Source organism: Myodes glareolus, chromosome 14 (genome assembly GCF_982192425.1).
Source record: "Myodes glareolus chromosome 14, mMyoGla1.1, whole genome shotgun sequence".
In the NCBI taxonomy this organism is placed as follows: Eukaryota; Metazoa; Chordata; class Mammalia; order Rodentia; family Cricetidae; genus Myodes; species Myodes glareolus.
The window spans coordinates 78,063,318-78,185,213 of record NC_142039.1 but is presented as its reverse complement, the minus strand read 5'-3'; the positions used below and the strand labels follow the sequence as shown (position 1 = coordinate 78,185,213).

At 43.9% G+C, this 121,896-nt stretch overlaps 4 protein-coding genes across 8 annotated transcripts; all 4 read left to right on the top strand.

Annotated features, from left to right (window-relative positions):
- Nucleotides 1–2,621: 2,621 nt before the first annotated feature.
- On the top strand, nt 2,622–17,599 carry Znf367 (zinc finger protein 367). The gene is made up of 5 exons (XM_085699653.2): nt 2,622–3,035; nt 9,728–9,878; nt 11,600–11,719; nt 12,840–12,978; nt 15,109–17,599. The coding sequence occupies exons 1-5, from the start codon at nt 2,622–2,624 to the stop codon at nt 15,329–15,331; spliced, it is 1,047 nt and encodes a 348-aa protein (XP_085555779.1). The 3' UTR covers nt 15,332–17,599.
- A 3,470-nt stretch (nt 17,600–21,069) lies between these two features.
- On the top strand, nt 21,070–56,418 carry Slc35d2 (solute carrier family 35 member D2). 4 transcript variants are annotated; one of them, XR_015734918.1, is made up of 12 exons: nt 21,070–21,348; nt 29,419–29,452; nt 31,519–31,605; nt 33,871–33,938; nt 38,856–38,927; nt 40,312–40,380; nt 44,978–45,080; nt 46,463–46,555; nt 48,482–48,549; nt 50,965–51,101; nt 54,322–54,400; nt 55,283–55,316. XR_015734918.1 is itself a non-coding variant. In XM_048447607.3 (12 exons), exons 1-12 carry the CDS (start codon nt 21,227–21,229, stop codon nt 56,036–56,038), a joined length of 981 nt encoding a protein of 326 aa, XP_048303564.1. In that variant the 5' UTR covers nt 21,084–21,226; the 3' UTR covers nt 56,039–56,418. The 4 variants fall into 4 exon arrangements, 3 of the variants coding, with proteins under 3 accessions (XP_087752785.1, XP_048303564.1, XP_085555778.1); XM_048447607.3 differs by lacking the exon at nt 50,965–51,101 and adding an exon at nt 55,936–56,418 and having other exon boundaries at nt 21,084–21,348; nt 55,283–55,365; XM_087896659.1 differs by lacking the exons at nt 48,482–48,549; nt 50,965–51,101 and adding an exon at nt 55,936–56,418 and having other exon boundaries at nt 21,076–21,348; nt 55,283–55,365.
- Nucleotides 56,419–67,411: 10,993 nt separating this feature from the next.
- Nucleotides 67,412–105,204, top strand: Hsd17b3 (hydroxysteroid 17-beta dehydrogenase 3). Of its 2 annotated transcripts, XM_048447608.3 has the most exons (11): nt 67,414–70,995; nt 72,781–72,827; nt 90,470–90,545; nt 92,069–92,176; nt 93,594–93,661; nt 95,591–95,626; nt 99,758–99,792; nt 100,954–101,035; nt 101,177–101,242; nt 104,047–104,196; nt 104,822–105,204. In XM_048447608.3, the coding sequence occupies exons 1-11, from the start codon at nt 70,854–70,856 to the stop codon at nt 104,930–104,932; spliced, it is 921 nt and encodes a 306-aa protein (XP_048303565.1). In that variant the 5' UTR covers nt 67,414–70,853; the 3' UTR covers nt 104,933–105,204. The 2 variants fall into 2 exon arrangements, with proteins under 2 accessions (XP_048303566.1, XP_048303565.1); XM_048447609.3 differs by lacking the exon at nt 95,591–95,626 and having other exon boundaries at nt 67,412–70,995.
- On the top strand, nt 73,862–75,276 carry LOC148119936 (ribulose-phosphate 3-epimerase-like). Its single transcript, XM_087896658.1, is given in 2 exon segments — nt 73,862–74,443; nt 74,446–75,276. Coding segments are annotated over 2 exon segments (591 nt in total). The 5' UTR covers nt 73,862–73,950; the 3' UTR covers nt 74,544–75,276.
- Nucleotides 105,205–121,896: the final 16,692 nt, after the last annotated feature.

Sequence of the window (121,896 nt, the reverse complement as noted above, 5' to 3'; positions counted from 1 at the left end):
GACTACAGTTTGAACAATTAGTTAAATGAGGTAATGTAATCTGTATTCTGAGATTTTTGTTTGTTTTTGTTTTTCAAGACGGTTTGTGTAGCCCGGGTTGTCCTGGAACTCAGGCTGGCGTTGAACTTAGAGATCCATCTGCTGCTGCCTCCTAGGTCTGGAATAAAGGCACGTGCTACTACCACCCGGCCTAAGATGGGTTTTAGTCTGTCTTCAGAGTTATTATACATCATTAGACTGTTTGTTAATTATATCCAGGACAGAACACAGATTTCCAGAATATAACCACACTTCATATAGCCCCCTGGTAGCATGAAAGTGGAACCAGAACTCGCAGAGTGACCTCAATTCTCCCAGAATCCCACTCAGGTGAATCCCCACATTCCTGATGTTTTTCATTCTCTTGAGGCTGGCAGCCAGTGGAATTTCCCGGTTACCCTTGCTCAAGGGTAATTTTTAGAAGCATTAAGTCAGTGTACTGCTTGCTATGTGATTCATCTTGCATATGGGCATGTTGTGAATGCTACAGAGGAACTATTGGCCAGTGTTTAAACGTCGACTCCTGCCAGCCCCTAATTCGAGTGTTCCAGTGGCCATCACTCTTTTTCCTTTCTCTATCAATTGTCAGATAGATGACTTATAGTTCCCTTTCAAAATTTGGGATTACAAAAATTGTAGTAAGGTTTTTTGTTTTTAAATTATAAAACTTTGTTTCACAATTTTATTACATTAAGGGAAACAAAAGCTTTCAGTTTCTAAATTGACTATTAAAATATCTGGATTTGCCCTACACATACAGTAGTAGTCAGCCTCCAGGAAAGAAAGAATACATATTATTTACAATTTTAAATATGTATGGGTGTTATGCTTCCTTCTGCGTATATCATATGCATGCACTGTTCTAGGAAACCAGAAGAGGGTATCACATGCTGTTACCATGGGTGCTAGAACTCAGGTTCCTGAAGAGCAGCGAGTGCTCTTAACCACAGAACCATCTGTCTGCCCAGTTCCTTGTTTTTTGGAAGGATATTTTCACTTGTACCACTTCAAAGATACAAATTATTCAGTGTATCCTCTTGAAATATTTTCACTTCTGTTCCCAAGTTACTTTTTCTCCATGAAATCAGATTTGATTGTGTATCTTGCCATATTTTGTTTACGCCAAAATAAAATGTGATTTCCCCACTTAAAAAAATAAAACATAAGACGCAAACTATTGACTGCTTTGATTTGTTAACTTGGGAAGTTCCCTTTAAAGAAAAACAAAGCATTATGGCTAAATTAACTTACGCATAACTTTGTATTAACAGGTTTAGTTAATGTGTTATTTTGCACACATGATGGAGTTAACAGTTCTATCTCTTGACTACTGGATATTCATTCAATATATATATAAAAAAATCTTTACCGAACCGCTACTAGGATCAGGCTGTCTGGAAAATACAGCGAATGAGTCACAGTTACCAGTTCTATCCTTTAACCACTTAATAATTTATTCGTCGATTCAAGTCTTTGAACCGCTACTACCGTCGGACTGCCTGGAAAACACGGCAAGCAAGTGAGCCAGAGCCACGCTTGCACCTTCCAGTGAGGAGGTGGGCCTTCGATTGGCCACTGTTCGGGCTCAGGGTGCTGAGACAGGCAGGGAGAAGATGGCGGGAGCCGCCTTATGAGTGCACGGTCGTTCCTGCACCCCACCGCGGTCCCGAGCTGGGGAGCAAGCTCCCGGAGGCAGGGGACGTTCGCTGCAGGATTCCTTCTTAGCGAGGCTGGTCCCAGGACTCCATTAGGCGGGCGTGCTGGCGCTCGCCTTAGTTCTAGCAATCCAGAGGCAGGGAAATGTGAGTTCGAGGCCAACCAGAGCAAGGTCGAGAGACTCGTGTGACTCGTCTCAAAACCAAAACCTGTGTCCTGCTGTCGCTGAGCTTGGGGTAGGGCCGAGGGCCCGGCATGGCCGTGGCCCTTTAAACAGACTCCGCGCGGGAACCACCGCCCAACAAGCACAGGCGGGCCCCAGGCGGGCGGGGTTCGGTAGGGTGGGGAGGTGGGGGAGCCCTTCCTGCCCAGCAGCGACCTCTGCTGGTGTGGGCGGGGCCGAGGGTGCTCTGCCCCGCCCCTTCGCCGCAGCGCTCCAATCATCGGCCTCCTCCCCGCCTCTCTTTTGCGGGGTTCACTAGGCGGGGGCGGAGCCTCCGACGGGTGTGTCCGGAGGAGACGCGCGCTCCGACCGACTTTTCGAACGCTGTTGGCCCTCAATACAAAAAAAAAAAAAATTATGAGAGCGGCGGCCAATGACGTGGTAGCAAGGACCCGCGCTCGAACTTGGTTCCGCCCCCTCTGGACGAAACACAGCTTGGGCGCTGCTATTGGCCCGCGAGACCTGTCACTCATCGCGGCGGCCAGCCGCAGGGTCCTCGCGGTGATTGGTTCCGCCCAGGCGCGAAATGTAACGCGGGAAAAGCCGGAGCGGGGGACCGCGGCGGCAGGTTGTTATTCTCGGGGACTCTTGTCAGCGCCGCCTGCCATGAGCCGGCGGCTGTGAGGCGCCGAGGCGGAGCAGCGCGGGCGAGCAATCCGAAGCGCGAGCTGAGAGCGCGAGGGCTGCAGACGGGCCGGCCAGCATGATCCGTGGTGCCCCGGCACCCATGGCGGAGCCGCCGCCGGTCATCTTCTGCCACGACTCCCCGAAGCGCGTGCTGGTGTCAGTCATCAGGACCACGCCGGCAACGCCTCCGTGCAGCAGCGGCAGCAGTAGCAGCGGCGGAGTGGGGGAGCCCGAGCAGCCGCCGCCACTCGTCCCCACCAGCCCCGGTTTCAGCGACTTCATGGTGTACCCGTGGCGCTGGGGGGAGAACGCGCATAACGTGACGCTCAGCCCGGGGGCGGCGGCGGGCGGCGTCGTGTCGGCTGGGCTGCCCGCGGCCGCTGAGCTCCCGACACTGCGGGGTGCGCCGCCATCCACCGCCTCGGTGACCGCCGCATCAGGCGGAGAGGACGAAGAGGAGGCGAGCAGCCCAGACAGCGGCCACCTCAAGGTGAGCGGCGCAGGCGGGAGGGCGGCCGGGGCGCGGGGCAGCCTGGGCCCGTTAACGGTGAAGCTCGGCCGCGGGGCGGGGCCGGGGAAGAGAAACGGGGCGGCGGGGGCGGTGGCTGACAGGACGCTGACGTCACTGCCGCGCGCCAAAACCGGACCTCTGGGGGCGGGGCGGTCACGTGACGGGCGCGGAGCTAAGGCCGGGCTGAGGGCAGCAGGTGCAGCGGGGTGATGAGGGAGGCTGACCGTGTCCGTGGTCCAGACACCCCGCACTGCTGTTCCTGATCTCGCAATCACAAACTTCCTAGATCTGGGAAGAAAGGGTGTGAGCTCCTGGCTCCAGCCTCCATGGGGTAGGGGTCGAGGTATCAGCGTAGCCCTGGCTGGCCAGCGACTCCCTAAGTAGACAGGGCTGGCCCAGATCTCTCAGAGTTCCACCCTTCTTTACCTTCCGAGTGTTGAGGTTTTAGTCTAGCGCCACCATGCCCAATATATACTTTTCTATCCGGAGCAGCTGAGGCTTCACAGTTTGTTAAACCGTCTTCATTAAGATCGCGTAGCTGGCTAGTGGGAGTGCTGGTCAAGATTTTGTGGCTGTGAGCCTTGCTTGAGTGTTGGTACAGGGTGACTGCTTGGATGGACCCGATACTATGTCTGTGGAGCTAGACTTTAATACTTTACAGTCGTAGCGCTCTATAAAGGTGCCGGTAAATTCGTGTGTGGAATAAGTATTGATAATACGAGATAGATGTCCAAGTTCTGTTGGTTGGGTCTCTGAATAACAAAGGTTTGCTACAGATGTAGCGAGCAAATCACCTAGTGGATAAAGGGATACTTTGTTTATAAGTTGAAACAAGTTTGGTCCCATTATGGTCTTTAACTAGAATGTTGAAACTGTTTTGGTGGAGTCTTTACCTGTGGCATTACTATTGGAGAGTAATTAAATTGTAAGACTGCTTTGGCACACTTCAAGTATTGAAACTGCACGTCAGTGCATATATGAAAGAGCAGCAGAGGTGTTGGTACACTGTTGGTGCAGGGAACAGCTGCTGTTGCGGCTTTAGGTAGTCTCTCCTAGGATATCATCTTAGGTGCATTAGGTAGCTATAATTTTTGTGTTAATATTTTAAGTCTTTCTTAGAACATGCCTCGTAAGGTTAAGCAGTGTAAAGGCTTACATGCACAAATACTTGTGGAAGGCTTTGTATTTGTGACTTTAATTTTTAATTTTATTACTTTATGTGTACAGATGTTTTTGTTGCATGTATGCACATGTGCATGCCCGAACTGGAGTCATAGACAGTTATGAGCCACCATGTGCCTGCTGGAAATCTAGCTTGAGTCTTCTAGAAAAGTGCTTTTAACCACTGAGCATCTCTCTTACCCATTCCTCTCATGGCTTAATCTTAGTTTTAACTCAATATGTTTTTGGATTATCAAAGAAAAATGATGTTGTAAATCAATGGTTCTCAACCCTCCTAATGCTGTGACCCATTAATACAGTTGCTCATGTTGTGGTGACCCCAACTATAAAATTATTTCATTGCTACTTCATATTTGTAATTTCTACTATGAGAAATTGTAATGTGACTATCTGTGTTTTCTGATGGTCTTAGGCAACTCCTGTGAAAGTGATTTTTTTTTTACCCCCCCCCCCCCCCCGGGGCCACTACCCATGAATTGAGAACCTTTGTTGTAAATAAGTAAAATCATAGCTGTGTTCTTTTTGACTTGAGTCAGACTTATCTTTACACAGATCTGTGTAAATGTTCTTACAGTGCATAAACTTGAGTTTTATTTCTGCATCTTTACCTCTTTTAGAGGAAAATATACCAGAAGTAATGTGGATGTGAAAAGGCTGTTATATATGTATTTTTTTCTTCTCACAGAATATTTGTAATTTTCAGAAATAGTTTGATGACAGATTCTGCTTTTTTTTATTTTCATTAGTGAAAGCATCCCAGTGCAGCTCCAGAAATTCATATAGGATTCTAAACTTGAGAGAAAGTGCTGGAATATGCTTTTATTTGACATAGGGACCTTGTCTGGTTTCTGGTCAAGCTGTTGGTTTAAAGAAGGAGTTCAGTGCCCCTTATGTTGTTACAGTGATGATCTCCGTCCCAGGCTCTGAGTGAATCATGATGTTTGGCTGAGTCTGCTCACTTTCCAGGAAGTTGGAGTCTGTGCGGTAGCCAGTGTCAGCAGCGCTTCACACTGAACAGCTGTGAGCAGTATTTACTTTCTGTTTGTTGCTATGACTCCTAGGGGAGGTGTTAACATCTGAATTGTGCACACTCTGTATCAGCTTTCTGTTGCTCTTTTGTGTGTCCCTACCCACGCTGTCTTCCTGAATGGATAAAGAATATGTCACCTGCCAGCTTGTTTTGGTTCCTCCTTACAAGATCACTTAACGCTATTGTAAAACTATCTGTTACCATTATCACCTGGTAGTTACATTTTAGGAGAGGAAAGAACAAGTAGGGCATTCTTGTTTTCCAGGATAGTAAATCCCCCAGCCCCTATGCTCATGATGGATGCTTTGGGACCCAAGGGATCTGCTTCTCTGATACCATTCACTCCTGCCCCTGCCTGTCCTGTATTCATTTTTAGTATCCAAACATCTAGAGTGTGTGTAGTCTTATACATAGCTGATTTGTATGTAGTAATTTTTGATCATCAGCATGTAAAAACCTATTCTTTTAGCATAGTAGCTACCATTTGTTACATGACATGAAGTGGACACTTTGTAGTGTTAGGAGTAAACAACCAGGCTGGCATTGCTTTTTCTTTGAATCACCAATAATCTTGACAAGATTTGTCCTTCAGGCTACAGATACAATTGGTTGCTGATAAACTTGCCTAGAAACATGGTTTTCTTATTGTTAAGACAAAAATGAAAATAACCTATTCAAATAATACTGGTTATTTTAATATATGGTTGGGGCTGAGGAGGCTGCTCAGGGTACAAAATGCTTGCTGCATAAGCATGATGGCCTGTGTTCAGATCCCTAGCACCCACATAAAAGCTAGGTGAAGCACATCTCTCTATATCCACAGTGATGGATGTAGAAAGACAGGCAGACCCCGGGGCCTCTGGTCAGGTAGCCTAATAGAATTGGTGAGCTTCAGGTTCAGCTAGAGACCCTGTCTCCAACAATAAGGTGGAGAGGGATAGAGGACACTTGACACTGGCCTCTGGCTCCCAGATGTACACACACAGGCATGCGCACATGTATGCAACACGTGCACACAAATATGTGTGGCTTGTAGGTACTGCTCATTTATTTGGGACATTAGATGATTGTTTCCTTTATTAAGAGAATACATTTATTGAGCTACTACCTGTACATGCCAAATATGTTGTATTTGTGCGCCCCTTACAACTGAACATGTTTTATTTTTCTCTACTAGTAAAGAAAATAGTAGTGGGTTATTTAATTAATTATTCTTTTTCTTTTTGGTTATTTGAGACAAGTTCTGGCTGTCTGGAACTAGCTCTGTAGACCAGGCTGGACTTGAACTCACAGATCTAGAGTACTGGAATTAAAGGTGTGTGCCACCATGCCTGTTGTGAGTTTCTCTTTCAAAGTGAAAATTGACTGAAGGAAATTTGGTTAGAGCCAAATTTTCATTCTAGGTTTGAGGCTAAGATTTATGCTTTGGAAACCTGTAGGTTTTTACAAGAAAAGCAGTGACAACATCTTCACAGTGTTTGTAGCTGTGCGTGATACTTGTAGCACTGTTCGGTTTTCATGTAACCTATGGATGTGACAACTTACCTGGAAAATAAAATGAATTTGTAAAGAAACACATGTCGTTTTAGATTAGAGAAGCTAGTACAGGCTTCCCATAAACAGTTTTCAGTTCTGTCTTGTTCTTATGTTGTTACGTACTGTGACAGGCTGGAATACTATCAGCTATTTAAATTGTCTTTTGTTTGTTGGTTGGTTTTGAGATAGAGTTTCATTTGTAGCCCAGGCAGGCCTCAGACTCACTTGTAATCATCCTGCCTCCACTCCTGAGTGCAGGGATTACAAGTTTGTGCCATTATAGTGTCTTGATTTTTTTTTTTCTTTTTGAGGCTTATGTAGTCTTGGTTGGCCTTGAACTCATAGAAATCCATCTGCCTCTGCCAAGTGCTGGGATTAAAGACTTGAACCTTTTTTTTTTAATTAAGGTAAAACTGTATGACATTAAATTATTAACATTATAAAGTGTACAATTCTGACATTTAGGATATTGACTGTTGTACAACTTTCAAAACTTCATCACTGTTTTAAATCCCTGCATCCATTGAACAGTGATCCTAAAGCCCCGTTTCCCAGCACCCATAGAATGATCCTTTCCAATTTGGGAGCTTGTCTTGGGTTGTACTGATGTCTTCTTTAGACCTTCAGATTCCTGACTCATGAGTTGTAGTCTGTTTTCAGTTATATCAAAATGTTTTCTCTTTTGTCTTGTGCAGCTTTTGAGTATTTAATTCTCTAAGGTTTTTTTTTTTTCCGTTTTTCCATGTGTTGTTCACTTACAGCTTCATTCTTTGTGTCCAGGAAAGGGGCCTAGGGTACATTATTAAGATGTGCTTCACCCTGCCAAGGCAGGGTCTGTCCTCTTTCTTTGTGGTCCTTCTTATTTGCCTTACACACTATTGAAGTCTCCAGATCATTTTGAACTATTTCTTCCATTAATTATGTCATTTTTAATTGTGCATATTAGGGAGTCTATTTAGTGTGAAGTATTTATAATTATCTTTTTATGTCCTTTTACTAATATAGTCATGCTTTATCTAAATTAAATCTTGTGGAAAGCATGTAGTTGTCATTGAAAATCTGTCAGTTTTAGCATTTTAATGGGAGACTTTGCCCTCCTCATTTTCAAAGTAGTTACTGACGAGGAAGGACTTCTGGTATGTTTTTTTTTTTTTAATGTTCATTTAATTTGGTCTGTTTCTCAATTTCTATATTGATGCCTTGTATGTTGAGCTGACTTTCCCCCATACACCATTTTAATTTCTTTTTTAAACTTCCTGGTGATTGTCCTGAAATTATTAACTCACCTTTTAAATGTATAATAATTTATTTTGAATCCACATTACCTTAGTTTCAGCAGCCTATTAAAACTACACCTGTGCCGTTTTCGTTTATGATGTCTCTTTCTAGTGCAGAGGACTGAGATTAAGCTCAAGGCCTCCTGCATACAGGTGCCTGGACCCTGAGCCACATTCTCAGCTGTGGATACATTTTGCTTACCAACCTGTTTACAGCTGTTACAGCTTTCACATTCTTGTGTGTTGAGCTTGATCAGCCCCAGATAGAGCTTCTGACTGGGTTCAGGGTTTTCTGGGAGTATGCTCAGTTTTCTGTGTTTTTCGGTGTCCTAACTTTACAAAAAACCTTTTTCCCTGTTTTTTTTTTTTTCTCCCAGGCTTTTCCTGTGTCTGCTTGCTTTAGCTGAAACCAGTATTTTGGTCCAGAGAACATCAGGTTGTTTTACAAGGTGTATGAGCAATGCCCTCCCAATAGTTAGTCTTAAATCCTGACAGATACCCATATTAGGTGAGACAAAGACAAGTGCCTGGTGTCAGTTCATCAAATACCTAGACCAGGTCACAGCAGATATTTCATGCAGAATAGGGTCTGGTCTGCAGTCTCTGCAAGTGGGGTCACACACTAAGAATGTAGACTTTTTGAAGGTTTCTACTGGGTAAAGAAAGAATGAGTAAGTGAAAATGCTGTAAGGATGTTTGTTGATTCAATATTTGAAGAGATGGTTGTTGCTGGTGGTCTACACTAGGTCTGTGACCACTAATTCTGGTTCTCTGTTATCTGTGGAGAGGTAGGCTATTGGAGCCTATTCTTGCGGATACTACTCAGTTTGTATCCTTTTTTTTTTTTAATTTCATTTTATATTCCAACCTCATTTCTCCTTCCCACCCCTCCCCACCCTCCCTCACCTCCCCCCAGCCCACTCCCCATTCATTTCTCCCAAAGAGTAAGTCCTCTTTTGGTGAATCAACAAAGCTTGGCCCATTAAGTTGAGGTGGCAGGACCAGGCCCTCCCACCCTGCATTATGGTTGAGCAGGGCATCCCATGATAGGTACTGGGCTCCAGCAAGCTAGCTCATGCACCAGAGACAGATCCTGGTCCTACTGCCAGGGGCCCCTCAGGTAGAACAAGCTTCACCACTGTCTTCCACATATGGAGGGGCCTAGTTCAGTCTCATGGAGGTTCCATAGCTATTGGTCTAGAGTTCATGAGTTCCTACAAACTTGATTCAGCTGTCTCTGTAGATTTTTCCTTCATGATCTTGACCTCCCTTGTTCACATATTCCCTCTTCCCTCTCTTTGACTGGATTCCCTGAGCTTGGCCTGGTGCTTGGTTGTGAATCTCTGCATCTGGTTCCTTCAATGACTGGATGAAGATTCTATGATAGCATTAAGGGTATTCGCGAATCTGATTACAGGGAAGGCCAATTCAGGCACCCTCTTCTCTATTGCTAGGAGTCTTAGCTGGGGTCATCTGGTAGATTCCTGGGAATTTCCCTAGCATCAGGTTTCTCCTTAACTCCATAATGGCTCTATCAAGATCTCTCTTTCATTGTTCTCCCATTCCATCCTTCCCCCAACTCGACCAACCCATATACTGCTTTGACTATACGAAATTATATTAAAGTCTATAAAAAATGTTAACAGGATGGAATCCGACGTGGTAGACCCAGAGCAGACACTGTCCGGGACTTAATAAATGAAGGAGAACATTCGTCCAGCAGGATCCGCTGTAACATCTGTAATAGGGTGTTTCCGAGGGAGAAATCACTCCAGGCTCACAAAAGGACTCATACAGGTAAGATGACAACATTGTAAAAATGGCTAGAAGTAATACTTGGTTAGTTGGGGGCTAGAGAGATGGCTCAACAGTTAAGAACTCTTGCTGTCTGTCCTAGAGAATCCAGGTTCGATTCCCAGCACCCACATGGCAGCTCAAAACTGTCTGTAACTCACCAGGCGGTGGTGGTGCACGCCTTTAATCCCAGCACTCAGGAGGCAGAGACAGGCAGATCTCTGTGAGTTTGAGGCCAGCCTGGTCTACAAGAGCTAGTTCCAGGACAGGCTCCAAAAGCTAAAGAGAAACCCTGTCTCGAAAAAAACCAAAAAAAAAAAAAAAAAACCTGTCTGTAACTCTAGTTCCAGGGGATCCACCACCCTCACACAGATGTGCATGCAGGTAAAACACCAATGCACCTAAAATATTTTTAAAAACTTGATTAGTTATTTAGGTTAATTAATATTACTTAATTAGGTTAACATTCATATAAATTGCCTTTGTTTTCTTTTATTGCTACTATTGTTTTTGAAGTTTTAAAAATCAGTCACTGTTTACTCTTGCTTTTTTGGTGGGAAATGATGGTTTTAGGATTTTTTTCTTTCTTTCTTTTTTTTTTTTTTGAGATGGTTTCTCTGGAGCCTGTCGTGGTGTTAAGGGATATGTCACTGTTTTGAGTCATATTGAAAGACTTGAAATTGTTTAAAGTTTGTCATTTGCAATAAATAATACATTAATTACGGTTGATATTTTTGAGCATCTTATCTAGGTTGGCATTATTTTGTATGTAGAAATTTAAATGAAATAGAAATTAAGAGAATTTCTGCAGGAGACTCCTGTGGTAATAAACACCACAGGACACTTTGTGAGGGGTACAAAGTGGTGCTGAGAGCCTATGTGGCTGAGAGCCTAGGTGAGGATTTGAAAGGGCAGGGAAGATGGTAAGGGTTTTTTTGTTTATATTTGTTTTTTTGAGACAGAGTTTCTTTGTATAGCCTTGGCTTCCTGGAACTAACTCTGTAGATCAGGCTGGCCTCTGCTTCCCGAGTGCTGGGATTTAAAGGTGTGCTCCACCATCACCAGTGTTTTTAAGGGTAAGAAACAGATTAAAAAAAAAAAAAAGCATTGCCTCCTGGCTGGAATGTCTCTTCTGGAAGAAAATAAAGGCCCTTCTCCAAGTAGCCAATGATTTGGTGACATTGCATGCAGAGAAGATATTAGAAACCGCTTAAAAATCAGCAGGCAACTTTTAGCTGTCCAAGGAGCTCAGCAGGGCTTGGGATGGTCTGAGGAATTACTGATACTACAAACACAAAATCAGTGTTCTGTGCTGGTGCGTCCAGCTTGAGGCACAGTGTATGGAGGCTGGAGATCAGCTAGCAGGCTATTAGAACATCTCTGGTGAGCTAGACCCAGGAAATAGCCACAGACAGCAGAAATGGAAATAATGTATCAATCAGGAAAGAGCTCATAGCTGGAGTGCTGAGGAGAAAAGTATACAGAAGCTGAAGATGCTGCTATCAAGGACTATAACCTGGGAATCTAAATCCTCAAGGCCTAGAGGAAGAAGTGTGCTCTGTGGAGGAGGGCTGCTCTGGTGCCACTCTGTTCCCTGCCTTTATGCATTGTCATGTGTGGGGCATTGCTCACTGGAGTTCTGACCCCGTAAAGAGAATTGTCCTCCTGTCCCTTCCTCCTCTTGCCTTTCTGCCTCAGGTCTAATATGATGTCTGTCTTCTTAGGTGAGAGACCATATCTGTGTGACTATCCTGATTGTGGAAAAGCCTTTGTTCAGAGTGGACAGCTGAAAACACATCAACGTCTTCACACCGGAGAGAAGCCTTTTGTCTGTTCAGAAAATGGTATGGTGTTAGAAGTGATATTCTAGGAGTAGTTAGAGTAAGGTTTACTTAGATTTTTAGCAACCAACTGGTAGTTTTACTTAAATTTTTTGAGAAGAGAGAATTGTTGAAAAGCTTTTATAAAGCATCATAAACCTACCCCTATGCTATGAATTAAACTCAGGTCTTTGCACATGCTAGATAGGTATATCTTCTTTTTCTTTTTAAATTTTTATTTAAGTATGTGTATTTTATGAGTATGAGTGCTCTATCTGCATGCATACCACAAGAGGGCATCGGACCCCATCATAGATGGTTGAGAGCTGCCATGTGGTTGCTGGGAATTGAACTCAGGACCTCTGGAAGAGTAGCCAGTGCTCTTAACTGCTGAGCCACCTCTCCAGCCCCATTGTATATCTTTTCGAAAGTGATCTATTTTTACATCCATTTGTGTGTGTGGTAGGGAGACTACTTGGAATCTAATTAGGCTTGGCTGCAAGTGCCTTTACCCATTGAGCCATCTTTTTTTTTTTTTTCCTCAAAGTTTATTAAAATACAACCCATTGAGCCATCTTGCTGGCCCTTGAAGTATTATTTTTTAAATCACAGTGTCCAAAAAAAAAATTAAAAAGTGCATTTTTCAGTTATATTTCAGTATAGCTTTGTCCTTGTTTGGGTAGTTTTCTTGATAATTTGTCTAAATATTAATCTTATAAATGTTTACAGGGTATTTATTTTTAGTTTCCATATATGAAAGGAAACTTTTTTTCTTTCTGAGACAGGGTCTCACATGTAACATTGCAGGGCCTAGAACCCACTATGTAGACCAAGCTGGCTTCAAACTCAAAGAAATCCATCTGCCTTTGTCTCCTGACGGCTGGAATCAAAGGTGTGCAAAACCATAGCTGACATGATAGAAAGCTTAATTTTTTAAATTTATTTTATTTTATGAGTGTATGTTTATCTGCATGCGTATATGTGTGCTGTATGTGTTCTTGATGCCTACAGAGATCAGAGGAGGGCATTGGATCCCATGGATGTGACTGTAGAAGTTTGTTTGGTTATAGAATGTATTGAAGCTGAGATGTTTAGTATGTCTGAATGTCCAGTTTCTAGTGAGCATTTCTTCTATGTTTTAAAGGCTGCCTAAGCAGATTCACCCATGCAAACCGCCACTGTCCAAAGCACCCCTATGCCAGGCTGAAGAGAGAAGAGCCGACAGATACACTCAGCAAGCATCAGTCTGCAGACAACAAAGCTGCTGCTGAGTGGCTGGCAAAGTAAGGCTGCGTGTGTTGTCTCCTAGAAAGGTGCCTTTGGGGCTTGGGTTCATGTTAAAGTTTGAGAATTCTCTCATTTTAAATAAATTACTTTTATATGTACTTTATAAAATATTTCAGATAACCCTTAATTTCCTATAGAGTTGTTAATGGTTCTTGGGATCTATGTGTGATAGAAATGAAATATAACAGTTTGTGTTCCTCAAGAATAGAGTGTCTCATTTTCTTTGTTTCACTGTTGAAAAATATGGAACACTCATGAATTTGCAAGTCATGCCAACAAGGAGGTCAGTATAAAAATCTTTCTCTTAGAGTATTTGACTTAAAGACTTGTCTGTTGCAAACATCCCTACAGATTCTCAGCAGTGCTGCTATGGTTCGGCCTTCCCCAGCCACACCACAGTGGGCCGATGTTTGTTAGCAACCGTTCGACTGTTGTTTGGGGCCTCTGCTCTTGACTGGAGCACTCCCATCTTCCTTTAGCCGTTCTGCGCCGTTCTGCTCATCCTGGAACTCACTTTGTAGACTAGGCTGCCTTGAACTGACAGAGCTGTGCCTGCCTCTGCTTTACATGTGCTGGGATTAAAGACGTGTGCCACCATGCCCAGCTGTTGGTCAGATCTCATTGGTTTAATGTTTATTCCTGCCAAAAGTTAACCATTGTCTCGCCCCCCACCTCCTCAAAAAAGCTGAGCCGTGGTGGCACATGTCTTTAATCCCAGCACTTGTGAGGCAGAGGCAGAGGCAGTTAGATCTCCGGAGTTAGAAAATAAGATAGGTGGTGTCTAAGGCTCATTCATATATAATCATAGAGGTAGGGGGGATTGTTTTTTCCTGGTGTTGGGGATTGAACTCAGGGTCTTGATACATGTTATGCAAATGCAAATGTTCTACCTCTGAGCTGAGCTACAGACCCGGGGCACCACATGGTGTAATGGTGAACACATGATTAGAGCATGGAGTATGAGGGCTGAAACAGCAAGGATTGACTATAGATGCCTGAGGGAGGAGTCTTCTCCTGAATTTCATGTCCCTTTGGAAATGGGTCTCCCATGTACTACCTCTGAATAGTCACAGAAAAACAATTACTAAAGAACCGCTTTAACACCATTCCATTTTTATTAATATATCTTCATTGGATATTGTAATAGACTTCATTAAATACATAAAAGTCTATCAGGTAATTTGATCACAGTAATCCCTCTATATCCTTCTAGTCACCTTCATTACCTTGGACATTCTTGTTTCTACTTTACAGATAGATAATTTAATGAAACTATATAAAATCTGAGATCCACAAATGAGCGAAAACATGATATTTGTCTTTCTATGTCTACATAATTTTGTTCTTTATGGCTGAATAAAGTCCATTATATATGATTTGCTGTTCTAAAGGTGGTGGTACCTTGGAGAGTAGAGCTGACCAATGAGGCCGACTACAGTCTCATGCAATAGCCAACTTATTTAGAGCATCAGACAGTTTACACCCTGAGGGCTACGAGGAGCCACACGAGAGGCAGCATTGACAAAGTTTTCTCGCAAGTGCTCAGAACCTCCTCACGGTGCTCCATTCTTAAACCGTGTTCTGACAGTGTACATACAACATTTTCTTCATTTGTTCATCTGCTCAAACCTAGGCTGATTCATATCATGGCTACTGTGAGTTGTGCCGTAGTAAGCCTACATGTACACATATCTTATGGGATAGCTGAAGTGGCTGAGCTATTTCTATTCCAGTCAGTATGTAATAGGTCTGATTGAGGCAAGATAGGATCTCAGTGTAATTTTAATTTTCCTGATAGTTAAGGATGTTGAATTTTTAACATGTTTATTTATTGTTTTTGCTTCATCTTTTGAGAACTACTTTTTAAAAAGTATTTATTGTGTGTGTGTGTATGCCTGCGTGTGTGTTTGTGCAGGAGTTCATGGGGGCCTGAAAAGGGCACTAGATTCCTTGGAACTGGAGGTCCAGATGGTTGTGAGCTGTCACATGGGTGCTAGGGACCCAACCCGGTCTTCTGGGAGAGGGGCTAGTGCTCTTAACTACTGAGCCATCTTTCCAGCCCCACTAAGAAAATATTTGACAACCTGATATCTACCATATAAACAATCTGCCTGCCTTTCACACAGGTACTGGGAGATGAGAGAGCAGCGCACGCCTACCCTGAAAGGCAAGCTGGTTCCAAAGGCTGATCAGGAGCAGCAGGACCCGCTGGAGTACCTCCAGTCTGACGGCGAGGACGATGAGAAGAGCGGCGCCCAGCGCCGACTGCAGGAGCAGCGAGAGCGGCTGCATGGGGCCCTGGCGCTCATTGAGCTGGCCAACCTGACAGGGGCGCCGCTCCGCCAGTAGCCCCAACACTGACTCTTCACTGTACAAAAGTACTGCCCAGCATACTTACAAAGTAGATCCTTGGGCATAAGCTAAGCACCTTATTTGCTTATCATAGGCTGCTATTCTGTAGAAACTTATGAAGAATGTTGTTGCCTCAGACATGGGGTGAGAGAGAATTGCACTTTTTTTTTTATACAGAAATGGATTTGATGTAAAGTTTAAAATATTTTGTAAATATGGACTGCAGTTACAGGGTAGAAGCTATGTGTTGTGGGAAGCTAGGTTTTGCAAGTTTAATGCATTCATTGAAAGCAGTTCTCACAGGAAGCACTTTGTGAATAAGACATTTGTATGAAAAAACAAATTGGTACAAATAGCCAAAGAAGGTTGAAATAGATTATTTATAAGATCATTTTAAACAGTTTTAGTCTGTGTGACAGTACTGTAAACACTGAAGCAGGGCAGTGTGAGACATATGTATAAGATACATATTTTTTAAATTGTAAAATCACATGCCCATTAAGGCTAGAGAAATGGGAGGCCAACTATTTGTAAAGATGCTATAAGTTATAGACTTGGAAGAAAATAGGTATTTGAGGATCTTGGTAAGGGGTAGTAGTTGAGAGTTTTTTAAATTGGTGAAAAATGAGTCTTATCCCATCTTTCTGGGCTTTTTAACTCACTGTAATGCTGATGCCTGGAAAGCGCTCCTTACCCAGCTTGTTGCCTGGGGACTTTTGCACATTGCTCAGCTGCTGGGCCTGAGTGATTAATCTTGCAAAGTCTAGGTAACCCAGCAACTGGTGCGCGCGTGTGTGTGTACGTATGTGTGTGTGTACACCAGTGAGATCTTTATGGGCCCTGTAATGAGATTGGCACTTGTGTTTGTATTAATAAAAGAGACATCTGCAGGGTTGTTTTGTAGTGAAATGTTTTAGGTCTTTTGATAGTAAACACTAAATTTTAATTGTACTGCTTGTTTAGCATTATTAGCAAATGGGAGCCTCCATATTTATATTTTCAGTGCATATTCCCACCTTTCTGCTTCACTTCAGAATAACATGCCAAGCTATTTTGTGTTCACTAAATTGAGCTATCAGTTAAACACCTGATTAAATATTAGCTACTCAAGTGTGCAGGCTTCTGAGATAGTTTTAACTGTAAGTGTGTTGTCTGGTGGTTCAAAACCATTTTCTCCAAATAGATGAAGTTATTGAACACACGTTGTGTATTTAGGAATGAACAGAATCCAGGGCCGGGCAGCCACCTCTTTTATGGAGTCAGGAATCTCTGTCACTTGAGCTTTTGTTCAAAGGGGAATGAAATTAGATACAGAACACGGTGATTTATAGACCCCTTAACTGAAGACTTCAAAGTAATGGGGAAGATGGGCTCCTCAGTGCCTTTTCTCTGAGTTGAGAGAGCACCTGACAAGTTTAGATTACACACTATTGAGGATGAGGCTTTTTTTTTTTTAAAAACCAGAAATCCCGGTGGTTGTAGTTCATCGGTAGTTAGATTGTGCTGCCTGGAGAGGGAAGGAGAGGAGGTAGCACTGGCGTGAAACTGAAGTGGTAGTTACAATAATGTGTGTGACGAGGACATACTTTAAAAATGGAGTCCTCTGTACAGTCAATTGCAGATCTTTAGGGGCTTTTTGTAATGACAGAATTTATATTTGTAATGGTCTGAGAATTTTATTTGTAGTCTGGTATGTAGAATTTTAACTTGGAGCACTTACAAGTTTGGTAAGAGACCATAGCATCTGAATTTTCTTGGTTTGGGGTTCAACATTGTAGAATCTTTCCTCAGATGAATGGGAGTATGTGGATCAAAGTGCAGCACTCATCAGTATTGGGAAGTTTAGAATCTGCTCAGCTTACCTTAAGGACAGCAATACAGTTTGAAAAAATGCAGTTAGCCAGTTCACTAAACTGCAGATGATAAAAGGGCTCTGTTTCTCCAGCTGACTTTGTCACCCATGTAGTTATGTTCCCAAGTATTTTTATTTGTATGATTGGACAGTTTAAGAAATTATTCCAACTGCTTACCATTGGCCATGTTTTAAAGGGTATATATACTATGTACTTGGACAAAATACATTGACATCTAAAATTTGAGGTGTGTTATGACTGCTTTTTGTTTTAAAAATGTGGTTACATTCAGATTTTTGAAGTGTTTTATGCTTCATACGGCTAAGTTGTAGTTTGGCAGAGTTAACAGCATATTAATAAATATGCTGTAATTTTAAAAGATGCTTTGAATAAAATTTTATTTTAATTTAAAGCTTAAAGGACATGGGTCATTCTTGCAACTTTTATAATTTATTTCTCTATCAAAAATAAAATAACTGATATAAAAACAAACCCTAAAAAAATATAAACTACCCATAACCTGACATCAGTTACCTTACCTCTCTCAGATAGCTTTTCTAAAGTTCAGGGCCTCAAAAAAAACTAGGCAAGCATCCTACCACTGAACTACATCATATATCCAGCCTTCAGCTTCTATATCTATATCTGTCTATCTATCTATCTATCTATCTATCTATCTATCTATCTATCTATCTATCTATCTATCTATCTATCTATCTATCTTTCTATAGCTTTGGAGCTTGTCCTGGAACTAGCTCTTGTAGACCAGGATGACCTCGAATTCTCAAAGATCCACCTGTCTCTCTCTGCCTTCTGAGTGCTGGGATTAAAGGCGTGCGCCACCACCACCGGGTCGAATTATTGTTTCTTTAAAACTGGTTTGAGACAGGGTCTCCCTTTGTAGCCTTGGCTGACGTGGATTTCACTCTAGATCTGTGTGCCTGTGCCTCTTGAATGCTGGGATTAAAAGCTTATTATCCTATCGATATTGGCTTGGTTTGTGGACGTTAATTTCCTTACCTCATTCATTAATCACAGTGCTAAAATTATGCTGAGGCTGGGGAAATGGGCCAAGTGCATGCTACACAAACCTGAGGACTGGAGTTTGATCCCCAGCACCCACATAAAAGCTGGGCAGGGTGGTGAGGCCTCCAACTCCAGTAGATCACAGGGGCTCTCTTGCCTATCAGCCAACCTACCTGAAATGGCAGGCTCCAGTTCCCACTAAAATAGGGCAAGGGGAGATTGAGGAAAGATCTTAGCGTTCCGCCCAGAAGTGGCACACCTTTAATCCCAGCATTTGGGGGGCAGAGGCAGGTGGATCTCTGAGTTCAAGACCAGCTTGGTCTACAGATGGATTTCCAGGGCAGCAAAGACTACACAGAGAAACCCTGTCTCTAAAAAGAACCACCATCACACACACACACACACACACACACACACACACACACAAATTCCAGTGTCAACCTCTAGCCTCCACATGTGCTGGAATGAGTGGGTACATCTCTATACATGTATGTGAGTGTATACACATATACTGATGTTAGGTCTCAAACCTGGGACAAATGGCTGACCAAGGTGATTTTAACATATCAAGGTGGACTCTGGTCACCAGGTTCTTCCAGCATCCCTCAGTCCCCACCTGTTACAAGGTCCTGGCAGGCACACCCCACCGCCTACCCTCAACTCTCCCTACCCAAAGGACTGGGCCCTTCCCTGTAGCACAAATTCTAACTGTTCTTAATGAATAAAAACCTGGAGCAAAAGATCAGAGAAGCAGTGCAGCCAGCCACTAGAGACGTTTGCCTCTACCAGTGCTCAGACCACAGGGGCAATCCTGTCCTCAGACTGCACTGAGCTCCTATCTCCTCCCACTTTATATTCCCCTCTGCCCAGCCATATCAATCGAATCTCCACCTTCCTAGTGCTGGGATTAAAAGTATGGGATCCCAACTGCTGAGATAACCTTTGTTAGGCCAGGGTAGCTTTGAGCTAACAGCTCTGTCTCTGTCTCCCTCCTGGGACTTAAGTTGTGCGCCACCACTCCCTGGCCTCCAGTGACTCTGATCTTCAGGCAAGCTTAATTTGTTAAAACACAAAGTATCACTACAGTTCCGCCAGCTGCTTTTCCCTATATAATAAGCCATTCTGGCCATGCTGGGCCTTTTGGCCTTTGGTCTCTTGGTCTCCTGTCTCTCCCCTCTTCCTTCTCCATTCCTCACACAGCCAAACTCAGGGTTTTGTTCACTCTGGACTCCTCCAGATGCCTCTGTCTCTGGCCATATTTTCCCTTTTATCTACAATAAGCCTCTTCCACCATACCTAGGGACAGTCATCTCTTTTTTATTTCTCATTCAACTATATTGGTGTAGTTAATTTTTAAAAAAACAAAACATGGGTGGTGGTGGGTGGGTGGGGGAGGTGCATTGCCCTGCTTTTGTGTGCATGCCAGGGGATACCTTGGAATTGGCTCTCTTTCTAACATGTCGGTTCTGGGGACCAGACTTGGATTATCAGGCATGCGTTTTTACCTTCTTTGCTATCTCAAAGGCTCTAGTGTAGTTAAGTATTAATTATTGCCAGCCCTATCCTAAGGCATTAAATTAGAGTAATAGGGAAGGTAGTGAGCCTGCCCTTTTGTGTGTGGGTGTGGGGGATAGGATGGGATTAGTAACCATACTGGGACTTTAAAATACTGTTTTGCCAAGTTTATGTGGAGAGTGACCAAAACCAACAGATCTTTTGGAGGAAACCAGCCCAAGTGACTATATTCAGAGTTTTCTTTTGTGATTTGTTTTATTGTTAATTCTGGCTATGGTTGTGTTTGTATTTCTACCCAGGCCAGAGGCTCAGATCTGCATGGATCTGGGGTTATAAGCAGTTTTGAGCTGCCTGGTCTATGTACTAGAAGAGCCTGGGTTCTCAACAGGAACAACTAGAGGTCCTAACCCCTGCTCCTCTCTCCATAATTCAGATTTTAAAATCTTGACTGCCCCCCTCCCTGCCTTGGCATAATCTAGCCAAAATTTTCAGAGGTAGGCCACTTCTCAAAAGTTCCACTCAGTTTCTAATCCAGCTGTTGGCAGACAGTTTGAGCCTTTATACAGTTGGATTTCGGCTTTATTTAAAAGGGAATATTAAGCATTTCTAAAAGGCTAAACTTTCAGATTTTTAAAATAAATTGGAATTAAAAATATGGGACACTTCATTGGAAATAACACTACAGCCCTTCTGCAGTTCCGAGCCTTGATTCACAAGAACCAGTGATCCTACACTGCTGTCCTAGGGAGAAGTGGGCCCCGGGTGAGGGAGGCCTGAAGCATCCAGAAGAGCAGCCTAATACTTTCCTCCCCCTGCCCTGCCTGCCGCTCCAGTCCTAGGCATTTATGAACGGGAAACAGAAGCGCTCCACACAAGCGCTTGCCCTTCAGTGTGCCTAGAAGTGTTTTTAGTAATTGTGCATTGGGAACGACCTTCATTCCATCATTGGCAAATGGACCTATGTGTAAATCGGCAGTAGTTGTGGGTGCTTTCTAACGCAGTGCCACAGCAGAGAGAATTCCAGAGCTCCGTCCGGGAGGGCCTAGGGGAACTCTCACCCTTTATGGGGGTTTGTTGAACTTGGATTTTCGTGTATTCTTGGACGTATTCATTTGTCAAACACGCATCTCAAATTAGGAACTCAGGCGGAACTCAAATTAGGAACTCACGCATCTCAAATTAGGAACTCATCCTACATCCTGTAGGATGTAAATTATACTTTTTTTTTAAAAAAACAAACCAAAAAAAAAAAAAAAAGCGGAAGCAAATCTCAGCCTTGCTGGAGGTGTGGCCTGAGGGCGGTCCACTGGACCGCGGGCTAAGGCCGGCTTTTCAGCAGTACCTGGCGCTGGGCGCCTACGAGGCGAGAGCGCACTAGGGGCGCGGGCCGTGATCGGGGTTCGCGCCCCGGCTCCTCCTGTTCCTGCCGCACCCTCTTCCCGGGCGGCTAGGGGCGGGGATCGCGGGCTGAGTGGCGGCGGGGCGGCGGCCGGCGGAGATGGAGGAGCCTGACACGGCGCGCCAGCCCTCTCGCCTGGCAAGGCTGCTGTCGGCGCTCTTCTACGGGACGTGCTCCTTCCTCATCGTGCTGGTCAACAAGGCTCTGCTGACCACCTACGGGTGAGGCTGGTTATGAGGGACGCAGGGTGGCCGGGGCCTGGAACCATCTCTGGTTTGCCTTCACCAAGTCACCACACAACAAAGTCCACTTGCAGTCAGTCAGGGGCACAGCACAACACAAGCTGAACTTGGAAAGCCGCCGTCGCAGGCTTTAAATAAATACACCAACTGAGAGAACTTAATTTTGAGACAGGCATTCATCAGGTAGCTCATGCTGGCCTTGAGCTCAAATCCTCATGACTGAGCCTCCTTAGTGGTGGCATTACAGGTGTGCAGCATCATAAACACGTGTATTTTGAGCAAATTATTACTTTTTAATCTTTGTGGTGTTTTTGAGACAGGGTTTCGTGCATCCCGGCTAACTTCGGGACTCCCTAGTTGTTTTCCTGTCCCCACCTCTGCCGCATAACACCACACCTATTTTAGACAGTGTAGGGAAGCAGCCCAAGACTTCTCTCTCTAACATCTCTAGTCAGCCCCAAGCAAAACAAAACAAAAGTGTCCCACAGATTACAATCTGGACTTGTGATCATCCGTTTATATGGGTTGATCATCCATTCTCAAATAACCATTACATTTCTGGAGAACCAGAACAAACAGAAGTTTACAAGCTGAGTTTTTTGGATTAGTGTTGAGTGCACCAGCAACTCAAAGCTTCTTTGAATTTATTGTAAAGACTACAGTGTCCTATTTAATTCTACTGTGTGGTAACAACCCTGAGAGAACTGTGGGCTTAAATCTGGCCCCAGGGGAGAGTGCTCTGCCCCCTGGCACTAGTCCATACTTAGCATTTTCCTTAGATGCAAAACCTAGCTGGCTGCAAACCTGGTACTGACCTCGCAGGGCCTTGCCTAAGATGCCACAAGTTGGGGCTCTTTGTAAACTATAGGACTGCCTTTTTGTTTTATATCTGGGAAAACTCACACCGCCATCAGGAACACAGGCTGTAAGTACCACAGATACTTAGTAGCACCTGTTACACACTGGGCCCACGGTGAACACTGAGAAAATGGTGTGGAATGTGTGAGACATCTTCAAGGGTAGAAAGTAAACAAACAGGTTCAAGAACAGATAAGACATCACATGTGGTCAGAAAGAAGTGAGAGATCAGAGCCAGAACATCAGGCCAAAGAGAGCGGCAATATCGTGACCTCTGGGAGGAGCAGAATGTCAGCATGGCTGGATGACCGAAGGGAGTGAGCAAGTGCCACATGATAGGAGAACTCAGTAGAGCTTTATAGGAGCAGGGGTCAGAGCCTTCATTCATTCACTCAGTGACACTGTGTGCCCAGGGTGTGCCAGCCTTGGTCTCAAGCACATAGGTGAAGTTACCGACGTGAAGAGAAGAGGTAAAAACCCTTAATCTCACATCCTAGTTTGCCAGTAATACACTAGCAACATTTAAAGTATGTGTGTGTGTGTGTGTGTGTGTGTGTGTCTGTGTGTGTAGGTCAGAAGACAACTGTCAGGAGTCAGTTTTCTTCCTCCACTGTGTGGGTCCTAGGGATGGAACTCGGAACTCAGCTTGTTAGGTCTGGCAGCAGCTCCTTTACCCACCAAACCACGTTGCCAGCCTATCACTCACATGGTGTGGCTGGCAACTACCTGTAACTTCAACTCCAGGGTGTCTGACAACTCCAGGGAGTCTGGCCTCTTCAGTGAATGATATACATTCACAAACACATAAATAAAAATAAATTAAAAAAAACCCCGTGCCAGGCAGTTGTGGCACACACCTTTAATCCCAGAACTCCAGGGGCGGAGGCAGGCAGATCTCTATGAGTTTGAGGCCAGCCTGATCTACAGAGTGAGTTCAAGGACAGGCTCCAAAGCTAAACAGAGAAACCCTGTCTTGAAAAGCCAGTAGTAATAGTACTACTAATAATATAATAAATAAATAAAAATCCCGCAAACCCCATATTGAAAAGTGGAAATGAACATACTCTTAAGCCAGTTAATACATATAGTGCATGGCAATAAAGGGAAGGAACTGTCAGAAAGGGGATGAGGCTGTGGCCATGCTGGGTTCAGTCCCTGGCACGCATATTGGTGGACACCTGTAAAAAAAAATCCCATTTCTTGGGAGGTGGAGGCAGCAGAATCAGAAGTTCAAGGTCATTTGACACATTGAGTTCAAGACCAGCTTGAGCTATAAGAGACCTTGTCTCGAAGTAAAATAAAGAAAATGTAAAGTGCTTGGTGAAATGGCTCAGCAGTGAAGAACACTGGCTACTCTTGCAGAGGGCCCAGTTTGGTTCCCAGCACCTACGAGTTGACTCACAACCATTCATAACTCCAGTTCAAGGGGATGCAGTACCTTCTTCTGGCCTTATTGGGTGCATACATTTATGCAGGCGAAACACCTAAACACATAAAAGAAAATAAATATTTAAATCTTTGTGTTTTTTGTTTGTTTGTTTGTTTGTTTGTTTTTTGAGACAAGGTTTCTCTGTAGTTTTGGAGCCTGTCCTGGAACTCGCTCTTGTATACTAGGCTGACCTCGAACTCACAGAGATCCGCCTGCCTCTGCCTCCTGAGTACTGGGATTAAAGGCGTGTGCCACTACCACCCGAAAATAAATATTTTTAAAAATAAGACATCGACAGACGGCAGTGGTGCACACTTTTGATCCCAGCACTGGGGAGGCAGAGGCAGGTGGAACTCTGTGAGTTTTGAGACCAGTTTGGTCTATTAGAGTGAGTTCTAGAACAGCCAGAGCGGTTACACGGAGAAACCAACAAATAAATAAAACATCAAAATCTACAGTTAAAAACATGAGGACGTCATGGGCATATTTAGGAGTAACATGGTTCTGTCAGCCAAAGGCTGAGGATAAATCTGTTTTGCGTTGGAGTTTTGTGGGCTTCTGACTGGCTGTGATATTAATGCCTCTAAGAAACACATTTTTCTTGTTTTCAGCAGGAGCCAATGAACACTGGCCACTGCTCTGAAGACAATGGCTGTCTAATCATTGAGAGATCTCAGACACTGGCCCTTTTGTTTTTAAAATTTTGAGTTCCAGACTAGGGGTGTGTGTGTAGCCTAAGTGATCGACTACCACTTAAGTCTGGAGTTTCATAAGTTTCATAAGTATGGCTGAGTGGTGGGTAAGATTTCTATGATCAAAGTTCTTACCTTGAGAAAGCTGAAGCACTAATACTCCTTCTGCATACGCCCCACCCCGTTTCTGTAGTGTGATATTATACATCCGGGCTCTGTTGAAATAACATCCATTCTCTCATTTCAAGATTCCTGAAGCACACATTGTTGAGAAGGGGATTGGGGTGATTTAGTTACAATGAACCATAGCAGCCTGATCCCAGCAATAGCTGTTTGAGCAGAGTATATTCTGGAGGCCAGAAGGAAGAGGTTTTTTTGTTTGTTTTGTTTTTTGACAGTTCTCTGACAAGTCTGTGGGTATGGAGGGAGCTCAGGGGACTTCTGTTTCATTTTGAACAAATTCTTTCTGGTTGGGGTACAACTTGTGTGTGGTCTTGGTTTCTTGTTTATTTAAGTTTATGTTTTTCCTGGCTAGTTTATTGACACGTTAGAAGTGCTATCATAAACCATAATTGAGAAAATGCCTCCATAAGATTGGCCTCTAAGGTATTGAGATACTGTTTTTAATATGAAAAACGCTGGCTCGGGGCTGGAGAGATGGCTCAGTGGTTAAGAGCATTGCCTGCTTTTCCAAAGGTCCTGAGTTCAATTTCCGGCAACCACATGGTGGTTCACAACCATCTGTAATGAGGTCTGGTACCCTCTTCTGGCTTGCAGGCATACATGCAGACAGAATATTGTATACATAATAAATAAATAAATAAATAAATAAACGCTGGCTCTAGGGATTAATATAGACATATTTTGCTAATTTTATGGTAATAGATTTTTAAAATTAAAATATAATATGGTTATTTTTAAACTGTTGAATTTGTGTTTATAACTAATGAGAAAATGACCAAGATAAGCAGACCCCAGCTGCTCTCATTAAGTGACCTTGTCAGGAGATTGTGGCATAAGATGATGAACTGTGTATCAGTGTCTTCCTCACATTTTTCTGATGAGAATACAAACTGGAAATAACATTCCTTAGTAAGCGATTAAATTTACAACCCCAGTCTAGGCCCACCCATTGTGGTGGTGCCTCTTCTGGGCAGGTGGTCCTGGGGTGTGTAAGAAACTAGGCTGAGCAAGCCATGGGAGCAAGTCACTAAGCAGTGTCCTTCCGTGGCTTCTGCTTTACTTCTTGCCCTGACTTCAGTGTAAGAGGAAATAAACCCTTCCCTCCCCCTTCCCCAAGCTGCTTTTGCTCATGGTGGTTTGTTTTGTTGTTATTTTTGTTTTTTTTTTTCAAGACAGGGTTTTTCTGTAGCTTTGGAGCCTGTCCTGGAACTAGCTCTTGTAGACCAGGCTGGTCTCGAACTCACAGAGATCCGCCTGCCTCTGCCTCCCGAATATTGGGATTAAAGGCTTGCGCCACCACCGCCCGACTCGCTCACACGGCCATAGAAACCTTGACTAAGACAGAAATTTGTATCAGGTCATAGGGTATTGCTGTGACAGACCTGACTGTGTTTTGAAGAGGGTTGTGGTGGTATTTGAACTTTGTGCTGGAAATTTGTTTGAGTGCTCAGAGCTCAGTAGGCTGTTCTGTGGAAGCTTGGAGGATAAGATGTTGGGAACAATGCAGGCCATGGGTGTCTAGCTTGTGAAGTTTCAGAGAGAAGCAAAGACTCTGTCAGGGCCATTTATGTGATATTTTTAGTTAAGAATCTGTGTTTTTCTGGTCAGCTCTAGCTGACCAGAGAATCAGCTGTGGTTAACAACAGACCACAACCGCTAGCTTGAAACCCTTGCTCTGCTGGGACAGTTAATACTGGCCATCTGGGGCTGAAGAATCAGCTATGATTAAGAAGAGACCAGCATCACTGAAGAAAAATCTGGGAAGTATTTCCTTAAGGCCAGCACACAGAAGCTGTGGTCCAGAGGGGCCCAAGATTGTACCTTGTGTTAGCTGATGAACTTTGCAATGTGTGAGAGTTTCGCAGGTGGTAGACAAGAAGAGTTTATGGTGAGCAACTGTCGCTTGGCACCTAGAGAAGCCAGGACAATTCTAATGCTAGATTTACTTGGCATTAAAGGGATTCTGTGAGCATGTGAACTCAGTGGCTTTCAAGTGCTAGAACAAAAGGAGGCCCATCTAGGAGTTTGTGTTTTAATAGTTTTTGGTCAACTGGCCACAGTTGTGATCGTAAGGGTTGTACAAGCAAACTGCTTTTGTGTTTCCCATGAATACTCTTCTCTGTGACATGAACATTTACTAATGACAGCTTATTAAAACATATGATTCACTAAAGCTGGGCACATCTGTGATATCAGTACTCAGGAGGTGAGACAGAAAAGTCACTAAGTTTGAGGACCATCTGAACTATATAGGGTGACCTTGTCTTAAAAAAAAAATCAAATTTGTTTTACCAGTTCAACAAATATTTGTTCAGAACTTGCTGTGTGTATTTGCTTTATGATTCACCAGAGAGTATCTTCAATCAATCTCCACCTTCTCAGACAGAATCTCATTGGAGCTGGCTGATTGGCTATTGTTGCTGACCAACAAGCTTCAGGGATCCTGTCTCTGCCTCAGTGCTGAGATTGCAGGCATGGGTGCAGTCCCTGACTTCTTACATGGATGCTGGCAGTCCAGACTCAGATCTTCATGTTTGCCCAGTAGGAGCCTAATCTGTTGAGTCATCTCACCAGCTCAGTCAGACTCTTGGGTTCTTGCACATCCTTACCTTTGACCTCACAGAATTCAAATTGATAAACTGCATCTGGTGGTTCCTATCTTTCTCAAGTCTGAGAATTCAAGGGTAGCCTGGAGAACACAGAGAAGCTGTTTGAACAGCAAACAAGCACTCCCCTGAAACAGAAACCTTCAGAAATGAACAAAGAATGACCCATAGACTGGAACTGGGAGCATTGTTCTTTTTGTTTGTTTTTTGGTTTTTCGGATTTCTCTGTAGCTTTGGGGCTTATCTTGGCACTAGCTCTTGTAGACCAGGCTGGCCCCAAACTCACAAAGATCCACCGGCCTCTGCCTCCCAAGCGCTGAGATTTAAGGCGTGAGCCACCAAAGTCCGGCATGGGAACGTTGTTCTTAAATGTTTATTTTGTCAGTTTGACTTTTTAGAAAGGCATTCTGTTGTGATCATTTAAAAGGATTCAAACGAAAGAAAACGATTAGACTGAAACCACTTTAAAAATTACCATAATTATCAGAATACTTTCAGATTTGAATGGATGGATGAATAAACAGACATGAATATATAGATGGAGACTTAGATATATGTTAAATTATAGTTTGCAAAAATGTATCTTATTAGCACTACTACTTTGCTTTTTAATTTCTAAGTGGTCTTTAATGGAGAAAGAAATGGGGCATCTTATTTAACTTTCTGAGGGTTACCTGTTTATCTGCCTGCCTACTTTGTCTAAAGGTTTTTTTTTTGAGGGGTGTCTGGTTCTAAGTATGTGTCTTTGTATGTGTCTGTGTACATGTGCTGTGGCTCTGGAAATGGAGTCATAGGAGCCTGTGAGCTGCCCACATGGGTGCTGGGTCCCTGAGAAGGGCAGAAAGGGCTTTTAACCACTCAGCCATGTCTTTAGTTCCTTGTTTTTCTTTCTTCAGAGAAGGGCCTCACTTATTTGTTCAGGCTGGCCTTGAACTTGAGATACTTCTACCTAACCTTACAGTTAGCCAGGTTAACAGACCTGCCTGCATCAACAGACTTGATTCTTCTTTGACTTTTAACTTTGATTTAGTTTTCTATGTAGAGGTGTCTTGGTCAGTGTTCCATTCCTGTAAAATGGCAACTCTTATAAAGGAAAGAATTTAATTGGAGCTTGCTTACAGTTTCAGAAGTTTAGTCCATTGTCATCATGGTGGGGAACATGGCAGCACACAGGTAAACATGGTGCTGGAGAAGTAACTGAGAGTTTTACATCCTTAACCATAAGCAGACAGAGACAGAGTCTGGGCCTGGCATGGGCTTTTGAAACTTCAAAGCCCACCCTGTGACACACTTCCTCCAACAAGGCCACACTTCCTAATCCTTCTAATTCTTTCAAATAGTGCCACTCCTTGGTGACCAAGCATTCAAATATATGAGCCTGTGGGGGCCATTCTCATTCAAACTACCACAAGAGGTCTTCTTGTATATGACATTTTAAATTTTATTTTATTAATTTTATTTATTGTGTTACTCTACTTTTTCCCAGTATATACAATAATGGCTAGTTTTACCTTCACAGAACAAAGGAAAGCTGGCAAGTTTAGCAACCATCATTTTTTTGTTGTTTCTGTTTTTTGAGACAGGGTTTCTCTGTGTAGTCTTGGAACTTGCTCTGTAGCCCAGGCTAGCCGTGAACACACAGAGATCTACCTGCTTCTGCCTCCTGAGTGCTGGTATTAAAGGTGTGCACCACCACCATGCAGTAGCAACCATCAGGTTTTTTTTTTTTTAAAAAAATGAAAAAGAAATGGACACAATTTTTTGAAGTTTCCATCATCTAATGCCTGTAATGCGGGAGAATTATCTGTATTCTGTCAATCATATTTTAATAAAATGCTGATTGGCCAGGCAGGCAGATTAGGCGGGAAAGCCAGACAGGAAGTAGAGGTGGAGCAAAGAGACTGGGAGTATTCTGGGAAGCAGGAAGCTTCCTCGGCAGTTCTGCCCAGACCACTGGAGAGGAAAGATATAAGCTGCCCAGCTGAGAAAGGTACTGAGCCGTGTGGCTAACGTATATAAGGATAATGGGGTAACATAAGTCATAAGAACTAATAAGTAGCCTGACCTAATGGGCCAATCAGCTTTATAACTTATAGAGATCGCTGTGTGATTGATTTTCCTTGGGAGTTGCCGGTTGTGGGGTACCAGGCGGGACAGAAACCCCAACAAGCTGGCCCTCATGCTACACTGTAACAGCTCTTTATGCCATTATGGTCAACATATTCTCTTCAACCTTTTTTTTATGTTGCTAAATTGATTTGTTGTTCTATATTTATTGCAGTTTTCCCTCACCAATTGTTCTTGGAATTGGGCAGGTAAGTCGAAAAAAAATCAAAGTCTTAGCTTGCCATCTGTATTCAGGTTATTTTAAGTGCTTTTGTTTAAGACTATGGTTAGCACAAGTTGTCTTTTATGTACACATGCGGTGGCACCCAGTACCCCTCCACAAATAAATAAAAGTCAAGGTTTATGAAAACTATGTTGAAGTGGTTCTTAAACTTTTGTGTTTTCATTTGAAGAAAACTGAATAAGTTCTACTGTTTGCACAGGAAGTGAAGATTTTATTTCTAAAACAACATGATGAACTATTTCTAATATACCTATTGTTCTAAATTTATAAGATTGTAAAGGCTTATTTTTACTATTTTTGAAGTGTGTGTGTGTGTGTTTGTGTGTGGGTGTGTGTGTGTGTCTGTGTGTATATATCTCTGTGAGTATGTTCACATGAGTGCAGTTGCCCATGGAGTCCAGAAGAGGGCATTGGATTTCTTACAACTGGCTAGTGTTGTTAGCCACAAGACATGAGTGATGGGAACCAAATTTAGGTTCTCTGCATGAGCAGTAAGTGCTCTTAACTGTTAAGCCAGCTCTCAGGCTCTCACAGCGTTTAAATGAGACAATTTAGTTGTGCTGTCTAAACTGAAAAAAAATCTTTTAAAGATTTAATTTTTATTTATTTATTTACTTACTTACTTTTCTTTCTTCGAGACAGGGTTTCTCTGTTGCTTTGGAGCATGTCCTGGAACTTGCTCTGTAGACCAGACTAGCCTTGAACTCACAGAGATCCACCTGCCTCTGCCTCTCAACTGCTGTGTGCCACACCCGCAAAGCTATTTACTTATTTTTGTGACAAGATCTTGCAGTGTATCCGTAGCTGGTCTTGAACTCTCAGTATCAGCCTGCCTGTGACTCCAGGGTGCTGGGATTAAGTCTCTGCTGGGCTGAGATTTATTTTAACTATGTATGTTTGTGTGTGTCCATGTGTGGGTATATAAGTGTGAACATAAGAACCCAAAGGCCAGACGTCATAGCATCAGCTAGAGTTAGGATTCCAGGAAGTTTTGAGCTGCCTGAAGTGGGGATGTGGGTGCTGAGCACAGGTCCTCCAGAGCAGCAGGTGCTGAACCATCTTTCCAGGCCCTGAGAAGAAAAATCTTAATGCGGGACTTCTAAAAAAAAAAAAACACTTTGATTTTTCTTAGGACATTTTTATTAACTTGTATTTATTGTACAGAATAATGAGTCTCATGATATTTTCAGTGTGTATGATGCCTTTTAATCTTTTTTTTTAAAGATTTATTTATTTCTTTATTATGTATACAACATTCTGCCTCCATGTATGGCCGCACGCCAGAAGAGGGCACCAGATCTCATTATAGATGGTTGTGAGCCACCATGTGGTTGCTGGGAATTGAACTCAGGACCTCTGGAAGAGCAGCCAGTGCTCTTAACCACTGAGCCATCTCTCCAGCCCCGATGCCTTTTAATCTTATTCACCTCCAATACACCCTCTCTCAACTTCTTTCAAAAAGTTCCGGTCTATTTTCATATCTTTCAATGGGTGCAAGGAGTCGGTACCTTCTCACACTCTTTTGAAACAGGGTCTCTCTATGTAGCCGTTGTTGTCCTGGACTTCCAGTCTAGCCTCAAATGCATAGAAATCTGCCTGTCTCTCCTTGGATGAAGTGTGAGTGTCACCATGCCTGCTTAGGAGCTTTTCCTTTTAAAAAATTGTTTCCTCTTGCTGGCCTTTAAGGAAAGTTAACAGACCATACACTCTGTTTGTGGAAGTGTGGTCCAGGGTCATCTAGTCAGTCTGTTTACTTTCAGAGGCATTCTTTGTTTACTCCATGGCCGTTTCTAGAGCCCCTGAGACAATGTATTCAGGTGAGTCCACTCGATGATACATTTTACCAGTTCTGATTTGAACAACATCTCACCCATGGGTGAGAATCTTAGCTTCCACGAGATCCCTCCCTTCAGCCTGAAAAGTAAATCTTTGGGTTTTGTTTCCGATAAATATGCTCTGATTATACCATTGCATCAGTATACCTCGCACTGTCTTTCCAGATGATATTTTGCTGTTTCTTTCTCGTTCTAGATGGCCACCACCATAATGATACTGTATGTGTCCAAGCTAAAAAAAATAATCCACTTCCCTGATTTTGACAAGAAAATTCCTGGAAAGGTATGTTTGAAAGATAAAAAACAAACGAACTAAAAAAATGAAAAGCAAGCAAGCAAACACACAAAAAATCCAAGTGGATTAAAGTAGCAATCCATTTCATACACTGTGGATCTTCCTCCCGCTTACACTCAGTAGAAAGTTGGTTTTCTTTACTTTTTTTTAAATATCTGTTTATTTATTTATTATGTATACAATATTCTATCTACATGTATGTCTGCAGGCCAGAAGAGGGCACCAGACCTCATTACAGATGGTTGTGAGCCTCCATGTGGTTGCCGGGAATTGAACTCAGGACCTTTGGAAGAGCAGGCAATGCTCTTAACCACTGAGCCATCTCTCCAGCCCCGGTTTTCTTTACTTTTCTTCTTTGAGATTGGCTCTTATGTATCATCCCAGGTCAGGTTTGAACTCGAAATCCTCTTCTTCAGCCTCCTCAGTGCTGGAAGAAAAATTTGTTATTTTTTGTTTTTTGGTTTTTGAGCCTGGTTTCTCTGTGTAGCCCTGCTGTCCTGGAACTTGCTCTGTAGACCAGGCTGGCCTTGAACTCACAGATCTGTCTGTCTCTGCCTCCCGAGTGCTGGATTAAATGTGTGTTCCACTACCATCTGGATGAGAAAGTTCTTAATAAATATTCTATACATAAATATCTATTTGTGTAACACAATGAAGATACAGATATGGCTGAGCTGGGCTTGTGAGATCTATAAATGTGTAAAGTGCTTGCTGAGGAAGTGTGAGCCCTGAGCTTGGATCCCTTGCATCTGTGTGAAGCCTTACCTCAGCACGGCAGCATCGAGGTAGGAGGCAGAGAAAAATGTGAACGCAGGTATTTAACAACAGAGATACTCTTAGTTTTTACAGACGGTGTTTTGCGAACTCTCTGGCTAAGGGCTGGGCTCACTCTTTATTGTACCATGAAAGAAGCCCTGTGTGATGCATAAATGAGTCAGTGCAGTTATGTTATGATAAAGCTTATATAAATAAGCATGGGCCAGATTTGCCCTGGGTCCTAGCTTACTGACTTATATTTTCAGATTTCATTTTTAGTTTTTTTGTTTTGTTTTGGTTTTTTTGACACAGTTTACTGTGTAACAGAGCTCTGGCTTGATTTGTAGACTGGCCTTGAACTCACAGAGATCCACCTGTCTCTGCCACCCAAGTGTTGGGACTAACGGTATTTGACAACACTCCCAGCTTTCATTTTCACTTTAATCTAATATAAGCTATGAGTTAAGAATACAATTTGATACAGTGAATAAATGTAGAAGTACATATGGAAGCCGCATTGAAAGATTTGTCTTCCTACTGGGAATATGGAGTGGAAGTAATTTTTAACAGCTGGCTGCAGGGGGCCAGGTTTGAGACAGACATTAAATTCTTAGAGTAACCCTTTGATGGATGATATGAAGTAGCTAGCGGTAGTGTTTGGATTAAGAGGTTTAACTGGTGTTTCTTAAGGGTGAGGCCCTTGAATAGCTTCTTCATATATATTTACTATTGATAATGATAGGATATTAGGTCAGATACAGGGCTGGGAGGTAGATGACTTTCAAAGGGACTAAATATAGCCCAAGATAATTTGTCTCTTGCATTTTAATTCTCCATAATTTTGAAGTTTCTCTATTTGTCCTTCTAGAATCTTCCACACAAGTGAAGCTTCATCTGTCTTCCTCTCCCTTCTCCCTCCATCTCCATCTTCCTACCTTCCCCAACCCTTTTGGAAACTTCAGTTCACAGTGTGTACAATAAGGGGCATTAATGATGCTTTATTAGCCATTTTTTGTATGTAGGTTCAAGTTATACAATCAAAATTACTCCCCGAGAAGCTAATTTTCATGTCTTTTACCTTCTTTGCTGTGTAGCTCATGTTGATAGAAATGGCGTCTTTGGTCTCAAAGTAAGGGCTTAAGTATTTTGTCATGAAGCAGGGTTCTTTGGTCTTTTGGGGGAGTGCCATTTACTCTTTGCTGTATAATGTAATGGTTCAAAACAGTAATCTTTTTATTGTCTCTCATACTGATTGAGGAGTCTTCGCAAGGCTTGGCCAAGCAATTTTGACTGAAGGCCCTCCTTTCCTTGTGGACACAAGGAGAACTGTGTTAGTTATGAGGGTGGTCAGTGCAGGCAGAAGATGGCCACCCATCAGTCTTTTGCTGTCTAAGAACTCTCACACACCTAACATACATACATACGTAATACATACATACATACATACAGAAAGCATGCAAACGAAGTTCTAACTGCATCTTTTTCCTTTTATTGAAGCTCTTTCCTCTGCCTCTTCTCTACGTTGGAAACCATATAAGTGGCTTGTCAAGCACCAGTAAATTAAGGTACAGTTCAAGATGACAGTGGGGCGGGGTATCCATCACCTCTAGTGGTGCAAACTCTGAGTTTGGTTTTCTAGATTTTGCTTGGGTGATGTCCTAGTCTTCTCTCTGTTTCTGTGATAAACAATGTGACCCAAACCAGAGTGGGTGGGCAGGAAAGGGTTTATTTTAGCTTCCAGGTTACCTTCTATTGAGGGAAGGCAATGCAGGAACTGGAGCGGAGACCACAGGGTAATGCTGCTTATTCGCACGCTTTCCCGCTTCCTCCAGCTTGCTTTTTTCCTGGGCATAGCACTGTCCAGGCTGGACTGGGTCCTACATCAATTAACAATCACAAAAATGCCACACGGCCGTCCCCACAAGGCCATTCTGATGGAGACAGTTCCTCACTCAGAGTCCCTCTTCCCAGGTAGGTCGGTTTGAATTGCAGGTATCACATGGGATACATTAGTATTTAACAATTTGAGAAAGTATAGCTTTGAGTTTAATTTGAAACATCTTTAGGAAAGTTTAAAAAGCTTATGCTTTTTTTGATGGTCATGTCTCAACATAAATATGAGGCTTGTGTTTGTCAGGTAGAGAAAATGTGATTGTCTGGGGTGGGTTTTTTTATATGCATGTGACCATGGTAACTTTTCATTGTAGTTGTATAGAAACAGGAATATCCTGTCAGACTTGGCACAGATCACGTTTGGGGTAAGGAAAAAAATGAATGACAGACAATAGGTTTAGGTATGGACTGTACTCGACAAGTTTGCATCTGTGTTTATTTTACCATGCTTTGATTAATCTTATTAAAAGCTACTGTGGAAAATGAACATCATTTATAGAAAGGTCACACTATCAAACTACTAACCAGAAACTGTGATCTGAAATCTAAAGAAACAAGACTCGTGTGCAAGCTGATCAATGGTGTGTGTGCACATGTGTGCAGGGGTGGATGGGAGTTGTGAGGAGTGTTGATCGTCAACCTGACTAATGCGAGCTACAAGCCTGGGGTGCTGTCTAGGTTAAGACAGTCTGAGAGTGGCTGGGGAATAGTGTTGGTTAGGTTGCCCTTTCTTGGCCTGGGGTCCTAGCTGCTGTGCCCGGGGAAGCCGAGGTGAGTCCCAGCGTTCCTTGTTCTGCTGCCTGATTATCATGCGGTCTGCCACTTCTTCCCACCTTGATGGACTGTGCTCTTGAACTGTGAGCCAGAAGCAACCCCTCCTTCCTTAAGTTGCTTTTGTAAAGGTCTTTTCCACAGCAGCAGGGAAAGAACTCTACACGGGAGAGATGTGTTTTCCTCTATCACTCTTTGTTTTATTTTTGGAGATAGGGTCTTTTCCTGAGTCTAGAGGTCACTGATTGGCCAGACCAGCTGGCAAGCAAGTCCCAGGGATCCTCCTGTCCCTATCCCTAGTGCTGTGTTTATAGATGCCCATACCTGGGCATGCTAGAGAACCAGATGGGGGACCTCATGTTTTATGGCAGACACTCTAACTACTGAACCATCTTCTTGTTTCAGGGAGGGGGCCGCTTGTTCGTCCCAGTCACCCAGAACTGAAATAACCACACAGAAACTGTATTAATTAAAACACTGCTTGACCCATTAGCTCTAGCTTCTTATTAGCTCTTATATTAATTTAACCCGTTTCTATTAATCTGTATATCACCACATGGCAGTGGCCTATGAGCAAAGATTTGGCATGTCTGACTCTGGTGGCAGCTCCATAGAGTCAGTCTCTCTCTCTCTCTCTCTCCCTCTCTCTCTCTGCCTTCCTTCTCCCAGCATTCCGTTTAGTTTTCCCCGCCTAGCTCTGTTCCCCTACAGCTCTGCTATAGGCCCAAAGCAGTTCCTTTTTTAACCAATGAAAGCAACACATAGACAGAGGACCTCCATCTTCTAGCTCCTCCTTTTTATTTTCTAAACAATGTACTTTGAAATGTACTTTGTACTTTTGAAACAAAATTTTAAAGTCTTTCTAATTTAAATAAAGTATATATAAAATACAAAGTTTATCGCTGTATCTGTTTTAAGTGTGCAATTAAAGTGCATTAATTATATTTACATGCGTGTGTAATCCCAGCATTTGGGAGGCTGAAGCACGATTGCTGAGCCTTCAAGGCCAGACTTGCTACATAATGAGTTTGAGGCTAGACTCTATCTCTAAAAAAGTATATGCACAGTGTAGCCATCACCATTATTTATTTCAGAATCTTTTTCATCATCCCAAACAAAAACTCTGAATCCACTAAACAATAATCCTCTTAGCCTTTAGTTATTGCTAGTCTCAATTTCTTAGTCTCTTGATGTGGGATTCCCCTCTGTATGCTGTGAATATGTTTTACTACCATTGATTAATATAAGAAGCTACTTTGGCCTATAGCAAGGCAGAATATAGCCAGGCTGGAAGAATATATATATATATTAGGTGGAGTTAGAGAGATGCCATGTAGCTGCCAGAGGAGAACCTTACTGGTAAACCACGAGCCTTATGGTAAAATACAAAACAATAGAAATGGGTTAATTTAAGATGTAAGAGCTAGCTAGAAATACACTTAAGCTATTGGCCAAATAGTGCTCTAATTAATACAGTTTCTGTGCGATTATTTTGGGTCTGGGAAGCTGGGAACGAACAAGCAGCCTCTGTGCACAGTCTCTCAATCTCTCCCTTTCTCTTTCCCTCTCCGTTCCTCCTCCCCTCCCTCTCCCTCTCTTATATGTTGCATGCATGTGAGTTTGCATGTGATATGTGTGCCCACAAGAAGGCCAGAGGGGGATGTAGGGTTTCCTCTGTTACCCTCCATCTTATTCCCTGGAGACAGGGTCTCTCACTGAATTGGAAGCTCACCTTATTGGTAGTTGACTAGCAAACTTCTGGCATCTACTGGTCTCTCCCTCCCAATGCTGAGGTTACAGGCACATACGAACATGCTTAACTTCATATGTAGATGCCGGGGATTTGAACTCAGGTCCTCATGATAGTGCAGCAAGGGCTCTCTTGCTCACTGAGCAATCAATCTCCTTAGCCCCCAGCTACTGGTAATCTCTGATTTATGTTCTGCACCTGTAGCTTTGACTTCTCTAGGTAGATACAAACAATTGTCCATTTTTTGGGGGCTGAGGATATGAATTATTTACATAGCAAGGTGTTTTCAGAGTTCATTGTAGAGTGCATCTGACTTCCATTTCTTTTAAAAGTTGAATTATGGTCCATTTGTATGTGCATCCTGCTGATAAACATAAAACATCAAAGTTTTAAATTTTAATTATTTCTATTTTAGATATTGTTTTTATATTGTTTTTATTTTTGTAGTTCTGGGGATTGAACTCCTGGCCTTGTATATGCTACAGAGGTGTTCTACCACTGAGCTACATTCCTAGTGCATCTTTTCTTTTGCTGACTATGTTGTTAGTATTGTATCTGAGAAGTCTTGCTTGATCCAGGATCATGAGCATTCTTTCTTATACAGCTTTAGTGCCTACACTTAAGTCCTTATTATATTTTATGTCAGATAATAAATATATAAGGTTGTCCTGTGGTGTGTGTGTGTGTGTGTGTGTGTGTGTGTGTGTGTGTAGGAATTCAGTTTCATTCTGTTCATGGGAGTTATAGATGTCCTAGCACCATTCTTTGGAAAGGTATTTCTTTCTTCCATTGTGTTATCTTACAACCCTTGGTAAAATCAATCTATTGACCTGGGAGAGGTGTTGCATGCCTATCATTGTACTATTTAGGAGGCAGAGGCAGGAGACCACAAGTCCTATGCCAGCCTGGACTGCATTTGTCTGCTTCACATGCCTCGAGTAGGCAAGTTTACAAAGGTGGAGCACAGGATAGATAACCAGTAGCTTGGAGCTAAGGGATAAGGAATTACTGTTGAACAGGTTCTAAGTTCCTGCTTGGGGGAATGGAGCTTCTGAAATCAATTATAGGGATGAGTATGCACTGAAGACAATAAAAAGAAACAAGATAAAAGATAAGCAATTGACCATAATTGCAAGTCTTTATTTTCTGCCCTTCAATGCTATTCCATTAATTACATATATATTATTAAATCAGTAATAGGTAGTCTTGGTTTCTGTAGCTTTGTAGTAAATCTTGAAGATGGGAAATGTGAGTGCACCTACTTTGCTAATTTTATTTTTAAAATATTCAAAAAATCCTCTCTCTCTCTCTCTCTCTCTCTGCACATGGAGGTCAGAAGACAACTTTTAGGAACTGGTCCTCCTCTTTGGCTAATTTGTGTCATGAGATTAAAGTCAGGTTATTAGGCTTAGCAGAGGGTGTCTTTACCAGCCAAGCTGTCTCACCAGCCCCCAACTTGGTTATCTTTTAAAATATATATTTTTAAATAATTGATTTTATTTTTAATTATGTGTACATGTGTGTGTGTGTGTGTGTGTGTGTGTGTGTGTGTGTGTGCGTGTGTGTGAGTTTGTGCGTGTGAGTGCAGGTGCCCATGAAGAACAAGAGAGTGTCAGATCCCCAGGAACTGGAGTTACAGATGGTTGTGAGCCTCCGTGTGGGTGGTGGGAACTGAAATTGTGTCCTCTGCAAGAGCAGCAAGTGCTCTTAACCACTGAGCCATCTCTCTAGACCCTTGACTTTGTTATCCTTCAACATGGTTTGGCTCTCTGGGGCCCTTGAATTTCTATGTTTATTTTGGAATTAAGTTGCCAGTTTCTGCAGGAAAAAGAAAGCCAGATAAGATTTGACAGATTTTGTGTTGAATCAATTTGCTAAAGTGGCAGGAAATTATTCAATCCCTGTTTTATGACTTAATATGATTTGTTAATGGTAAATATTACAATGAATGTTAACTCATTATATTTAATTTGGAAAATGACCTTAATTAAAAACGTTTACCCTGTTTAAAACAAAAACAGCAGCTGACACTATGTGCCTGACGTTAAGGTTGGATCTTTTCTGACAGCTTGCCAATGTTCACTGTGCTCAGGAAATTCACAATTCCACTGACTTTACTGCTGGAAGCTGTCATTCTCGGGTGAGTCTGCTTTTCCTTCATTATATTTCCGACATACTGTGTTTATTTGTGTGAGTGGGTAGTATATTCACATATATGTCGTGTGGGTGTGCGAGGCTATGTGTGTGCATGTGGAAGACATGGGTTGATATCCTGTATTTTTCTTTTTCTTTTTAAAGATTTATTTATTTACTGTGTATACAGTATTGTGTCCTTCTGCAGGCCAGAAGAAGGCACCAGATCTCATTACCGATGGTTGTGAGCCACCATGGGGTTGCTGGGAACTGAACTCAGGACCTTTGGAAGAGCAGTCAGTGCTCTTAACCACTGAGCCATCTCTCCAACCCCGACCTGTATTTTTCTCTATTGCTCTCTGCTCTTGTTTGAGACAGGGTCTCTGATTGGCCCTGGAGTTCACCTACTGACTAGCTCCTGGATCTGCCTGTCTCTGCCACTTAGGCTTGTGCTATTCTGCCTAGATTTTCACGAGTCCCAGACTTTTGAACTCAGATCATCAGGCTTGATGTTTGCTTGACAAGACTTTACCCACTGAGCCGTCTCCCCAGTCCCTCTGTGTTATTTTTACCCAACAGATTTTCACCTTGAGGTCTTCTTTCTGAGTAACTGATTAGAATCACTGCTTGCAGCAGCTTAAGGAACTGTTATTTGTTCATTTAAAAGGAGTCAACTGTTTCCACAATTCCCTAAAATATTAATGAGGGCTTTTTAAATGTTTATTTTTGCAGCAGACTAATAGCATGCTTGTAGTAGAAAATTATAACAGAATTAGCAACCACGCTTAAACAGATATGAAGCTGTGTGCTGAACTGGAAGGGGCGAATGGTGACAAAGACACAGACAGGGAAGACAGGCAGGGGAAGAAGAGGACAGGGTTCTGATGCTCCATGACATGAGGTCAGAATAAATTAAACTTCACAAATGTTGATTTAGATCTTTCTCATGAGGCTACCCAGGCTGACCCGTGAAAACACAAACTTTGATTTTGCAGTAAAGATTGTATGGCAGTGAAATTTAGTTTAAGTTGCAATGTTGTGAGCCTTGCTGTGGACTTAATCTTTGAATGTGCCGTAGATGCTCCTGCAAACTAGATGCACAGCAGCCCCTCTTCTTTGTTTCACCCCAGCATCCTCCAGGGAGAATAGAAAAACCGCTGCATGGTTAGGTTAAGGGAACAGCTTAAGAAATAAGTAAATCTGACCTGACTTACACTTCCAGCAGCTTCTCTGTATGAAGATTTAGAAGTTAGGTTTTAGTCATGAAGTTACTAAGTTTGTTTTCAGGTTGGTTTTTGTTCGTTTGTTTGTTTTCAGTTTTTTTTTTTTAAAGATAAAATCCGTATTTTAACTTTTTTCTCCCCACCCCCTTTCTTCTTTCTTGACCACAGGAAACAGTATTCCTTGAACATCGTCCTCAGCGTTTTGGCTATTGTGCTTGGGGCTTTCATAGCAGCTGGGTGAGACTTGGCATTCCCTGCCACTCAGTGGTTTCTCTGTGTCTTTGACCATAGGCAGCCCTGTCCGAGAGAATTTCCTTTTCCATCTGACTGCAGCTGGTTGGGCAGCTAAGAGACAAATCTGTTGAGTTAGTGGCATCCCCATGTGTCCCTGTGAGCATCAGAAAGTGGGTCCCACATTGTCTGGAAATGCTTCTGAGAACACGTGCAGGCATGTCTGACTGTGGGTATGGCCCAGTACAGCTTAAACTATTATGAGACTTTTTTGGTGACTTTTTTCCTTTGTAACTCATTTGTGTGGGTCTTGAGTGTAAATTCTATCAATGACAATGTCCTGTTATAATTAAGTATCGCTGGGTATTAACACAGCTACACTTGACAAAGGGTAACTTACTTCTGTCATTGAATGCCCTTGAAAGTTTTATTTGAAGTGTTCTTAAACATTTGGTTTAAAATAATAGATTTGGGCTTGAGGTGTAACTCAGTGGTAGAATGTGTACTTAGTGTGCACTAGGGCCCATGTTCATTCCACAGTGCCCAACACACACACACACACACACACACACACACACACACACACCTCAAACAAGCCAACAGGTTTATAAACACAGTTATTGATTTTTTTATTGTTCTATGATGACTGATAGACTGTGGTCATTACGTGCTGATATGTTCCAGAACAGATCAATGCTAACTAGTTCAGATTTTCTACCTGACCTAATTCATCATTTGTCATTAATATGTAGAGACAGAGCAGGAGGAGGAAAGGGCTCTGTTTGTCCTTCTAGGTGTGTAATCCCACACCATGTTAAAAAAAAAAAGAAGAAGAAGAATCCAGGAGTGGTAGCACACGCCTGTATCCCAGTACTGACCTGTACAGTCAGGCAGTCTCTGAGACTCACTTGGCCAGCTAGTGTATCCAAAATGGCGAGTATAAGGTTCAATGAAGGGACCCTGTTTCAAAAACTGAGTTGGAAAGTGACCAAGGAAGACACGTGAGGGACATCAGTCTCTGGCCTCCACACATACCAGTGTTCATACGTGCATGTATGCCAGCACACACTTGTGTGCACATGCATTGCTAAGTCTTCGGTGAGGAGTGACCAGTGTAGAACCTGAATGAGTCCAGCTTATTTTGAACACATTGATAATTGTTTCTAAAATCATCTTACTTTTACCCAAGAACCAGCTTGGAGTAACAATCCTGACTTTCCTTCCTCAAGCACTCACCAGATAGATGCCTTCCTGAGGAGTGACATTCAGGGCGCTGAGCCTCAGGACACCTGCGACACCAACTTCTACCCTCCTAGTGAAGTTTCCTCTGCCCCCCACACCAGCTTTGCCTGTTTTTGTGCTCCAGAAAGAGAATTACATAGGATGCAGTGGCAGATCAAGTACTTAACAGTTCAATTAGAGCAAATGAGAAGTCAGGCTATACTCCTCCTAGCAGACCGATGGCTTCTCCCTGTACTTCCCTTGTGTCTACCCCAGGGTGAGCCATTCCAAGAAGGGGCATGCTTTTCTCAGAAGCCCAATTTATCCGGAATTCAGTCTGTTACAAGTAGATGTATAAGATGCAAAAGTAGAGAAAGAGCCCTGTGGCCAAGCAGATCCAGGTTCAGTTCCCAGCACCTACATGGTGGCGCACAACTATCCATAACTCCAGTTCCAGGGAATCCGATGCCCTCACTTCTTTGGGTACCAGCTATACACATGGTACACATACATACATGCAAGCAAAATACTCATATAAAAATTTTAGTACAGAAAGTTGCAAGAGTATGCGTGGAGTTTTTCACCCTCAAAGGTGAAAATTTACTGGGGGAGAGGGTACCAGCACTCTGCATGCTTCTTGGTGAGGAAGTTCCTGAAATAGCTTCTACTTGACCAAGCCAGCTTGCCTGCTATCACCCGTTGTCATTATATCCTGCTTGGGGGACCGTAGCTGTCCTGTCTGGGGTTGACCATTACCAGGATCGTCATGTCGTAACCATCAGCCAACCACCACAACTATCTTACATCCTGTTTCAGGTCACCGAGCCGACCCAACTATTGTTCCATGTGTTCTGTTTTTGGTGCCTGTTGGTCAATCCTTTCCAGACACAACTTCCTGTCTACTGAAGTTAGTCAACCCCTGTGCCAATAGTCCCTCAGATGTAGTTGGGATAAGCTAGGTTCACCTGCTGTAATAAGCAGGCCCAACAGTTCACTGTTCCTAAACTCTACACTTCCTTGACAGAAAGCCCACAGCAGTCAGTGCTTATGAGTGGGTTCTGTTTACCGAACCCAGGGACCCAGCCATGAGGTCCCTACCTCAGGCTTCCTCGGTGATCTAGGAAGGAAAGGGGGTTATGGGGATTTCTGCAATGGCTCATAAAACTTTTGCCAAAAAGTGACGTCTATTCCCTTTCTTGTATCTCATTCACCCAGGGAAGCCACATGGCTGGAAATGTTGAAAAACAATATCTAGAAATGGACCAAATGACAGCCGCACGGGCTGACCCTGAATATGCTTTATTTTGTAGACGTTTGCATTCCTCATACACTTTGTTCTCATTACTGGTTCAGTAAGGATGGGTAAGAGTGGGGCAGGCTATGCTTCAGGGAGTACACATGCCACTACTGGGCATTCTTGGCCTCTAGAGGAGACAGGACTCTGCAATTCAAAGCTCTCCCAGCAAGTGCCTTTTCCTCATACCTCTAGAAGCCTGGCTTTTCTTGTTCATTCAAAATTAGAATTTAGTTGTTTCATTAAAGTTTTTTATATGTCTGTGATGTATTCACATGTATATAGGTGTGTGTATGTTCACTTGTGTGTGTGTGCAGCCCAGAGGTCAACATTGTTTCTCAGGAGTTGTCCATTTCATTTCTTGAGACAGATTTCCTCACTGACTTGGAATTTGCTGATTCATTTAGTTTGGCTGGCCGGCAAGTCCTAGGGATCCACTTGTCTCCCCTTCTCAGCAATAAGAGTACAATCAACAGGGTTTTTAATGTGGATTCTGAGGTTGAATTAGGGTCTTTGTGTTTGTTTGACAGATGCTTTGCCAATAGAACTACTTGTCCAACCCCCAAAGAAAAGCCTATAGACAAGATGGATTTAATAGTTCTGTTGCTCAAAGGAATCTTTTGCGAATTTAGCCCACAGAACCAGCATAGACTCAGCTCCCTCCAGCAATTCCTACAGGAAGCATTTATGAACAGGAAGCTGCCAAAGTGACATAGATTGATTTGCCAAAACATGCTGCTTTAGCATCAGGGTTGTTCTGAAGTTAGAGGTAATTGAGAACCAAGAGATGCAAGGAGGTTTTGCTGTCCTTTGTCCCTGACAGCTGGGTAGAGCCTCTCTCTGTGGAAATGACCAGCAAGAGCAGCCACTTCTACTGATGGACACAGACAGTTGACACTGAGATTAAGTCTGCACAATTCAACTCTAAAATAACCTCTCCCTGCCTCTGCTTCCTTGTGTGTTTCCTGCTAAATCACAGTTTGGCTCTGGACATTGAAACCCTTTTGTCCTTTGTTAAAATGTTACATAAATCTCAGTATCCAACTGCTTTGAGTTTCATTTTTTCTGTGAATTCCTGTGCATGAAAAATAGTAACACGATTTGTGTTCTTTTTTTACTTGTCCATTCAATTAGCAGTTCACAACCATGAGAAGCAATGTTACTTGCCTGTGGTATTATCTACCACAAAGGGGTATTGTCTGAGATGCAGACCCTCCTGGGCAAATGTAGTGAAATCTTGTTAACCAGCAAGCGAGTTAACTAAATTCATAAGCTCCAAGTACTCATCCTAAGAGGGTATGTGAAAGGCTTGACTTCTGAAAGTTTAGAGCATGAATTATGACCTGGGTCTGGGGCAGGAAGGAAGTGCAGGTGGGTGAATCACATCACACACACACACACACACACACACACACACACACACATACACACACACCACACACACCACACACACACACACGTTATAGTTATAGTTATAGTTGTCTGCCTCATCCGTAGGTCATATCCCCTCATGTTTTTATGTTGATGCTATTTATTTAGGTGGGAATTGCTGAGGTGCTTCAAAGCCCTGGAAGAAAGGAGCCTTGGAAGGCTTGTGCAGTCACATAGGCCCTTGCGTCACCTTTTGACAGACAAGGCACTGTCTGGGCTCCAGATGGAGGTGTCATTCCCCAGCTGTCTGACATGGGCTGTATCCTGGGGATGGCCATGCTTATAATAAGCAGGGATACTGGTGGGTGGGCAGAGCGTGCCCTCAGGACAGTCACGGCTCACTAGTTATTGTACCAACCTGTCAGTTAGCAAATAAAGGATTTTGCAGTTAAGACAGTTCAGGTCCCTGATCCTGAGCGAAGTGTAATTACATGGAGGTCACCTGATGAGTTGTCTCATTCTTTCTCACCTGGGAGGAGTCAGAGGCATTAATAATGCACTAATAGTGTGCGTATGTGTGTGGGGGTGGTAGTTTCCCCAGAAAAGATGGTACCAGCCCCGCACACAGATCTATCCAGACAAAGGGCAAGCAGGCAGGCTCTGAGGCCATGGTGAGAGTGTCTTATAACGGCCTCCCCTTCCTGTTCTCCCTGCCAGCTCTGATCTTGCATTCAACTTGGAAGGCTACATTTTTGTGTTCTTGAATGATATCTTCACAGCAGCAAATGGAGTTTATACCAAACAGAAAATGGACCCGAAGGTACCAGACTTCCCTCCTGCAGCTTTTTGCCTGTGCCATCTGGCTCCTGAAATGACATGAAAAATGAAAATGAACATGTTCAGTTGGCATGCAACTTGATGCACACCCTGTGATCTAGAAACTACTAATTTCTCCTTATTTATCTTGTGTGTTATTATTAACCTCGTTAGTCTTGGTACTGTAAAAGTTTGGCTGAAAATTAAATAAGGAGAAAAAGATGTTACTAGTTTACATATACAACCAGAATATATACACACATACATACATGTAAATATGCACATACACGCGTACACAATACACACATGCATGCACATACGTGTTCACGCACAATCATACACGTACACACATACACACATGTACACACATGTTAACATGCACACACAATACACACATATACATGCACACATATGTACATGCATATTTACAGACACACACGTACGTACACATATACATACATACATATACATACACACACACACACACACACACACACACACACACACACACATATATATATATTTGGAAAATAAAATTCATTTTTTAAAACAGCATCACTAATGACCATGACAAATTCAGAAGAGGGGTCTGGTGCCATGATATCAGGCCATTCCACTTTTAAACCTTCATTTCTCCAAACCTGTTTCCTCATCAAGAAGTGAGATGGCTGGATGGTCATTTGTCATGTCCTCCAATGTCAGTCACCTCTTCTGATTGCAAGCTGTAGGGGCTGCCTGTTGTGCCGCCCCCAGCTCTCACCAAGCCCCAGCTGTGACCGGAAGCGGTCTGGGGTGGGTCGGGCATATGGGTCTTTGTTCTGAGCTCTTTGTGCTTTGTGAGGGAGTTCTCTCTGACTGATGGGTGCTTTTCTCTGAGCTATTTTTAAAATCTGTATGCCCATTTGTTCCCTTGAATGGTGACAGTTTTACAACGATGGGTTCTTTGCCTTCCTGAAAATGCAATATGTCACTCTGTTTTTGGCAGAGAAGTGGGTGGCCACTTTAGTGGAAGCAAACACGGAAGACTGCCATTCTTTAATGGATGGAGCAGATGTTGGAAAGGAGTTGGTTAGCATTTTAAATTTCCATTATCTCATTTCAGATTTCCTATTTTGAATAACGGACTTAAGAGCGGAGTGTTAGAGATGAGTAGAACATCAGAGGCGTTCTGTTTCCACCCGTTACATATGTAGTTGGTGTGGAAAGAATGTTTATTCTGAAGTTACAACACAGTAAAATGTTACATTTTACAAGACATTGGCCAAACGTCTCACAGCACAGAGCCAGTCCAATACACATTCTAACTGTGCATAAATAGACAAATTGGCCCCGGGGATATGATACTTTGTATCCCTAAAGTTGAATGCAGTTTTCTTATCCTTATAGGAGCTGGGTAAATACGGAGTGCTTTTCTACAATGCCTGTTTCATGATCATCCCGACCGTCATTATTAGCGTCTCTACTGGAGACTTTCAGCAGGTGAGTATGTATGGCCCATGTGAAGAACATGGTTAAGGTAGGCAAGGCTGGGCTATGACGTCTGCTAGGGTGAGTGTACTCAAGGCATCTTTGACGTTATTGTGTTTTCACTCTATCTGTAGTTTATTAAGTCTTTATAGTCTAGGAGACGATCGTCTGCTGGTGTGGTGCTAGAATACCCATTTTTTTTCCCCCATCTGGCCTCTTCCATTTCAGATTCTGGAGACTTAGACAGAACTCTTTGAACTGAGCAATTGCCAGACATTGAAATTGCAGGTGTACCAAAGAACTTTGTAGAATTCTTATTAAGATGAAAATCATAATCAGAAAATATATTTAAAGTCATAAGAACAATATCTAGAGCTGGAGATACAACTCAATGGTAGTCACTGGCTAGCATGCACAAGGCTGTGGGTTTGTTCTTCAGTGCTACAGAGGGAAGGGGGAATTGAGAGATTCTCTCTAAAATGGTAAAATGCTAAAGCCATAATGTCTAAAACACAACTCTTTTGGGTTGGTGAGATAGCTTAGCAGGTGACGGCAGTTGTTGCCAAGCCTGATGCCCTGAGTCATCCCAGGACCCACATTATCAACAGAGAGAGCTGACCCTGGTAAATTATCCTCTGTCTGCCACCCATGTGCTGTGTGTCTGCCCTACACCCATAGCACACACACAAACACATGTAATAGGAGTCTTAAAATTAAATATGAGTACACCTTAAGTATTGTATGACAAGAGGTGATCAGAGATGCAGGATATATACTGTAATTAGTAACGAACATCTAAAAGACGAGATGACCTGTTTTTACTCCGTAACGGTTGTAATGTTCACTGCACTGTACTAAGATTGTTCAGCCGGTCGCTTGGGGCCATGGATGAATCAGTTTTAGAATTTGAACCAAATATGATAAAGAGGGAATTCATGCACATCGGTCTAAAGTTTGAGTTAAATGCATGGAAAGCTGATGGACAGTGTGGAGTGAAGTCTTTAGTCCCCTTTATTGGAGGGAGAAGGAGAGGGAGGACTGTGAGAGACGGAAAGGCCAAAGTTTTTGGTGACTCACTGTTCTGGGAAGTGAGTCCTGGACTTTGGACTTATATAGTTAGTAGATTATTAACTGTGCTTTGATTCTGCTTCTGGGAAATAAAGTCAGAGACAAAAGCCCTTGTGTTAATAAACCAGGTCCTTGGAAGAGACTCCTTTGGCCTTCTGTACAGTAGGGCCAAAATACACATAATGTGTTGTAACTGATGGAGAGGGATTTAAAAATGGACTTTCTTCTGGTTAAAAACCCCAAAAAGTGCAAAACGAAAAAGATTTCATAATCTAGAGTGCTTTGTAAGTGCTGTTTCTTTAAATGCCACCAGTATAGATTCAGTCTTAAAGAAATAATATAAAACTAACATATATTAAAGTGTAGGTTGGTAGAGAATCTATATATTATGGAATATTACTAAATAACCGCCCCTGGGTTTGTGATGTCAGGAGTAAATAATTTTTATTTATTTACTTTAAATGCTTTAAAAAAGCATTTACACATAAATGCTTCTAGATCCTAGTTTTTAATTTGTTACATTTATTATTATTATTATTATTATTATTATTTGTGTGTGTGTGTGTGTGTGTGTGTGTGAGAGAGAGAGAGAGAGAGAGAGAGAGAGAGAGAGAGCACTCGTGCCTGGTACATATAGGAAATCAGAGAACCACTTTGTAAATAAAAATAAAATCTTTTTATAATGGAAACTTCCAACATATACAAAAATTTGGAAAGTAGTATAATAAACCCTTGTTTAAATGGTTATCAGCATTTACTGCATGCCTCTTTCCTAAGAGAAGTGTGACATCAACTGCATCGGTGGTAAAACTGTGCCAGCTGGGTTTGAGCCGAGCTGTCGCTGATCTCACCATGGATCTTTCATTCCAGGCTACTGAATTCAGCCACTGGAAGAACGTCTTATTTATCATTCAGTTTCTTCTTTCCTGTCTTTTGGGGTAAGAATCTGTACATGAGCAGAAGAGTTGGTTAATAGTATCTCTTGACAAGCCAGATCTAAATATGTCCCCTGTCTGTCTGATGGCTCTGCCAGAATCCTGTTTCTTGTGTTTCTCTTGACTTTCTCTGGACAGTGCACCCAACCTCACTGCACACACATGGGTAGAAGATGTTTTTAAAAAATGTGTCTGGGCTGGAAGTACAGACTTTATATTCTTGTTGGTCCAAATATTTCAATGTCACAGCTATCAATGGAGGTCGGACAGAGTGCTAGGTACCCTGGGACTGGAGTTACAGGTGTTGTGAGTCCCCACATGGGTAGTAAGACCTGAACCCAGGTCCTCTACAAGAGCAGCCAGTGCTCTTAACCAGTGAGCCATCTCTCCAGCTTCCGTTAACTCTTTCTTTAACTTTATTTGATTTAGTAGTTATCCTGTTGGAGTTCTTTTTTTTTTTTAAAGGAAGAATAGTTTATTTTTATTTATTTATTTATTATGTATACAATATTCTGTCTGTGTGTATGTCTGCAGGCCAGAAGAGGGCACCAGATCTCATTACAGATGGTTGTGAGCCACCATGTGGTTGCTGGGAATTGAACTCAGTACCTTTGGAAGAGCAGGCAATTTTCTTAACCACTGAGCCATCTCTCCAGCCCCCTGTTGGAGTTCTTAATTTATCATTATTATTACTGTGTGTGTGTGTGTGTGGGTGTGTGTGTGTGTGTGTGTCCATATACCCACTATGGAGGTTCAGTTCTGGATTTGTCATTTACTAGCTCTGGATAAGCTGCTTAACCTTGTCTTTTCATGAGGCTAGGGTATGCATACTGAAAGATTTAATTATGAAGCAGACTTGGGACTTACTAAACACACAGAAAGGACTCAGTATGAAATGCTAAGCTGTGCCCTGTGGGTGTGCCTATAGTGCCATCACCTGAGAGGCGGAGGCCGGAGATTCTCAGAGTTTATGGCCAGACTGACCTAGAAGGAGGGAGAAGAAAACAAAAAAGAAAAGAAACATTCTCGTGGTTGCTAATATCCCTTTCTTGGTTTTGTTTTGGCCTTTTTTTGGGAGAGGGTCTCATGTTATCCCAGGCTTGTGTTCTGACTCTTCTGACTCTGCCTCCTGAGTCTGGGATCACAGGATCACACCACCATGCCCAGCTAGCATTAGCTCTCCTGTTGAAATCGCTGAGTTTGGCTGTCTGCTTTCCCCCCAGATTGTCATGGTTTTTCTATTCTTTCATGTACTTTGCCCTCTTTTGAAGTTTTAATTCCAAAACTGTGCTAGAAGAAAGCTCCAGCTTTGGCATATTAGATTTTTGAATTTCTGCTTCCTTGAGGATGCTTAGTTAAAAGTTGTCACGATCAGCTGTTTTGCTTCTCCAGAACCTCAAAAGTCACTGTTCAGGACCACTGGCCACTGGGCTGTCCACTCAGTAGGCACCTCAGGTTTAGTGTCAGGTGCATCCCAGGGCAGCACCCAGAGAGCCAGCTCCAGCGTCTTGGTTAATTTCACCACTTTCAAGTCTGTATTCCAAACTTCCTTTTCTCAACCACCAGACCTTTATTGAACTTATAATTAAAAAATATTACATTAAAATTTTACTTTACAATTTAGCATTTATTTGTTCAGTGTGTGTGTGTGTGTGTGCGCGCGCATACCCACATGCTGCCATAGTGTGAACGTGGAGTTCATTCTCTTCTTTCAACATATCCATCCCATGGATTGAACATAGGTTGTCAGGCTTGGAGGCAAGGGCCTTTACCTGCTGATCTGTCTCACTGGACTTTACGACATTTTGAATAAGCGTGTTACAAAGCCAATAGAATGTTGAAAAGGTAGGTGTTTAATTTCCCTTTGAGTTATGGTGAGGTTGCACTAATCCTCTGGAAACTTCAGTGTGTGTTAAGGGTTTTCTCATAGGCTGTGGAGTGCTTCAAGAAGGTGAGATGGACTATGGGAGCTCAAATAATCAGTGCATGCAAGGCGAAATGCAGGCTGAGCCACAGGCTGGCAGCCTCAACCTGAAAAAGGCCACTCTGCCAAGAGATTACAGGTTCCAGTTCATTCCTTTAGCGGCTGGTACCGGTTTCCTGTTGTTCAAATGGATTATCCTAATCTATTTCTAAACTGTCGCAGGACCTTTGATCTCCCCGAGGAAGCAATATGCTCTATGATAGAAAGACAAAGGAATCAGACTTCCCTACTCAGAGTGCCCAGAGTTGTTTTGGCTCCCCTGCCCCCTCCCCTCACATATACTTCTGTTTTTTGAATTTTCAACCTGTACTTCTAAAGAGGCAGCTCAGAAGGGTGGGTTCTGAGGATAGCTTTCACACAGGATGCAAGTATCTGCATGGTCTCTTGATAAGGCAGTTTATTTTCTTTTCTTTTGATTTTGTTTTTCGAGACAGAGTTTCTCTGTGTAAACCTGGCTGTCCTGGAACTCGCTCTGTAGATCAGGCTGGCCTCAAACTCACAGAGACCCACCTACCTCTGCTTACTGAGTGCTGGGATTAAAGGCATGAGGCACCACCACGTGGCTGATGAGGTAGATCTTTTTTTATTCATCTATTCATCTATCTATCTATCTATCATCTATTTATCTATCTATCTATCTATCTATCTATCTATCTATCTATCTATCATCTGTCTGTCTGTCTCTCTGTCTATCTACTATTGTTTCTATTGAGCTACACATTTTTTCTCCGCTCCTCTCCTTCCCTCCCCTCTTCCCTCCTACCTCTCCCGTGACCCGATGTGGCAGACTTTAACAGAACATCAAATCTTCAGAAAGATCCACTGTGATCAGCCTGTGTCCGTGTGCATCTTTAGCACATTTTAGGGTCTTCCCAGAGCAGGAGGAGCCGGGATTATTTGAAATTCTTTGAACTGCAGAGAATAATGCCCATAGGTTCCCAGTAGAAAAACCAAATTCAAACCTAGCTTTCCCTACTATACACTCACCACACAGGTCACTTCTGCAACCTAGGAAGCCCTAGAGATTTCTCCTCACAAGCGTGGAAATTGTTCTGCAGAGGATACCCAGCTGGTGTCCTCTGGTTCAGTTCAGTTCTGACGGATCTACCTAGAGGTAGTGCCAGATCCTGGCCCACTCAGAACCAACTGGAGTCCAGCACATTTCTCTCTTTCTCTCTCCCCCCCTCTTTTTCTCCCTCCTCCCCTCCCCACCTTTCTCTCTTTCTGTCTTCCCCCACCTGCTCTGCACTGTGTGTGTGCCACCCCCCTTCGTGTGTGTGCCACCCCACCCCCCACCACATGTGTGTGCCCAAATACAAAGGTCAAAAAAGTTCCAGGATGTACATTCTCCAAAGCTGTCTACCTTGTCTTTTAGAGACAGGGTCTCTTACTGGCCTGGAAGTCACGGACTCAGCTAGACTGGCTGGCATCAAGCCCTAGGGATCCACCCAGTTCCCAGTGCTGGGGTTATAAGTACACTACCAAGCCCAGCTTCCCCCCACACCCCTACACAGTTTTAGAGACAGGACCCAGGTCCTTGAGCACTGTACCAACTGTGTTGTCTCCCAGACCATAAGTCCAGGACTTCCAGAGCATTGGCTAAAACTGGGGTTCTTTTAACACCTCCTCGGGTCCAAGCCATTTGCTAGAACAGCTCTCAAAACTCATAAAAAATCCACCAGATACCCTGAGGCTTGTTATCAAGGATAGTTTAAAGGATACAAATGAGCGGATAGAGGCAAAAGTGCAGAGACTTGGGAGGGCCAACCATGGAGGTGGGGTACAGCACTCACCTGATGAGTGCAAGGTTCATCCTTGTCTTCCTCGGCTGCCATGGCATGGGAAGGATTGAAATGTGTTCTGTGGTGTGGAAGTGCAGTTGGCAGACAAGCCAAGCCTGGAAAGCCTTTCTGTGCAAGTGTTCCCCACACTCTGTCTGGAGCTTCCTTTCTTCTAGGCGTGGGACACCACCCTGCAGAAATGGGGTTCTTATGATCCCAGATAAGTCAGAGAGTTTCTTTAGGGTCAGCTCCAAGACAGGAGAAGAAAGATGGAAGTATAAGCCTGCTCTAAGGAGAGGAGGAGGAGAGATTCTGGTTTCTATGACCTACTTGTGACCATGGGTATTGAGCCTGGAATCAAAGATGTAGAGACACTCTTCTCCCTACTGTGACTCGCTGTGGGGAGTGCCGTCCCTCTTGGCAGAGAAGGGAGGTGGCAGGAGAGCGAGGCGGCTGTCACATGGTGTCTGTAGTAAAGCAGAGACATGGATACTGACGACAGCCCTGCTCCTTTATATTCAGTCCGGGACTGAAGCGTAAGGGATCGTGCCGCTCACATCCAGGGTGGGTCTTCCCTTCAATTAAAGTTAAACCTTTCCGGAAATTCCCTCACAGAAATGTCCGGTAGCACTGTTCTGTTCTGACAAGATTGATCCACACAACATCATTACATCCACCTGCAGGTGTGTAAATTGGCTTTTGGGGCTGGAGAGATGGCTCAGAGGTTAAGAGCACTGGATAGTCTTCCAGAGGTCGTGAGTTCAATTCCCAGCAACCATATGGTGGCTCACAACCATCTGTAATGAGATCTGGCACCCTCTTCTGACCTACAGGCAGGCATGCAGACAGAACACTGTATACATAATAAATAAATAAAGATTTAAAAAAATAAATTGGCTTTTATGGTCTAAACATGCGCACTACACTCGTGTATGTGCCGGCTTGTGTTGTATTGAACGCAGAAATAAGTAGATGAATAAATACAAGCAGAAAGTAAGTGAAGTGATTTGCTATGTGTGCTGGATAGTTTTTAAAACTGGATAGTTTTACCCAACTCGACACAATCCTAGTACTCAGGAGGCAGAAGTAAGTGCTACCTCTGTGAGTTCAAGGCCAAGGCCAGCCTGGTGAGCAACACAGAGAAACCCTGTCTTGAAAAACAGAAAAGAAACAGAATTCTCCTTCTCTGAGGACATCTAGTGGGCATATTGAGAAGTGCAGCCTCTCTATCTGTCTCGGTTAGGAAGGACTGGGGTTCCTTACCAGCAACTGCAGTTTGTTAGCCAGAGATCCCGGCCTCTAGCTCAGTGAAGTGGTGAGTAAATGTCCTGGCTGCCCGGACTCCTGGCAGATGGGTAATGGCATCTCGGGTCTCCATCTACTGAGTCAGCAGGCAGGCCAAGGTGTTTTCTAGAGCGGCCTGACAAAACTAATAACACTTCTATCAAAATGACGTTTTGACAGGCATGGTGTTGCATGCCCTTAATCCAAGAACTTGGAAAACAGAGGCAGGATCTCTCTGAATTTAAGGCCAGCCTTGTCTACCCAGTGAGTTCCACGCCAGCCAGGGCTACATAGCGAGACCTGCTCTGTCTCAAACACCACCACCACCACCACCACCACCACCACCAACAACAACAACAACAAAAAATTCAGTGGATCAGCAAAAACAAAGACAAAAGACTTCCCCCAACAAAAGCAAAAGCCTCTCGACAATAGGAAGGGAAATAACTGAGTGGGAGCGGAATATGACCAAAATACTGTATGCTGTAGGAAGATGTCAGAATGAAACGTGGAATCGATACAGGTTGATAAGAAACCCTTTTCTTCCCCTCACTTGTGAGCACATGGAAAGGGAAATGTAGGACACCTAATCAGGTTTGGCTTATGCACACCTGAGCCTATTGTGAGAAAAAAACACCCTAATGATGGAAGTCTAGATGGTGGTTCTAGAACCGTCACGACAGCCGGAAAAGGCCGGCGCTCACGCTGTTTTTCTCCTGCCCTCAGGTTTCTGCTGATGTATTCCACAGTTCTTTGCAGCTACTACAACTCGGCTCTGACCACAGCAGTGGTTGGAGCTATCAAGGTAAGAGATGGTGCCTTGCACTGGACGCCTAGGTGGGGACCACATGGAAGCTGTGTGTGGAAAACAACTTGTGCTGTGGACAGAGAGGTAGTGAGTGTGGAGGCTTGTGACTCCCTCAGGGGGTCTATGTGATCCCTCTGCTGATCTAGTCTGTGAGTCAGGTTGCAAACTCAGAAAGGTAAGAGACTATCGCTTTAAAATCAGAATCAGATGAGGGCATACTTTGGGAAAAACAAGTAACAACTGGAAAGAAACATAATCCAAATATCTGTGATCACTTTGTTGTCTGGAATTTGGTTGCTGGGAGAACCTGCCCTCTGAGAAGACAAGCTCTCCCGAAGGAAGTTTCCAGTGACGCCTTTGCTCTGGGATAAAGCAATGAACTTGGATTGGGAGATTGGCGCAAAGGTGTCTGTGTATGCTTGTGTGCGTTTGAAAGCACACGCTCTTGAATAGGGAGTGGTCTGAATTCCAGTCCCCTCTTTCCTATTCACGTGGGCTCCAAGAGTGAGTGAGCAAATCTTACCTACTCCATCCAGTGGCTGTACTTGCACTGAGTGTTGCTTAGCATTTTACCTGACTGCCCTGTTCAGGCTGGGGGTGATGGGGATAAGATGTCTGGTGCAGTGATGGTATAAACATGGGAGCTGGCATGCAGACTACAACTCTACTCTCCCAGCTTTTGCCTGGAATGCAGAAGGGATGAAGAGTGTAGTTTTCGGTCACTACATTCTAGTTGACTTCATCTCTTTATAAAGCTGTATGTCATGAGGGCTTCCATGCAAGCCTCTGTGCAAAGTAACCCAAATGTCTGGGTCCGGGTTTCACATGTCTGCATTTCCCCTGAAGTTCCTTTCAGTGATGAGCCCCCTTTCTTTGCAGAATGTATCGGTTGCCTACATTGGGATGTTGGTTGGTGGAGACTACATTTTCTCGCTCTTAAACTTTATAGGGTTAAATATTTGGTAAGTGAACTCACAGTAAAGTAATGGACTTAACATGATTACCAGGTATATAAATAAGTGAAAAAGCAAAGAGAAAGGTTCCGTTTGTCACGTTGGGATTGGAACCAGGGCCACGTGTGTGCCTCGCAAATAAGTGTTCTGCCACCAGGCCACACCCCTGCTCCAGGCTCTTTGTGTTTGTCGACATCGTTTTCATGTGGTCTCTGGGGGACACTTGTCACAAAGAACCTCAGTTCACGCAGCTTCCTCCTGCCATGTGAGTCTCAGTATCTGGTGGTCTTTTGAAGTGTCTATCCTGCCGTCGGGACTGTGATGCTTTTTAACACCTTTTTGGGTTCTGGACATGGGTATCATTTGCAGAATCATTGCATATATACTTTATTTAATAAAAATTGAGCACTTACTTTCTTCTTCTGTTCCAAACATTTTTAGAGAAGAAATTCTCAATCTATAGCCCTGTGAGGAAAAAACCGAGAGATCTTAATAGTTGTGTGCGAATTAAGGTGACTGCAATTATAAAAACATTGACAGCATCTGTGGGATTTTCACCTTCTCCCCCTCTCTCTTCAGCATGGCAGGTGGTTTAAGATACTCCTTTTTAACACTGAACAGCCAGTTAAAACCTAAACAACCCACGGATGAAGAAAGCGTCCCTCTGGATCTGAAGAGCTAGACTGGAAGGCAGAGTTGCAGGCCTAGGCAGGAGAGGTGGACAACCTGGAGATCCCACACTGGGGACAGTCACCTGCTTGGTCAGAGCACAAACAGGATTGTCTGTGAAACACAAAGGAAGCTACCTCATGTGTCACTGCACAAGGAGCCAAAGGATCCCAAGTCACACAGCACAGAACCTTTCCCAACTCAGTGAAGCAAATCCAGCCGTGGGGCCCTACACTGTGTGCTGAGGGGGACGTTTCAAAGGTGACTTTGCTTATCAGCACCTTGGCCTTAATTTCAAAGGTCCCAGCCAAAGCAAGTGCCAGGGAGAAACTTTTTTTGTTGTTGTTGAAACATCTCTTTATTTTCATAAAAATAAATCAGTTTTGATTTAAACGATGCTGGTATGTTGTCTTCCAAGTCATCAAAAAAAAAAAAAAAAGAAATAAAAAGCCATTTCTATTTATGCCTCACAGTGTGATTGCATTATGGTAGAAAATACAGTCGGTTGTTCAATGTCTCAGAATACTCCTGCGGCGTAGGTGATGCCTCAGTGATAGGGAGTGCTCACGGTACAGACGTGAGACTCTGAGCTTGATCTCTCGCACCCATATAGAAAGCCAGGCATGGCACATGGCCCATGTCTGCCTCAGCTTTGGGTAGACAGGGATATGCATATCCTGGGACTCTGGCCAGCCAGTTGAAAGAGAGAGAGAGAGAGAGAGAGAGAGAGAGAGAGAGAGAGAAAGAGAGAGAGAGACTCAAAACATAAGGGGGAGAACAAGTGAGGAAGACACCCATCGTCATCCTCTTGTCTCCATACACACATGTACATATATGCACAACATGTCCACACACATGTATACCTCCCTATGTATGTATTACTCCACCTTGAAAGAACAAGGAAATACCCCTTTTAGGGCAAATGTTGGGAAAACTTGGCAAAAACTGAAAGAGTTTTCAGTGCATCCCCTTATTCTTGGACATTTGAATGTATGGTCCCCAGTTGGGTGGCCTTGCTGGAGGAAGTGTGTCACTAGGGTGGGCTTTGAGGTTTCAAAGGCTCCAGACATTTCAGGTTTGCTCTGAGCTTCCTGTTTGCAGTTTGATGAGCTCTCAGCCGTCCCTGCCATCACGTCTGCTGCCTGCTGCCATGGCTCCCTGCCGTGATGACCCCTCTGGAACTGTAGGCCCAAATAAACGTCTTCTTCTATTAGTTGCCTTGGTCATGTTTCTGATGTTCAGGTTTTTTTATTTTGTTTTTTTTCGAGACAGGGTTTCTCTGTAGTTTGGAGCCTGTCCTGGAACTAGCTCTTGTAGACCAGGCTGACCTTAAACTCACAAAGATCTGCCTGCCTCTGCTTCCCAAGTGCTGGGATTAAAGGCGTGCGCCACCACCGCCCGGTTGATGTTGAGTTTTTTTTTTTTATTTTTTATTTTATTTATTTATTTATTTTTTATCATAGCAACAGAGAAGTTGCTGCAAGTGACTAATCTGTCTCGTTCTGCCCAGCATCCCCCAGGTGTATTCAATATAGCACAAATAATAAAAACCCAGAGACAGACATTGGGGTTCAACCTGAAGATCAGGAAAGCAAAAAGCAAAGCATCCAGGCACGAGAGGGACCTTTTATCTCTACCAAATCTTCAAACCAAAAGGGCAAGATCCTATCTCCACAATACTCAGACTCCACACTCTACTGAGTTCCTATCTCATCCCCATTATCTCCTCTCTCTGCCCGGCCATATCACTTCTGTCTTCACCTCCCTAGTGCTGGGTTAAAGATGTGTGATACCAAGTGCTGGGATCACCTTTGTGTGAGCTCTGTTTCTCTTTTAGACAGATTTAATCTTGTGTAGCCCAGGGTAGCTTTGAACTCACAGAGATCCCCCTGCCTCTGTCTCTGGAGTCCCGGGATTAAAGATGTGTACCACCAATCCCTAGCCTGTATGGCTGACTAGTGTGGCTGCTTTGCCCTCTGATCTTCAGGCAAGCTTTATGTATTAAAACACAAATAATATACTACTATAGTTCAAGGGAATTTGAAAGTTACAATGTGTGTGACTTTACTGAGTTAACTCCCCAGCTCCACTGGCAACAGCTAAGTTTGTAGAAAGGGAGCCAGAGGTAGAAGTAACTAAAGGAATATGCTTCCAACTACTTAATGCAACTGTTGTGGTATGTGTGTATACACACGTGCCGTGACTGTGGCCGTCAGAAGACAACTCTGTGGAGCTAGCTTTAAAAGCCTTTCACTTTCCTTTGGGTTCTAAGGATTGAACTGGGATCAAGTGCCTCCTCCTACTGCCCTCTTGTCAGCCCAAGGACAGGCTCTCACTGTGTAGTCTGACTCCACTGGAGTGAAAAAACACCCTGGCAGAAGCAATTTCATGGAGAAAGGGTTTGTTTGGCTTATAGGTGTAGGGTGCACTCCACTATGATGGGCAAATCTTGATGACAAGAGTTGCGTTGGTCATGCACCCATAGTCAAGGGGCAGAAAGCCACAGATGGAGGTACACAGCTGGCTTTCTCCTTTTTACAAAGTCTGGCACCCCCGCCCATAGAATTGTCACCCACATTCAGAGTGGGTCCCCCCAGACTAATTAGCCTAATCTACATGACCCCACAGGCATGCTCAGAAGCTTGTCCCAGATGGTTCTAGATCTTGTCTTGTTGACAGTGTTGACTGTCACAATACCCCATTTTGCCTACTCTCTCAGCCATTGATCCCCTTGGGGTGTTTCTATCTTTAGGCTTTTGGTGATTGGTGACACTTTAAATACAGAAGTACAAATATGTCCTCAAAACCCTGATCTCAGATGCACATCCATAATCACAACATCACAGCATAAGGTCAGCCTGGGTGCACAGCAACACCCTGCCTCAAAAAGTAGAAGGCCAAGCTTTCAATTATGTTTGGATTTATACACAGTAGTGGAATTCTAGTTAAAATTTATTTTCAAGACAAGGTTTCTCTGTGCCGCTCTGGATGTCCTGGAATTCATACTGTAGTTCAGGCTAGCCTCAAACTCAGAGATCTGCCTGCCTCAACCTCCTAGTCCTGGGATTAAAGGCGTGTGTCACCAGGCCCAGCTCTAGTTTTAATTTTTTAGGATCTGATACATTGTTCTTTTTTCACAGTTACTGTCTCCTCATCTTTCACAACACACATTTGGCTTTGTTTTTTGATGGATTTTTGACTTGGACCTTCAATGCCCTAATTCATGGAGAACATTTGTCTTTATGTGCATCTTTGTACATATGTGTGTGTGCATGTTCACGTGTGTGAAGTAGGCAAGCACACGTGAGTATGTGGATGACAAAGGCTGATGTCTGGTGTCTTCTTTAATTGTTCCCCATCATCTGCTTTGAGACCGGCTCTCTCACTGAGCCCGAAGCTCCCCATTTTGGCTAGACTGACTGGTTAGTGGACCATTAGGATCCTCCCATTTCTGCCCCTCTCAGTACTGACATTAGAGAAGCTAGGTTCCTCATGCTTGTATGGTAAACACTTTGCCGTGGCTATCTCCCCCGGCTCATTGTATATCTACTTTAGAGAGACACCTAGTCAAGACATTTCTCCATTTCTTCTTTATCATCATTTTCTTTTTTTCCTTTTCCTCATTTTCTTCCGGTGTGTGTGTGTGTGTGCGCGTGTGCGCGTGCATGCGCGCGTGTGTGTGTGTGTGTGTAGTTATACGCACACGAGTGCAGGTGCCTGGAAAGGTCAGAGGTATCAGGTTTTTACAGGCAGGTGTGAACCATCTGACTTGGGTCCTGAGAACCACACTTGGGTCCCCTACGAGAGCAATATGAACTCTTGGCCACCAGGCCAGCTCCAGTTTCTCTTTCTTTCTCTTTCTTCCCTGCTCTTGCTTTGCTTTTCTTTCATTTTTCTCATTTATTGAAAACAGATTTTTAAAAACTAAACTTGTTCATTTATTTTCATCCTGACTGCAGTTTCCCCTTCCTCCTCTCTGCCCCGCCCCTCTCAATCTACTCTTCTTCTGTTTCTGTTCAGGAAGGGGCAGGCCTCCTGTGGGTGTCAACAAAGCAGGACATAACAAGTTGCAGTAAGACTAATCGCCTCCCCTTGTATTAAGGCTGGGCAAGGCAACCCAGTGTAAGAAATAGGTTCCCAAAAGCCAGTCAAAGCATAAGGATAGCCCCTGCTCCCGCAGATAGGAGTTCTACAAGCAAACCAAGCTACACAATTGTCACATATATGTAGAGGGCCTAGGTCAGTCCTGCAGGCTCCCTGGTTGTCAGTTCAGACTCTGTGAGCACCTATAAGCCCAGGTTAGTTGTTTCTCTGGGTTTTCTCATGATGTCTTTGACCCCTCTGGCTTGTAGAGTGTTGCCCGCACTTTTCTGTGAATCCCCAGACCTCGGAACAGGTGCGCGCTTTCCCGAACCAAGCCCACGAGCATGGATGAATATCCTAAGGGTTGAAGCACAAAAACACAAAGAGACCTTGCTCATTCACCAAAGAGTAAATGGCCACTTTATTAAACTCAAGTCGGGTATATATACTAGGGAGCAAGGGGGCAAAAGGGCAAAGCCCCCTCCCATCAGGAGCAGTGGAAGAGGGTGACATGTGCCCGGCGCCCAAGGCCAGGAGCAGCTGCGCCTGAGGCCCGGGGCTGGAACCTTGTTTACAGGTGGAATTACCATAACAAAAGAGGGCCAAGTTCTTTCTAAGCTAAACCCTCAGGCCGGTGCAAGAGCAGAAGAGCCAGGGAGCCAGAGGTAAAACGGCCCTGTAAATCGCCAGGAATTAAAGGGGAAGAAACCTGGGTACCTACAGTAGAGTTCTTCCTTCCTCTCTTCAGTGGGCTTCCCCTAGCTCAGCCTAACGTTTGGTTGTGGGTCTCTGCATCTGTTTCCATCAGTTACTGGATGAAGGCTCTCTGATGACAGTTGGGGTAGTCACCAATCTATGGGTAGAGCAGAATATTGTTAGGCGTCGTTATGTGGCATTTTTCCCCAATCGTGTTTGGTTCTATCCTAGGTCTCTGGGCCGTTTGGCTTTTGTTCCAGGCACAGTCATTTCTTTAAGTGTTTCTTGGTCATTTGTTAAGTCACTAGTGTGGGATTTCTCTAAATTCTGTATTCAGGTACTTAGTGCTATGAACTTTCCTCTTACCACTTCTTCCGTTGTATCCCAGAAGTCTTGGTATGTTGTGCCTCCATTTTCATTGAATTCTAGGGCATCTTCAATTTCTTTATTTCTTCTTTGACCCAGTGATAATTCAGTTGAGAGTTGTTCAATTTCCACTAGTGTGTAGGCTTTCTGTAGCTTGTGTTGCTATTGAACTCCAACTTTAACACATCGTGATTTGATAAGATACAGGGGTTATTCCAAATATTTTGTATCTGTTGAGACTTGATTTGTGACTGAGAATATGATCAATTTTGGAGAAGGTTCCATGAGGTGCTGAGAAGAAGGTATATTATTTTGTGTTCGGGTGAGATGTAGATACCTGATAGGTCCATTTGAATCATAATGTCTGTGAGTTCCATCCTTTCTCTTTTTAGTTTCTTTCTGAACCTGTCCACTGGTGACAGTGGGACATTGAAGTCTTTCACTATTAATGTGTGGGGTTTGATGTGTGATTTAAACTCTAGTAATATTTCTTTTACAAATGTGGATGCTCTTGTATTTGGGGCACAGATGTTCGGAAGTGAGACATCATCTTGGTAGATTTTTCCTTTGATGAGTTTGAAGTGTCCTTCTCTACCTCTTTTGATATATTTTGGGTTGAAGTTTATTTTGTTAGATACTAGGATAGCTATACCAGGTTACTTCTTAGGTTTGTTTTATTGGAACATATTTTTCCAACCCTTTACTCTGGGGTGGTGTCTATGTTTGATGTTGAGGTGTGTTTCTTGTATCTATTCTGTTAGCCCATCTTTTTTATTGGTGGATAGAGCTCATTGAAAATGAGATATATTACTGACCAGTGATTGTTAATTCCTGTTATTTCATTGTTGTTTTTGTTGGAGACATGAAGAGAGAAAAAGAGAGAAGAGGGGTTCTCTTCTTTAGTATTTGCTGTTGTGAGATTATCTATTATTTGTGTTTTCATGGATATAGCCAACCTTCTTGAATTGGAGTTGTCCTTCTATTACCTTCTGTAGGGTTATATTTGTGGATAGATAGTGTTTAAATCTGACTTTGTCATGAAATATTTTGTTTTCTACATCTATGGTGATTGAAAGTTTTGCTGGGTATAGTAGTCTGGCCTGGCATCTGTGTCTTTTAGAGTTTGTAAAACTACTGTCCAGGACCTTCTGGCCTTTAGAATCTCCACTGAGAAGTCAGGTGTAATAGGTCTGTCTTTATACATTACTAGGCCTTTTTACTTTGCAGCTTTTGATATTCTTTACTTTGTATGTTAAATATTTTAATTATTATGTAGCAAGGGGACTTTTTTTGGAGGGGGTCCAGTCTTTTTGGTGTTCTGTAAGCTTCTTGTAGCTTTATGGGCATGCCCTTCTTTAGGTGGAGAAAGTTTTTTTCTATAATTTTGTTGAATACATTTCTGTGCCTTTGAGTTGGGATTCTTCTCCTTCTATCTGTTATTTTTTTCAGATTTATTTATTTATTGTATATACCGTACTCTGCCTACATGTATGCCTGCAGGCCAGAAGAGGGCACTAGATCTCATTACAGATGGTTGTGAGCCGCCATGTGGTTGCTGGGAATTGAACTCAGGACCTTTAGACAAGCAGGCGGTGCTCTTAACCACTGAGCCATCTCTCCAGCCCCTATCTCTGTTATTCTTATATTTTGTCTTTTCATGGTGTCTCAGATTTCCTGGAACTTTTTGGATTTGGCAGTTTCTTTGAGTAATGAATTTATTCCTCGATCATATCTTCAGTGCCTGAGATCCTGTCTTCCATTTCTTGTATTTCACTGGTAATGCTTGTATCTGTAATTCTTGTTCACGTACCCAGATTTTCCGTTTCCAGAATTCAGTCTGTGGTTTCTTTATTGCTTCTGTTTAAATTTTCAAGTTTTTTTGGGGGGGGAGGGGGAAGGCGGGGGTTTTTTGAGACAGGGTTTCTCTGTGTAACAGTCTTAGCAGTCCTGGAACAAGCTCTTGTACACCAGGCTAGCCTCAAACTCACAGAGATCTGCCTGCCTCTGCCTCCTGAGTGCTGGGATTAAAGGTGTGCACCACCACCCCCAGCTCAATTTTTCGAGTCTTGAACCATTTCCTTTGCCTGTTTGATTGTGTGTGTGTGTGTGTTTACTTTATTTAAGGGACATTTTTTTTGTTTGTCTTTTCCTCAGTTTCTTTATGTGGACCCGGACAGTCTCAAAGTCAGAGATCTGGCTGCCTTTGACTCCCTTGTTCTGAGATTAAAGGAGTGCACTGCTAGGCCTAGCTTTCCATTTCTTAATAATGTTGTTTCTTTTCTTTTCTTTTCTTTTCTTTTCTTTTCTTCTCTTCTCTTCTTCTTCTTTCTTTCTTTCTTTCTTTCTTTCTTTCTTTCTTTCTTTCTTTCTTTCTTTCTGCTTTGAGACAAAGTCTCCTATAATCAAGGATGGTTGAACTTATGATCCTCCTGCTTCCAACACTCAAATGCTGGGGCTACGGTTATGGACACTGAGCCTGGCTTCTGTGGTGCTGAGGTTACGGTTATGGACACCGAGCCTGGCTTCTGTGGTGCTGGGGCTACGGTTATGGACACCGAGCCTGGCTTCTGTGGTGCTGAGGTTACGGTTATGGACACCGAGCCTGGCTTCTGTGGTGCTGGGGCTACGGTTATGGACACCGAGCCTGGCTTCTGTGGTGCTGGGGCTACGGTTATGGACACCGAGCCTGGCTTCTGTGGTGCTGGGGTTACGGTTATGGACACCGAGCCTGGCTTCTGTGGTGCTGGGGTTACGGTTATGGACACCGAGCCTGGCTTCTGTGGTGCTGGGGCTACGGTTATGGACACCGAGCCTGGCTTCTGTGGTGCTGGGGTTACGGTTATGGACACCGAGCCTGGCTTCTGTGGTGCTGGGGCTACGGTTATGGACACCGAGCCTGGCTTCTGTGGTGCTGAGGTGCTGAGGTTACGGTTATGGACATGAAAGGCTCCCTAGTGGGCGTCTTCCCTCGGGAAGGACCCCGTGCCCAGAGATCAGTCGAAAACACGCAGCCGGATGCAAACAGCAGAAGGTTTATTGGTGGATACGCAGGTACCTGGGCGACAAGTCTCTCGAAGAGCTTGCGCGCCTGCAGGTTGGGGGTGAGGGGTTTTTATAGGGGAGCAAAAAGCAAGGTTTACAGAAGCGAGATGCAGGGTGGTAAATTTTTAACCTTAGATAACATTGAGGGGACTTCTCAGCGGTTTATTGTTCCTCTCATCCTGCCTTCCCCTTTCCTGGCTGGCGACCAGATGTCTGATAGCATAGCCCCTGATTCGTGACGAGCCCCGCTTTCTACGTGACTCAGGCCTCGCAATCTTCTCTTTCTTTGTTCCTATGACCTATCCATAAATCTCATGTCTCGCAGCCAGATGAGGCTGTCTTTGCTCAGGTGTCTTTGCTTAGCAATCTGGAGGCCCTGAGCCTGTTATTTGCTCAGCATTCCAGGAGGTCCTGAGCTAGTTATCTATGAACCTTTGCAAAACGGTATAACTGTGGTTAAATCGAGTTGGGGTCCTTCAGACACTGAGCCTGGCTTCTGTGATGCTATCAAAACCAGACTTCAAGTGTTAGCCAGGCACTCTTCCAACTGAACTGCACTCATCCCTGCTTCTGCTTACTTTTTAAGGCTTTGAGACTATGACACAGGGGCTTCCAGACTGTTGTTAGAGAAACCTCTGGCATCCCTTCTGAAGCCAGAGACCAGAAATCACTCACTCAGCAAATAAGTGAAAACAGCTTTTCTGTCTTTCAATGCTGCTTTCCTTATCTTGAAGTTTTATTTTTTGGATTTTGTTCAGAAATGACTTTAAGACTTTGCCTCCTCTTCCACATATGGCCAGCAGAGGACACCCTAAGAACAGCATTTGTATCTGGAAGGCCGTAGCCCTTTTCACTCTGTGAAGGCCTGTAGTAGATGAGATCTCCAGTCAGGATTCTGAATAAAGGTTAGGTGGGGTGTTGGGTGCATGAGGTGGTACCAACTAGACACCTGTGCAGATGGACCTCAGTGGCCTCTATCGAAGTGATCTGTGGCCACTTCTGCGAGGCATTTTCTGATCCCCAGAACCACAGGGAAAGGAGCAAACTGACTCCTAAAAGTGGTCTTCTGTCCTCTGTGTGGGCATAGATGTCACACTGTCCTCAGAGACGCTTGGGCCCTTTCTTTTGGACATCAGGCTATTAAAACAATGGTCTCTGAGGAATTGGAAGTCCCCCAGAATCACATGTTGGGGAAGGAAAAGGCCGGAGCTTGTTTTCCAGGGAGATTTCAAACGTATGTAAGATGCAGACTTCCTTGCCCGGGAAAGCTCTCTGAGACATTACTCTGAGTGCTGGGCAGAGTGGTGCCTCTGACAGTTAGACCACCTTGCAGGGAAGACTAGAGCCCAGACAATGGTGGATGGAGGGTGAGCAGGGTCCTGCTTGACCAGGATGCCTAACTGACGTGTAACTCTTGCTCACTAAGCCTGCTGGGGACTGAGGTCAGTCACGGACCGTCAATCAAATCAAAGGTACTGACTCCACACTGAGGAGACAATGGGTGATTTCATTTGATGTTTCTCTAGAGTTTGTTTTATGCCTTTCTCCCTTTGACTGATTTTAATTTCTCTCTCTCTCTCTCTCTCTCTTTTTTTTAACCTGTGATGAAATGTAACCACAAGTATGACAGCTTCCTGTCCTCCTATCAAATAATAAAATTGTTTGGGGACATTCCTTAAATTTACGGCTCATAGGAATGGGAACAGCCTTGTGGTGCTTTGAATGGGAAAAGGATCCTCGAGGCTCCTGCGCTGACCACATGATTCCCAGTGGTGACACTGTGCTAGAGCAGGCACATCACTGCGAGTGGGAGGGCTTTGGAGTTTCCTAGCCCGGCCCCACTTGCTGTTCTCTCTCACCAATCCTCATCCTGTGTGTGGATAAATCTCATCTCTGCTGCCTGACTGCCAGGTGGGCCTCACACTCTGCTGTGTTGCCTTTTCTTACCATGGTGGTCTGCATTCCCTCCGGAACTGTGAGCCAGAACAAACCCTCTCTTCTCAGGGTTTCCTTTCGTCATGGGATCTTATCACAGCATCAGAGAGTAACTAATATAGGCCTCACGTGGGCTGTGTGCTTCAAACATTTCAGATGTCCAAAGGGAGCATGATGAGTCCTGTCTGAGTTAGGGTTTCTGCGGCTGCCATGAAACACCATGAGCAAAGACACTCGGAGAAGAAATGGTTTAGTTGGCTTGTACTTTCTTATCCCTGATCATCAATTGAAGGAAGTCAGGACAAGAACGCAAACAGGGCGGGAACCTGGAGGTAGGATCTGACCCAGAGGCCCTGGAGGGGTGCTGCTTACTGCATGCTCCCCAAGGCTTGCTCAAGCGCTTTCTTATAGAAACCAAGGCCACCAGCTCAGGGCTGGCCTCACCTACAACTGGGTTTCTCCCCCATCAATCGCAGATTAAGAAAATGCCTTCCAGGCTCGCCTACAGCCTGGTCCTACGGAGTCATTTTCTCAGTTGGGGTTCCCTCCTCTCAGAAGACTTTAGCTTGTGTCAAGCTGACATAAAACTAGCCAGAACAAGTCCCAAAGAGATTGTCAAAGGAACGGACACTGCTTGAAACAATTTGAGAGAAACTCACACTTAGGTGCATTCTTGAAAGCAATTCTTCTTTTTCTTTAGAACAAATTAAGCCTTAGGCCTTTAGCTTTGCAGGGACAACCAGAGAAAATACAGCTAAGAAGAGGCCTCTTAGCTCCTGCATAAAGTGGTCTCAGTGATTGCCTCTGTCAGAAATTAAATGATCCAAACTGATAAGCATAGTATAAATAAAAAATAGGACAGTCAGATCTGAGTGACCTGTGCTTTCACCCAGGGCCACGGAGTCATCTGGGTCAGGGCTCCTGCCGAGGGCCACGTCTGAGTTGATGTCCTGTTTTCAGCCACCTCAGACCATGTTGGTGTCTGAGGACCATGCCACTGTTGGGGCCATGCTGATCTGGGTGTCTGGAGCTGCCACCTGGAGCCTTGGAATCATCTAGGCATGGGCTGATGCCAAGGGTCATGTTTGTGTCCATAGTCCTGCTGCAACTGGGGTCTGTGATGATGTCCATGGCCCATGTTAGCACAAGGAGTCATTGGAAACATGCTGTGCTGAGCTAGCCCTGACCTTCACTCCTTCACTGGCTTTGAGATAGTTGGCCCTGCCCCTCACTGGATACTGCAACAACAGAGTTGTCCTCACCCCTCAGTATAGGCATGGACCTCACCTAGGCAGCACATTAGAGCTGACCTTGTAGTTGGGATGCAGGTGGCTGACCCTACAGGGCTGAGAGCAGGAGAGCTGGCCCTGCCCACCCTCATATGCCTCCTACAGCAATTGGGAGGGAGGGCCCTGCCTCTCTCCTGTGCAAATCAGTAGACCTGGGCCTGATGATGTGAGTATGGGGGACCCGGATCTACGGACCCGAGAGCAGGAGAACTAGCCTTGCTTATTGCTGCAGGCTGCACTGGGTGATCTAGCCAAGGCTGGAGAGCTCACCCAGGTAGTGATGACAAGGAAAAGCTGTTGGGCTGCCCAACTCAGCTACCACCGAGGCCCAGAACCAGGGCTATGAGTTGGTCCACCCCAACATCCTCTAAATCTATGAATCGTGAAGCACGTGGACCTATGGAGCATGTGAGGGGAAAAAAGCTACAGATACAAAACAGCAGGATCTCCCTGACCCAGGACCACAGCAGGATGTCCAAGAGAAGCTCCAGCGAGAGCCCCGCATCGGTGGTGCAGCAGAAATGAGAGCCCTCCAGCCAGATCCACGACCCGAGGCAATGAACACTTGCAAGTAGAGGTGAACGGACTACAGGGTAAACTGTGTGATTCGATGGGTCACACTACACTTCCCATGACAGGATTCATTTCTTGTTTGTTTGGTTTGGTTTTTGATTTTTCTTCTAAGTCTGGTTCTGATCGAGAGGTTGTAAGGGCAGAGGGTGGGGAGATAAAGTAGAATCGAAATGCATGATATGAAATCCACAAAGAATCAAAAAAGTTTAAAAAAAGATAAATAAAGAAGAAATAGGAAAGTCACCTGGAAACTAGAGATGGAGGGATCATTTAATACCGTAAGACACAGCGAAAAGCAGGAGCCATGTTGGTGTGTGTGCCTGTAATTCCAGCTGTTCCAGAGGTTAAAAGAACAATACAGAATATCAGAGAAACAATTCTTTGAAAAGATAAAATTGGAAAACTCTTAGGCAAGTTAAACAAAAGAGAGAAGTCCTCAACTTTTTAAATTAGACATAAAAGAAGAATATTAATAGATACCACTGAAATCCAGAGGATTATTGAAAATGTATATCCTGATAAATTATAAAACCTAGGAAAAAAATGAATAAATTTTTGACACCTGTGAACCAAGAGAATATAAGCAACCTAAAAATGATGGTGAGCCTTGAAACTGGAGGAGCAACAGTCTCCCAACAAAGACAAAGTACCTGGCAGATTAATTGCTGAATTGTACCAGATCTCCGACGAAGAGCTAAGACCTTCTCATGCTATCCCACAAAACTGGAAGGGAAGGAAGGGAGCTACAGCCACTCTGATGTCAGAACTGGGTGATGATATCACACGCAGAGAGAGCTACAGACAATTTCTTTGATAAACACAGGTGCAAAAGTCCTCAGTAAAATACCACAACTCAAGTTAAATAACAGAAGAGAAAGCTAAAGCCCCAGGAGTAAGGTGGTTTCGCTCCAGGGATGCTGGAATACAAATGGGTTAATGTAGTACAGCCTAAAAAGCAGAATAAAGACAAGTTACACAGTCATCTCAAGGGATATAAAAAAGGTTTTGACAAAATTCAGCATCCTTCATGATTGAAAACCCTGAAGTAATTAGCAGCAGTAGGATCAAATCTCCCCATGATAACACCTGTCTGTGAAAAGCCAGCAGTGACTTTTATACCAAATGGGTAACGTGGACTGGTTTCTCCTGAACCTGCGACAAGAAAGGATGTCTGCTCTGCTCTGCTCACTAATTTGGTGATCTCAGTAAGATCCTGAGCTATGTTCTTGTAGCTTCCTTCCTTTCTTCCTTTTTCCTTCTCTCCCTCCCTTTCTTCCTTCTTCCCTCTTTTTATTCCTTCCTTTCATTATCTTTTATCTTTTTCTTTCTGGACAGTTTTAAGTATCCCAGACTTGTCTTGAATTCACAATGTAGCCAGTGACAACCTTGAGCTTCTGATGACAATTGGGGTAGTCACCTATCTATGAGTAGAGCAGAATATTGTTAGGCATCATTGTGTTGGCATTTTTTCCCTCCAATTGTGTTTGGTTCTATTCTAGGTCTCTGGGCCGTTCAGTCTCTAGATCCTAGCACTCCAGGCCATGGCGGGGTGGGCTCACTCTAGTGGTCTCAGGCTGGACCAGTCATTTCCCACAATCTCTGAGCCACCCTTATCCTGGTCCCCTCTCCCCTATACATCCTATAGGCAGGACAGACTGTGGGTTAAAGGTTGTATGGCTCAGTCGATGTTCCAATCCCTCCACTGGAAGTCTTGCCTGGTCACAGCAAATGGTCAGTTCAGGCTACGTATCCACTATTGCTAGAAGTCTTTGCTGGGGTCATTCTTATAGATTACTAGGAGTTTTCCTTGTGCCTGGTTTCTGCCTTCTCTTTCCAGTCATCTCTTTCAGTACTCTCCCCCTCCACCTTCCAACCTGACCCCTCATGTTCCTACCCCCACCTGCCCCCAGTACGCCCATGAGATCTATTTCCCCTTCCCAGGGAGAATCATGTGTCTCCCCCAGTTGGACCCTCCTTGTTACCCAGCCTCTCTGGGTCTATGGATTGTAACATGGCCATTCTTCATTCTTCACTTTATAGTTAATATCAGCTTATAAGTGAGTACACACCATGTTTGTCTTTCTGGGTCTGGGTTACCTCATCCATAATGATTTTTTTCTAGTTCCTTCCATTCATTTGCCTTCAGATTTCTTGATGTCATTATTTTTAACAGCGGAGGAATACTGCATTGTGTAAATGCACCACATTTTCTTTATCCATTCTTCAGTTGAGGGACATCTAGGTTGTTTCCAGGTTCTGGCTATCATGAACGAAACCGCTATGAACATAGCTGAGTAAGTGTCCTTGTGATATGATTGAGCATCCTTTGGGTGTATGACCAAGAGTGGTATAGCTGGGTCTTGAGGTAGATTGATTCCCAATTTTCTGAGAAACTGCCATATTTATCTCCAAAGTGTGGGCCCCATTTCTTAAAAGATCCATCACGTCCCACATCACTAACACCGTGGGGATCAGGCGTTTAATACAGAGACCCTTGGAGACCAAGTCATAAGACCGAGGCTTTTTGGAGACTCCAGACCCTAGTGTTCCTGTCATATTACCTCTCTCTGGGCTTTGCTTTTCTGCAAGTCTACACTCTGTTTCAATCAGTAACTCCACTGTCACAAAAGCCCAAGCATGCTGGAAAGATATTATGAAGAATACTTGATTCAAAAGCTTGTGAATCACAAGGTTACATAGAGAAGTTACTCTAATCTGAGGAACACACCCAGTGCCTCCCAGAAGGAGATCTGGCAAGTCCCCAGGCTGCCTGTCCTGGGAGGCACACAGGGGGCAAGGGCCAGGTCCTAGCGGCATCTCCAGCAAGACAGCCACGGAAAGACCATGGAGCAAGCCTTCGTTTTTGTGGGGCTGCTTGTGTGCCTGCTCTGCCTGCTGAAGTGTGTGAGGCTTTCCCAGTACCTCTTGCTGAGCTTCTGGAAGGTTTTACCAAGGTCTTTCCTGCGATCGATGGGACAATGGGCAGGTAAGAAGACCCCTAAGTATACTGATTTGATTGCTCCTATTTCTTATGTCTCAGACTTCCTCTGAGACAAGTGCAATGGCGTGGCTAGATAGCCTGAGTGGAATTAGAACTATCTGAACATCAAGGCCTGAATCAGAAGATGGTGGAGGGAGACTGCCCCTCAGTTCTCACCCCTGTGTCTGTTACTTTGCTAGATTTTCTTCTTATTGGAGTTTTTCTGGTAACACAAATAATAAATAAGGCAGAAATACCTGCCTCTTCATCTACAGATTTCTAAACCCTGGATTGGTGTGCATCCATTTTGCTAAAGGGTATTTCAAAAAATTTGAAGTCCTAATGTTACTTTTTAAAAAATGCATTCCATGCCCTTATTCACTAAACTTGTCAACTTTGCAAACTTTGTCATAGATGTTTTTTAAATGACTATATGGGAAATTGTTGGGATGAACCCCTGAGTTTCTAATTGACGCTTCTTATACTTACACTGTGTGTGCACACCTATATGGTATGTGCACACCTATATGGTATGTGCACACCTATGTGGTATGTGCACACCTATATGGTATGTGCACACCTATGCGGTATGTGCACACCTATATGGTATGTACACACCTGTATGGTATGTGCACACCTATATGGTATGTGCACACCTATATGGTATGTGCACACCTATATGGTATGTGCACAGCTATATGGTATGTGCACATGTGTTTGCTGCTTCTAGCACTTACTAAGCTGCCTGGGCTTGTGTGGTCTAGATCCGAATATCCTACCATGCACAATCAAATACCCATGTTCCTGGAGCTACCAGACATCTCAACAAGCGCTGCCCACGTAGACCCTCTAAGAACCCTGCCCCAAAAGCAGTTAAAATGGAGCCAGAGACTCTGTGGCTTCAAAGTGAAAAATATAATCTTAGCTTGTTTGGGAGTCAAGAATGAATAATGTTATCATGAACAAATATGTAATGTCTTCAGGCACAGACAAACCAGCAGGGGGAAATATTTCAAGAAGGGGACGAAAAACCCAGTTATAAGGCTGGAAAACACACAGAGAGAATATCATGAGATCCATGCTCAACAAACTTAATGGATTTTTTTGTTGTTGTTGGCATTTTTAAAAGTGTGCCCTTCAATTGCTGGTGCCAAGGTCAGTCACAGGTATGTGTAGTGAATTGTGGCATTCTGTCTCCAATTTTAGGAAGGAAGAATGTAAAGGCATTTGAGATTGTCGGGTACTAGCAGATAGTGGTATCGAGGATTAGCTGTCTAAAGTCCTTGAGTTTCTGCGCCCCTCATTCCTGTGTCCTTTTCGCTAGGTTCCATATCTTCCACAGGCATTGAGGGATGCTGTCCTGCGGGGTGAAGGAAGGGAGGGTCCAGACTTTACTTCTCAGACAGAACACTGAGGTGTTCTTAGGGTAACCACTGGGCAGGGTGAAGCAATAACGGTTCACTTGCTTGCCCTGGAGGTGCTAAGGCTTGCGCTACCCCAAACCTTAAGAAACCTGGATAAAATACTTGTTGGTTTAAGCTTTGCTGCATTTCAGAGTGTGTTTTCTAGATATACAGATCCCTCTGAAAATGACACGCACAACCCCTTGCACCCAAAACAGACAGAAAAACCCTTTACTTCAGGTGTTCTGTAAGGGAGAACCAAAGCTGGAGAGGAAAAACGTGGCTTTGTAGTATTGAGAGTTCTAGACTGAGTTGTACAAGAGACTGTAGCTGTGTGAGAGAGAGCTGCACCGTTCTGTTGCTTCAAGTCTGTCACTGTTTCTTGCAGTGATCACCGGAGCAGGAGATGGCATTGGGAAAGCCTATGCATTTGAGGTGAGTTGGCGCTTTTTTTTTTTTTGTGGTTTGGATTTTGGAGATCAGGTCTTACTATGTCTCACTGGCTGAATCTCCTGCCTTGGTTTTCTAAATAACTGGGACTCAGGCGAGTTCCACCAGCCTAGCTTTGAAGCTTTCTCCCTTGTTGTCATGGAATACCCACCCCACCCATCACTTTCCCGAGTATAAAAGTCATAGACACTCATTTAAGAAGTATACTGTCTTTAATGTCAGAGCCCACTTAAAAAAAAATCTCATCCTTTAGAAGCTTAAAATAGTTTTATGTGCATTTGTGTGTGCAGAGGAGGAGCTGGTGTTACAGGTGATTGTGAGCCACCAGTGTGGTGTTGGGAACCAAACTTTGGTCTTCTGAAAGGGCAGCAAGTACTGAGCCATCTCTCCAGTCTCTTCTTTAAAACAAGCAGGCCAGTGGCTGTACCTCCATTTAGACTTTAGGGATTTATGGTTCATTCAGTGTTTTAGGGTTGCAATTGTGCCATGGTGTTTAGATATTTAAATGTACCTTTAAAAATGTAAACTCAGCCTGGTATACGTCTTTAATCCTACACTTGGGAGGCAGAAGAGGTGGCTAGCCTGGGCTACAGAGCAAGTTCCAGGATAGCCAGGGCTACATAGTGAGACCTTGTCTCTAAATAAATAAATAAATAAATAAATCCCTCTTACTTATCCTATACAAAGAGGTACCATGCTGATTCAAAGATTATTTATTGTGTGGGCTAGATGCATCATGTATAGCTTCTGTTTCAAATCACTGGGGAGGCAGAGACAGGGAATTCCCCTGGACAAGTTGACTAACTAGACCAGACAATCATTGGGGGTTGGGTTCAGCAAGAGATGTTGCCCCAATAAATAAAGTGAATGATTGAGGAAGACACCCCATGTAAATTTAAGCCCTCCATATACACGCTAGCCTGACACACATGTAAGCCCATGCATATTTAAACACCCACACATATCACACATGAACAAAAGAACAGTATTCAAGTCTTTATAAGGAATATTATAGGCTCTAGGGAACCGGCACCATGGCATCGGCTGCAAGATCGGCCTGTCCATCCTCAACAGCGACCTGGCCAACCTGGGGGCCGAGTGCCTGCGCATGCTGGACTCGGGGACCAACTACCTGCACCTGGATGTAATGGACGGGCATTTTGTTCCCAACATCACTTTTGGTCACCCTGTGGTTGAAAGTCTTCGAAAGCAGCTAGGCCAGGACCCTTTCTTTGATATGCACATGATGGCGTCTAGGCCGGAACAGTGGGTAAAGCCAATGGCCGTGGCAGGTGCCAATCAATATACCTTTCATCTTGAGGCAATTGAAAACCCAGGGGCTTTGATTAAAGACATCCGGGAGAATGGGATGAAGGTTGGCCTTACCATTAAACCAGGAACGACAGTTGAATATTTGGCCCCATGGGCTAATCAAATAGATATGGCCTTGGTAATGACGGTAGAACCTGGGTTTGGAAGCCAAAAGTTCATGGAAGATATGATGCCCAAGGTTCACTGGTTGAGGACCCAGTTCCCAACTCTGGATATAGAGGTCGATGGTGGAGTAGGTCCTGACACTGTTCAGAAGTGTGCGGAGGCAGGAGCAGTGCCATCATGAGGAGTGACGACCCCAGATCTGTAATCAACTTACTAAGAAATGTCTGTTCAGAAGCTGCCCAGAAACGTTCTCTTGATCGATGAAGTCACAGGAACCTGGCTTCTGCTCATGAAATCTTTTTTACTGGAAAAGAGAAATATTAACTACCAAATCACATTGATTCGAATCAAAGCAGTGCTGCATTCCAGTGACTAAAATCAATTGTGCAGGTTGTTCAAGAGGTTAGAAATAACTACCTTCTTAGTGATGCCACTTAGAGGTTAGCATGATGAAATATCCACGTTTATATTGGGAGATGACTTTTGTAAAGAGTGAAAATACAGTTTTATGATCACAGACAGAAGTGTGTCTTAGTGCCTAAAGAGGAAAATTAGCTACTATGAAAACCATTTTTCTGTATTTTTAAAAATAACAGAAAAAATTTTTTCTGTTATTTCCCCAGTTTATTCCTAAAGCAAATGACATCCATATTTTATGTTTCATGTCATTTGTGGTTTGTTTATATGCCTGAGAATATGAATGGAATGAGACAAAAATCAGAAGCTTTGGTGGGGTGGTATGTCATGGTCTGGCATCTGAAACATTTTTACTTTTTAATCTTACACCTGGTTTATTAAAAACTATAAAAATATAAAAAAAAGAATATTATAAACCTCCAATGAGTGGAATGAGTCCTCCTGAACAAGGGAGATAGAAAGATACTCAGAACTTTGCAGTTTCCCCTAAATTTCTTTCAAATTCCAGGTTATATATATAATTTTAAAAATGTGATATTTAGTTATTAGCATTTTCTTACATAAAAAAGATTTCCTTAAATTTTATTTACTTATTTTTTCATGTGTGTGTGTGTGTGTGTTTGCGTGTGCACGCCATGACATGCATGTAGAAGTCAGAGTCCATTTTCTCCTCTATCAGATGGGTCCTTCAGATTGAACTCAGTTCCTCAAGCTTGCTGACAAGTCTTTACTCACTGAACTATCTGCCCAGCCCTCCACAATATTATCTGTAAGTGGCAGTGTAATACTCTCTCAAATGAAGGCCTGCCTGTAGCTCAGCCATTTTTTTTCTCACTAAAAAGGTTTAGGTTAACCTCCTAATTTTTCTTCATTCTCTATAAACTTGGAAACACTTCTCAGTGACTGTGGAGACTGTGGGCACAGTAAAGTAAAGGCTCCCATGGTCTCAGTGAGTATAGAGATTTACATTAAACTCTGAAGTCCTAGCTGGTCCCAGCAGTCACACAAATGTTGCCATAGGCTGTGTAGCCCAGATAACGCATTTCTCGCAGCTCTAGAGGCTCGAAGGGCGCATGCTGAGTGCCCAATCCTCGTGCTGGCATACAAACAGAGACCTTCTCACTGGGTCCCCAGAAACAAGCTCTCTGGGTATCTCAGGGCACTAACCCCACGACAAGGGCTCCACCCTCAGGAACTAGTTTACAGCATGTTGTACATTTACATGCTGTAAATGACACGTTTGGTTGTTTTCATAGTAAGTGTTAGGATTTTTGTTTGTTTCCTTCCTTTTTTATTTTATTTTTTTCACACAGGGTTTCTCTGTGTGGCCTTGACTGTCCTAGAACTAGTTGTGAAGACCAGGCTGGCCTCAGACTCCCAGCGATCTACCTGCCTCTGCCTCCCAAATGCTGGGATTAAAGATGTGAGCCGTCACTGCCCAGCTACAGGGTTTTTTATTTTGTTTTGTTTTGAGACAGGGTCTCACTAGATAGTCCTGACTGTCCTAGAACCTACTTTGTAGACCAGGCTGGCCCTGAACTCATGGTTCAAGCCTCTGTGCCTAGCGGAAAATGTGTGCCTCTGGTTGTCTGCTCCAGGTCTGTTTGATCAGAGATAAAGAGTTCTTTGGTCTTACCCTAGTTCATATATAAGGATGTCCTCACAAGCATTGGCTGGCCCTTGATAGACGATGAGTGGTCACATCTGTGTGTGGAGAATAGGAAGAGGGCTCAGCAATTGCTTTTGAAAGCAGTATGTCTTTTGCTATCAAAAACTGGGGAAGACAGGGCTGGCAAGATGGCTCAGTGGCCAAGCCTGGAAACCTGAGTTCAATCCTACTATGATGGAAGGAAAGAACTAACTCCAGCAGGTTCTTCTCTGATCTCCACACACGCTCTCTTTCTCTTTCTCTTTCTCTTTCTCTTTTTCTTTCTCTCTCTCTCTCTCTCTCACACACACACACACACACACACGCACATGCATACACATGCATGTGTGCACACGCATGCAGGTACCCTCTCCCGCTTCCCCGCACACCACACCATACCACAACACACACATATATCCCACACAGCTCTGCCCCCCCACTCCCAATATAATAAAAAATGTTAATCACTGCTACAGTTTGGAGCTTGACTTTCCCTTCAAGGCCCATTACAGCTTGTGGTGTTGCTGGGAGGCTGTGAACCTCTAGAAGGGAGCTAGGCTTCTGAGATGTGTTCATAATTCCTGGCTATCCTGAAGGGAGCAGCCTTCCCCTGCTGAGTTCATTCACTGCGGGTCCATAACAGAGAGGTCATGGCCACCAACAGGAACTTCAGTGACCTTGGGTCCAAATAAACCCCGCTGCCTTTTAAGTTGTTTGTCACCGTGATGGAAAACTGACTGAGGTCTGTGGCTGTCGCAGGGTTCTATTGCTGTGAAGAGACACCGTGACCACGACAGCTCTTACAAAGGAGAACATTTAAACGTGGCTGGCTTACAGTTTGGAGGTTCTGTCCATTATCAGCATGGTAGCACACAGGCAGACGTCGTGTCGGAGAAGGAGCTGAGAGTTCTACATCTGGATGCACAGGCAGCAGGAAGTGACTGCTACACTGGGCGTGGCTTGAGCATCTGAGACCTCAAAGCCCCTCCCCCACTTCCTCCAACAAAGCCACATCTCCTAATAGTGCCACTCCTATGGGCTTGTGGGGTCCATTTCACTCAAGCCACAACAGTGGCTTAAAACTCTGAGCTACTGGGATTCTTTCAGACTTCTTTTTTCCTTAACTCCACATGGACCTGACTTTGTTTTCTTGGTACTTAAAGGAGATCCCAAGTCAACCGCTGCCGGAGCCACTCATTTCTTTAAATAAAGGTTCACGAACTGGGGGCTGGGTGGGGTTCGCCACCTGACAGGATCTTTCGATTCTGAGCAAGGGATGCATCCTCCTGGGGCTTCCGAGTCACTGCCAGCACCAGAGTGTTCTCCTGTGAGCCTTGGGTCCTGACATTCTGTTCTGTCCTTGACTAATCTTTGATTTTTTTCTTCTGTACAAACTTTTTAATATTTCCTTGTGTTCTTTTAGAAAGTTAATAATTTTTTTTTTCCTGGGCTCATAACTTTTCTTCATGCAGGCTTTCTCCGTTCCAGAGTTTATTCTCTCCTGCTGACTGATGCTCCAGAGAAAGGGGTTCAGTCTGGGGTGGTCAGGACTCCGTGGCTGAGGACTGCCCAGATATGAGGGTATCCGGAGCTTGCCTCTGACCTTCACTGCCTGGATCTGTGTCAGCCAACTTGAGGTGGTAGCTTTCTCACCTGGGCAAGGATTAAACAGGATGAGGAAGGTAGAATGTGCATAGCTTAAATTGTGTGTCCTGGGCCTGGGATGATGTTCACTCACAGGTTCCCAGCGCCCATATGGTATCTCATAAACATCTGTAACTCTAGTTCCAGGTGGTCAGGTGCCCCTTCTGACTTCCAAGGCATTGCATACACATGGTGTTCCCTAGAGAAACAAAACCAATTATGGGGAAGGAAGGAGGGAGGCGAGGAAAAGAGTGGGTGAGAGAACAGGAACAGAACATGTGTATTTTGGGAGAGACTGAGATCTTTTTTCTTTTTTTAAAAATTGGTTCACTTTATTCTGGAAGTGATGTATTCAAGATCTGCAGGATTGCCAGGAAGTGGTGGTGAATACCTTTACTCCCAGCACTTGGGAGGTAGAGGCAGACAGATCTCTGAGTTCAAGGCCAGCCTGGTCTACAGAGTGGGTTCCAGAACAGCCAGGGCTACACGGAGAAACCTGGTTTAGATAAAAACAAAACAAAACAAAACAAAAAAACAAATGAAAGATCTGCAAGATAGAAAGGCTGACTGCAGATCCAGGGATGAGGCTCTCCCACACTGTGGAAGGCAAACACTCAAGTTAAAGTCTCTGACTACGTTATTCCTTACTAAAATACACATTTATGCTGAATGGTGGCACACACCTTTAATCCCAGCACTTAGGAGGCAGAGGCAGGCAGATCTCCATGAGTTCGAGGTCAACCTGTTCTACAGAGTGAGTTCTAGGACAGCCAGAGCTAAACAGGGAAGCCCTGTCTCAAAAAACCAAAGTAAAATTAAAAATACACATTTACATGCCAAGTGTGGCAGCACATGGCTGTAATTCTAGCACTTGGGAAGTAGAGGCAGAAGTTGCTTTCAGCTCCATAGCAATTTTGAGGTCATCCTGGGCGACTTGAGATCCTGTTTCAAAAGACCAACAAATACATCAAAAGACCATAGCAAAATAAACACAAACATACACACCGCTTCACAGAAACAGTAGTTAATGTTTGACCAGGTGTCTGGTTTGACCATGATCTACTTAGGCTGACAGATGGAACAAGTCATTCTGAGGAAGGAGTATCTGGGACTTACGGTTATTTCTTTCTCACCATGTCTTACATTCCTCTAGTCACTTCCTCTCTGCTTAGGGAACTTCTAGTTGTTTTTTCAGGACAGGTCTGTATATGAAGCCTTCTCTTGGCTTTTCTTCACTCGGTAACTTCTGGGTTTCCCTGTCATTCCTGAAGTATAGTTTTGCTGGGTGTAGAATTTGTAGCTGTTAGTCCCCTCCTTTCAGAACTTGAAAAAAAGATTGTAACACTTGCTTTTGGCCTTGATTTCTGAGGAGAAGCTGGCTAGATTTTGAATTGTTTTCCACTGTGTAAGGTGTTGTTTATCTCTGGCTTCTCCCAATATGTTTTCTTTGTCTTTAATTGACAGAATTTTAGTTCTGACATGTCTTGATACAACTTTCTTCGACGTTATCTTGCCTGAGGTCATCCCATGGTGCTGGCGCCTCCAAAATCCTGGGGTCTTCTGCTGCAGCTGGGCTTCACTTTCATCAAAACCTCTTATAAACTCTCTTCATGGTGCCAAGCTTCAGCTTCTTTGCATGACCCTTTAGTTCTGGGCCTTCAACAGCTACTGAGGCTACATCTCATCAACGATCTCTTCTGGTTTCCAAGTACTAAGCCTGGAACTTGTTTTGTAGACCAGGCTGGCCTAGAACTCACAGATATCCACCTGCCTCTGTCCTCTGAGTGCTGGGATTAAAGGTGCCTGGCTGTTGGTCTCTTTCTTTTTTATTTTTGTTTTTATTTTTTATTTTTAAAGTTTTTTAAAAAATTATCTTTTTAAAATTTAAAAACATTTTTTCATTTTACATACCAATCCCAGTTTCCCCTCCCTCCCTCTTCCTCCTACCCCCCCCCCACCTTCTATCTACTCCTCAGAGAGGGGAAGGCCTCCCATGGGGAGTTAACAAAGTCAGGAACATCAAGTTGAGGCAGGACCAAGGCCTTCCCCCTGTATCTAGGCTGAGCAAGGCATCCCTCCATAGAGAATGGGCTCCAAAAAGCCAGTTCATGCACTAGGGATAAATCCTGGTCCCACTGCCAGTGGCCCCACGAACTGCCCAAGCCTCACAACTGTCACCCACATTCAGAGGGCCTAGTTCAGTCCTCTGCAGGTTCTCTAGCTGTCTATCAGTCCATAGTCAATGAGCTCCCACTAGCTCATGCTGGTCTCTTCTTAATCATTGCTGATTTCTTAGCCCAGCACCAAATATCCCAGCAAGACAAAGTTTTGATTTAGTAATTCTGGTATCAGAGCTGATTCTTCAGCCCCAGCTAACCAGAACCACAGAATCTTAATTTAAAATAACAAATGGCCCTGGCAGAGTCTTTAAAGTTTCCTCTGAAACTTCACAAGCCAGGCCTCCATCCTCTGCACTGCTCTCAACATTCTTACCTTCCAAGCTCCCACAGAACGTCCCACAGAGCTTTTAACACTCCACGGTTCTTCTAACCCAAAGTTCCAAAGTCTTTCCACAATCCTCCCCAAAACATGGTCAGGCTTGTCTGTCACAGCAACACCCCACTCCTGGTACCAATTTGTCAAAGTTAGGGTTTCTATTGCTTCAATGAAAAGTCACAACCAGAAAGCAAGTTGGGGAAGGAAGGGTTTATTCAGCTTACACTTCCATAGTGTTGTTTATCACCAAAGGAAGTCAGGGCAGGAACTCAAACAGGGAAGGATCCTGGAGGTAGGAGCTGATGCAGAGGTCATGGAGAGATATGCTTACTGGCTGGCTTGCTTCCCCATGGCCTGCTCAGAGTAATTTTTTTTTTGAAAGAATTTTTTTTAAAAAAAAAATTATTTATTATGTATACAATATTCTGTCTTTGTGTATGTCTGCAGGCCAGAAGAGGGCACCAGACCTCATTACAGATGGTTGTGAGCCACTATGTGGTTGCCGGGAATTGAACTCAGGACCTTTGGAAGAGCAGGCAATGCTCTTAACCACTGAGACATCTCTCCAGCTCCCTCAGCATAATTTCTTATAGGACCCAGGACCATCTGCCCAGGGATGATACCACTCACCATGGGCTAGGCCCCTCATACTAATCACTAATTAAGAAAATGCTTTACAGCTGAATCTCATGGAGACAGTTTCTAAACGAGGCTCCTTCCTCTCTGACGACTCTAGCTTGTGTCAAGCTGACAGTCAAAACCAGCCAGTAAAGCTCCCATTCTTCTAAGCTCATCCACTGAGTAAAATGCTGCTTATGCAGAAGCAGTGGTGTAGCGGTCATGTTTGTAATTCTGCTGTCCTGGAAGTGGAGGCAGAAGGAGCAGGAATTCAAGAACATCATTTTGAGTTTGAGGGGCCAGCCTGGGCTACACGTGACCCTGTCCCCCACAAAGCAGATGGAACTTTCCCCCTGGAATTTTTTTGTTTTTCATATGCCCACAAGGACTCTTTAAGGCACCTTAAAAAAGATTTATTTTTAATTGTGTATGTGTGCATGTCACATGTGTGTTTGTAAGCACCGCACAAGTGTGGGTACCTGAGGAGGCCAAAAGAGGGGTCAGATCCCTTGGAGTCACAGTTGTGAATTGCTTAGTGTGGTATTGGGAACTGAATTCAGAATCTCTCCAGTTCCCTTGTGAAGCATTTTTATCCTTCAAAATCTTGTCAGAGAACCACAAAGAAAAGAAAGAAAAAAGAAAAAAAAGTGGGCAGTGGTGGCACACGCCTTTAATCCCAGCAGTAGGGAGGCAGAGGCAGGCAGATCTCTGAGTTTGAGGCCAGCTTGGTCTACAGAGAGCATTCCAGGATAGCCAGGGGTACACAAAGAAATCCTGTCTCAAAAAACAAAACAACAACATAAAACAAAAGAAATTTTCCATAAAATCTTGTCAGAGAACTCTAAAATATTGGCATCTAAGTATTTTTTTCTTACTCAAACTTCTTTGTATGTTGGGTAAAAAAAAATTTTAACTACGTCCTGGACATTACTGGTAAGATGTCATGAGACTCTGGGTCTTACTTAAATCTGTTCGTATGGTTTATACTGCACATTAGCAGCTGGGGAAGGGACCCAGGTTTCCTACATGGTCCCTGCTAAGGCCTCTGCCTCCTTGCTACTGCTGGGGATTTGCCAGTTAGAGCTACAAATTAAGTCACCTAACTGGATGTGTTTCATCTCCACTAAACCTTTTATCGGCTGAGGCCATAGTACTTTTTCTAAGGTGTGTACTTGAGACAGAGTAGTTATTGAAATTACCTGGAGCGAGTGAGAAGGAAACATGGAACACGCAACAAATCTTTAAGGGCTGCCTAGCACATGCGCACAGGGGATGACATGTTACAACATATGCAGATGATGGAGCTCACACATGTGGGCAAGGGCTCACACAGCTGCATCATACGTAGGTGATACAACCATGCTGCACGTGGGACAAGTCTGGTGGCCATGGAACCCAGACGTGTCAGCCATATTGTGGCTGAAACATAAGCTATTACCTGTGTGGGGGGTATGTGTGGGGTGTATGTATGTGTACATGAATGTGCTGACCCATGTGAGTATGTGTGGAGGTTAGAGGTTGGTATCCTGTGTCTTCCTCTTTCACTGTACATGTCATTACTTTTGTTTCCTTACACCATATATTGGTGTTGATCTTGGCATGTTTGGATGTCAAAATATAGCATAGGAATAACAGGCTTGGGGCTGGAGAGACAGCTCAGTGGTTAAGAGTACTGGCTGCTCACAGCACCCACATGGTGGCTCACAACTGTAACTCCATCTGCAAGGGATCTAACACCTCCATCTGGCTCTATGGGTACCCTATGCATATGATGCACTTATAGTCGGCAAACACCCATACGCATAAAATAAAATACAAAAATTAAATCAACGAAACTGTGGGTTTGATGATGCATTGACAATTTTTATTACTCTAGCAAAAAGCAGTTGGAATCTGAAATGTTGCATTCCAGTTCCGTTAATGAAGTGCTATTTTTCCTTCCCGAAGTCTCTCTGACCTTGATAACTGCATCTCCTCTAATGGTGTCCCTGAAATAAATGTTACTTGTCTGTCTTAGAGAAATGTTATCATGTTTATTTATTTATCCATTTGAGGTAGGTCTCTCTTTGCACCTGGAGCTACCTAGCTAGTTCTGCAGATTCACCTGTTTCTGCCTCCCCAGCTCGCGGGGTTACAGATGTACAGCGCCATCGCCATGCGGCCTGGGGTTGGGTATTCCGGTCCCTGGGCTTGCACAGCCAGGCACCTTACCCACAAGCCTTCTTCCAGCCCTGCCTATGCACTCTGTCCTTAGACGTCCCTTTTCTGATCCTTTAATCAGAGAAAGTGAGCTTCCTTGGGATTTGGTTCACATTTCTGATTTATCCACTGCTCCAGCTTAATTAAAGAACTGGGAGTTTCAAGGGAGTGCTTAATGGCAGGAATGGGGGAACGCGCTTCTCTGGCTTTCCGGAAGCCTATTCTGTGCTCATTTAAGTTTAATCCTCATTCACCTTTAAAGTGGTAGGGGAGGCTTTGCCTCCTGTCCAAGGAATTTCAAGTATCAACCAAAGCAGGTGGGAAACAAAACAAAACAAAACAAAAAATACTTCTGGAAGGGGCTGGGCTGGGAGGCAGAGAGTGGGCTTCCACCTCTGTGGCTCTCGGTCTGCACATGAATTCCAGCCCTGTCTTCTATTCTCTGCTACACAGAAGAAGCCCTGTCTTATTCCCACCCCCGCGTGTAGATTAGCAGCCACAAGCACCTTCCTTGACCCAGGCTCCCATTCAGTCCTGCAGTCGCTGCAGAGATCCGGGACTGGTGGGCAGTGCATTATGGGAAAGGCCTTGCTGGGGGCTTAACTCTCTGAAAAGGGGCTGGAGACCCGCATATGGGGCCTGTCAGCCCCGACTTTCTCAAAATAAGATTGAGTCCTGCTTGAGCACACAAAGGGGACAATGCTGCCCAGACTTCGGCCCAGACCACTTCACATGCCGCCTGGAAACTCTCCCCAGAAAAAGGCGCCACCAAGGAGAGGCTGGAGCCCACAGGCAAAGAGCACCCTTTGTGCTGGAAATGCAAATTGTTTTCCATTTAATGGACAACTTCCCCTCCAGGAAGCTGATGAAGTGAACTGGGAGACAAAAGTCCTTCATTCTTAAGTCACATTTGTGACAGATTCTGGTGGGGGTGGGGACTCGGCACCCTCAGCCCGGAATTGCCACCACTCTGGGTTTTTGGTTTTTTCCCCCTAATTAATATTTTATTTCTGTCAATATATTTTATATTTAAAACGGCTTGGTGAAATCTTACTTTAAATTGCATTTCCCAGAGGGGTGGTAATGATTCTGGGTATGTTTTTGGTCTAAAGAGATATAAAGGAAACAACAGGAAAAACTCAAATACATAAAAAAAAAGAATAAATCTTTTTTTTTTTAAAGAAAATTCTTAGCTATATGTAGATACAGATGTTGAGAATATGGCTGGCAGTAGTAAAGGGCCTTGATAAGGTCCAGAGGGCTCTCAGTGATGGGTGCTTTCCCGGGTAGAACTCTATCTAGTTAGCGTCCTTCCTTCTGGTCCTCACGGCAGCTCTTCACCAGCCACGGGCAGTCTGCTCTGGGTAAAGGGAAAAGGAGAGAAACTACTGCACATGCTCATCTTTTCTTGGACAGAGAAGACTGTGACTTTCTGCCTAATCCTATGCCCCAAAGGGGGATCTAGCAGTACTAAGGACTGCTAGTGTCTGAATTTACCTTGTAATTTAGCTTCTGCCCATTGAGCAACAGTGAAGGCTCTCTGTCTCTAAATCCTGCTCTCAACTTCCCTTTATTGGGGGTGTTGTTGTTGTTTGTTTTTTTGAAACAGGGCTTCTCTGTGTAGTCCTGGTTGTCCTGAAACTCACTCTGTAGACCAGGCTGGCTTTGAACGTGGAGATTTGCCTGCTTCTGCCTCCTTAGTGCTGGGATTAAAGGCATGAGCCACTGCTGCCTGGCTCAACTTGGGGTCTCGTTTCCTTCAGAAGGCTGTATAGTTCAGTCAGTGAGTTGACAGAGGTAGACAGATAACATGCAAAAGAACACAGATTTCAAACCATCCTAAACCATGCATGTGTGAGACTCACGAGGGGCCAAAATGGCTGGACTCTATGTAGGACAAAAGGAGATAGGGACTGGACCACTGGGGAGGAGGGAGGTGGTACAGGAGATGCATATTCCTGGTTGTTAATATATTCCTGGTGATACAGATGAGAGTCTCCCAGGTAGCAGTCATCGTGGTCCCCCTGGGCAAGAGTCGCACTGCAATCCTTTTGTGCGTGTAATAAGAAAAGCCTCTGCCTGCATTCTATGTTTCATCTATGAATATTTACGTGGGATATTTGACTATTCTCTCTTTAGGGGCTGTGGTTCCAGCACAGATATTTGGACAGCTCTGATCTCCATAACAGTTCTCAGGGTGTTTTATCTCAAGGAAGTCTCATGTCTGGTGCATCCCTTCAGGGATGATCATTAAGTTGATTTTAGTTGTTCTTGTGGTGTGGTGCATGCATGCGTGTGTGTCTGTGTATGTTTGTGTGTCTGTGTTACAGTGCTAGACAAATGTATCTTATCAGGAAGCCTGCTAGTTAGGCTGGTATTGAACTTCAGTATTGGACTAACTATATGATATGATTTGACGGTACCCAAGATAAGTCGAGGTCCCTATTCACCACACACTGATGCTTATTTTGGTTGTTATTGGTCAGAGAATCCCAGAAACAAAAAACACTATGCAAAGTCATTTACTTTCATTCCTCTTTATCTGAACAGTTGGGGGCTACTCCCCCCACAGTGTGGCAGATGAGAGAGTCACCATTCTGGAGGTAGTGTTCCTGGTGGCTGCAGGAAATGGCCAGGAGTCCATCTATGCGTCAAAGTTACCACTCACGGAACGATTGTCTTGCGCTGGCCTTGGAGATCATCTCTTTCCCTTGCCCTGCACCAGTCTGTCTTATCCCAGCAGGGAAGTTCTCAAAAACCTAGTCTGTGTGACTTCAGCTGCTGCAGCCCCTAGAAATCCGTGCTTGCTGCTGTGTCTGGAATGTGGTCCATCGATTCTCCTGTTATCACTCTACTACAGCATCCCATGTGTCCCAATGTAGTTACGCTTCCCTCAGTCCATAGACACCCGTGTTTTCCCATATGTCTGTCCCTGTCTCTTAGAGGACATGCATGTCAGTTAACAGCATCGACGAGAACAGAACTGCTGAGTCATGGGCTGTTTCCCGATGATGATCAGCTGGACTAAATGACGGTGTTTGTTTTCTAGAGAATCTGAGGTGTCAAGGTTGTAGGCACTGCGTGAAAAGAGAGAACTTGACCTCCTTTTTATTCTTTTAAAGGATTATGCAATTTTGGAATGATTGGGTTTTTTTTCTTTGAAATGTTTGATAGAATTTACTCAGAAGATAATGTGAGCCTGGGATTCTTTCTGTGGGACAGTTTAAAACACTTGTTTTTATCTTTATTGCCTTATTATTAACACTCGGGTTTTTTTGCTTTTGTTTCTGTTTATTTTGAAACAGGGTCTCTTGTTGTCTCTTGCTCCATATGCCAGCCTAGCTGGGCTGCAAGCTTCTGGGCTTTGCCTTTCTCCACCACCCATCTCCACTTTGCTGTAGGAGCAGTATTAGAGTTGTGTGCTGCCTGGTCTGGCTTCGCATGTTTCTACCGATCCAAACCCAGGTCCCCATGCTTGCAGGGCAATGGTTTTACCCACAGCACCATCTTTTCAGCCCTGTTTTATTTTAATATGTTCCTTTTTGATGTAAAAATTAAAAATAACTAAAGCAAGGGGACAGGTTCTTGTTGTACAGCCCAGGGTATACTTTAATTAAGGCAGGGTTTTGCTGCACAGCTCAGGCTAGCCCCACACTTGCAGCAACCCTCCTGCCACTGCCTCCCACATGCTGGAATTTGCAGGCATATGCACCACACCTGGCTAGAACTGTCTAATTGCCTGCCCCTTTCCAAAGAAATCAAGAATGCCTTCCCTTTCTGAGAACCCTTTTGTGTCCTCTCAACACAGCTTTAAGAAACAGCTTTTCTGGTTTTCTCTCAATCCTCTGAGGATGGCAGCCTCTCTTCCCTGCTGATCTCTTCCTTTTTGCCCGATCCTCTGCCTGGCAGGTTTGCTGCTTCCCATACATGTTCCTGGGTCAGCTGTTCAGGGCTGAAGAGTCTGCCCTGCATACTGTTGGGCAGGTCCTAGTACTGTTTGTATGAGAGGTGTTTTGGAGTCTTTCCTCACTTCTTGCCTGGTTTACGGCTGTTAAGGCTCATCTCCTCTTTGTACACATGCCCTGCCCTCAGTTCTGAGGCAGAGAAGGGCAACTGGGCTAATGGCTTTAGGAAAAGCTAGGACCCAATACTGCTTAACTGGCTTCTTTGCCCCAGCTGTGGGGTTGGTGTGGCCTGAGAGTTTAAAATGTTCAGGGGCTTTGATAACAACTTCATTGGTTATTTCAAAACAGGAGAGAGGATTTTGAATCTTCAAACACAAATGAGTGATCTGTATCTGAGATGCCAGATATGCCAGGCCACAAAGTGATCTTTATACACTGTGCACACACACATTGTGCACACACACTGAAACGCCACATTAAAATTACTACGTGCCAATTAAAAAGAGCACACGTTATCTATATATAAGTCTATGTATATAAAAACATATATAGTGCAAACTTTTAAGTTAAAGTCCTAAATTATGTTTATGCACTGGGAAAAGGGTATGTGCACCTGAGTACAGGTGCCTGTAGGTGATCCCCTAGAACTGGAGGACAAATTCAGGTCTTCTGGAAGAGCAGCAAGTGCTTCTAACATTTGAGCCTTCCCTTTAGCCCTTACCAGGATTTTCAGAGACAACTTTCAGAGGATGAACTCTTGCTTCATCTTGGTATGGATTCATAAGAGGAAGCTTATTATTTGTGTGGTTTTTATGCCCTGTTTCCTTACCAAATGTCTATTCTTCGTCCAGCAATTAAAATCTCCAGCTGAGCTGGTGTATTTTTACCCCCTGTTGTGTTACCTCTTCCGTGTAAGCTTTTCATCTAGGTAGCCAGGACTAGGACTGGTGTGTCTCCAGGAGGAGTCAGTCTTCCATGATGTCTGTTTCTAACAATATTTATTTGCTTTAATGCTGACTTTGATAGACTTACTAGAGCTGTCTTTTTCTTTTGGTTGGTCTTTATTGCTTTCATTTGCTCTTGTTGCTATAACACAAACACTCCAGAGTTAGGCAGTTTTCGATCCTGAACCTTGAAGCTATCTAGGGTCTCCAGAAAGCAGCTGAGTCATTGGTGTGCTGAGAAACACGTAGTATTTAGAATATTCCAGGAATCTCAGGGGGTAGGAATGAGGGACCAAGACTGAAGAAGGAGCAGGAGATGTTCCTGGAGTTTCTGTCTCGTGTGGATGATGCTCTTATCCTCTCTTGCACAGGAAAGAGACTCTTACCGTTCCCAATGTGCAGGAAGTTGCAAGGCCTGGAAGCTCGGTGCTAGATAGGTACAAGAAGTGAATGTATGATGTGTACCACAATAGCACAAATATTGGCTTTGTTCTCTCTCTGAAATCATCTTATGATCTGCTGTCTATTATATCTTAGTGTGTGTGTTCAGGTGAATGTGCATACTCGTGTGTATGCATGTGTTGTAGCATGAGGGCCAGCTTGTTGGGGTATCTGTTCCCGCCCGGTACCCCACAACCAGCAAGTCCCAGAGAAAATCAATCACACAGAGATCTCTATAAGTTAAAAAGCTGATTGGCCCATTAGGTCAGGCTACTTATTAGCTCTTATAACTTATGTTACCCCATTATCCTTATCTATGTTAGCACATGGCTCAGTACCTTTTCCAGCGGGGCAGCTTACATCTTTCCTCTCCGGTGGTCTGGGCAGAACTGCGGAGGGAGCTTCCTGCTTTCCAGAATACGCCTAGTCTCTTTGCTCCACCTCTACTTCCTGTCTGGCTTTCCTGCCTATACTGCCTGCCTGGCCAATCAGCATTTTATTAAAATACGATTGACAGAATACAGACAATTCTCCCACACCAATGTGTGTGTGGAAGCCAGAGAATTATGCTGAGTGTCTCCTTCACTCTTTCCACCCGTTTTATTTTGGAGACAGGGTCTCTTGCTGAACCTGAAACTCACTAACTGACTAGACATGTTATCATCTCCGGGGATAGTTCTGTTTCCATCTTCCCTACGCTGAGATTATTGGTTGTGCTGCATCTGGCTTTTCACATGGGCACTGAGGCTTGAACTTAGGTCTTCACATTTGTGTGGCAAGCACTTGAGCATCCTGCTAGTCCCAGTGATATCTCCTCTATCTTAACACCTCTCTTTAAACATCCACCCTCATAGCTAACTCACTACATGAGGAAGACGTAAGAAAGATGAAAAGGTTTTTGAAAACACACTCACATTTGTTTCACCAATAGTACCAGGTAAACACCTTTGAGACAAGTATGGATGAAAAGCTGCAAAATTCAAAGGATTTTTATCAGATTCTTATAAATCACAGTTTGCGAAAATAGATTTGGATAGTTTCCCATCAGTGTTCCAAAGAAGAAAGGAGGAGGGGGCTCATGCTGAGTGACTGAGGAATTGTTTTATTGCAAAGGAATAGAACTCAACCTGATGGAACTGGAGGAAGTGCAGCAGGGGCCATGGAACCCAAGGAAGATAAGGAAATGAGTGCATACTATTAGTGAAAATACCCAGACAGAGTCTGGTTAGTCTCTGATGCACACCTTGAGTCTCTGGGTGCCAGGTAGATCTAGGAGGGGAACCAGAGCTCACAGCGTCGGGCAGCCTGGCAATGCCTGTAAGCCCTTTTACCCTGATGGTCTCCCAGTAACACTTCAAAAGTGTGGAGGGATAGCCCAGTCATGAAGGAGCTGAGATCGATTCCCAGCACACACATGAAAAGTCAGTGATCTGATGTGTGCTTGCGATCCCAGCACTAGAGTGGTGAGGGCAGGTAAACTCTTGGGGCTTGCCTGCTAACAAGTTAAACCTAGTGGGAAAGTACCAGTCCAGTGAGAGCCTCTATCAAAAAGTAAGGTTTGCAGCCCCCAGACTTTACAGTTGGCTACAGTGAGCCCCACCAGTTACAGACAGGGGTTCTCAGATGATGGCCCTGTCAAGACTTCTCACAGTGACTCTTGCCATATAATGGGCACACAGAGACACTTACAACAGCTACAGTGTTGGCTTCAGCCTTACCCACAATGACTGTGTCACTCACAGCACAAGAACCTCCATCACATAGAAGCCCAGGGGAAGCAGGAGACTTATGGTGCAGCCAGGTACAGAAGGACCTCCTATGCCACTAAGGCCTCCCTTCTGCTGAGCATCTTTCTGTTTTTCCCATTCCTGCCTGCAGCTGGCCAAACACGGACTCAACGTTGTACTTATCAGCCGAACACTGGAAAAGCTACAGGCCATTGCAGAGGAGATTGGTGAGTGATCTCACACAGCAGGGCGGGTGTGTATACATGGAACTGGTCAACCATGGCACTGTCCTGCCTGTTCATGCCATGTCTGCTGCCAGAAACCTGGGCTGTCACCTGTCCGCTGTATACAGAAGGGCCCAGTGTACAAAGGGAAGGACAAGGTATAAGGTATAGGCTGTCACCCTGAATTCTGTGGCCTGGATAAAGGAGGCGTTTTCTCTGGGCCTTTACCTGCTCAGCCAGAGCCCTAGCTGCCTCTTAGCTTCCGTCCCTTCCTTTGAAGCCAGAAACGGTGTCTGTTATTTGTTTCTATGCTCGTAATCCTTATTTTCAGGTACTCGATTTTAATAATTATTAAGTTAATAATTAGCTGAAGTATCAAGGCAAAGGTATGAATCTCTAATTATGAAGGCTTTTTAAACCACAGCAGACTGTCATGGGCCAGCCTTGTTTCTTTGGGGGAGGTTCAGAATAGAAGAAGGTTGTGGGGATGGGGGCTGTACGGTCAAACTGCGGAGGCTCCCTGCCCTTGAACGGGTGAATTTGGCTTTTGTTGGGCATCTGGATATTAGGGGGTCACTCCGATTAGGACCAAGGCATTCTTGAGTATCTCCATCATGGTGTTAAATGTGCTTTTTATCACGTTATTGGAAAGCAAGTCATGTATTTTATATTAAAGGATCCTTGACTCTTACGTTATGTCTCTTGATTGCCTGATCAGAGGATCTGGGTCTAGACACAAAGTCAGGGCTCTTCTGAGAGAGACTGGGACAGCTCTACCTGCAGCTGATACCGCTGCCTGTAAAGGCCTTCCCTGGGCAAGTCAGCGTAAGCAACAGACAAGGTGCTAAACTTGGAGTGAAGAATAGGTTCCTTGGACAAGTTAGTTCGCTACGCTTATTCTCAATTTGCTGCTCTGGAAAATGGGAAGAAGAGTGTCTACTCCCTCAGGATTGTGGGGGACAAGCTGCCATGTACGTAGATTCTGGAGCATATGCATGCAAAGGACACCTGTGTCAATGCTGAGGGGACCTGAGTCTGCTGAGCTCTGAAAGCATCAGAGGCTGTGCATAGCCCTCCTCCAGGGGCTCAAACCTGAGTTTGTGTCAATCACCTGGTGGCTTATGTAGGCCAGAATGTCTGAACCAGTAGGTCTGGGGTAGAGGCAGCTCTGGGTGTCTAACAAGATTTCCGATGATTTTGATATGACTTTGAGAAACACAGTCCCAACTCTCTTTCAGATATTTCATTGTAATTTTTAATTGTGTTTATGTGTGTATGTCTGTGTTGGTGTGTGCACATGTGTGTAAGTGCCTATTAGATCCTCTGAAGCCGAGTTACAGGAGTTGTGAGCCACCTAATGTGGGTGCTGGAAACCAGCCTTGGGGCTCCCATAAAAACAGAAAGCTCTCTTAACTGTGGAATCATCTCTTCAGTCCTACAACATCTATTTTATTGTTGTGGACTTTATGGTCAAGAGGGATGATTGTACTCAGGCTTACTAGAAATACTTGTGGTCTCTCATACAGAGGGGACCATTGGAAGCCGTGTGAAGATTGTGCAAGCAGATTTTACCAAAGAAGACATCTATGACCATATTAAAGAAAAACTTAAAGGTTTAGAAATTGGAATTTTAGGTAAGTGTATTGAAAAATGCAAATCTTGATTTTTACATGTAAGTGTGATAATCACCTTAGTGACGCTTTATTTATTGAAGTCCCTTTTGGGAGTGGCCTGGTGAGATGGCTTGACGCATAAAGACACCTGTCATCAAGTCTGATGACCTGAGTTCAAACCTAGTGATCCATTTGTTGGATGGCAATAACTGAGTTCTTCAAGTTGTTCTCTGACAGCTACACATGTGCCATGGCATGCATGTAGTTACACACACACACACACACACACACACACACACACACTGCATGCATGCACGCACACACTCACGTATGCACTCATGCATGAACACTTGCGTATACACACACAGACAAAGAAAGGACCCACTTCTTATTCAAAAGTCAAGATGTGTTTCTGTCATCATAGACAAGACACCTTGCAACCATGACAGGGTGCACTGTCAGCATTACATAGGAGAAAGTAAGACTTGAATTTTAAAGTTCCCTTAAAATCAAAGCCATAATTACATTTTCACAAGTGAAAATATAAAGATACATCTTTGTAGAAAAAAATTGGAAAGGATGGGTAAACACGCACATTTCTTAAAGCCTTCCAAACTTGCAACAGCATTTTGATGTACATCCTTCCAGGGGTTTTTCAAAAGTGGGATTGCATCCACCTGCTGTTTTGTAGCATCACACCATAAGCAAAGAGCTGGAGTTGCAGGTTGGCTGGTAGAGGGCTTGTTCCTTCCCGAGCACCTTACATATCATGCACATGTTGGTGCACACCTGTAATCCAAGCCCTCAGGAGGTGGAGGAAAGAGATCGGAAGTTCTAACCCTCAGGTGCATGGTTAAAAACTCTTGTATCACAAGTCCTAATGTTTTTACATTCTAAATGGACGTGTGTGTGTGTGTGTGTGTGTGTGTGTGTGTGTGTGTGTACATATGGAGACCATTGGTCAATGTCAGACATCTTCTTCTATTATTCTCATCCTTATATTTTGAGTCCCTCCCTCCCTTCTTTCCTTCCTTGCTTTCTCTCTCCCTTTCTTCTTTCTTTTCTTTTTCAGAAAGGTTTATTTATTATGTATGCAGTGTTCTGTCTGCATGTATGCCTGCACACCAGAGGAGGGCACCAAATCTCATTACAGATGGTTGTGAGCCACCAGGTGGTTGCTGGGAATTGAACTCAGGTCCTCTGGAAGAGCAGGCAGTGCTCTTGACCACTCCCCAGCCCCCCTTTTTCTTTTCTATTTTAACTCTGGTCCTTGTGTTTGTGCAGCTGTTCTTTGTTCATCAGGTCATTTCCCTGACCTTCATTCCCTTGTTGTTATTAAATCATGTTGCGATGAGCACCCATACACAGAAATCATTTGCGCATGTTTCTGTAGAAAGATTTTCCATCTGTTTTGACACCCTTTACCTCTTTCTGTTAGTCAACAATGTTGGAATGCTCCCCAGCCTGTTCCCAAGCCGTTTCCTGAACACTCCCGGTGAGATCCAGGTGAGCCTTTTCCTTTTGTGTCTGCTTTTGTCTCTCAGCCAGGTATGCACCCCTGGCTTGATCATCGAGATTCATGGAAGAGAGATAAGAATCAGGTCATGCCAGGCTCTGCTGCACCGTGGCTGTCTTGATATTTTTCTCCTCACCCTAAAACTCGACACAAAGTGTGTACCTTTTCATCTCTGCTCATCAAAAACTTCCTAACCCCTATACCATTCTTTTGGGGCTCTGCGCTCTGTTTCATAAAAGGGCAGTTCTGCCCAACCACTTCACAGCTCTAGTATCATGGGAACAGCCAGCTCTTGGCCATTTCTGTCTTCCTAAGTGATGAGATGTAGCCGACTTTCAGAAATAGGGAAGTCTAGATCTTTCTGCATCTGAGTTTGTTGTCTCCCCTTAGATATCAAAGTCCCTGAGCCTTTAAGTACCTGATATACTTCACTGTCAGGCTGCATGTGTCTCCCGTCTCCCTCGGGGTAACTTATCTCTAATGTGATGTAAATATGTGAGAACAGATAAGCATAGTGTTTTACAGAATACAGGCAAAGCCTCTCAAATCTGTACATGTTCAGTATAGATGTTGTTTTTGAAAAATTAATTAAATTTATTTTTATTAAATTTTCCTTTGACAATTTTGAATTTTTTTAATTTTAAAGATTTTCCTCTGAAAATTTCTTACATGTATCTATGCCTCTCTGTGCCCTTCTGTTTCCCTTCTTCTCCTTCTGGAACCCTTCTTCTCCAGTAAAGGACCTACCCTCCTGCCCAGGAAGTCTCCTTCTACTTTCATGTCTTTAAAAATTTTTTTTTTGTTTTGGTTTTTTGAGACAGGGTTTCTCTGAAACTTTGGAGCCTGTCCTGGAACTAGGAACTAGCTTTTGTAAACCAGGCTGGTCTCAAACTCACAGAGATCCACTTGCCTCTGCCTCCTGAGTGCTGGGATTAAAGGCATGCACCACCACTGCCCGGGAAATTTTTAAATATAGTATTTTTATTAATTCTTGGCGATGATCCACCCTCCACTCCTTACTCAACATCTCCCAGATCCATCTCCATCTTCCCACCCCTTTCCTACCAACTGTCAATAACTCCTCAGACGGAGCTGGGAACTCATTAGCCCCTTAAAAGTCTATCACTAGGAGAGGGTTGTTTACAAAACCCAAGCTGTGGTCCCAGGTTGCTAAGTCATCCCTGTGCTTGCCTGCTTTGCTAGCATTTTCCTTTCTTGTCCTCTCTAGCCCTGAACCTCCATCTTGTATTAGCTGACTGTTCAGCTTTTTATTCTCCACACTTTGTCTCCTATGCCCCACTGTGCTGACCCTTCTTTGTCTAGCTGGACGTTCAGCCCAGTCTTCCATGATGAAGAGGTTCCTCCCAGTAAGTCTCTCTATAGTTGAAAATATCCTAAGTAAAAAAAAAAATGGTTCAATACCAATTGAACTGGCCACCCCAGTTCCAGACAAGGCACACTCTAGAAGGATAAGTTTGCTTCTCAAGGCAGAGAGGCTGACAGCAATGCAGTCAAGGTCCAGCCTGGCAGAAGAATATCAAACCACATGGCACTGGCCCTGGAGAAACTGTACATTCAAAATTTGAGGTGTAATTTTTATTGTATGTATACTGCTTTTACTTTAGCAAAAGTTGACCCAACCATCAGAGATAGCGACCATCTGTATCTCCCTTTGACACCTATGATTCTATTCCATCCTGAGTTTTCAAGGCTACTTTCCTTTTGCCAAGGCTCACATGCAGGTAGGACTGCAGAACAATGCCACCGAGCCTCAGCTAGGAGCCAGAATGCAGGTTGAGCATGTAAGGCAGTTACTGGGACTCAGCTTTTGCGAATTCAGTGCTTGGTTAGCGCCAACTTATTCCCAGGACAATTCTCCGAGGACTGGACTGACTTCTGTCTGTGATTATCTATTGCAGAGTCTCATCCACTGCAACATCACCTCTGTAGTCAAGGTACGTCATGAACATGTGTGCTAAACACATCAAAACACAGAGGTTGAAACATTCCTTGACCTGAAACTAAACTGCTCTTAACCACAGTCTGTCTTACTCTGTTCTCATCTGGAAAACATAGAGACAGGTTCATTCTCTCCAGTATATGAACCATATTTTTGAATTCAGAATGTACCAGGCCTGAAGATACCAATACTTCCTCAGGATTTCAAAGCAATTCCCTAAAAGTTAATATTTTAAGAAATGTTTAGTAGTCTCTAAGAGAAGGACATTTATTATGTCAGAAAAAATGATAGAGGACTAGGTTTTCTAGGTGTTTGCTGTTCAGTATTTGTTGAATTGAGCTTAAAGCTATTTGTGGATTAGGCTCTTTTTAAAAAATTTAATTGATTATTTTACTATTTTTAAATTATGTATGTATTCCTGCATGTGGGTAGGTGCACTGAAGGCCCTAAGTGTCAGCTCCAGCTGGAGTTCCGGTTGTGAGCTGCCTGATACGGGTTCTGGAGGAGCAGTGCAGGCTCTTAACCTCTGAATGCGGCCTCCAGCCCAATAACTTCTTGTTATTTGTGGTTTGGTTATCTGTGGTCAGTCATGGTTCCAGAATGCTAGAAGGAAGATTCTCTACTTTAAGAAAGAGGCTAGAGACCACATTCACATAACTTTTACCAGGGTATGCTATTATAATTGTTACATTTTTAATTATTAGTCATTAATCTCTTATTATATCTAATTTGTAAGTTAAACTTATAGGTTATGCTGGTTTCAGGAGCCATATCTACTCAGGATTTTAGAATGCACCCTTCGCAGATTGGTGTGTGTGTATGTGTGTGTGTGTGTGTCTGTGTTCTAAGCTCAACCAGCAGCTATTACTTGGACAGCACAGGACAAGTTATCTTGCATTTCCAATTCTGTATCTGTTACAGAGTGTTAGATAGAGCAGCTGGGGAGATGGCCCAGTAGTTACCTTGCAGGAACAAGATCTTGGGTTCATCAAACCCCAGGTTTGATGTTATGTGCCTGTTTTCCCAGTGATGGCAGGACAGGAGGCAGAGACAGGTAGATCCCTGGATACATGTGGGTCAGCTGGTGTGACATACACAGTGAGGTTCCAGCCAATGAGAACTCCCCAAGCTGTCTCCAACAAAAGGTGCCTGGGGACTCTGGAGCTCAGACTTCCACATGTGTGCCATGCACAACCACACATGCACCTTTACACAGGACACATTACACAGGACATACAGCAGTATTGGATGAAGTGATGTCTTAGATACGTAGAGGTCCTGGGTCCTTTGGTTTGGGTCAGCTTCAGAGTCATTCATGCTGATTCCCTCAAAGCCAGTCCATTCATACCTTTGTGTGAAGAAGAAAAAGGTGCCCCTTCTGGAAAGACAGCTTAGGAACAGGTGCTGCTTAAGGACGGACACAGCCAGATTCCGTGTGACATGGTGCGTAGTTGATGCTTTAGTGTGAACAACATGCTTCCCCTTCTAAGCGCACAGAGCCCTCTGCCTCTACCACACTACACAGTTAGTGAGTTCTGAGCTTTCTGCTTATGCTCACCCCACAGCTAGGCATCTTGCTCGTCCATGAAGTTCACAACTGTATGTGACAGCTCTGTGGAACTCTCTTGGTAGTCAATAGTACTGTGGCGGTGAGGTAGGGACTCTGATTTTAGGTTGCTAGGGTGTGTGTGTGTGTGTGTGTGTGTGTGTGTGTGTATATATATGTGTGTGTGTAATTCAGTTTCAGGGACTGGAACATAAAAGGGCTGTGGAGGACTGATTTCCTGATATCAGGAGGGGAAGCTGGTCAGTGCCCTTCTCTCCACATAATTATTTTCAGGTGGCATTAGCTGTTTTCCTCTTGGCACACTGGCATGTTACAGCTTTCTGCTTGGTTATTACTGAGTGCTCATGGACTTTGTGTGCTGAGCAGTTGGTGACTTTTTACAACTCCCAGCTGATGTGGCCTTAAGCTTTATGTTCAACTCTTGTTTAAACCTCACCGTTAAAGTGCTTTTACATTATTTTAAACACTGATCTTCCAATGTTAGACTGCTTGATCATTTAGGTTCCCCCAAAGGGATTTGACAGCCTTCTGATTCCTTTAGGGAAGAAATGCTTTGATTTGTGTCTTTAAAAATTTTGTTTATTATAGATACTGAATTCCCTAAGCAACAAAGAAAATAAATTAAAGCTCAGCTTTTAAATACATCATGCCCTCATTATCCCGGCTGGCTGGAAGCATGATTGCCATCTCTTAAGTATTTCAAAGATGCAGTCTGGGTGCAATGTGCACAAGAAACTATGAACTCTTGCTGGTCAAGAGTCGAGAAGGACTAGGAAGACGGGAGAGCTGACTTTATAGTTAATTTTCTTGTTACCGTGCAAAAGAGGTTGGGAAAGTGGCTCAGCAGGTAAGACCTGTGTTTGGATTCCTAACACACACACACACACACACACACACACACACACACACACACACTGTTAGAAACATCTTGAGAGAGGAAGGGATTAGTTTGGATATAGTTTGAGGGTACAGTCCATTATGGTGATGAAGGAGGGTGCAGTGTATCAGTCCCAGGAAAGCATGATGGAGGGGCACGAGGCAGCTGGTCACATTGTGTCCAAAGTCGGGGCAGAAAGCAATGAGAGCTGGTGTTTAGCTCTCTCTCTCTCCTTTTTATTAGTCCAGGTTTCCAACTCAAGGGATGGTGCCACCCACACTCGGGGTGGTTTGCCCTCCCCAGTTAAACACTTCTGGAAACTCTGTCATAGACACGCCCAGATGTGTTCTTTAAGTGACTCCAGATCCTGTCAAACTGATGAAGAAGATTAACCAGCACACAGACGAGACACTGGGAACTTCGAGGCAGAGGCAGATGGTGTCATGTGCTGTCTATGTAACTAAGATCATTCGCCCATTAACTCTAGTGAGCTCACATGAGGGACACTGAGGATGCACATGGGTATCCAAAAAGATGCAAGGAGTGCCCCCGGATTGTGTGTGTGTGTGTGTGTTTATATGCATTGCATGTGGGTGTGTTTATATGCATGTGTGTGTTTATATGCACGTGCATGCATGCGCATGTGTGTATGTGTGTGTTTATATGCATGTGCATGTGTGCATGTGTGTGCATTTATATGCATGCGCATGTGTGTGTTTATATGCATGTGCATGTGTGCATGTGTGTGCATTTATATGCATGTGCATATGTGTATGTGTGTTTATATGCATGTACATGTGTGTATGTGTGCATTTATATGCATGTGCATGTGTGTATGTGTGTGCATTTACATGCATGTGCATGTGTGTATGTGTGTGTTTATATGCATGTGCTTGTGATGTGTATGTGTGTGTTTATATGCATGTGCATGTGTGTATGTGTGTTTGTATGCATTGCATGTGATGTGTATGTGTGTGTTTATATGCATGTGTGTATGTGTGTATATGTGTGTGTAGTTGAGAGATGTGTGAACTCAATCTAATCTCTCATCCTTCTCTCACTTCCCTCAAGCAGAGGCAGTTTTTACAGATTCTGAGTCTTTCTTGCAACAGCCCCACCCAGTCCCAGGTAGAGCATCTGGAGGCTCTCAAGGACTGACACAGAGGCCTGGTAAACGCGATGCGTACAGGGAACACGGCACATGGGCACACTCCATCTATGGCAATCGATCTCCTTGCTTTCTTGTGCCCACTTCTGCAGACCTGTGCTGAGTAGGCTCATTTGAGATGTGTAGGGGATTGTATATTTCTGTTCAGTGTTCTCCTAGTTCCCAGTTCCAGAGTGCGGGTGAAGTATGTTATAGTTGGCGTACTCTCCCTTCATCCCTGGTATAGGGAGGACCTTGAGAATGCAGATATAGCTCCTGCCACCTAAGTCAGTCACCATTGTCCCAGGGAGACTGGAAAGAAACCAGAGGCCATTGAATAGTCTAGGTTTGCTATCTGCCTAGGTTGCTTGCTGTGGCTTCTAGCCAGATTCTCAGGTTGCCAGAACGGCCTCTAAGGTTGCCAATAACTTTCAAGGTCTTCTGGGAAGATTAAGCTTCCCCAACTTCCTCCAAGGACCCTGTTGATTGCTACTTAGTTTCTTTTTCAAGGTTTAACCCTGGCCTTCTCTTATAGATGACACAACTTGTTCTCAGGCACATGGAATCAAGGTAAGGCCTTTCACAGAAGAAGCAGAGAGCAAGGTGGCAGCCACCTCGCTTGGGGACTTGGTGGTGGTGGAGGGAGCTCATCAAGCTGCTGCTTCAGTTGGTGGCTAAAACCTATGAAAAGAAAACACAGTGATTATGGGGGGAAGGCCAGGCCAGCGTTTCACATACATGTGTATATGTGAAGGTCAAGTGTAACATGTTTTGAAGGAGATTGAGAACAGCTGTTTCAAAACACGTTGGCTTTCAAAGAAAATTAACTCATGTTGAACATAAAAAACGCAAGTTGGCCTCAGATCAAGACCATGTCCTTTTTTTATTGTGAATTCCATCTTCTGTCAGAATGAGTACCCCATTCCCCTGGAAAATGCCCGCCCCCAGTCTCTCTAATAGTTCTTATTTGGGGCACCCTAGTACAACACTCACAAGGGACTGGTTTTCATCACCCATTATTCATTAAGAGCAAATAGTTGATAGTTTATTTTTTCTAGAGTAAGAAGGGAGTAGCTTTGTATTCTGATTTGCAGTTTCTTGCCACCCCACTCCAGGCAACTAGCTGGGAATATTAAAAATAATCAAATTTCTTCCAGCAATAGGGAGACTGAGGTAGGAGGATCACCACAAATTCAAGACCAATCTGGGTTCCATAGTAAGGCTGAGGCTAGCCTGGACGATATAGCAGCATAAATATGTCTCAAAAAACGAAATAAACAAAACCAACTGAATTTCAAAAGGTATAAGCAAGAGCTCTGAAGAGCATAGGGATGTTGGCGTGAGACACAACCCATTTAAGATGGATCCCACCACATGACACCATCCCTTGAGCCCAAAGGGTTCCAGGGCTTGTGGTCCCGTGGAGACTGGAGAGTCCCTTCCTCCTTTCCTGTCTGAGCCAGTTTGGATTTTCGTAGCTTGGCAGGAAATGATTGCCCTAGCAGAGATCCTGTTTGGAGCACCAAGCCCTACATGACTGCAGAGTGTGATGTCACTGTACAGTGTCCTCCTTGAGATCCTAGGGGATGTTTCCTCACGGTTCTTGTAAAACCAGCCCTTGTGAGCCATGGAAGCCTAGAGGGTGGGTTCTGACAGCTCCAGCCCTCAGGTGTGTTTGCTGCAGTGGGATAGAGCAGCCAACACTGCTGCCTTTGCTCCTTTGCCTTTCAGGCAGAAAGGCCTCATCTTGAACATTTCTTCTGGGGTAGCCCTCTGTCCCTGGCCTCTGTATGCCCTGTACTCGGCTTCCAAGGTGAGTGACAAGTCATCCGGGTATCTTCCTCTTCCTCCAAGCAGGAAATGTCTGTGATACTCTTGGGAACCTGAGGCGCCTGTCTATCAGGGCAGGAGGAAGCAAACTCCAGGACCTGAGGTGTTTTCTCTCTTACTGCAGGCTTTTGTGTGTACGTTCTCCAAGGCCCTGCATGTGGAATACAGAGCTAAAGGAATCATCATCCAGGTGAGGTGGACACTTGTGGGAACCTCGGCTGGCTAACTGGTGGTCTGTCATCCCTTGCCGCGCAGGCTGTCCATGTGACGATGGTCTAGTGATCCTACTGGGCTCTCCTGACCAAGACCAGGCCAACTGCTGTCTCTACAACCCCTCCTGCTGCAGGGATTTCTGCTGGCCTCCCTTCATGCTGGGGTTGGTTGAGGAGGGGAATTGTGTATGGATGTGTTTGCTCAAAGATGCTGTGAGGGCTGGGATGTAGTTCAGTTGGTTGAGTGCCTGCCTAGCACACACAGAACCCCGAGTTTTATCTAAGGTGCTGCATAAAAATGGGTATGGAGGTGCATGCCTGTGACCTTAGCATTCAGCAGGTGGTGACAGGAGGATCAGGAGTTCGGCTGATCCTGACTACATGGAAAGTGTAAGGTTTGTCTGAGCTGTCTGGGGAAACGTGCTGTGGACCCTTTGCTAAGTGGTATGTTTGTTGTGTGAGCTGGTATGTATGTGTGTGAGCAGGTATGTATGTATGTGCATGTGTGTGGGGTTCTGAGACAACTTTAGTTGTCTATCATTAGCATATCAAGCACTAATCAAATGAGCCATCTGTTGCTCCCTTGACTCTAAATTTCATTCCAGTTCTGTCACATCACCCAAGCAATACCTGATAGCTTGTTCAATTGTGAGCCTCAGTTTCTCCATCCATGAAATGGACCTTTATATCACTATACTGCTTTGGTTACCATATAGTATTTGTTAATTAAACATTTACTAAGTATTTTGTAACACAAAAGGGTTTTCTCCACCAAAGTTAACTATAAGAACGAAAATATTATTATCTTATCTGAAAACTGGGTTTGGAACTTTTCCCAAAGAGTAATCCTTTGAGATCTTGGGGGCAGAGAACATGTTAATGAATCAAAGCATAATTTACATAAGAACCATCTCAAGTAGGCCAGCTTATTGCACACATTCTAACTGGTCTCGATAAATAAAAACCTGGAGTCAGATGTTAGGGGGTGAAATTACATACCTGCACACACATACATACAAGGATCAGAGAAGCAGAGCGGCCAGCCACTAGAGTGTTCTTACCTCTACCAATGTTCAGCAGAAGAGGCTCAGCCTGAGTCGTCAGCCTGCATTGCTCTCCTGTCTCTTCCCGCCTCACATTCCTCTCCCTGCCCAGCCATATCTCTCCTGTCTCCACCTCCCTAGTGCTGGGATTAAAGGTGTGAGATCCCGAGGCTGGGATGACCTTAGTGTGAACTCTGTTTCTCTTTTAGACAGATTCAATCTTGTGTAGCGTAGGGTGGCCTTGAACTAACAGAGATTCCTCTGCCTGTCTCCTGAGTCCTGGGATTAAAAGTGTGAGCCTCCACTCCCTGGCCTCTAGTGACTTAGCTCTGCACTCTGATCTTCTGGCAAGCTTAGTTTGTTAAAACACAAGCAAAATATCACTACACTAGCTGGTAAGTAGTTGGATTTAGTTATAAACCAACATAATTACAAATGACATATGATGACATTGGGAGAACTAGGCTGGATTGCTTTTCTTCCTTTTTAGGAATTCAGAGAGGGAAGGAGGGAGGGAGTGAGAGAGGGAGGGAGAGAGAGAGAGAAAGAGAGAGAGAGAGAGAGAGAGAGAGAGGGAGAGAGGAGAGGGAAGGAGGGAGAGAGGAGAGGGAAGGAGGGAGCGAAGGGGAGAGAATAATAGAGAGAGAGAGAAAGAGAGAGAGAATGAGAGAGAGAACGAGAGAGGGAGGGAGGGAGAGAGGGAGAGAGAGAGAGAGACAGACAGAGAATGATAGAGAGAACCAGAGAGGGAAGGAGGGAGGAAGGAGGAGGGAGGGAGAGAGAGAGAGAGAGAGAGAGAGAGAGAGAGAGAGAGAATAATAGAGCGAGCACATAAGGGTACATATGTGGAGATCAGAGGAGTCAAATTTCTTTTTGTACCATGAGGGTCCCAGGCAAGCACCTGCTGAGCCATCTTGGCAGCCCCAGTTTTTTCTCACTAAAGATCTGAAGGTCTCTGCATCTACAGTAGCATCAGAAGACAGTTTCCAGTCCTTAGTCAAGCCGCAGCACGTTAGACACGGGTGCAAGCACAATACTGGATGCCCAGAGTGCCATCAATGCACTGGTTTATATTTTTCACTACAACAGATAGGATGATGTGACAGGGTGTCCCGAGCGCCCTAGGCGGCTCCAGCTTTGGCTACATGTGTTAGCACTGCCAGACTTGATAAAGGTTTTTCAAAGGAACGTGAATAAATCTGTCTGTCAAGATGGAGTTTTACTAGTAGCCTAGTTGGCCTTGGCCTTCCAATTCCATCCCTCAGTCTTAGGACTAAAGGTCTGTGCCACCACTTCTGATTGATTGACTGTCTACTGTAAGTCCACTCAATGCAATACTTGGGACATAATTATGCTGAGTGATTTATGCTTGTCTGGACTTCAATTTTGAGTTCCTTTTGTTTGTGTGTGCAGTGCTGGGACGCGAACTCTGGGCCTCATGCAGGCACTCTGCTTCCGAGCCTAGTCCCAGTCCTCCTGAACGTCGGCTTTAACTGCTGCCCTGCTTTGTTTGATGAGTCTGTGTTGCCCCATGTGCTCTGAAGGGCAGTTTAGGCCTCATCTTGCGCAATCCAACTTCCTGTTCTCCGGCTTTGTGCCAACTTTGCATCTTTTATCAAGGACCTTAGAGCGTTTCACAGGCAGCAAGGAGCAGGGGATGGATGGTGAAGTGTGTGTTCACACCCCAGTCTCCGTTGGCCTTTACAGTGCTGTGTCCTGCTCTCTATCTTTCTCTGCAGGTGCTGACCCCTTATGCTGTCTCAACCCCAATGACAAAGCATCTGAATACCAACATGGTGACCAAGACCGCGGATGAGTTTGTTAAAGAGTCTTTGAAATACATCACGATTGGGGATGAAACCTGTGGCTGTCTTGCTCATGAAATCTTGGTAATCGATGACTTCTTTTGGAGCCAGGGAGGAAGGGTGTGTGTTTTCTTTCACAGCAAGCTCACAGGGCCCGCCAGCTGCAGTACAGCTGGGGAAAGCAGTAGGGGAAAGTAGTAACAACTGAGGCGGATGCCCTCAGCCTATAAACAACCGTGAGGTTCCTCTTCTCCACTTAGAATGTCCCCACTTAGCGGTTCCTGGGAGTTCTTGGGTAGGAAAAACAGGAACACCTGGCTCTTCCATGTGGCGGCTCCTGCCTCCCTTGGCTCTGTGTTTCAGTAAAGTTGAGCCTCTAAAGGAATGTTTTTCCTTAGCTATGAGTAAACAGGGAAGGAAAGAGTACAAAGCCACCTGGGAGGTGGGGTTTCAGGAAGGAATAGCCAGTGCTCCATAGGGGAACAAAGAGGTGTGGTGGTGTGCTCAGCACAGAGTGAGTTCTCCTGACTTAACATGTCCTTCAGAAGGCGTTCAGAGGGACAGCCTGGGTGTCTAAGAAGCTCTCCATTGCCAAGTGTCGCAAGATCTTCATAGTAGTCAGAAAAAGTCATCCTGCAGTGACTGACTCCAGACTGGCTGAGGTGCAGTTTCTTTGCTTTGCTCAGACACTCCTATTTTTCTGTTCCAGGCAATGTTGCTGAACCTGATCCCTTCCAGAATCTTCTATAGCGACACCTTCCAAAATTTCTTCCTGACAGACTACTCAGATTATCTGAAGCGCAACACCAGCAACAGATAGCGGGATTGGGGGGTGGGAGATGGAGGTTAGGGCTAAGTGGGGGTAGGTGAGGTAGGGCTGGAGCGGATGTTGGTGGTAGTGGCCAGAGGAGCCCATCACCACCCTTCACTTGCTGAGGGGAGTCTGCCATACACAGGGCATGGTAGTTTGAGTCTGGAGCTCTCAAGAAAAGCTAGGGTATAAAAGGGTATATTTTCTATAAAAGGGAGGCTTGACATTAGAGGTAACACCAAAAGAATCCCTGTAAAGGTAATAAATGTGCTGAAAAGAAACTTCCAAGTCTCACTGAGAAGGATCTCACCTAAAGGGTCACTTTATAACCCTGTGTCGAACTCAAAACTCAAATAATACCCGGGGCTGCTAAACTTTGCCAGGACCTCAGTGGGTCCAGAGCATGGTTTTTAAAATGTGGCTTCTTGCAGGTCTACGAGACTGGGTGGGAGAACGTGTTGGGGCAATATTTGGCTCAAGCCAGTGTCTTGTCTTTCCCAACCCGCTTCATTTTACCATGATAACACCAGGTGTTATCTGTTTTATTCATAGTAGGTTCTCTAAGGCTGTGTCGGTAAAGATAAACACACAGAGGAAGTTTTAAAACATCGCTCTGAGGCTAGAGAGTGGGTTTCGAATGCATACAACCCACACTAAAGCCAGAGTGGCTTGGTAGCCTGTCCATATCTCCAACACTCAGGAGGCTGAGACAGAGGATCCCCGGGGAAGCTGTACAGTTATATGAGCCAGAACTGGTGAGGTCTGCATTCAGCAGGAGACCCTACTTCAGTAAATAAAGTGAAGTATTGAGGACGTCGCCCAATGTTAACTATAGGTACTCACATTTATGTCCACAGGATTGTTTGTATACCCACATGTACATGTGGACACTCATGCACATAGGTACACTCACTATACACATACACATGGGAAAATGTCCTAAAATAAACACATGTCTGGGCATAGTGTTTCATACCTGCTGTCCAAGCACTCAGGACACAGGTGGAGGCACCTCCACAAGTCTGAGGTTAGACTGGTCTGTGTGGCTAGTTCCCGGCCAGCCAGAGATACATATTGTTACCTCTCTAGTTGGAGATGCATCTGGGAAAGCAGAACCTAAAAATGAGGCAGACTAAAGTCTCCTGCAATGGTTAACTTCATTCAGAGTTTTGAAAAATTTATACTGTAAGGGTTAAGTGAAACCTTTGCTTTCGTGGGACAGTAGATGCTGGTCAGCCAGAGCTGAAGAGTCAGCTGAGTGTGAGAGACTTCAGCACAACTGAAGAACCTTCTAGAAAATACTCCCTCAGGGCTAGCACACAAACTGTGGTCCAGAGGACCCAAAGCTGCACTCCATGCTGGCAACTGAATTGGGGATGAGAATCTCTCCCCACAGGGCAATGGTTCTGACATGGAAGCTGCAAGCTTGAAGGTGGTCATGAGGACAATTTGAGGGCTGACCATGAGGCAGGGTCAGAGCCCCCGAGGAGGGGAGAGGTGGACACTGCTAGACGTGCAGCCTCAGTTAGTGAAGACCCCAACATATTGGAGATACCGGGACTGTTAGATGACCACCAGGGACAGTGGCCGTTGTGAAACGGATGAGCAGTGTGTGTCCTGGAGCCAGAGTCAGAGCAGGGGATCTGCCCAAGCTCTCTGAAGCCCAGAAGATCGTGTGTGAGTCCCAGACGTAGGACCCTGAGCTTTTTACAGGTTAAATTTTGAGTTTGCTCTGATCTGACTGTAACTGTACCCTTGGTCTCCCCTGTTGATATAAGAAACTATTGGACTTGTTGACTTTTTTTATTTTAAAAGAGTCCACAGTTAAGAAACTTTTGATTTTTAATCAGTTTTTTTTAAAGACTGTGTGACTTTTAAAGTTACCATGCTTTTGTGTTGTGATAGTAACAAGATATCCTGGGATAAACAAGATAAGGTTATGGCTTAATAGTGATGCATCTGTGTGTCAAATTGACAAGGGGTTAATTGTGTTATTTAGTTAGGTTGTTGTTGCTTTTTTTCGACACAAGCTGGAGTCAGCTGAATTGAGGAATTGCCTCCATCATACAGGCTAGTGTGCCTTTCTGTAAAGCATTTTCTTGATTAATTATTGCTGTGGAAGAGACTAGCCTACTGGGGTTGATACCACCACTGGACAGATAGCCCTGTGTTATATAAGAGGACAGGCTGAGAAAGCCATAGAGAACAAGTTAGCAAGCATCCTTCCTCCATAGTCACTGCTTCAGCTCCTGCCTCCAGGTTCCTGCCTCCAGGTCCTGCCTCCAGGTCCTGTCCTGGCTACCTGTAGTGATGGGGTATGGCCTGGAAATTATAAGATGAAACAAATCCCTTCTTCCCCTAAGATTTGGTCAATGCTTTATCACAGCTATAGAAAAGCATACTTAGTATGGTTTAGGTAAGAGTTCCCAAAGACTCATGTGTTAAAATGTTGGTCCCCAGCCTGTGGTGCTGCTATTGGGAAGCCATAGGATCTTTGGAAGGCAGGGCTTTGGTGGAGGAGGTGTGGATTGAAGGGGACTGTGGGACGCTAGTCTCTTCTTACCTTTCCCTTTGCTGTGAAAGTGTGTGATTCCTTCTCGGGCCTCGCACACCCCATGGTGTTCTGCATGGCCACAGGCCTAAAACAATGGGGTCATTTTATGAAGGAATGGAATGACGAGCCCTTCTTAGTGGGCTATCTCAGGTGTTAAACCTCTTCTTCTTAGTGGGTTATCTCAGGAGTTAAGCCTCTCCTTCTTAGTGGGCTATCTCAGGAGTTACATTATGTCACGTGGATAGAGTTAGCACAGCATGGTGTTGTGGGCTGTAATGTATATTAGGCTATAAACATAAAGATGCTGGAACACATGTTCTCAAGGCTGCAGGTTGGACCTACCTGCTTGGGAAACCGAGAACTTCATTTCAAAGACAATTAGCCAGTGCTAGCCAGAGAAAGCTAACTGATGGTCATCCTGGGGCCAGAAGAACTTAGTCAGGTTGTGCTGCCCCTGAGGCCAAAGGCAGGTCTCCCTGTAGTTCTCCCTGTAGGTCTCCATGTAGTTTTCAGGGCCCTGGCTCCATACTGCCCTCTAATGGTCTTGTGGAGAAACTGGGGTTGCGCCTACCTAGTTTCCTAGAAATTTCACTCTGTGTGTGTGTGTGTGTGTGTGTGTGTGTGTGTGCTCATTACAAGAAGGAACAGGAAAGGAGAAGAAGGACCTGTTTGTGTGGCATAGATTCTGACAAGAAACCTGACAATGGGTGAGAGTGAAGCCTCTAAGTCTCTCTGGATTGAGCTCTCTCATGGCAAAGGTTGGCTTCATGAGCTTTTTTTTTTTTTTGGTTAGATTTCAAGTAGGTTTAGAAAATAAACAAATTTTAAAACCACGTTTGAAAGATAAAATTCCTAGTTACAAACAAGTAGGTAAGGCAGAAATACAGAAACTATAGAAAAAAGGAGAAAAAGAGGCACCTCTCAGAATAACTATTCTTCACTCATGGCGACTTGCTTTTTCTTATTTTTTTATTGTATTTATTTATTCTCCCTCTCCTCTCCCCCCAACATCCCCACGTGTAGATTAGAAAACATCTTGCAGGATTCAATTCTTTCCTTCTGCCCTGTGGAGCCTGGAGACTGAACTTAGGTGGTCAGACTTAGTGACAGGCATGTGTGCCTGCTAAGCTGTCTCATCAGCTGGCCGATGGCTTTTTCTAATCGCTTCATGTGTCTGCAGTAGATTGAAGCACAGGTTTTTGTACTCTACTGCTGTGGGAGTTCCTTCAGCTCCTTCAGCCAATCGCCGCTGAGTTACCAGCCCATTGGGGCGTGGTCTCTCTCCCTTTAAAAAAAGCAGCGGCTGTCCTCCACTCTGTCTTTGTCTTCCGGCTCCGTTTCCGGCCCCTGGACTCCTTTCCTGTTCGCGTGGAGGGGCTGTTGTCTGGGACGGTAATCTGTAAGTTTTTTCCCCTTTGAATAAATAACCATTCTATTAATCATAATTCCAAACTGGTGTGGGATTGTCTGTGACTTACGCCTTCATCTGGCGCCCCACGTTTGGTTGTAGAACCCCCCCTGCCCTCCCACCTATACTGCCTGCCTGGCCAATCAGCGTTTTATTAAAATACATGATTGACAGAATACAGACAATTTTCCCACACCACTCTACCTTTGCCATTAAGATAATGACATCAGATTATTGATTACAAACAGCTAAGCAAGAAGTGTTTTGCAGTGATCGTAACGCCTGCTCTTATGACTTACCACAATTTATCTTTTTTTGATCTAGATGTCTTTTTAGCTTTAACCTTTCTTCGGATGACACAACATGACCTGTCCTTGTACGCACGCCACTTTGTTGTCATTAATGTTTAAACTCTAACAGCTTGCATGCTACACTTTTCAGATTTAGAATGTGTGATTCAAGGACTGGGAGGTAAAGTGGTAAAGTGGGTAGAGTGCTTGCTTTGCAGACATGTGGTACCGTGCAAAACCCTGGTCATGTGCATCTGTAACCCCAGAAAAGAGGGGCAAAGACAGATGTGTCCTCAGAACTCTTGGAGAGGAATTGAGGACGAGATGGGTATTGACTGCTGTCTTCCCCAGGAACACACCCAGGAGTGCACACACAAACATGCATGCAATCATAAACCACACAGGCACACACAGAGTATACAGTTCAGTGTTCCTAGTGCAGAGTAGTGTAACCATCATCACAACTAGTTCTAGAACATTTTTCATGGCCCACACTGAAACACCACATCCGTTAGCAGTCACCTTTCACTCCACGCCCGTTTGACACACCCTGACCAAGGCAACCACCAATGTGTTTCATTTCTTTATTTGATCACACTATTAAAAAAATACAGGGTCATGATTTATATCCCAGGCTGGCCCCGAACTTTACATCCTCCTGCCTCAGCCTCCTGAGTGCTGTGATTACTGGCATGTTCCACAGCATGGCACTGGCTATTCTGAAAAGTTAATATAACTGGCTTTTGTCATTACATACTTTCACGCAGCATAGTATTTTAAAGGCTTGTCCATGATAAACCATGTACCAGTACCTCTTTCTATTTTCTGTTGCCAAAATGTAGTCTTGTTTACTTCTTAGTTCATGAGTTGATGGACATTCAGCTTGCTCCTGATTTCAGTGCTCTGAAGGAGGTTGCTCAGAACACCTTGCTCACTAATAGACACTGATAGACTAATGTGTTTCGCTTCTGTTGGATATATCCCAGTCAGCAAACTTTAGGGCCATATGGCAGCTCCACAATTAGCCTTTAGTGTAACTGCCAGACTATTGTTCAAATGAGTTGAACTGTGTTAATTTCCACCCGTAAACATGAAGGGTCCAGTTCTCTAACCTCCTAATCAATACCTATTTTCTCTCTCTTCTGAAGTGCGAGGGTGGGGAGAGGAAGAGGAGACAGGTGGTCAGAAAAGAGGTTCGCTATCTTGGCCTTATTTCCTTGAGACAGGGTTGCTCACTGAACCTGGAGATAGGCTGGCACACAGCAAACACAGAAATCCTCCCGCTTTCACTTTCTACAGGTTTGGGTCACATACACATGTAGCTATGCCCAACTTTTTTTTTTTTTTTTTTTTTAAATAAAGTGTGGGTGCTAGGATCTGCATTCAGGTCCCTCCTGCTTGGACAGCAAGAGTCCTACACATTGAACAGTTTCTCTTCAGGCTGCTTGTCTTTTGTCAGTATAATCTGTGTAAGACTTCATTTGCTTGCTGGTATTTGCAGAGCTTACTTCGCGTTGCATAATCCTAGACGCGGAGGAGGCTACAGAGCTCCAGCTGGGCCAGCAACTGCTTTTGTCCACGCCTGGCCTGTGCTGTAGACACAGACACCTCGTCTCATCATTGCAATGAGAGAGTTAGGTATAGCAGGCTCAGTTCAGCTGTATGTGATTGTATGACAGAGGCTTTAGGTGAATCTTTAGGTGCACATTTACACACTGAGATTGCTTCTCTTTTTATTAGTGACCTATGCGTCTCTTTACACTGCTGGTCCTTTCCCCAGAATAAGGATTCCTAGACGGGAATGTCTGAACAGGTGTGCCATCCCCAAACACTACCATTATCCCAGAATGTTCTGGAGTTGTTTCCTTCTAGGATAGTTGAAATCAGGCAGTGTGGACCATTTTATGTCAGACTTCTCTTAGTTGGCTTCACGTCTGTGTGACTTGTCCACATCATTATATTCATGTCTTTTTTCTTGTTGACTCTACTTCACACACAACTATACCCAACTCATTTTATTTTTCTCCTCTTGCTAGGTGTTTGGTTCCCAGTGTGGGGCAGGCTGCTATGAACATATGGACATATGTTTTCATTTCTTTTAGGTTTATCCTAGGGAATGGATAGGTCAAGGGGTTGGTACGTTAAACATTTTATTTTAACTTAAAGCATACAAAAGTTGCGTTCTTTTAGCAAATCTTTTGATGTAGGGCCAAGTCCTTTCTTTATCTTCTGGGTTCACTACCTGGAATCACAGCATGCCATTCTTCCCTAAACCACACCCGTAGAGTGTGTCAGCGGTGACACACAGCTTTGAATTCTTTAAGCTAGAATGAGAAGAACTCAGTGGCATTTAAAAGGAACCAAAATGTGTCCGAGTTTTCAAAATCCCCTCAACAATCTTCTACAGTTGTCATATCCATCTGAATATTTATAAGGTTAACTTTCATTTAGTTGACCTTTGCTGTGGCTTGGGAGGGACCCTTGAATTCATGTGTTGAATTTTAATCCCCAAAGTCATGCTGACATTTGGAAGTAGGTCCTTGAGGGATGATTGGGTCATGAGGACTGGACTCCGTTCTCATGCTCATTGGAACCCACCCACGGATCAGTGGATTAATGTCTTAGCAAGGAAGAAGCCTCCCCTGGTATCAAGCAGCTGATGGCTTCATGCCTCAGGCCAGTAATCAATAAATACCTATTCTTCTTGTATCCCTGTTCTCAGATACATTTGGACAAGGAATGGTGAGAAAGTCTCCCATTTGTTTCAGCTGGAGGCCTGTGAAGGATTAGGGGGGATACTGAGTGGAGCTAGGATCCTATGGTGGTCTCTGTGTTCACACATCCTGCAGCTGATAAGCCTGGAGCTGCCAGTGAGGTCCCTGCATGGTGCGGGAGAATTATCTGTATTCTGTCAATCATATTTTAATAAAACGCTGATTGGCCAGGCAGGCAGTATAGGCAGGAAAGCCAGACAGGTGGAGCAAAGAGACTGGGAGTATTCTAGGAAGTTCCCTCTGCCAGTTCTGCCCAGACCACTGGAGAGGAAAGATGTAAGCTGCCCAGCTGAGAAAGGTACTGAGTCATGTGGCTAACATAGATAAGGATAATGGGGTAACATAAGTTATAAGAACTAATAAGTAGCCTGACCTAATGGGCCAATCAGTTTATAATCTTATGGAGTCCCGTCTGTGATTTTCCTTGGGATTTGCCGGCTTTGGGGTACTGGGCGGGACAGAAACCCCAACAAGCTGGCCCCTCATGTTACATATGGCGCCCACGTGGATAACTGAATCCATGGAAAGCTCGAGAAAGCTTGGGAAAGAATAGAGTAAAGCATGTTTTGTTGGTAGCAGCAATTTCTCGGGTCTGCTCTGCTTGCGAGAGGCAAGCAAGTGCTCTCATCTGAGAGGCTACCTGACTCAGCCTTAGCTGCAAAACCTTGCAGCTCACTAAGAGGTCCTGCCACGAAACACTTAACCGGTGTTGATGAAAAGCTGACCGCATGCTTTTCAGCTTTCAGCCGGTTTCTGGGCCGTCCTGCCAGGGCAAACTCTGACTCTTTCAGGTAGGCAGTCTGACTGAGTGTGGTCTGTGAGCAGAATGCTGCAGCTTGCTTGCTGGCAGGGACCTTGAAACAATGAAGAGTTGTGTTGTGGTGATAAACGTGGCTACAGCCAGTACGAGGCTGGAAAGCTAAGGAATGGGCTGGATCCAGCCGTCAAAGCCACGGCTTTCATCCTCTCCTTAAAGACTCCTGTAGTCAGAAAAAGAGAGATATATAGTAAAAGAAAGATTCAAAGTTGAAGAAAACCTCTAAATGGTTTACAGTGTGTTAAAAATATATGCAAGCTGAAAGTTAAAGTTCTTAAAGTTAAAAGGAAAGAAAGAGAGTAGTTGGGTGTGGTGGTACACACCTTTAATCCCAATGCCTGCGAGGCAGAGGCATATTGACCTCGGTGACTTCAAGGGGCAGAGGTAGATTGACCTCTGTGACTTCAAGGTGTGGTAGCACACACCTTTAATCCCAATGCCTGGGAGGCAGGGACAAACAGATCTCTGAGTTCAAGGTGTGGTAGCATACACCTTTGAGCCCAGCACTGGGGAGGCAGAGACAGAGGGATCTCTGTGAGTTCAAGAACAGCCTGGTCTACAGAGTTATTCCAGGACAAAGATATATACAGAGAACCTGTTTCAAAAAGCCAAAAGTTAAAAGAAAAAAAAAGAAATAGAGGTTAAAATAAAGCCGCATAAAGATGGAAAATACACAGAGAATCTTGATACTGTATGCTATTATGCTCTCCTTGAATTGTTTGAATGCTGAGGAAGGAACAACAGCTGCTAAAGGACTTTTGTTAAATGCTGCTGAACTAACCCAAGATAGGAATTTTGAAAATACCTTGGCTTCAAAACTGAAGTCAACAGGTATGTTACTCTGGAGAAGAGATTTTGCTTTTGTTTCCACAGAAAATGAGAGGCTGTGGATTCATTCTGAGCTAAGAAAAATCAGATTTGAACAAGGGAGGCCACCTGAGAAATCTCCGGTAGGAACAGATGGCCCAGATGCCTGAGTTCTACATCCAGAACAGATTGAAGACTGCTGCCTGAGATGATCAAACTCACAGGATACTCCAGTCAGGACTTGATAATTTTCCTTAGTCCCCAATAAGATTATCAGTGTCCCCAACCAGCAGGAAGTAGCCTGAAATACTACGCCCACATTCCCAACAAATAGATTATGGGTATTTTCCTTTGTTTAAAAAAAAAAAGAGGGAAATGGTGCGGGAGAATTATCTGTATTCTGTCAATCATATTTTAATAAAACGCTGATTGGCCAGGCAGGCAGTATAGGCAGGAAAGCCAGATAGGTGGAGCAAAGAGACTGGGAGTATTCTAGGAAGCTCCCTTTGCCAGTTCTGCCCAGACCACCGGAGAGGAAAGATGTAAGCTGCCCAGCTGAGAAAGGTACTGAGCCATGTGGCTAACATAGATAAGGATAATGGGGTAACATAAGTTATAAGAACTAATAAGTAGCCTGACCTAATGGGCCAATCAGTTTATAATCTTATGGAGTCCCGTCTGTGATTTTCCTTGGGATTTGCCGGCTTTGGGGTACTGGGCGGGACAGAAACCCCAACAAGCTGGCCCCTCATGTTACATCTGCAAGAGGCCTGAACTTCAATAACGAGTTCAAAACAGAGTGAATTTGTAGTAACTGTACTGTCATTTTTTTTGATCTAGCATAGAGACTTCTATTGGTTACAAATAGATAATTAACTTTTCATTTTTGATATAATATTTTGTCAACTTTTTAATTCATCTTTAAATTAGATATTTTGTTTTTTTATTGCAGAGTCCAGGTTGTTCTCTTCATATTCTGGATAAACTCCAAGTATGATTTTCTACAAAGGAATCCCCCAAATGCACTTCTTGTCTCCACAAGCTTTATGTTATTATTATTATCATTGCATTTTTGTGTTTAATTACTTATTGTGTGTACTTTTTCACATGCCAAGATATGCATGCTTAGCCAGAGGACAACTTGCAGGAGTCGGTTCACTGCTCCCACTGGTGACTCCTGGAGATCAGACTCTGAACTTCAACCATGGTGGCCATTGTCTTTCCTACCGAGCCGCCTCATTAACCCCTCACAAGCTCTGAGCATAATGCTTTGCAGCGAAAACATTTTAAATTTGACTGAAGCCCAACTGGTTGGTATTTTCTTCTATGGATCACGTTCTTTGTGTTCTACACACAGATTCTGTACCTAACCGTAGGGGATAAATGCTTTCTCTTTCATAGCTTTATATTTGACCTTTGGATCTATGATCTATTTTAAGCTGCTTTTTGTATAATCAGCCCAGTGTAAGCTGAAGTTCATGCTCCATTATTCAACACTATTTGCCGAGAAGACTGTCTTTGCTCAGTGAGACACCACCTTGTCAGTGTCTGCAGCGTACCATGCAGGTCTGCTTCCAAACATTCTGTTCATTTACGCTGCCTTATGCAGACCTGTCGCTATGATGCCACTGGGTGGTGGTGGCACCCGCCCTTAATCCCAGCACTTGGGAGGCAGAGGCAGGTAGATCTCCATGAGTGCGAATCAAGCCTGGTCTATATTGTGAGTTCCAGACAGCCAGAGCTGTTACACAGAGTAACCCTGTCTCAAAAAGCAAAAACAAAAACAAAAAACAAAAAACAAAATCGGTGATGTTATTCTTCCAACTTCTTTCTTCCTCAAAATTGGCTAGGTGCTTTAGTTACTTTTCTTTTTCATCCAATCTTTATATTTAGCTTGTTTGTGACTACAAAGCCTGTGAGGATTCTGGTTGGAACAGTGTTGAAATTTCTAGATCTGTTTGAGAACGTCTATCTTCCTTAGGTTAAGTCTTAACTGCCCATATGCCTGACGCATCTCTCTTCAGTCATTCAGATCTCTTTTGTTTCTTTCAAGTTTTATTGTTTTCAAAGTATGAATTTTGTGCAGGGTTCTTAGATTTGTGGCTTCTTCTTTCCTTCTGCCCTTTCTTCCTTCTTCCTTTCTTTCCCAGAAAATGATTAATGATTCTGTGTGTTTGTGTTTAAGATTTATTTTAGTTTTTTATATTTTTATTTTAATATATTTAAAATTAAAATATAGTTATATCATTTCCCTCTTCCCCTACCCTCTCTTCAGCCTCTCTCGTGTTTTTATACGGCTATTAACTGGACTTTTTTTCTTTTTCTTTTGCTCAGTTCTCACTTGCTTGTTGGACAGTGATATAAACTTTGGAGTACTAGCTTAGCTGTTGTTTACATTTAACGGGCCCTATTCTTTTCATTATAATTTATGATATTTCAGTGAGTCTGGAGAATGATGCTCTGCTCAGGGAATGGCAGTGTTTGTAACTGCCCCCCCCCCCAGGCCGAGGAAGTAAAGGAAATGAACAGGTTCCGTTTCAGCAATAAATCTTCACTCTGTCACCAGAGACTCTCACCCAGAGTCCAAGACCCAGTTTTAAAAACACCAAGGTTGCGCATTTGTTTGTATAAGTAACGTACAAATGAAATTTCCTTCTTTTAAAATACACAAATGCCCAGGAATACGCCTGTGAGTCCAGATCATGATTCAAACCACAGATGCTGAACTTTCAAAGTTCTGGGGAAAGTAGAATAATTGCTTGGAAGGCACTCAAGAAAGAATTGGCTAGAATGACTCTGAGTGTCTGTTAGTGTGAGGGTTCCCTAGGGCAGCAATTGGAGGTCAATCTCCCCTCATCGGTAGCCTCCTGGAAGTACTGGGAAGAACTGGTTTGCCATGGTTGCCAACAGCCCAGCTTGTTGGCTGCTGCCTGTGAGAATTTTCTTGTCTTCTCTGACTGCCATTTGCCTTCATTTTCTACAAGTTCAGTCTTCCAGAGGTGGGCGGTGGCATGTCAATGGGCTGATCTAGGGGCTTCCAGGGCCTCCCACGGTTTTTCAGCATTGTTGGTTTGTGGACAGAGAGCATCTCTTTTCCCCCATATACACTGTATTTTTCTTCTAAGCTCTTCATGAGCACAGTTCATAGCATGCAGTAAGTGTTAGCAGCTATTCAAACACTTGTAATCAGTTTTATGAAGTCTCTGGTGGGAAGCAACATAAAGTTCCACAGGACTCTGGTCATTCTTTCTAAACCCAGGGACTCCAAGTCTGGTACAGACACTGACCCTTATGATGTGCAGGGTGTTCCACTCTTGTTTCCCCCCGTCACATATTCTGGAATTGTGAAAATGAACTTGGGACTCTGTAGCAGACTTTTTTGGACCACCAGCCCCCAAATCATGACACAGAGACTTATCATTAAACTTAGGCTTGTTTCTAACTAGCTCTTATAACTTAACCCATTTCTATTAATCTACATGCGATCACATGGCTCTCACCTTTTACCTCTCCTCTTGCATGTCCTGTTTCTTCTGCATCCAGCTGGCGACCCACCTTCCTTCGAGGCCTCTCTGTCCCCAGAATTCCTGCCTAACCTCTTGCTGTGTAGTTATTGGCCATTCAGCTTGTTATTGAACCAATCACAGTGACACAGTTTCACACAGTGTAAAAGAATATTCTGCAACAAGACTCCACCTTGCTTCACCTGGATGATGAGCTACCAGGGGTGGGTGGGGGTTGGTGTGTGTGTGGGTGCCCCTGCCTTTCCCAACAGGCAGTACTGTGTTGAATTCAGTCTCCCCAAGCACCACTGGTCTCTCTCCAGTCATCACTAGCTGGAAGAACGAATCCTTCTCAAGATCTCCAGATCTGCAACTTTTCCAGAGGAGTACTACAAATTAACTCCAGGCACCCAGATCCACTGTGGTCCTGAGTGATGTGTCCATCACTGAGCTGAGTTGGCTGCTGTGGTGCCTTCCCTGCAGGCTGAGGGCAGCACTGGTGTTGGAGAGCTTTTCCTGGGCTGCAAACAGACACCAGTTTTCTTCAGAGAGTCAGCCCCCGAGTCTACCTTATGTGGAAGATGAGCCTTCTCTTCTGTAGATCTTTCTTGTTGACTATCTATAGGATTTTGGGCTATATTATGCCATCCTCAAACTGAAGCCCTAACCTCCAGTGCTTCAGAATCCACATACAGAAAGCATGTCTTCAGAGAGGTTTTGTGGGAGATGTGGCTCCATCCGGCTGGCGTCCTTACAAGAAGAGGGTGTCAGGGCACACTGAGACATCAGAACTCTGTGCACACAAGGAACAGAAGAAGTACTGTCTGCAAGCTAAAGGAGAAGCCCCCAATCACAAAAATGCATAGCTATTTTTGCTTGTTTATTTTTGAATATTTTTTCTGTAAGATTTATTTGATAAAAGAATAAAATTATATTTCAAGCCAGATATGGTGGTACACACCTGTCATCCCGGGACTTAGGAGGTAGATGCAGGAGGATCATGAGTCCAAGGTAATTTTTGACTACAGTTTTAGCACGAATTGTAATTGGTCTTAATAGTAAAAACTAAGAGTCAGTTATCAGGGGGTGAAAGCTGAAGGATCAGAAGCAGAGTGGCCAGTCACTAGAGAGTTCTTACCTCTACCAATGCTCACACCAAAGGGGCGATCCTGTCTCTTCCTTCCTTATAGTCCTCTCTCTGCCCAGCCCTATCACTCCTGTCTCCAGCTCCCCAGTGCTAGGATTAAAGGCATGGGATCCCAAGTACTGGGATCACCTTTGTGTGAGCTCTTTTTCTCTTTTAGACTGGATCAGTTTCTTGTAGTCCAGGGTAGCCTTGAACTAACAGAGATCCATCTGTTCCCTGATTCCTGAGATTAAAGGGGTGTGCCACCACGGCCTGGCCTCTAGTGGCTTACCTAGTGGCTTAGCTCTGCACTCTGATCTTCAGGCAAGCTTTATTTGTTAAAACACAAGCAAAGTATCACTACATACAGAGCTAGCTTCAGGTCAGGCTGGGGATATGAGACTCTGTCAATAAAATTGAGAGGGGTTGGAGGGAGGCAGATAGAAGGAGAGGGAGAGAGACACACACAGAGATAGAGAAGTACTCTTCAATAATAAGCATAAATGGAAAAAATGATTGAAAAAATCTGTGCATGTCTCTTGAATGTGCATATTATGTAATTAGCAAAGAGTATTGCTATTAGACTTGGTCACAACTGAATGCAAATGATGGAGTAAGACAATGTTACCCTACTTTGCAGGAACACCTTGCATTTTAGCAGTGAGGGATTTTTTTTTCTTAAAAAAAGTGTGTGTGTATGTGTGTGTGTGTGTTTATACGTGCCACTTGTGCATGTGTATGTGTTGATATGTGCCACAGTCCTCTTGTGGAAACCAGAGGAGAGTCAGTTCTCTCCTGTCATAGGTGGGCTCCAGGAATTGAATTCAAGTTTCCAGGTTTCTGTGACAAGTGCCTTTACCCACTGGGCCATATCACCGCTCCCAAAAAGCTTTCAAGGTTAAAAACTAACCCTGCCCATACTCTCAGTTAGGGCTTTTATTGCTGTGAAAACATACCATGACCACAGCAAATCTTATAAAGAAAAAAATTAATTGGGGTGGCTCACTTACAGCTTCAGAGGTCCAGTCCATTATCATCTTGGTGGTGGGCATGACAGCATGCAGGCAGATGCAGTGCTGGAGTAACCGAAAGGCCTACATCTTGCAGGCAGCAGGAAGTTGATTGACACTCTGGGTGGTATCCTGAACACAGGAAACCTCAAAGCCCGCCCCCACGATGACACACTTCTTCCAACAAGGCTATACCCACTCCAAAAGGGCCACACTGATAGTGCCACTCCCTATGAGGTTCTGGGGGCCAACTACATTCAAACTACCATAACCCACTAACAGGAAGGACTGTACGAGTACTTTGAAGGTGCAATGAGTGTTGAAATTTTCTTTTAAAAATAATTTCTAGTGCTAGAGAGATGGCTCAGACTTCAGAACACTTTCTACTCTTGTAGAGGACTGGAATTTGGTTTCCAACACACACATGGTGACTCACAATTGTTGTGGGAACTCCTTCAGCCAGTAGCTTTTAAGATCTGGTCCACTTGGGCATGGTCTCATGTACTATAAGTGTAGGCAGAGACTGCTCACTCATTCCTAGACACCCAGACCCGAATAATCACACAGAAACAATATTAATTACAACAATGTTTGGCCTACTAGCTCAGGCTTCTTATTAACTAACTCTTACATCTTAAATTAACCTATTTCTATTAATCAATGTAATGTATCACCATGAGGCTATGGCCTACTGGTAATAGGCAGCAACATAGCATCTCCCTGACTCCGCCTACTCTCTTTCTATATTCTTTCATCCTGGCTATATTCTACCCTGCCATAGGCTGAAGCAGCTTTTTTTTATTAACCAATGGCAATAAAACATATTCATAGCATACAGAGGGATCTGTCTAAATAAAAAGGAAGGTTTTAACTTTAACATAGTAAAGTTACATATAACAAAACAGGTATCAAGCAAGAATTATAGCTACAATATTTAGTCTATTTATATTTGGCAAATTAAGGGAAATACTCTACCATCTATCTTACCTTTGTGAGTCTAAGGTTTTAATCTAATTTATCTTTTATTATAACTAAGGAGAACTATAACTATCTGTCTTCAACTCTTCAAAGACCCCAGGTGGATATAATATTACCTAAGTAAACAGGAAGTGCATTGTAAGCAACTTCCAAAACTCTAAAATTGACAGAGACATCTCTCTGCCTGAACAGTCACCCAAAGTTCCTCTGTAATGTTGGGGCATCCATCTTCAGCCTACAGGCCCACAGTATCCAGCAAACTTTTCCATGAAGCAGGAAATTTCAAAGACTGTTGGGCCTATATTGGCAGTTTGTCAGTCACTTTCTTCTGTATCCTGCAGAATGTCTGGCAATTTTCTTTGTGAAGCAGGAACCCTGATGGACCATCCCATCTTTTAGAAAATTTAGTAGTCACTTTTCTGTGGGTCCTGCATATCCAATTCATATAGCATACGATCAGGCAGTCCAGGCAAGAACAGTTTCTTGCCCATAATAGCTAGCAATCTTTGTAAGTGTTGACCTAGGTTTCTGTCCTGCTGGGTCCTGTAGTCATTAAGTCCCAAAGAATCACACAGAGGTCTACATCAATTATAAACTGATTGGCCCAGTATCTCAGGCTCTTCTTAGTAACTAATTCTTATAACTTATATTAGCGCATAATTCTTGTCTATGTTGGCCATGTGACTTGGTACCTTTTTTTGGTGAGGCAGTCACATCTTGCTTCCTCTGTGTCTGGGTCACGAGTGCAGACTGAAGCTTCCCTCTTCCCAGAATTCACGTTGCCTCGCCTCTACCTCTTGCCTGCTCGCCTCTGGCTATACTTCCTGCCTGGCTTAAAATATAAGTGACAGAGTATAGACCATTGTCCCACAGCACATAAGGAACCTCTTCGAAGCCCATCATCTTCTTAAAGTAATTGGTACGACCAGAAGCAGATACGTCTCACTGTTGAGAAAAGTGTAAGTTCTTAAAACATTTTAAATGCCATATTCTATAGGTCTTTGAAGTGTTGAAGATTATCTAACTGAAATATATCTCTATATATCTAGAAAACCTAACTAACATGAATACAAGTTTGACTATTATAAATGACTACCTATTAATCCATAATTTTAATTATACATTACATTTTAAGTGCGCTTCATAAATACCTTAAACAAAAGCAGAAACACATACACACAGTGTAACAAAATCGACCTTAAATAGGTATCAATAGACCAAGATCCATACCAATGTAAAGTATTCATCTCTATACCATAACTCCCTTGTTTTTTTAAAAAGAGATTGACTGTGACCATTAACGATTTATATTCAATCCCTTTTAAATGAAAACAAACACTTATAGACAATCATTTTGGGACTTTGGGTGTAGTTTTTTCCAAACTGCTTTCTGCTTTTTTGTTGGGTGAAGTATTTTTAGGGTTCACAGATAACTTTAGGGGGGATCTTATTCCATTAAACTACATTAGCCTGGAAGAAATCCACAGGTTCTCATTTTCTGTGAAAACAAAAACAGAACCTCTTTTCCAAAGCAACATATCCTTAGACCCAAATTTTGAAGTCAAGATACCTTTATGTTGGTTTAACTTAGCAGCCCCCAGAAACAAATGTCTCTCTGAAGTCAAAGAAAACACAATAATATGCATAATCCAGACTCTGTGTATTTTCCATCTTTACATGGCTTATTTTTCTTTACTCCTTTAATT

What these genes read in the sequence shown, in the direction of transcription:
- Znf367 (XM_085699653.2), top strand. Translation starts at nt 2,622, where the DNA reads ATGATCCGTGGTGCCCCGGCACCCATGGCGGAGCCGCCGCCGGTCATC. An exon ending in CAGACAGCGGCCACCTCAAG is followed by an intron (nt 3,036 to 9,727) that starts GTGAGCGGCGCA and finishes AAATGTTAACAG; the next exon opens with GATGGAATCCGACGTGGTAG. An exon ending in GCTGCTGAGTGGCTGGCAAA is followed by an intron (nt 12,979 to 15,108) that starts GTAAGGCTGCGT and finishes CCTTTCACACAG; the next exon opens with GTACTGGGAGATGAGAGAGC.
- Slc35d2 (XM_048447607.3), top strand. Translation starts at nt 21,227, where the DNA reads ATGGAGGAGCCTGACACGGCGCGCCAGCCCTCTCGCCTGGCAAGGCTG. An exon ending in TTGTTCTTGGAATTGGGCAG is followed by an intron (nt 29,453 to 31,518) that starts GTAAGTCGAAAA and finishes TTCTCGTTCTAG; the next exon opens with ATGGCCACCACCATAATGAT. An exon ending in ACAAGAAAATTCCTGGAAAG is followed by an intron (nt 31,606 to 33,870) that starts GTATGTTTGAAA and finishes CTTTTATTGAAG; the next exon opens with CTCTTTCCTCTGCCTCTTCT.
- Hsd17b3 (XM_048447608.3), top strand. Translation starts at nt 70,854, where the DNA reads ATGGAGCAAGCCTTCGTTTTTGTGGGGCTGCTTGTGTGCCTGCTCTGC. An exon ending in CTCAGGCACATGGAATCAAG is followed by an intron (nt 99,793 to 100,953) that starts GTAAGGCCTTTC and finishes TTTGCCTTTCAG; the next exon opens with GCAGAAAGGCCTCATCTTGA. An exon ending in GTCTTGCTCATGAAATCTTG is followed by an intron (nt 104,197 to 104,821) that starts GTAATCGATGAC and finishes TTTCTGTTCCAG; the next exon opens with GCAATGTTGCTGAACCTGAT.